This window comes from Mastigoproctus giganteus, chromosome 14 (genome assembly GCF_048544385.1).
Source record: "Mastigoproctus giganteus isolate SK-2022 chromosome 14, ASM4854438v1, whole genome shotgun sequence".
Lineage (NCBI taxonomy): Eukaryota > Metazoa > Arthropoda > Arachnida > Uropygi > Thelyphonidae > Mastigoproctus > Mastigoproctus giganteus.
In genome coordinates, this window is record NC_143588.1 from 92,912,189 (window position 1) to 93,052,193 (window position 140,005).

Consider the following 140,005-nt stretch of genomic DNA (forward strand, 5'->3'; position numbering starts at 1 on the left):
GGAGTTGTGAACATTAAAATCACCAAGAAAAATTACCTCACTGTTAGGAAAGCTGGACTGGAGAAAGTCAAGTTGCAAAGAGAGGAAGTCAAAGAGCTCCAAGTAATTAGTGGAGTTGGGAGAACGGTAGAGACAACAGATGAATTTGCACAATGAAGTAGAGAGATTTTAAGCCAGAGAAGATCAAAGAGAGGAGATTCCAAATTGCCAAGTCTCTGACAGGGCATATCAGAACATACATATGCACAAGTACTACCTTTGAGGTGAAAGGAATCATACAGCGAATAATTTGGGCATCTGAGATGAGCAGTAGTTGAATCAACCGATAACTGAGATTCTGTCAGAAAAAGTACAAGGGGTTTGGCAGACTGCAAGTGGAAATGGACATCGTTGGGATTAGAATTCAGACCACGTATATTTGTGAAATGAATTAGGAAGTCCTTGGGAGGTTTAGATATTTTCGCAGATAAGCTTGCTCTATTAGTTTGACAATTCATGGTGTATTCAATAGTAAGAAAAAGTGGGTGGGACATGCTGTATGAAGTAATTAAATTTTTGGATATGGCGTACATGTGGTAAGAATATACCCAGATCCTTGACATAATGTGGCCTCGACAATGCTCCCCGCATACACACTACTCGGACTCCCTCCAGTCCCTATCTGGCAGAGTAGAGGTAGCAAGATTATACACTAGCTGATCCAGGAGCCTCCTAGAGAGTTACCAATAGGTTCGGTCCGGTGTACTAACTAGCGGCCGGCCTGCGAACACCGTTTTAGAGCTGTACCCTCGAAATGTAAGGAATATTGGATCTCGCCACAACGTTCATCATAAACTCAAAAGTCATCAATCATACTGCATGATGGAAGAGATAGGGAAGGGTTGACCGGAACTTAGCTCTAGAGACTAAACATGGGTTCCACCACTTCAAGCCTCCAATAAACAAAGTGGTGGTATTTCACCGGTTGATGAGAGTCATCTACCACCTAGTAATGCCTGGTAACATAGAGGGGCGGCGTTCCTCCATGTGGTGTGGGCGCCACACCTCGACCCCTGCTTACGTTGGTTCACACCTGGGTGGTCACCCACCATGTACTTGTGCATGGAGGTTATACCCAGGATTACTAACAGTCCCACCATCATGAAGGTGCAAGCAGAGGATTTGGCTGTCACAGACCGTCCGGACTTCGCCGAAATTGGGTCCACTTGACTTGAGTGTCACCCGAATATCAGTTCCATTAGCGTTTTAGACTCCCAGGTAGCAAGTACAGCATGTCTGGCATATCTGAGAGAATGTCTGTGACAACCTCAATTTAATTGGTAGTTTGCCGTTGATTACCTTGTATAGGTGTCCAGGGATCTTAAGTTAAACTAGAGTAAAGTGAAATAACTGACATAGACACAAATATAATTTCAACATGTTTAATATAAAGGTTTCATCCATGGGTTTATACATTATTGCTATTGATAATAAAGATTAATTTTACAAACAAGTTGCGTATGACAAATACACTCTTTTCATATGCACAAATTCTAAGCTTTATAATAATTCCAGTTTTCAGCAAGGAATAATACCAGTTCTCGGCATTTATCCAGAAATCAGTTAAATTCCTCCCCGGCCGACCGGGCTAGCCGGGTGGGTAAAGTGCCTGCCTGGCAACCCAAAGGCCGCGGGTTCGATTCCCGCCTCGGGCTTGGATCAAAGTACTACAAAAACCTTGGGAGGTGCATTATGGCCACAGAAGCCTAGGCGCCAACAACTACCAAAAAAAAAAAAAAAAAAGTTAAATTCCCGTCCCCCCCATTTTTGTACATTTGTTAATTCAGCTGGCCACTGCTGCCAAGAAAAGTCATTGTCATGTTCCTGGAACCATTCCATAGTGATTCGGGCTTTGTGCACCAGTGCATTATGCTGCTGGAAATAACCATCTGACTGAGGATATACTATCAACATGAACGGATGCACTTGGTCAGCAACGCTGTTTAGGTACGGTGTGGCATTCAAACGTGAATCTATGGGTATCAATTGACCCAACGTGTGCCAAGAAAACATTACCCACACCATAACACTGCCCCACCACCTTGCACAGTAGTCGTCAGACATGATGGGTCCATGGATTCGTGTTGTTTTCGCCAAATTCTGAGCTTTCCATCTCCATGATGCACCAGGAATTTCAACTCGTCAGACCAAAAAACTATTTTCCAATCCTCGATAATCCAGAGCTGGTATGTGCCCACAGGAGGCATGCTCTCTCTTGTTCTTCATTGAAAACAGAGGTACGCAATATGGCCATCTGCTGTTGTAGCCCATTCATGACAAAGTGCGACTAGTGGTCCATTACGATATTTTCTTCTGCGCATCAAGGTTGTATTCTGATGTGATGTGCAACACTGTGGCCCCTCTGTTTGCTTGAACAATTCTAGCCATCCTCCTCTGACATCTCATCAACAAGCGATTTTCTTCCACGGGAGTGCCATTGGAACTCCCGTGGAAGAAAATGGACAGTACCTTGCATTTTTCAATGTTAAACTTCAACTGCCATTTCTCAGCCCATTGACCAAATTTTCCTAGATCTAGTTGCAGTAACTCACCCTGATGATTGTCATTAATCACCCTGCCAACCTAGATATTAAGCCTGATATACCTTCATTAATATCATTGATAAATATTGAAAACAACAATTGGCCCAGCACTGAACCCTGGGAAACTCCACTAATAACATTAGTCCACATAGAAACAGTCCCCATTGATAACCACTCTGTCTTCTTCCACTTAACCTTCCCTTTATCCAAAGCAGTAGCTTGCCCTTAATGCCACATTGCTCCTGTTTGTACAGCAGTCTTTTATGTGCAACAGTATCAAAAGCCTTACTGAAATTCAAGTATATGATGTCAAAATTATTTTTTGCATCCAGTTCCTTGATCACTGCATCATAGTAACCTATCAGATCGGTTAGACAAGACCACCCTTTGACAAATCCATTCTGGGATTGCAGTATAACTACATGCCTGTCCGAATGGCCTGCCTTACTTCTTTAGCAAGTAATTCCATTATTTTCACTGGAACAATGTTAAGCTAACAGGTTTGTAATTGCTCATGGTTATTCACCCCCCCCATAAGACTTGTTCTATATTAGTGATAATATAAAAAGACAGTAAACTCTGTAAAATCCAGCATTTCACAATCCAGATATATTAGTAAAGAAACCCAGCATTCGTGTCAATGATTGCATTTGACTTTAAGATTCTATCTAAAAAAAAAAAAAATGTGACATGTCTTTATAAGGTGCTTGTGTGATTAATCTTGTCATTTAGTTTATTTTTTTTATTTTTTTCAGATGGTAGATTTAAATTGCACAGATAATGCTATGATCTTAATTCTTACAAAAAAAAAAAAAATTGCCTTTTTGCAACAAGTTTTCCTGGTATAGCACTACTTTCAAACAGATGGCCTTGCCAATAGGTTAATTGGGCATTTGTTTAAAAGATGAGACTGGTATGACAGCCTGTTTCAAGTCTAACTGGTATCTCATTAGATAGTAAAAAGGCAAGTTTGTTCCACTATGGGAATTAAATCCTGCTTGCCCACAAATAGATGAATGACAAGATAATCTTTATAAATGTTTAGAGATGCAAATAAGTTACTTGTTTGTGCTCTTCTAAAACTGCTCAACCACAAAGTATACCTCACTAAAATGGAAAAATTTTAAAATCTGGCACCTCTCAATTCAGATATATTTCAACTCTGCCTCTACTAAATAAAGGAAATGCTGAAGCTTTTGTTGGTTTTAAGAAAATCAACTTGACAATCTGATAAAAGAGAGGAAAAAATACTTTTCAAAGCTCAGTTCTGTATTTTATTTTTATTAAAATGATTACAAAATTATTCTCTGTAAGTCAGTTGCTAAAATTTATATGATTAATTCTGCCATTTCTGACTATGCATTGTTTATTTTTAACAATAAAGCACTTTGACTTCGAAAAATAAAACTGCACAAAATCTAAAATACACAAATGATGTATAAAAAAAGTCAAAAAACAATGCTTTGAACTCTTTCTTGAAGATGAGTATTTAAAACACTAAACACAAAATGTATTTAAATATGAAACAAAATGAAAATACAATTTTTAAAAAAATTCATTTTTAGGCTATTTCAGAATTGATGTTACATACTGAGTATTTAAAATTACTGTATATACAGCTAATATGCAGATTTTTTATTATTAAAACTAAAAAAAATCACCTTTGAACATATACTATGACAAATTTTAAGATTTTGCAGTGTATTATCTATTTTGGTTTATTAAAATGGATTAAGAATAAAAAGTAATGAGTTTTCAACATATGAACAAACATAATGGAATTACCTAAACACTGGTAGGCAATTATACAGTAGTCTGCAGTTTCCTCGCCAAGTTTAATAAGCAAAGATTGATAAAATCAGTAACCGTGCAAATACCCAATGTTTAGGAAAAAGAGGGACTAATGCCAAAGGCAATGGAACAGCCCAAACAATGGAAACACAGCTCTTCAAATCTGTCGAAGTATCTCAAGAAGAGGGTTAGGGGTATTGGAAGAATTTAAGCATGAGAGGAAAAAAAGTTAGGTTTAGCTCAAGTAGAGAATGTTAGGATCAAATATTCACACAAACACAAATTACAGAAATAATGGGAACATAACGGAAACCTGTAGTTAGCATTTGTTGATCTTGAAAAATTATATGATAAAGCATCTAGAAATCTGTTCTTTCAAATATAAAAATATGGCATTAAGGATAATCTTTTAACATTTTTAACAAATAACTTTTTGAGCTCTATGATGTAACTCAGAGCCAGTTTTTTCACAGACTTGAGAAGTTTCAAAAAATCATAAAAATATATACATAAAAAAAAAAAAAAAAAGGTAAACTGCAGGATGGAAGCCTCCTAAACAATTCATGTTGAGGATAATAGAACATAATCTGCCATGCTGGTCCATGATGGTTTATCTGTATAATGGCATGTTTCACCAGAAATGTCTTCACAACAAGTGTGGATGGAATGAGTTGAGGACATTATTGTGCAATAAGAACCAGCTGCCTTTCTCAAAAATGCAGCTCACCTGTGAAATGTGCTTCGATAATCTTTGAAGCAACTGTACATAGAACACAGCATTTACTCTCTCTCTCTCTCTCTCCCCCCTTCAGGTACAAATTGCTTGTGAATCACACCCTGTTTGTTGAAAATCATGATCAGCATCGTCTTGATCCTGGACCTCTGTAAACATAACTTTTGGTGCCTTGGTGATGATTTTGATGTCCACTGCTTGCTCTGATGCTTCATCTCTTGGTCATACACTCAACAGTTATCTCCAGTGAAATATTACTCAATTATATTGTCATAACAAGTCTAGATGATCTTTGCTTGATTACACTCTTCATTGCTTCTGCTCATCTGTGTAGCTGTGTGGTACAAATTTAGATGATAACGCCACACCCCATCGCACTGCAGCTGGTGATATGTGGATGATGTTACCGCAAGAACTTATCAATATGTTGTTCTAAGTATGGACAGGCGGTGCAAAGCCTGCATCAACATTACGGGTGGCCGTATCTCCTACTGAGGACTACCTCTTCCCTTTGTTCCATCTTTGGCAGTGATGCATCTGTATCATGGCAGCCAGTGCTATGTTGCCATTTTTGAATAAAGTCTCTCTGTACCATTTTGTTTTGGTTGTTGTGTCGGTGTTGTTTCCTTCATCATTTCTGTACCTCACGAGGTTCCTTTGGTATGCTTTTCCCATATCCAGGCCACTCCTATGAGAAGCTACAGGTGAAAACCTGACTGGTCCTTAAGTTTTGCTCACCAGTGTAATTTAATACTGTGATTGTAACAGTATAGCGTGACATATATCTTGAACTTGATAGCATAAAGTGTAATGTAAAACTTGGTAGCGATATATATATCACTGCACTATTAGCTTAGTGTGGTATTTTCAATTAATCAATTAAATTGTATTTAAATGAAAACCGTATCACAGGCTAGAGCAAAAAAGCAATGGGCACAAGGTAGTGGGAGTGCTGTGGCTTGGGGTAGAACCTAAGAGTGTGATTCTCCAACGTATCACAGCCTAACAAAATGTGCAACTTATGAAATGTTTGCAGAAATTTCTGGAGTAGGATTCAGCCAAGGGGGATGTTTTTGTGTGTGCTAGGTGCAGAGTGTAAAGAAATTAGGTGCCAAATCAGCATTCTGATGGGCATTTATGAGAATTTTAAGAGTAGTGTAGATGCCTTTGAGTCCATTAAGCTTCTCAGCTGCCAAACTCAATTCCAGAGCAATCACTTGTACATCAGACAACACAGTGGCAATCTCCAAGGCAGAATGTGCTGCTCCCACAGGAGCTAGTTATTGTCAGTGACTTTATTGTCAAGGAAAAGAGAAATATGTTGTGCAAGAAGAATTGGTGGAACAGGACCAGGGTATGTTTTCCATTGGCAAATGTAGATGACACTGTACAGCCAATATCACTTTTTAAGGACACAAAAGGTACACATTGGCACTAATGACATTAAGAATAGGAGAGCTGAGAACTTATTTAACAAGTACAAGCAATGTTGGGAAAAAGTCACGAATTAGGATTGAATTTGAAAGTATCTGCAATTCTGCCAAGACATGAAAGGAAGGAGTATATGTTAAGAGCCTTATCAATCAATTCAGCCCCGGAAAGGATGTGCAAGGTTCATGGGGTAGAATTTGTCTGTGCTTGTTACATGGATGAGAAGAATAGAAGGGCTGCAAGAATATTTGCTAATGCTCTCAAGGCAGCGATAGGTAGGTCAAAACTGCTAGCTCCAGAGGTGAAAGTGATTCTTGCACTGCTACTATTGGTGCATGCAGCACAAGGTGTCTGGGTGTTCAGGCCCTGCTGTGGGTCATCATGGAACAAACAAATACATGGACTGTGTTAGGGTAACTAAGAGTAAGAACACGTGCATGTATACTTGTATGTACACTAATGCTAGGTCCACTATAAATAAAAATGATGAATTGGAAGAACTGATTAAGTCATCAATTGCAGACATTGTAGGAATAGCAGAGACATAGTGTCACTGAAACATAGTGTCACTGAAACATAGTGTCACTGAGTGATGCTGAATTCCAGTATGGGAAGTACAATGCATAGGAAGGAAAGGAGTTATGCTCTTAGTTAAGAAGTACAGTATATTAAATCTAAGTGCATCCAGTTGACATGGGTTATGATTGCAGAGTTGAGTCAGTTTCGAAACAAAAGTGCAGCAAAATCCTGGAGCTTCCAACCACTATTACTATTGCTAATCAAAAAAACAATAAATGAGAGTCCAGCCAAAAGATGCATTATAGAAAATTTTGTCACAGAGGATTCTGACTCTATTTGGGTTCTGCTGATCAGTTTCTTGGTATACATATGTGTGTGTTTATATACAAATACATGCACCCTGCATGGATAGTTAGTATATAAATTCCACCATTCCTGCACACTTGATCAATCAATGACATATATATAAATACACACTGCCCTACCACTAATATCTAAACACCTGCATCTACAAACAAACTTTATTTGCAGGAAAACTAATAATATGTGCTGAAACCAAATTACTATATGACGGCCTGTAGTCTCCATGGAACTCTTTCCAAGAGTTTTTGTAAATGTCCTCCAATATTTTCTATTATTTGGCCCTCAAAGCAGCAACCAGTTCAGCACAGGATTTTGGGCATCCTCACACATATTCCATGATCTAATTCAACCTAGAGGTTCTCTATAGAGAACCTCTAGGTTGAATTTGAAATCTTATAAGATTGAGATCAGAGATCTGGGATGGCCAGTTCGATTTTTTGCTCCTTAAACCAGTCCATCATGACATAAGCAGCCTGACATGGATTGCTGATACAGGTGTGGACCTTCCTCGACCTGCTGCCACAACATAGGTACAGATTATTGTCCAGGATGTCTAGGTAGACCTCAGCATTCATGGATTTGTTCAAAACAACCAATGTCTCTGACAAAACTATGAAAAACAGCCTGAGACCATTACACTGCCTCCTCCTCCAAACTTTGCTGTCAGGAAGACAGTCTGGCAGGTAAGAAAGGTAGCTTTTTCCAGGGCATCTGTACACCACGGCACAACTATCAGACTTGTAGAGCATGCAATGTTTTCAGGTGAGGCGCTAGGGTTTTTGGCTCCCCTAAGCAGAAATGTATTTAACGCCCTTGAGATAATTTTATTAAATATTATTAAAATAAAAATTTTTAATTTTGGCACCCCTATGCCCTGCTTACTGTGTTCTGCTGGCCCTGACTGTTTTAACTCCAGAGCACAGCCAAAAATCAGTGGGACTTACACCAAACTAAATGGTGTCTGGCTGCACAACCATGGTAAACCATGTCATGCAGTATTCTTCACACTGTACTAGTGCTAATATGTGTGGCAATCATCTCTCTCTCTGTTGCAATGACATTAACCTGTGCTCTAAGTGGATTTCCTTGCTGGGATCTGTCATGTTCCAGCAGATTTGCAGGTTTGTTTTCAGTGTCATTTCATGACAGTTTCAGCACCAGTCTAAACACCAAAACAACAACAACAAGCACCAGTCTGCTTCCATTCAAGGATCCCATGACTAATTGCTGACCTAGGAGTCTTTAGTGCCACTGAAATTTCACATACAATCTGATTGTGTATGTGAACCCTATTATCATTCTGTGCTGGAACACTATTAACTATATTGATTGTTGCATCTTGCATTCACAATCATAGTGCTGTCCCCTTGAAGGCCTGTGAACATAATTATAGTTGTGTCTGATATGTTCGGTTCTTGGGTGGGATGTGCTCGTCAACAGAGTTGCTTTCAGGTATTAATTGGAGGCCAGTGCACATATATATATACACTGCATGAATGGTTTGCTATGTAAATTAAAGCACTGTCTCTCATTTGCAGGTGTGATCAAAATTGATCACACCTACATCTAGACTATAACTATACACATTTTGAATGAATACATTTTTTTTTGCACTGCTTTGTATTATTGCTAAAAAATCAACATTTTTGAATAGCCAATAGCCAAAATTATATTTCAACACTGCTATCAATAAAAAATACATTTGATCCACTGTTGATAAAAAAAACTTGGCCACCTCTGGTGTAGACTGCTATCATTCACTGCATGTCCCCTCGACGTGGGCGCCTGTACGTGGTGAGGGAACCTCCCAGTGATGCTGCTGGACTTCCAGACTAGCATCACTGGGATCTAACACCCATTCCTTGGTTCCAGGGTTACATTGTTGGAATCTGGCGTGTGCAGCCATGCGCCGCGACCCGTGGATTTCGGAAAGGGGGATCCTGGTGGTTGAGGGGCCCAGCGTTAATACACCACTTTGGCCCCTGCTTCGACAAGATGGGTGGTCCCGGACCAGCCCGCCTGGGATCAATCGGCGGGTGGTTCTTACGGCTAGGGTCAACTGTGTTCCAAGCCTCCCTCCCTTTGGTCCTGGGACGGGATCAAGGCTTATTGGAATCGTGGGTATGGTGCCTCTAAGCTAACTTGGCATCCCATTCGTGTACGCAGTACCTGCTAGTTCACGAGTGGGCGTCCCCTTGTAGGGCTCCGTGGTGGGTGAGGTACTTAGGGCATCGGAAATTTTTATCTTACTCCTTATGAGTAATTTAAATCCTTCTTCTTCTGGGGCCCCAACAAGGTCCCTACCTAACCGAGATCATGACATAGAAAACACCTCTGCAAAAAGAGCCAGAACTGAGGATACATCACCATTAGTGACACCGCTTTTCCTCATTCTCCATTCCACCGGAGAGCAGTCAATTGGAAAGATGTCACCCTTCTTTATCCACAAAGGATTAGAGGGGTTGGCAGAGTCACCTAAATCTGTAAAAAGACTGCGTTCTGGCGACCTGTTGGTCGAAGCTTCTACCACAAAACAAGCGGAAAAAATCATAAAGTCTACATCGATAGGGGGAATACCTATCATCGTAACCCCCCCACAAAACTCTAAATTCTTCCCGTGGTGTTATATCAGAGTGGGATCTTCTTCATGTTTCTGAAGAAGAGATCTGCTCTGAATTAAAAGACCAAGGAGTGACAGCTGTCAAAAGAATATCGATACACAAGGATGGGAATCTCGTCCCTACCCAAGTTCTTATCCTCACGGCCTCCAAGTTCCATCAAGGCAGGCTATCTAAACTGCCCAGTGAAGATTTATATCCCAAACCCACTGCGGTGTTTTAGATGCCAAAAATATGGCCACTCACAAACATCTTGTCGTGGAAACCCTGCCTGTGCTCGATGTGGTGTTAAAGACCACGAGAGCAAGGAATATTCAGCTCCAAAACCGACCTGTGTCAACTGCCAAGGAGAGCACCCCGCCTACTCTAGAGCATGCCAGCGGTGGAAGGATGAAAAAGAAATCCAAAAACTGAAAACAGCTGAATATTTCCTACCCAGAGGCCAGAAAACGTATCCAACCAATAAATAGCGGGAAACTTTCATATGCTCAGAAGGTTTCTGCTAAATGCACTATCGGTACACAAACTGAGATGACTATACCACCAAGAGAGTCATTCACCCCGATTGCACGCTATTTATTGAGTTCACAAAAGCCCACCAAAAAAACACAATCAGCTGCCACTCCTATATCCGTACCTCCTAGTGCTCCACCAGTACCAAAACCAAGTGGTAAAGAAAAGCCAAAAACTTCAGAAGAGTCATCCGTGATACCAGAAACAATGGATGTAGAGAACAAGGAGGTACCGGATGAATCAGTCTTGGAACTCTTTGCGGAGGAAGAAATGGACACCGGACAGTGTCCATTCTTCCCCAAAAAAGATAAATCCAAGACTGACAAAATAAAGCCCTCAGCACCTCGGAAGCCGCCTGACGGACCCACCAAGCCAAAATAATGGCTAAATTCCTACAATGGAATTGTCGTGGATTCCGGCGAAATACTGATGACATCAAGGCCCTCCTGCAAAAGCACGAGCCAGTTTGCTTTTGCTTGCAGGAGACTTATCTAAAAGCAAATGATGATCCCACCATGCATAACATCACAATTTTTCGAAAGGATAGAATTGCGGATGGTCCTGCTCATGGAGGAGTGGCTATCCTTGTGGGCAACCAGACCCCAGTTCAGCCCTTGCTAATTACAACTAGCATAGAGGCTGTTGCAATTCGCCTTTCAGTGGGATTTTTATTAACTGTGTGCTCTATTTATTTGCCACCTGGGACTGAAATCTTCCAGGAAGACCTTGATGATCTTGTAACGCAGTTGCCTCCCCCTTTCTTACTTCTCGGGGATTTTAATGGACATAACACCCTGTGGGGTAGTGCTAACATCAATGGAAGGGGACGAGTCATAGAGCGTATGCTAAATGACAATGACATTTCCCTTCTAAAAATTGGAACAAATAACTTCTTCCACATGCCTACCCGTACTTTTTCTGCCATTGATCTCTCTCTCTCTCTCTCTCTATCTGCTCCCCTTCTCTGCTCCCTTCACTCACTTGGGAAGTGGAAGAGAATCCATACGGAAGTGATTACTTCCCTGTGATAACCTCGTTACACAGTGGGAGACCATGTCTTCCCTTCAGGTTACCACGGTGGAAGATTGATCAGGCTGACTGGACTGCCTTCCAACATCAGGCAAATTTTGACCTTAGTACGGTCAGTCAGGAGCCGATCAATGATGCAGTAATGTACATCACAGAAATTATCGTCCAAGCAGCTGCGAATGCTGTTCCAAAAACATCTACCCGGTTTCCACCATTTCCCAAACCTTGGTGGAATTCACAATGCACAGCAGCAAAAAAGGCTCAAAACAAAGCGTGGGGGATATTCCGCCGATATCCTACCACGAACAACCTTATAGCCTTTAAACGCGCACGAGCCAAAGCACGCTATATCCGCCGTCAGAGTCAAAAGGAATCGTGGATCCGTTTTACATCATCTATTAACCAGTCTACCAACTCTAAGGTAGTGTGGGATAAAATCCAGAAAAAGAAGGGAAAATATACATCCCACCCTTCTTCAATCCTAGATTATAATGGATACACTATTGCAAATCCAACTGCAATAGCCAATTCTCTTGGGGAAACATTCTCTAACATCTCTGGAACATCATCGTATTCCCCAGAGTTCCTGGTCCTGAAAAATAAAATCGAAAAATAGGCACTTCATTTTAAGTCTAAGAGCCTTTATCCCTACAACGAGGCATTTATTATACAGGAACTGAAAAGAACCCTCACTCTTTCCAAAGCAAGTGCTGTTGGACCAGATGGCATCCATTATGAAATGATTAAGCATCTTTCACCAAAATCTATGGATTATCTGCTCCTTCTATATAACAGAATCTTTATTGAAGGGCAGTTTCCGGATTCCTGGCGCAAAGCAACCGTTCTTGCCTTTGCTAAGCCAGGAAAGGATCCAAAAGTCACTAGAAATTATCGTCTTATTGCTCTGACTAGCTGTCTGTGCAAAATCCTGGAGAGAATGGTTAATTCTCGTTTAATCTGGTATTTAGAATCAAATGACCTTCTCTCCAACATCCAGTGCGGCTTCCGAAGGAACCGGTCCACTTTGGACCATCTTATTAGATTGGAAACATCCATCCGGGATGCTTTCCTAAAACGCGAACACTTGGTGTCAGTGTTCTTTGACATGGAGAAAGCGTGTGACACAACTTGGAGATTTGGCATCTTAAAAGATCTGCCATAGCCTTGGTCTTAGGGGGCAACTCCCCATTTTTATTAAAAACTTTTTAACCACTCGATCTTTTCAAGTTCGTGTGGGATCCTCACTCTCTCGTTCCTTTAGCCAAGAGGAGGGAGTACCACAGTGATCGGTTTTAAGTGTCACGCTTTTCGCCATCAAAGTAACTTCCATCACAGAACAACTTCCTCCAACCGTAAACAGTGCCCTCTATGTTGATGACTTTAGCATATTTTGTCAGTCATGCAACATGAGGGTTATTGAAAGACAACTGCAGAAAGCCATTGATCGCCTCAATTCCTGGGCACTTGCTAATGGCTTCAGGTTCTCGCCGGAGAAGACCGTTTGCGTACACTTTTGTCGTAAACATAATCTTCATTCTGAACCTGAATTAAGGCTCGGACAAAATGCTATTCCAGTAGCGGCGGACACAAAATTTTTGGGACTCGTATTTGATAAAAAGTTGACCTTTCTGGATCACATCCGTCAACTCCGCACAAAGTGCACAAGAGAGCTGAATATTCTGCGCTCTCCTTCCTCTACATCTTGGGGTGCGGATCGATGCACCCTACTACGCATCTACAGTGCACTTGTATGATCCAGACTAGATTACGGGTCCCTGGTATACAATTCGGCCAGAGACAGTGTACTTCGTTGGCTGGATCCTGTCCATCATCTGGCTCTCCGTATCGCTATTGGAGCATATCGACCATCTCCAGTCCAGAGCTTATACGTCGAAGCAAACGAACCGCCGTTATCGCTTCGACGTAAGCGATAACGGTAAGTTGTCTCTAAACTACGCTTTAAAACTGAAATCCCTGCCAGACCATCCTACGTGGCTATCCGTTTTTGAGCCACGATGGGAAAATTTGTACAACACCCGTAAGACTGCCAACCGACCTTTTGGTATTCGTCTCCAAGAGCTACTCAAAGAACTTAATATCAAGGTAGACAAGGTTGCCCAAACACCGAAGCAACCCCTTCCACCCTGGCATGCTCATGTCCCGGCATGTGACTTGTCCCTTAGAAATTGGGGAAAGTCGGACACTCCATCGTCTGTCTACCTGCAGCTTTATTCAGCACACCGAGCTGAACATTCTGACTTCGCGCCAGTTTACACAGACGGCTCGAAGTCGGAATCATATGTGGGATCTGCTGCTGTCTTTACAAACAGCACTACATCGGAGCAGATTCCCTCTGAATGCAGCATTTTACTGCAGAGCTGCACGCTATAGAGTTAGCCTTGGATCACATTAGTGAATGCCAATACCAACAGTTCATTTTATATTCCGACTATCTCAGCGTGTTACAGGCTTTAATAACTATGAGATATAATTCTCATCCAGTTCTGTCTTGCATTCAGCAGAAGATTCACTTCCTCCGTGAACGTGAATATGATATCCGCTTCTGCTGGATTCCCAGCCACATTGGGATTAGGGGAAATGATTTGGCTGACACCGCAGCCAAATCAGCAATTCCCAATAATAATCGCTGCCTGTCAGTCCCCTATACAGACTACAGGCAAATAATACACCAGAAGATACATTCTCAATGGCAGGATTCGTGGAATAGACAGACTGGGAATAAACTATATCGTATAAAGCCTGTAATTGAACCGTGGCTGTCTAGTCTGCACAGGAATCGTAAGGAGGAAGTTGTCCTTGCCCGGACCCGCATAGGACATAGTCATTTGACTCATTCGTTTTTGCTGAGGGCTGATGACCCTCCTATGTGTGTGTCCTGTGGCACAATTTTAACCATCAGACACCTTTTAATCGACGACTCCAGATTTTAGCAATATCCGTTTTACCGCTTTTAATCATCTGACTGAGCCTATACACTCAGTCAGATTTTATCCGACAATGACAATGTGTCTACTGTTTTTAGTTTTTTTAAATCAATAAAGGTTTTTACTCGTATTTAAAATTTATACATTATTGTTATTTATTTTATTGATATATTTTTTATTATATATCTGGACATGGTGGCCTAACTAATTAGGTCATGAGAGGTTAAATTTTTATATATTACCTGGTCTTGGCGCATTATAGCCTTAGATGCTAATGCGCCAATAAAATCCAAACCAAACCAATCACTGCATGATGATACGAATACATCAAGAGAAAGTTATGAACATTTGACAGCAAAACAGGGGCTCATATCTGGTGAGTATGGGCTTGGCACACCAAGGTACTGAGCTGGATATCATCTTTCTTGGTGATTCCCTTCTACTTTTGACTCTCTCTCTCTCAGAGCAACTCGGGGAATTTTTTTTTTTTTTTGGCTGATGCAGCATAAGCCCCAGGCTTCTTTGCACCACATAGATAATAATAATAATAACTGGCGGTTGATAAGGTTGTAAAAAATCACAAATTTCCATAAATAGTTTTATTTTGTATATTTTTTTCAGATTTATTTATAACATTTTTATTTAATGAAAAACAAAGTATTCCTTACGCATATTCAGTATTTATTGAATCGTCATCACACACGCAAAATCTAATACCTGTTCCTTCTCTTCATTCACTTTATGATGTATTAAGTATAAAATGGTAGCTTAAAATATATGTATTTATTCAATAAAAACAAAACAAAATTAACAAAATAAATGTCCATTTATTAATCAAGAATATTAAGAATACAATGATATTTTATAAAAATTATTATTAAAAATTTCTAATAAAACATCCCATTAACTTTTAAACTGCGAATGAACTTTTCCGATTTTAAATGGTATGATTACCACTGATGAGAATTGCATGATGGGAATGTACGACGTAAAATTCGTCATTTCTGCTTCAGCTTCTTTTATTGGAAATAGAATGGTAGCTTAAAATATATGTATTTATGGAATAAAAACAAAATTAACAAAAGAAATATACAATATATAATCAAGAATATTAAGAATGCAACCATATTTTATAAAAACTATTTATAAATATGTCATATAAGACATCACATGAACTTTTAAACTGCGAATGAACTTCGAATTTTAATGGCTTATTACCACTCATGATAATTGCATGATGGGAGTGTATAACGTAAAATTCGTCATTTCCGAACCCGGACACGTCTCTTATAACACTGGCGCGGTATACAGGAATGCAACTCTGTAATTTATATTATAAATAATATATTATTTATAATTAATAATATATTATTATTTATTTTTAAATATATTTTAAAAATATATATACTATATATATATGAATTATATAGTATATATATATTACTGTAATTTACTTAGGCTAACTTTATGTTACCCTGGACCACTTGACTGCGTGTAGGTGTCCAGGGATCTTAATATTTTTTCAATGATGACACCGAAAGTAGTCGTGAAAAGGTGTACAGAAAGTATTGAAGGATTTAAATTTCTTTTTAGTAGATATTAAATTTAGAGGAATGTCGTTCTCTTGTGGTAGATATCAAATAAATATGGAAATCCAATTATTTAGTAATTCAGTTATTAAAAATAACTTGCAGAATAAAGAGAGAAAAATTATTCTAGGTTTTATTAGTACGCTTTGAATATGTTTCCTTTGATACTTAATACATAATTGTATTTGAAACAGAATCATGCACAATATATCTTTATCTTTCTTTCTTTTTAATATTACAAGAAACCCAGTGTGGACAGAGAACACAGTTTTACTTTCAACTTAGCATATTACTATCAGCTCTATTTGGAAGTAGAAAGAATTAGTATTAGTAAAATTTATTTGTACTTTATTAGTAAAAAAAAAAAAATATATATATATATATATATATATATGTGTGTACTAATGTTAAATATAAAAATAAATTTCTGTTTACTCTCTATATTTCCGAGGCTAGACTACAAATTCAAAGTGACCACATACAGTGTCTACTATTAATATCCAGACACCTGCCTTTAGACAAAAAAAAATAGCTTTAATTGTGTTATTTAATATTTTGTGCTGCAACCTTTTGCTTTTATGACTGTTTTCAATCTCCGCGGCATACTCTCAACCAGCATTTTTATAAATGCCAGGCGATATGTTCCTCCACTCAGCCTTGTTTTTTGGGTGATTTCGACGTGCACGTACCCGACAATGCGAAACATCCCAAAGATGCTCGATAGGGTTCAGATCAACACTCTGGGCTGGCCAATCCAACTTTTCCACACCCATGTCCTCAAACAGTATGGCATGGCACGTTGTCTTGCTGATACAGGTATAGGCCTTCCCCGAAGTATTGCCATAACGTTGGAAGTGCATAATTGTCCAGGATGGCCTGGTATTGCACAGCATTCATGGTTTTGTCGATAACGACTAATGGGCCAATCCAAACCATGACACTGCCTCCACCAAACTTCATTGTTGAGAGGATACAATCAGGAAGGAACTGTTCACCTGGCATTCGCCACACACCCACCAGACTGGTAGAGTGCGAACCTCGACTCGTCTCTGATTCACACTCCTTGTAGAAAATGGTGCCTTCAACACATTGTAATAACTGACAAGAGACTTATTGGTTGTAATCATTCCTGCGAAGTTGGTGGATCAAGATGTTTTGCAAAATTACAAATTGTAAATAATGTACAGTTACTCTTCAGCGGCGGATAGGGAAACCCTGGAGCCCGCAGAAAATAATAAAATACTTTGAATCTCGAGTCAGGGGCGTATGCGGCTTATTACCCCCTTAACCATGTGTATAAGTGAATGTATAAAGCGTTCCTAGGTCTATCTAAAAAAAAAAAAAACTTAAAAACCTAGTCGTCATGCCTCACCTTACGATGATAACTGGATACGACAGTGTTTGGAGTTCTAACTTTTTAGAATTTGTGAATAGTATGACGTCACAATCAGCTTCCTGAAGTTGCTACTGCAGTATGATTGCAACAATTTCTTTTTTCGTCTAATAATAATAATAACTGGCAGTTGATAAAGGTTGTCAAAAATCACAAAATTCCATATTGTTACAAAAAACCTTTTATTACAAAAAACAGAAATCATTCCACCAACAAATTTATAAATTCATCACAAAATCAACATCTCCCAAAATTCATACAATCATCACCAAATCAGGATCCTCCAATTCCCGTTCTTTATTTCTTCTTTTCTTCCACTTCCTTCTAACGAGTTCTACTAATTCAACGGTAAGTTGTATCAAAAATTCACAATCAAAAAAGGTATAAAGAGTATTGATTTGAATTGGCATTTGTATAAATATCACAACTTAATACTTATTTTTATTATTTTCTTTTATTGAAAATCAAATGGTAGCTTAAAAGATATATGTATTTATTAAATAAAAACAAAATTAACAATATAAATGCCCATTTATTGATCAAGAATATTAAGAAGGCAATGATATTTTATAAAAATTATTGTTAAAAATTTCCAATAAGACATTCCATTAACTTTTAAACTGCGAATGAACTTTTCCGAGTTTAAATGGTATGATTACCACTGATGAGAATTGCATGATGGGAGTGTACTGACGTAAAAATCGTAATTTCTTCGTTAGCTTCTTTTATTGGAAATAGAATGGTAGCTTAACATATATGTATTTATTGAATAAAAACAAAATTAACAATAGAAATTCCCATTTATTAATCAAGAATATTAAGAATGCAATGATATTTTATAAAAGTTATTGTAAAACATTTCTAATAAGACATCCCATTAATTTTTAAATTGCGATTGAACTTTTCCCAGTTTAAATGGTATTTTACGTTAGTACACTGGCGCGGTATACAGAAATGCAACCCTGTAATTTATATTATAAATAATATATTATTATTTATTTTTAAATATATTTTAAAAATATACATACTATATATATGAAATATATAGTATATATATATTACTGTAATTTACATAGGTTAACTTTATGTTACCTTGGGCCACTGACTTCGTATAGGTGTCCAGCGATCTTAAGTTAAACTAGAGTAAAGTGAAATAACTGACATAGACACAAATATAATTTCAACATGTTTAATATAAAGGTTTCATCCATGGGTTTATACATTACTGATATTGATAATAGAGATTAATTTTACAAACAAGTTGTGTATGACAAATACACTCTTTTCGTATGCACAAATTCTAAGCTTTATAATAATTCCTGTTTTCAGCAAGGAATAATACCGGTTCTCGGCATTTATCTAGAAATCAGATAAATCCCCCCCCCCCCTCTTTTTTTTGTACATTTGTTAATTCATTCTTTCCTTAGCAGGAACACATATTTTTTTTTAGAGTGCCTTTTCTTTTAGTTTTTAAATTAAGGTTTAAATCATCTTCTCAGGACAAATTTTAGGACTAGATATAGTATGAATAAACTTATCTAGTTATGTTTTTGAAGAAATATTTATTCCTTTTAGAAAAAAAAAAGATAGTTATAGGAATAAATCTAAAAAGGCAAAACATTTCAGTTAGATTCCAACTCCTTTGAAGGAGCTGAATATCAAGAAGAAGAATAAAACTGATGAAAAAATATTTACTTAACAGTGCAATGTCTGCTTATATGCTAATGATAATTAGCAAATAAGCAGACATACTTACAGTACCTTTTCCCATCGCCAGGTTGGGACAGTTCCGTTGTCAAGAGATGATTTTTCCATTCTGGGGCTTGCAATTCGGTGGATCCCTTTCTTATTCTTCCTCATTATTTTAGAACCATCCAACTGGACTCAGGTGCTAGTGGACCATCTGGTTTTCATAACCTTTCGCATATACTTAACTACGGCTAGTCCAAAATCACTCAAAACCCTTTTAGTCTACTCTGCTCATTAGCATTAGCATTAGTAGAGGCATTTGATGCAAGAAAGCAAGCTTATGCAGCATCAGCCAAAAAAAAAAAAAAAAAAACCCCACTTCCACTTAGTATTAGTATTAGTATTATTAGCCATATGGTGCAAGGAAGCCTGAGGCTTATGCTGCACCAGCCAAAAAAAAATTTGAGTTACCCTGTGTGTGTATGTGTGTGTGTGGAGAGAGAGAGAGAGAGAGAGAGAGAGAGAGAGAGAGAGAGAGAGAGAAGTAGAAGGAAATCACCAAGAAAGAGAAGAATGATGATATCCAGCTGCGGACCCTGGGTGTGCCAAGCCCATACTCACCAGATGTGAGCCCCTGGGGTTAACTTCACCCCTCTGTTCATTCGAAATACCTGTCCAGCTGAGCCTTAAACTTATTTAGTCTATCAACTTCCACTACAAGGGATGGAAGTCTGTTCCACCAACCAAACACCTGCTGGCTAAAGGCAAATTTCTGCACGTCTATCCTACATCTGTCTTTCCTCAATTTGAATTTATGCCCTCTCAAGTGATTATTCTGAGCGAGAGGAAGAATCCCATCAGCACTGAGCATGCTCAAACCATTCAAGGCTTTATACACCTATATCAGATCACCTCGCTGGTGTCTAGTCTCCAGACACTGTAATTTGCAAAACTTAAGCCTTTCTTTGTAAGAGCACCCCTTTGTTCCATTCACTAATCTTGTTGCCCTTCTCTGTACTCATTCCAGCAGCTCTACATTCTTCTTGAAATGAGGCCTCCAGACCTGTATACAGTACTCTAGGTGTGGCCTGACCATTGCCTTATACAAAGGAATAATCACCTCCTTATCCCTGCTAGAAAAATTCCTATATATCATTGACAATACACCATGAGCTACTCTTGCAGCCCATCTACACTGCTCAGAGAACTTCATATCTGCCTGCACCACCACCCCCAGGTCCCTTTCATTCTCTACCACTGTCAGTGTAGTACCACAGAGCTGATACGTTGCTCTGCGGTTGCTATTTCCCATGTGTAGTACTTTACATTTGTCAATGTTAAGCTTCATTTGCCACCTCTCAGCCCATCTGCTCAACCTTTCCAGATCCTGTTCAGCAGCATAGTGTCAGTAGTGTCTTTGACAACCCTGCCAACCTTTGTATCGTCTGCAAACGTCGACATTAAGCTTGATATACCATCATCAATATCATTTATAAATACAGAAAACAATAATGGACCCAACACTGAGCCCTGAGGGACTCCACTAATAACATTAGTCCACGATGAGCAGTGTCCATTGATTACCACTCTCTGTCTTCTCCCCCTCAACCACCCCTTTATCCATAGCAGCAATTTGCCTCCAATGTCGCACTGCTCCAATTTGTGCAGCAGTCTTTCTAATGCATCCAGTTCTTTTGTGACTACATCATAGTATCCTATCAAATTGGTCAGGCAAGACTTCCCCTTAACAAAACCATGCTGTGTCCGAGCTATAACTGAAGTCTTGTCTAAATGATCCTGCAGTGCTTCTTTAACCAGTGCCTCCATTAATTTTCCTGGAACAGAAGTTAAACTCAATGGTCTATAATTACTTGTGTCAGCCTTTGATCCTCCTTTGTGAATTAGGGTTACATTTGCACGTCTCCAGTCAGTGGGTACCTCCCCTGAGTCCAAGGAAGCTCTCATAATTATGGCTAAGGGTTTGCTTACTTCCTTTGCTGCCTCCTTTAATATAACTGGGTAGATCCCATCCACCCCAGGTGGATGGGATCTACCCAGTTATATTATACCGCACCATTCTCGATACACCCTTGAAACTGTGGTGCGTGAAAATTTCAGGAGAACTGCTGTTTCAGAGATGCTTTGTCCAGCACGTCTTGCACATACTACCATACCACGTTTGAAGTCCGTTAGATCATTCCTTTTCCCATTCTTGTTATGGTTTATATGCTTAACTGATACTAGAAAGGTTGTTCTGCTGCATTTATATCCACAACTGTGGTCATGTGACTTGCAACGATCATGCTGTGGGACAAACCATTTGTGTGCACAGCAGGGTTGCACCTAATAAAGTGGCAGCACAGTATATGTCCTAATTTCTTCTCCCCTTAATTTTCTTTAATCCCCATTAATCCCGTCACCCTTGAGTTTTTAATGGTCTTTCTGCCCACTTCACCGCATAATTCATCTGGCTTGTCCATTTATAGGAAAACGGTCTTTTCGAGGAAACGATCCTTGACCTTTTGCACACCTTCTTAAAACATTTATTGCTTGTTTCTATTTTATTCGAATAAATAACTGCTAAATTTAGCTAACCTATTTTTAGGTCTAATATCCAAAATTTTATTATAAGTGTAATATATATTTTTTTTTCATTAATGGTAAGCCAGAGCTTACAACGGGATATTTTCTCAGTTAATATTAAATTCATTCTGCTGAAGCCATGCTCTCATTCAGAAGAACTGCAAGCTATAATTTTGGAATAAGTTTTTAAATGTTCCAAATCTGTGGGCACACTACGACCACCATTAGCTAAATAATCCCTGTAGGTATTCAGACATTTTGTGAAAGATAAATTAAAGGGATTCTATTTCATTTTCTCCAAATCCAAGGTCAATTTCAGATGGCCATTCGCTTGGTTCAAGAATTCACAACTCTTTTATAATGTCTGAAGTTGAAATTCCTTCAATAAATTCATTAGAATCTGTACTAACACTCAACCTATGCTTCATATTATTAATAATACTGTTTAGAAATTGTTTCTATGAATTAATGTTACTTTGTTATTGTCCGTTAATGTTACTGAAAATAATTGCATTTTTTCAATAGCATCTGAAGCTTCTAACAACTTTTTTTCATTTTTGAGGATCTTTCAAAAATTTCAAGTAATGAATTGTACGACGAATCAATTTGACTGCATATACTACTGTCAGTTATACTACTGTCAGTGGTGGACTGGTCAGGGTGTCAGCTTGCCCGATGGCAAGTGGGCCCCCTTGCAATACATTAGACAATATGTTAAAAATGTTAATGACCTTTTAGTAGCTTGAAAATATAATAGAAGTTCCAATTTTATTATTGCATGCAACTAAAATTTACGTTGTATTACTATTTTAATTAAAAAAAAAAATCATTTTTATTAAAGGGTGGGCCCCCCCTTTGTCTCCTGGCAACCAATATTTTTACTTTGTTATTGTCCATTAATGTTACTGAAAATAATTGCCTTTTTTCAATAGCCTCTGAGGCTTCTAACAACTTTTTTCTTTTTGAGGATCTTTTAAAAATTCCAAGTAACAAATTGTACAACAAATCAATTTGTCCGCATATACTGTTATCGTATCTCTTTTTTGCAATGACTCTAAAAGAATCCGTAGGCCAAACAATACATCGTACATTAGGGGTTCAGGGCTAAATTTAGAACAAACTGTTTGGATGAAATTCGTTTATATAATCCATTGAATATGGATTGTTCAGTTTTGTTTCAGTTGTTATCTTTACGGGCATTTTCAAAATAATGGCATAAAGATGCAGAATTTTGCCAAACTTCTGATATGGTCCGAAAGGAGTCGGCCACCCACCTTACTTTAAACACCTGTTCAATCCTTTTAATTTCTTCGCCGATGTTGGTAGTGCATGCTTCTATTTCTCTCTGGTGTTTTGGAGATTGACTGTACAGAGTGCACAGCTTGTCCATAAATATTTGAAAATGGTTAATTCCATGAACTTCTGATATTGCATTAGCATTAGCATTAGTAGAGGCATTTGATGCAAGAAAGCAAGCTTATGCAGCATCAGCCAAAAAAAAAATAAAGTAAAATAAATAAATAAAAAATAACCACTTCCACTTCACCCCTCTGTTCGTTCAAAATACCTGTCTAGCTGAGCCTTAAACTTATTTAGGCTATCATCTTCCACGACAAGGGATGGAAGTCTGTTCCACCTACCAACCACCCGCTGGCTAAAGGCAAATTTCCGCACATCTATCCTACATCTGTCTTTCCTCAATTTGAATTTATGCCCTCTCAGGTGATTATTCTGAGCAAGAGGAAGAATCCCATCAGCATTGAGCATGCTCAAACCATTCAAGGCTTTGTACACCTCTATCAGATCACCTCGCTGGTGCCTAGTCTCCAGACACTGTAATTTGCAAAACTTAAGCCTTTCTTCGTAAGAGCACCCCTTTGTTCCATTCACTAATCTTGTTGCCCTTCTCTGTACTCGTTCCAGCAGCTCTATATCCTTCTTGAAATGAGGCCTCCAGGCCTGTATACAGTACTCTAGGTGTGGCCTGACCATTGCCTTATACAAGGGAACAATCACCTCCTTATCCCTGCTAGAAAAATTCCTATATATCATTGACAATACACCATGAGCTACTCTTGCAGCCCGTCTGCACTGCTCAGAGAACTTCATATCTGCCTGCACAACCACCCCCAGGTCCCTTTCATTCTCTACCACCGTCAGTGTAGTACCACAGAGTTGATACGTTGCTCTGGGGTTGCTGTTTCCCATATGTAGTACTTTACATTTGTCAATGTTAAACTTCATTTGCCACCTCACAGCCCATCTGCTCAACCTTTCCAGATCTTGTTGCAGCAGCATAGTGTCAGTAGTGTCCTTGACAACCCTGCCAACCTTCATATCGTCTGCAAACTTGGACATTAAGCTTGATATACCATCATCTATATCATTTATAAATACAGAAAACAATAAAGGACCCAATACTGAACCCTGAGGGACTCCACTAATAACATTAGTCCACGATGAGCAGTGTCCATTGATTACCACTCTCTGTCTTCTCCCCCTCAACCACCCCTTTATCCATAGCAGCAACTTGCCTCCAGTGCCACACTGCTCCAATTTGTGCAGCAGTCTTCCATGTGCAACAGTATCAAAAGCTTTTCTAAGATCCAAGTATATAATATCAAAGTTATTCCCTGCATCCAGTTCTTTTGTGACTGCATCATAGTATCCAATCAAATTGGTCAGGCAAGACTTCCCCTTAACAAAACCATGCTGTGTCCTAGCTATAACTGAAGTCTTGTCTAGATGATCCTGCAGTGCTTCTTTAACCAGTGCCTCCATTAATTTTCCGGGAACAGAAGTTAAACTCACAGGTCTATAATTACTTGTGTCAGCCTTTGATCCTCCTTTGTGAATTGGGGTCACATTTGCACATCTCCAGTCCATGGGTACCTCCCCTGAGTCCAAGGAAGCTCTCATAATTATGGCTAAGGGTTTGCTTACTTCCTTTGCTGCCTCCTTTAATATAACCGGATAGATCCCATCCACCCCAGGTGCCTTTCTTGTGTTTATCTTCAACAATTTCTCCTCCACTTTACTCTCAGTTATTACAAGATTCTCTAGCTTTCTGCCAGAGTTGAATACACCTCTGGCATTCCCCTCGCTGAATAACTCCTCATGTGTGAATGTCGATGCAAAATATTCATTTAGTTTGTTAGCTACCTGAGCAGGATCATCAACAGTTGACCCATCGATCTCAAGTGGACCAATCTGATTCATCCCCTTCCTTCTAGAGTTTACATAAGTAAAGAACTCTTTGCTGTTTTTCTTCGCATCTCTTGCCAAGGATTTCTCATAACCTGCCTTCGCCTGCCTAACCTCCTTTGTAACTTTGTTGCATATCAACTTGTATCTATCATAGGCTTCTGTGTCATGTGTTAATTTGTAAGTATCCCATGCATTTTTCTTCTCTGCCATATGCCTCATTAGTTCATCTGACATCCATTTAGGCTTAAACCTTGAACAATATTTCTTAGTTGGTATGTAAAGCCTAGTAGCTTCCAAGATAAGTTCCTTGAATGCTTCCCTTTTTGAATTTGCTGTTGGTAACATCATCAATTGATCCCACTGTATAGAATTTAAATACTGTCTCAGTCCATCATAGTCGCCTTTACGAAAGCAATACCCCTTCCCTTTACCCCTAATGGTAGTTACCTCTTTGAGTAAATCCCACTTCAGAACACTGTGATCACTGCCACCTAGTGGTTCATTTATCTGCAGATTCTTAATACATGAAGAATCACTACTGATAATCAAATCAAGAGTATTACTCCCTCTAGTTGCCTCCCGAACGTGCTGATGTAGAAAACAATCATCCAATAAATCCACAAAAGCCTTGCTAATGTGTGAGTGGCCAGCCCCCAAATTCCAGTCAATATCTGGGAAATTAAAATCCCCCATTATAAGACTCTCTGATTTACTGGCCCACTCTATTTCCCCGTACAGTTTCTTATTATACTCATCAGAGTCATTAGGCCTATAGCACACTCCTACTCTCAATTTTGATCTCCGAATGCTTATGTCACACCAAACTGACTCAACACTGCACTGTCCAGCGATGTCGACTGGCTTCACTTCGTTGGATTTTATGTGTTTCTTAACTAATAGCATAACCCCTCCTCCCTTCCTATCCTGTCTATCCTTTCTGTAGACATTGTACTCCCCAAATTCCAGTTCTGCATTCCTTATATCTGTGTGACACCACGTCTCTGAAATCCCAACAATGCCTTTGATGTTTTGAGCAATACCTCAAATTCATCAAATTTATTTACTAAACTCCTAGCATTGGTGTACACGCAAGTATACATGCACCTGCTCTTCCTCTTAGCCACCCTAACACAACCCATGTGTTTACTTGTACCCCCATGATTCCCAGCAGTCTCTGAAATATCCTGCATCTGATTTTCCAGGCTGCTGCTCATTCCAATAGAAGCAGTGCAAGAATCACTTTCTCCTCTGCCAGTGGCTACTGTTAATCTATTAGTCCTTGTACCCCCCCAATCTAGCAGTTTTCCGACCCACCTAACACTGCCTCGATAGCATCAGCAAACATTCTTGCACCCTTTCTATTTAAGTGTATCCCATCCCTGTAGAAGCAGTCTCTCCTGTTAACAAGTACAGACCAGGCTGAAAAAAATTCTACCCCTTGAGCCCTGCACAATCTTTCCAGGGCCGAATTGATCGACAGGGCTCTCATCATATACTCCCTCCTATCGTGTCTGGGCAGAATTGCAGACACTTTCAAATTCAACCCTAATTCACGGCTTTTTTTCATCAGTGACCTGTACTTGTTAAGTAATTCCACCGGTCTCCTACTCTTAATATCATTAGTGCCAATGTGTACAACTATATCACCTTTTGTGCCCTTAAAAGATGATATCCGCTCTACAACGTCATCAACCTTTGCCCCTGGCAGACATACCCTGGTCCTGTTCCACCTATCCTTTTTACAAAGCATGTTTCCCGTTTCCCTGACAATAGAGCACCAACAACTACTAGTTCCTTTGGGACCAGAGCATTCTGCCTTGGGGGTTGCCGCTGTGTTGCGCGATGACCAAGTGCAAGCTCTGGCATTGGTGTGGGCTTGATTGATTTGGTAGTTGTTGGCGCATCGGCTTCTGTGGCCATATTGCACCTCCCAAGGTTTTTGCAGTACTTTGATCCAAGCCCGAGGCGGGAATCGAACCCGCGACCTTTGGGTTGCCGGGCAGGTACTTTACCCACTCGGCTAGCCCGGTCGGCGCATTGGTGTGGGCAGCTGAGAGCTTGATGGGCCCCTCACTTGTAATCCTTCGAGGGCATCCACCCTGTCCTTCAAGCTCCCAACTAGGCCCATAACAATGCTGAGTTGTCGCCTGATTTCCTTACACTCCTTGCATCGCGCACATACAAAGACATCCCCCATGGCAGTATCATGTCCCACACCTGACTGCTCCGCAAACATCAAGCAAATAGTGCATCTTAAAAGGCTGCGATTCAGAGGGCAACTGCCCCCCTCAGTTCTCCCCTGAGCCACAGCATTCCTGTTAGCTTGAGCCTTTTGCTTTGCTGCTCTGGTTTGAGTCATGATTTTGATTTACTTTCAAAAAAATTTCAATTTCAGTACAAAATTAAATCCTAAACTTATATCCCAACACAGTTATAACGCTATCTTTATGTTTCAGTAACGAGTGTTATCTACGAAATATTTATGTTTCAGTAACGAGTGTTATCTACGAAATATGTTTCAGTACGAGTGTTATCTACGAAATCCCTTTATATAACTTCCGTATCAAGTTATGTATTAATTATTTATTTTTACTAATTATTTATGTTACGTAACATAAGTGGTTATATGTATAGTTAAAAGTACAATTTAATTGCCAATGAAGTTCGACAAGATTAATAGATTCTACTGATTAATTTTCACGTAACAATGGCGGCTATTTACGAACGGTAAACACGTGGATTTGATACCCTTTCCGAAACTAAGTAATACCTACAAAATCTCTAAGTTACTTTAAACTTAAGTACCGTAAATAGGAATATAAAGCTACACTAGAAAATAAGTTAGTATGTCAATTTAAACTAATAAGCAGAAAATAAATCAGAAAAAACTTCTCTGTTCCAAGAGCGGCAGAAAGGCACGTCCGCACACTCCAACTGATAACTCAAGCCGATGGTTTAAACAATGCCATATGATCAAATTTGGATATTTTTCTAATAATTTATTTCCAACTCCAGATTTTCTTCCCAACACTTGCCCCATCGCTCGTAAAAGATATCAAATAGTGTTTTAAATAATTGTCGTCAAATTTGTATTTTTCAAGACATTTTAAGAGATACTCTGTTATTGCAAAAACTGTTTGATCTGGCAATTCGATTAAATCAAGAAACAAGTAAAGTGGATCTTTCATTTTATTGGTTTCACATTTTAAATAAATAATCAGAGTAGCTTAGAGTGGTAGAGTCAACAATGAGAACTGATAAGTTTCCACATATGTCCACAATTTGTTGGCACAATTTTAATTTCATTTGCCTTGCGACATGCTCTATTATATTAGTAGCACTTAATCTTGAACGCAAACTGTGAGCAATAACAGTGCCATTCAATTCTTGAATTTGTAACAACTCAAATGGTCAAAATATGGTTGATCATGTTTTGCAATATAATATGCAGTTCATCAGTTATGGTATATACAATTAAAGATTTTCCCAGTGAATATTTTTTCAGTATCATGTTTGAAAACTTCAAAAACAGTTTACATTGTATAATCACAATTGGAATCTTGTAAAATGACTCAGTGTAGGTGGTGTCATATGGTGGATAATTCAATAATCATTAATTATCACTACATGATATTTTGATTTGTATATTTTATAAACAGTTAAAACTGAAAATTTTCTTGTGTATAGTTGCAGCTCATTTTTCTTTACATTCTATATAAGTTTGTGTACATGTTGATTTCCCAATCTCAATTCAGAATGCTTTTCAACTTAGAATGTAGATTATGATAGAAGATGGGTATATTTCAATCTTTTTCAGCAGTTAATATATTTTATGTGATTTACTGAAAGAGAAAATTTTGAAATTCTTATCCCGTGCATGTTTAAATCAAGTGAAATGTGGTTAGCACTTCACTTGATTTAGTGAAGTAGGTGTAATTGATATTTGAATTAATTGAACTTAATCTCAGAACTTAGAGTTTTAGGGACATAAAACAGACTTATTGTGGTGTACATGTAAAGCCATTTAATATTTTTACTTCAGTCAGAACACATAATTTAGCAATTTGGAACTATTTTGCCCCACGAAAGTGTTAACTATTTTCAGCCCGGTGTTTACAACTGTTGTCGTCTTCCAAACTATGCGGAAAAGGCTTGGGTTCAAGTACTGTCTGTATAGAAAGAATGTTTACAGTCATGGATTGAGAGTTTGATGGTTTTTCCTCTCACAAAACAGGCAAACTGACCAAAAATACCTACAATTTACAAACACAGTATACTAATGTTTCATTGCCTTGGCACAAAATCAAAAATAACATTTTTCATTATTTAATAAAACTCTGACACTAGTCAAATGGCTATGTCTGCTGTGGAAAAGGCTTGAGTTGAGGATAGACCAATGGCTATGTTTGCTGTAGAAAAAGCTTCGGTTCAATTCCCATCTAGAGGGAACAAAGCTTTTGAATTTTTTTCACACCACGGTCAAATCTGTCAGCCTCAGATAAGAGTGTTTCATGGTGTTTTTCTCCCCCAGAAAATTTGGGTACATTGCTTTTCATCATGAAAACCAATCACAGAACAGATACAATGTACTGATACATTATACTGTATCAGTACCTGCCCTTAGCTATTTTGGTACTTTTCTAAAACAATTCAATAACCCAGAGAATTTTATCAATTTAAAATTAAGAGTTTTGAAAAAGAGACATGGGGATTATCTTCATTCTTCCTTTTATTTTAAAATTGAATCAGATAAATAATCTTACAGTAAAGCATTTTTTATATAAAATAAAAAAAAAAAAGTTCAGTTTTAACTCATTAAGTTTAGTCATTTTAATTATGCTGTATGTGTAATTGAAACGACAACAATAGCTATAGGTGTTAATATTCTGATCACCAAAAGCAGAGTAGCTTGGTAAATATAGATGTTTATCATTGCATGCCATTTAAATGGGGGAAAAAGTTATTCCAGATTTTACTGATTTAGGAGCTAAGTCAGAAGAAAGAAGAAAATCAAGCAATTTCTGCTGGATACAGAGAAAGAAGATTTTCAGGTGCTCTTGATCTGTCTAGAAGTGAGTGTAAAATATGGATGTTTTCACCTTCTAGTTATGAAGTAAATGTTGTGACCTGTTAGTGGTCATAAATTTTTTATAGTTTGTGGTGTTGTAGAAGATATGTTTGAGTTCCCCTAATTTTGAAGCTTACTATGCATTTATGAATATTTCTCATATTATTTTTTTTTTCTTCCTGGCAGTAATACTATGAGAACTGTCACACTAAAACATCATAATTGAAATTATTATTATTATTATTATTAGCCATATGGTGCAAGGAAGCCTGAGGCTTATGCTGCACCAGTCAAAAAATAATTTTTCTGAATTACCCAGAGAGAGAGAAATAGAAGGAATCACCAAGAAAAAGAAGAATGATGACATACAACTGCTCAGGATCCTGGGTGTGCCAAGCCAATACTCACCAGATGTGAGCCCCTGGGGTTATGACTCTGTATGCACTTATCTAGTTATGTTTTTGAAGAAATATTTATTCCTTTTAGAAAAAAAAAGATAGTTGTAGGAATAAATCTAAAAAGGCAAAACATTTCAGTTAGATTCCAACTCCTTTAAAGGAGCTGAAAATCAAGAAGAAGAATAAAACTGATAAAAAAAATATTTACTTAACAGTGCAATGTCTGCTTATATGCTAATGATAATTGAAGAAAATAACTCACTGAATTTTAATGATCCACAACTGTCCTTGGTTAGTGAAAAGGTGCCCAGGTTATGGAAGGTTATATATATAATGAATAAATACATGATTTTGTTGTCTCTATATTGTATTTTTATTTGTCACAGCACATTTTCTAAAAAAAAAAAAAAAAAAAAAAAAAAAAATGGAAAAGCTGTCAATAAATCATGATGGCTTGATTAGTATATGTGAATCCCCCCTTTTTTTATTTCTATGTAATATGAAGAAAACTGATCAAAGACTAACTGCTTATGTAAGTAGAGTCCCGATTCTTAATGTTATAAAAGTAAAAGAGAATAGAGTGAGGCATTTTTGTATATGCTACATTAATGAAAACATTCTAGTTTAATTAGACCCATATAAATGTTTTTACTTCAGTTTTTCAGCATTAGACTGTAATGATATTGTTTTGATATGCATTATGGGAAGTGGTGGTAGTAGTAGTAGAAAACAAGTGGTAAAATCGTTGCTTTGTTTAAGTGAATAGTTTTATTGTATTGTTAATTAAGTCTGAGGTTTATTGCTGGATCTTGTATTTGCAAAAACAGAACTTGGTAATATATGTAAGTGTTTAAAAAATTATGTATACACACTTTAAAATTTATATTTAATGAACACTATATACAAATGTAAATTTTTTTTTTTTACAACAATAAAACTTTAATTGTTCAAAATGCTATCCATCAGCATTAATGCATGAGTGGCATTTATCTTCAACAGATCTACATACTGAAATACACAAATCATATCAAATGTTTTCTGCTTCTTGTTGAATTTTCAACCACAATTCCTCCAATGTTTGACTGTAAAACCAAATTTTCAAGTATCTCCAAGCAAAAAATCTAAAGGGGTGAGATCTGACAACCTTGGAGGATATTCAAAAGCACTTCCTCGATGACTTATCCAGTGATTGTGAAATTAATTGTCAAGATAATCACGCACAGCTGCATGATATGTAGAGATGCACCATCTTGTTGAAAATATACCAATGTATCTGCAAGCATGTTTATGATTTTTGGTACAGCGCAATCGCTCAACATATCCAGATATTTTTTTCCGTTAACAGTGCCGTTGAATCGATAGAGAACAATTATTCCATGTGAAGAGAGCCCACCATGGAGGATGTGAAGAAATTGACATGATTGGTTGTAGAAGACTGCTGTTTAGAAATTTAGGTATGAAGTCCAACTTAGTATTTGTCCTGTGGAAAATATGATGAACTACTTGCCCACATAGAAGCTTTCTGCCTGATGGATTTCTTGGCTGTTGCAATTTTTCCAAAAGATGCAAAAACAAGATTATACAGAGCAATGTTTTTGACCATATTATGATGGAATCCTGGATTTCACTGACAGTGAAACAAAGGAACTTCCAATATCCTTGACTATCCCTGAAGAAGGTTAGAGTGCAGCTATCGGAATTCTTTGAGGCAGCTTCAACTGATCTTGTGGTAAGTCAACCTCAGGTTGTAGAAGTAGAGTGTGAACCAACGTAAGCAGGGGTCGAGGTGTGGCACCCACACCACATGGAGGAATGCCACCCCTCTGTGTTACTAGGCAATACTAGGTGGTAGATGATTCTCATCAACCGGTGCAATACTACCACTTCGCTTATTGGAGGCTTGAGTGGTGGAACCCATGTTTAGTCTCCAGAGCTAAGTTCCAGGCAACCCTTCCATCATGCAGTATGACTGATGGCTTTTGAGGTTATGATGGACATCATGGCAAGATTCAATCTTCCTTACATTTCAAGGGTACGGCTCTAAAATGGTGTTTGTAGGCCTGTTGCTAGTTAGTACACTGGACTGAATCTATTGGTAACTCTTTAGGAGGCTTCCAGATCGGCTAGTGTATAATCTTGCTACCTCTACTCTGCCAGATAGTGACTGAGGGAGTCCAAGTAGTGTGTATGTGGGAGGCATTGTCGAAGCCACGTTATGTCAAGGATCTAGATATATGCTTACCATGTGTACGCCATATCCAAAAATTTCATTACTTCATACAGCATGTCCCCCCCCCCACTTTTCCTTACTATTGAACACACCATGAATTGTCAAACTAATAGAGTAAGCTTATCTGCGAAAAGATCTAAACATCCCAAACACTTCCTAGTTCATTTCACAAATATACGTGGTCCCAATTCTGATCTCAATGATGTCCATTTCCACTTGCAGTCTGCCAAACTCCACATACTTTTTCTGACAGAATCTCAGTTATCAGTTGATTCAACTACTGCTCATCTCAGTTGCCCAAGTTATTTGCTGTATAATTCCTTTTGCATCAAAGGTGGTACTTGTGCATATGTCTGTTCCGATATTCCCTGTCAGATACTTGGTAATTTGGAATCTCCTCTTTTCGATCTTCTCTGGCTTAAAATCTCTCTACCTCATTGTGTCCAATTCATCTGTTGTCTCTACCATTCTCCCAACTCCACTAATCACTTGGAGCTCTTTGACTTTCACTCTTTGCAACTTGACTTTCTCCAGTCCAACTTTCCTAACAGTGAGGTAATTTTCCTTGGTGATTTTAATGTTCATAATTCCAGCCGGCTTCCGTTTTCTAGTCACACCGACCCAGCTGGTCGAGATGCTGAGGCTTTTGCAATTTTTAATGACCTTGCACATATTGTTCATTTACCTACAAGAATACCAGATAATCCTAACCATACAGCCAACACACTTGATCTTTTTCTCACAAACAACCCTTCTAAGTACACGGGCAAAATGAGTGGTCCTTTAGGCACCTCAAATCACAACTTGGTGATTGTCTCTTCTCCAATGGAGCCTTTGTCTAGGTTGCTATTCCCAACCTCGTATTGTTTTGCATTACAAGAATGCAAAATGGGATGACCTGCAAGATTTCTTTTCTTCTTTTCCTTGGTCGGATTACTGTTTCAAAACTTCTGATGTCAAAGTTTGCTCAGATCATGTCAGTGAAATTATTCTTGTAGGAATGGAATACTTTATTCCACACTCCACTTTAAAATCTCTTCCTTTATCTAAACCTTGGTTTTCCAATAAATGTGCTAAGACTGTTCAAGAGAAGAACGTTGCATATCGTAATTGGCTTATTTCCATTCTTTAGTTTCATTTTCTGCCTACACCAAAGCTCGCAGCAATTGTAAAGCGGTCATTAATCAGTCCAAACTAGATTTTGAACAGGGTAAGAGTAGAAAACTTGCTTCTTGCCCTAATGGTAGCCGAGTATTCTGGTCTCTTGCCAAAGCTATTGACCGCAACTTTTGCTCATCTCTGTCAAAACCAATGTTGTCACTTCAGCCAAGGATAAAGCGGACCTGCTAGCATCCCATTTTTCTTCCAACTCATGTATTAATGATCTTGGCAAAATACCTCCCACCATTCCCAACACGCTCCATTCAATGCCTCCTGTGGTCTTCCGTCAAAAGGATTTTGAGGAATCTCGATGCTAAGAAAGCTCCAGGTCGCGATGGTATTTCCTCACTTGTTCTCAAAATCTGCACTCCTCAACTTACTCCTGTTCTTTGCTGCCTTTTTCCACTTTCTTATTCCAAAGGTGTTTTTCCTTCTACTTGGAAATTTGCTCATATCCAGCCAGTTCCTAAAAAGGGTGACAAGTCCCTCCCATCCAATTATCGTCCCACTGAAATTACTTCTACTCTTTCTAAAGTAATGGAGAAATCAATTAACCGCCAACTCTTATACTACCTAGAAACCTTCCATCTGATCAACGATCGCCAGTATGGATTCCGTCAATGTTGATCCACTGGTGATATTCTGGCTTATGTTACCCATTTATGGACAAATTCAATGGAAAAGTTCGGTGAAACACAAGCAGTTGCTCTTGACATCTCAAAGGCTTTCGATCGTGTTTGGCATAAAGGCCTTCTAAACAAGCTTCCATCTTATGGTTTGCCAACTGTTTTTTGTAATTGGTTATCCAGCTTCTCCGCTAATACTCTCCCCCAAGGTTCAGTTCTTTCCCCCACTCTTTTCCTCTTGTATATTAATGAATTTTTTCCATTGACTGGAAATCCTATCCATAGTTTTGCCGATGATAGCACATTGCATTCCACTTTCCATTTTTAAAAACCTTGCCCTGCTCAATCAGCTTCTACTTCTCAAATATCCGCTACCAATTCCTTAAATGCCGATCTCCAGGTAATTCTCCAGTGGGGCAAAGACAACTTAGTTGATTTCAATCCTTCTAAAACTCAGTCTTGTCTTATATCTCGCAAAAAGGATTCTTCTACTCCTATGCTTATCTTTGGCGACACTCCGATTTCTAGGCAAAATGATATATCTCTTTTGGGGATTACCCTGACTTCTAATCTCTCTTGGAACAAGCATATTACAAATATTGCTTCCTCTGCACCTAAAAATCTTGGGTTTCTCTTTCGCTCTTGGCGTTACTTTTCTCCCAAACAGCTGTTCACTCTGTACAAATCACAAATCTGCCCTATCGTGGAATATTGTTCCCACATCTGGGGCGGTGCCTCCAAAACCTCTCTGAGGCTTCTAGATTCCATTCAGAAGAGGGCAGTTAGGTTAATTAATCAGTTCTCTCTAACAGAGTCTCTCCACTCTGTCTCATAGACGTACTGTTTCGGCATCATGCCTTTTCTACAGATACTTCCATGAGCACTATTCTTCTGAATTGGCTTCTATAATTCCCGATCTCTCTTTCAAAACAGTCCGAACACGTGCTGCCACCAGCCAACATCCATTTACTGTCCAACTTCAAACTCACAGAACCAACTTTTCATCTTCCTTGTTTATTCATTCAACTGCCATTTTCTGGAACAACCTTCCTTCACATGTATTTCCTGAAAATTACAGTCTACAGAAGTTCAAGTCTAATGTAAACAAATATCTTCTTTCGTCTTCTCAACCTCCAACCCAAGCACAGTACTAAGTACTATAGGTTCTAATACCTCTTGTGTTTGGGATTTTCACAAAAAAAAAATCTCTTGTAAAGATGATATTGTTGGTTTTCTGAAATAAGCATGGTGACTCCCTAATTATCATCATATATAACTGCAAGGAATGCTGATCACAGGTGTATTGTTGCTACATAGATGTTCTCCATGAAGGTAAGGTAGTTTACTTCTCCTCACTTATTTGGAGAAGCCTGGGTTTGAAACTTGTCAAAGATCTGAATTCTTTAAGGCCCCTTCAACTGATCTTGTGGTAAGTCAACCTCAGGTTAAAGAAGTAGAGTTTTTATCAGAAAATTCAAAGAGCACATCTGGTACTACGTTGGCACACTGTGATCAAAGTAAATGATTTTGCAGTTACTAAACCTAAAAACTAAATAGCAAGACAATGCTGACTTCGAATTGAATTTTTTCATGTCATGTTGTCCTTCTCTCTCTCTCTCTATATATATATATGTACTAAACATATTTCTTATTATTAATTTTGGTTCTACATGGGAGCATTGGGTTTGAGTGACCCCAACCAACCCACTAGCTCTGGAATGGATAGCCTGATGTACCATAGATACATATAAATATATTAATATATAACACATCGAAATTGTGTGTAATTTGGAGAAATTTAAAGAAAATTAACACTCTCCCTCTTGGCCATATATCTGCTACTTCCTCAGGGGCTTTGAGCAGACACATAGCCAAACTAGAAGAATGTTTCATACATACTGTTTCTGTAATCTTTATACCAGTTTTGCTAGAATAACTTTAGGTCATAACTTGGTGGAAAAACGTTTTTGGAATAAGGTAAGTAAATTATATGTACTTAAATATTTTTAATTAAACAGGGTGGTTTACATAAAAGACAGTAAACTGTGATAGGAGATTCAAAGCTCTATGGGTATGTATCAGATTAAAATACCATTGTACCTCACCTCCGTATCCTGTGGTGGTCAGGCTGAAAATGTTCATGTTTTCCACCTTCTTTTGGTTTTGTGTGTGTAGTTATATTTGTTGCGCAGTCGTACTAGGTTCCCCCCCCCCACTTGGCATGGTAGTTAACTTGCTGTAGGCAAATACTAATCTTCTGCTTTCATGTGAATGGTCTGGATGTTACTTATATTTTATAGTTTGGAAAAGGTATATTATATTTACTTGTTTTTATGTAAGATGAAAATACAATATGATTTTATTCATTTAATAATGAGAAATAAAAGATATTAATATTTAGGAATTAAAATTAAAGTTAAAATTAAGCATACTATCTGAAGGCATGGACCAGCAACACTTTTCTAAGGTATGAAGGCTCAGTATGTGCCCTTGGGGATAACTATATACATATATACAGCCTCCATGTGAATACAGTATGTGACACTTAACCCTGTGGATTCTCGTTATATTCAGCATTTGCTACGATGCTGTAATAATTAATTCTTGTTGTTAAATTTTGTGGAAAGTAATATTCTTGCATGGTGATAATGTTCAGTGTCTTTACTTTTTATGGTGTTTATAGTCTTGCAAGTGGGGATTTGAATTTGGACATCCAGGTACCTTGCGGATACATGACGAGCCTCGCCTATGCAAAATTAACCTGGGGTTAAAATGGGGGCTAATTTTTAGCTCTAATAGGAGCATTTATATTCTGTGGAAAAGATTTTTTCTATGACACTATTAGGATTAATGTTCAACTGGTTTTGCTTGTGTGGCAGCGTTTATATGGTGTCTGATGTAATTGTCAGGTATATTGTTATTGTTGAGGGTATTTTTCAGCTTTTTTTTTAAGCTTCTATCATATTATCTGGGTTATTGCATATATGTATAATTCTATTGGTTTTTTGTTTCTGATCACGTTTCCGTGTATATGCTTGGCTAAATTAATTTCCCAGTTTTAGTTTAATAGCTGAGAAGCTGAATTGGTCTCTTTTATCATAGTGGTTGGTGTATACTATGTCATTTGCATTTTGATTTAACTATCGAGGTAGGTTGCTTTTTGTGTTGGTTCTTTCTATGGTCAGATCTTCAGGGTAAATCTTTTTAGCCATGTTGTCAAAATCTGCATAATTGATAACAAGTTGTTGTTATTTGGTTTTTAGGAGCATTAGCAACTAAGGCCATATTGCTCCGGGATATGCGGTGGTAATTCCCTGATCTTTCCACATCCTCCGTATTTGGTGGTGACGGGCTCGAACCCCGGTCTAATCAAGAAGCGTGTGCGACGCACTGCTGCTCCTTCCCACCTGGCTACGGAGGCGCCTTGATAACAAGTACATTGTCTATGTACCTGTAGAAAATAATATCTTCTTTAATCTTATTTTCAAAAAAGTGCAAATAAAGGTTGGCTACGGAGCATGAACTACTAGCATCAATAACCACTCCTATTTGCTCATAGATACTATTACCCATCTGTATGTAATTATTTTTCACATTAAGGTTGATAAGGTTTTGCCAGTAGTACTGTTTTCTGCATCCTAGTTTATCTTGATATTCTTCATAATATTCAGATAGTACTTTAATCAAGTTGTCGTATGTCATGCTGGTGCACAGGTTTCTGAAGTCATATGTGTATCAATTGTTGATATGGTTGTTTTTAATATATTCAATATACTGCCTGTTATTGGAGATGAATTTTGTGTTAATAAGATTATTGGTTATAATGTTTAATTTGGTTTCCATTATATTGCTTGCTGTTTTGATGTAGCTATTTCTGCATGTGGTGATGAACCTTTTTCCTGTTGGGTTTTTGTGGAATTTGGGAATTCTGTAAATGTATGGGTATTTAGAGTTATCCACTTTTAATTTAATTTTCTTGTGTAATGCTATTAGTTTTTTAGTAATGGTGTTAGGGGTGGAGTTGATGATCTTGTAAGTGTCACTGTGGTCCAACTCCTGTTTTAGGGTGTTTATGTAGAATCTCTTACAGATGATGCTGAAGTTATTTGCTTTGTCTGTATTGGTGGTGATGAATTTATTTTGCAGGTTTTTGATTTTTTGTTTAATACTATTTAAATTGTATATCTTGTGATCATATTGGTGTGTCATGATGTCTCCGAATCTAGTTATGATTAGCTTTGCGGTGATGTTAATCCATCTTTGAAATGCTTCCACTGGGGTGTTATATTTTTATACTGTTTTATAAGCGAATTGCAATAGATCCATATTGATGGAGTCGTGTATGTTTTTTAAGCAGATTTTGTAAATTTTGTAAATTATACACAATGCCATTAATATGGATCCTAATAATAAACGCTCCTATTAGAGCTAAAAATTAGCATGATAAGACCATGAAAGATTAGAAGAAACTGTTTGATGTTTATTTCATGAGTAATTCCGAATCTATCGTATTATGAAAGAGTACGATTTATGAAGATAATTTACTAAATCTCTCCTGATAACAGAAGGTTGAAACCAGGTGCATTTAATTAGTCATTTTCTAGAACAATCTGTTACTCTTTAAATTGTGACTTGATCTCAGGAAATACTGATAATGCAATCCACACAAATGGGACTTCAGGAATAGTGAGAGAGAGAGATAGAAATCCTACTGGGTGAAGTCAGGACAACGTGACAAAGTCAAGGTGTGTTTGTTTTAATTGCGGTCTCCAGGGTTTCTCATATATGCCGCTGTAGCATGTGAAAAGGCATAAGGCCAAGGCCAGAAAGTGTAGGTGTGTAAGTGTGCATGTTGAGTGCTGGCATCTGTCGACTTCACAGCCAGGGAGCATCTGGTCCCCTGACTCCCAACCTTGGCCATGAGGAGGCACACCAGGGACTACTTTATTACTGAAGAGCTTACTGGGGCTATCAGGCAAGTCTGGGAGCCTCAGGTGTTTAGGGAAAGGAAGTGGAGACAAGAATGAGAAGTATGGGGATTGGAAGAGAAGGAAAAGTTAGAAGATAATGGGAAGAAGAAATAGAAGAAAAAAAAAGTTACAATAGTTTATATATATACATTGGAATTGTGTCTGATGACTTAATTATTAAGGAGTGTTAATGGAGTTATTATGTGCTAGGTTAATACTATTGTATAGGGACAATTAGCCATTATACGTGCATAATTTTTATATGTACTACACTTTATTTCTTATTATTAATTTTGGTTCTACATGGGAGCATCAGGTTTGTGGTGACCCCAACCAACTGATGCATAGATAACTGATGATAAATAACTGTTGCATAGCAAAGACTAAGACAGAAGTTTCATCTCCTGACCTCATCATTAACTGATAACTTAATACTAATCAATTTTCCTAGAGTTCTGTTAATCATAACTGCTTTATTGCTAAACAGCCATGTAGGCATTACACTAGTTCTTGATTCTTTATTTAGAATAATTTCTATACTTAGAACTGAAATTTAATATTGTCTTTCTCTCTACAACAACATTTTTTAAGATGAAAGTAAAGGGCATGCATTAAATTTTCTTAAAATACAGATAAATTAATTTTTAAAAAAAAATTTATTTTCATTATAACAGAAATATAAGTGTTTATGAGTATGTAATACGTTGCAGAGGACTCAGTGCTTGATGCATGGCATGGTGCAAAACAGTGGGTATTACAAGAAGAAAATCTGACAACTTATGGTATTTCTAAAACAGATTATGAAGGAAAAAGAAGCCATTATTTTAAAGAGCATGCCGCTTCAAATTGGTATAGCTTTCAAAGTGAAGTAAACTAGTTTTTTTTTTTTTAATGAAAACTTAAGTTATTTATTAAAGTGTTTAAAATTAATAAAATCTAATTCTATCTATGTATTTCCATGTTGTCTTCAAACCTACATTGCTAAAATATCTTAACATGGGAAAATTTTCAGAAATTGACAGTCTAAACAGAAGATCCTCATCAACAAAAATCAAAACAACATGGGAGGACGGTGCAAGGAGTGCTACAGTATACAGACCTTTTCTCATCAGGATTAGTAGCACATCACCCATAAAAAAAGCTACTTTTTTTTTATGGGTAAAGTGGGCAAAAGATCAAGCTAGTTGGTTTGAGGATCAGTGGAAATGTGTTATTTGTTTTTGATGAATCAAAATTAATTTCATATAGAGGAGTTGGTCGTTTTGAATTATTGAAGGGTACAAGGGCATTCCTGAGACAAAATTAGTTCCCACAATTACAGATCACTATAGGGATGTTGCCACTGCATTTTTCGGGTTGACTCTGCTCCAGATCAGAGCCAAAACTGTAAGTACTACTTCGTAATATTAGCAAAAGTTTTAAATTTATGAAATGTCACACTCTTGCTTAAATAAAAGTAATTTATTTTGCTATCCACGGGTGCAAAAATGGTTGAAGAATAAATCAGTTTGTACGATAGCATGGCCTGCCTAGGATCAGTCCGGACCTGAATCCAGTTGAAACCAATAACACTTAGAGAGCTGGGAAACATTAATGTGTGTTTGGTACCGTGAGATCTCCCAGGAATACATTCAGAACCTTATCCAGTCAATGCCACGATAATGTGCAGCACTCATCAAAGCAACAGGTGGACTAACGAAATATTAGTGTGCATTTTTGTGTTTTTTGGTTATATAGCTACCTGTCATCTTAGTATGCAAAGTAATTAAAAAAAAATCACTGCTTTCATGGAATTTTTGTTATTATATAAACCATAAAAGTAATATGCTATTATTTTGAAGAAAAGTACTTCATTGTATATTTACCCATAAGGCATAAAAGTAAATTTTTCTGCAATTATAGTTTCATATGTGTATTGTTATGTTTCTTTCAGTTATTTCTAAAAGGTTAGCTGCCATTATAAGGACAAACAACCTAAAAAATGAGGTGATGCAATTTTTTTGAGCACCACTGTTTTTGTTTCAATTTATTTTTGATGTAAAGGAGAGAAGAGGTTTGTCATTATTTCTGTACTATAAAAATTCACCTGAACTGTTGGAAATGGACAATTGATATGCAATTTTTGTAGGAATTCTCAGTGGTTTTATAGTAATGTAAACAAAAACTTACATATGGCACAGGTGTTCTTCATGTTTAATTGCACAGTACTAAGATTATACAGCAAATTAATTTCATTCTAAACATATTATACTGTAATTAGGATGTATAATTATTGGTTAAAATATTAAAACCTCTTCTACAAAATTCTTTCTGTGTTCGTGCTTAACATATGAGCATTTTCTTGTCTCTTCCTTCAAAATGGACTTTTTCTACAAGATGATTGTAAAGTTGGCATTAGTCAACTTTACCATATGACTAGACAAAAATACAATGAAACCTCTGAAGTTTGCATCTAGTAAAATTACTCTTAAAATTATCTTGCATTTTTTAATGAAAAGGCTTTGAGATATTATGTACTCTCAGTGATTTCCAATTCGTGCTCCACATGTCTGACACGATTTACATATAAAAGTTATTAAACCATCTGCATAATTTTGCACTGTGTTCCCTTGTTTGCACAACTTTGTTGAAATGGTTCATATTAAAAAATAGTAGTAGTAATGGCAAATGACTGGTGCAAGAAAGCAAGCTTATATAGCATCAGCTATAAAAAAAAAAAAACCAGTTCACCCATCTATACCCACCAAGAATTTGTCTAGTTCTTTGAATATATTCAACCCATCCACTTCCACAACAACAGGTGGAAGCCTGTTCCAATAATCAACCACTGGCTGGCTGAAGGCAAACGTCCACACATCTATCCTGCAACCATCCTTCCTCAAATTGGATTTATGTCCCCTCGCGTGTAGTCTCAGCAAGTGGAAGAGCACCATTAACATTCAGCTTACTCAATCAATTGAAGGGTTTAAACACCTCAATGATCTCCCCACAGATGTGTAGTCTCCAAATGCTGCAATTTGCAGAACTGAAGCCTTTCTAGTAAGAGCATCCTTTTGCTCCCTTCACCAATCTGTTTGCCCTTCTCTGCACCCATCCCAGCAGATCTACATTCTTCCTAAAGTGTGGTCTCCAGACATGTATACAGTACTCAAGATATGACCTAACCATGGTCTCATACAAAGGGATAATCATCTCCTATTCTTGCTAGCAAAGTTTCTGTATATCATTGACCCCCATGAGCTGTCTTGGTAGCATGTCTGATTGCATAATTATCCCCAGGGCTTTTTCATTCTCCACTACCCTGAGTGTAGTACCACACAGTTGATAAGTTACTCTGGGGTTACTGCTACCCATGTGCAGTACCTTGCATTTGTTAATGTTAAACTTCAACTGCCATTTCTCAGCCCATTGACTCAATTTTCCTAGATCTTGATGCAGTAGCTCACCCTGATGATTGTCATTAACTATCCTACTAACCTTTATATCATCTGCAAATATTAAGCATAATATACTTTCAACAGTATCATTGACAAATATTGAAAACAACAATGGGCCTAGTACTGAACCCTAGGGAACTCCATTAACAACATTAGTCCATCAAGAGCACTGCCCATTGATAACTACTGTCTTCTTCCACTTAACCATCCATTTATCCAAAGCAGTAACTTGCCCTTAATGCCACATTGCTCCAGTTTGTAGAAGAATAAGAGAAATTTACCTCTATATGATAGGTAGAACACTTCCTAATGACATTCTCCAGCAAATATGATCAAGACAAATGGTCAAAAAGCCATCAGCTTCAGGAAAGAAAGTCTTTTTTTTTTTTTCAAAATTTATGTTGAAAATGTTTTAATTAATTTTATTACTGTAATTACTTTTCATTAATTTGCTGGATAGTGTCATTAGGAAGTGTTCTATGTATCATATTGGGATAAAGTTCTCTTATTCTACAAATATTGAAGTACAATGTAGAACATATTGAGCATCGTAGCTCTGTCTTATACTAATCAAACTGCTCCAGTTTGTATAGCAGTATTATGCGCAACAGTATCAAAAGCCTTCCTGAAATCCAAGTATATGATGTCAAATTTTGCTTTTTTGCATCTAGTTCCTCAGCCATCATAGTAACCTATCAAATTGTTAGACAAGGCCACCCTTTGACAAATCCATGCTGTGATTGCAGTATAACTGCATGCCCATTCAAATAGCCTGTATTACTTCTTTAGCCAGTGGTTCCATTATTTTCCCTGGAACAATTACAAACCAATTAAGCTAACAGGTTTGTAGTTGCCTTTTGATCCCCCTATTGGTGATATTTTCACACTTCTCCAGTCCATAGGGACCTACTCTGAATCCAAGGATGCTCTCATAGATGACCATTCACCCCAAATAAGCCTTGTTCCATATTAGTGATCATTTAAAAAGACAGTAAACACTGTAAAATCCAGCAATATTAAGAAAGAAACCAACCCAACACTCATATCAATGATTGCATTTATCTTTAAGACTCCATGTCAAAAAAAAAAAAAAAAAAGAGTGTGATTAATTTTGTCCTTTAGTTTGTTATTTTCAGATAGTAGTTTTAAATTGCACAGATAATGCAATGGTCTTAATTCTTACAACAAGTTTCCCTGGTATAGCACTACTTTCACACAGATGGCCTTGCCAATAGGTTAACTGGGCATTTGTTTAAAAGATGACTGGTATGACGGCCTGTTTCAAGTCTATTTTATTTCTCATTAGATAATAAGGGGGCTCTAGTGACAATACTATATAAAAATAGATGTAATGTTATTCAATGCATACAAAATTAGTTTTCAAAGTTGTAATATAGCTACAGCTGTCTGTTGAAAGCTGTAGCTATATTACAACTTTTAACTGTCTGTTGCATTATCAGGGCAACTCTTCACAAAGGCAAATTTGTTCCACTATGGGAATTAAGACCATTGTATTATCCATGCAGTTTAAATCCTTCTTGCCGCCAAACAGATGGAAGGATAAAATAGTCATAATAAATGTTTAGTGATCCAAATAAATTAACTGTTTGTGCTCTTCTAAAACTGCTCACCCACTACGTTAACCTCTTTAAAATCTGGCACCCCTCAATCCAGATATATTTCAATCAATCCTAAACTAGAACTGTGACTTCACAAAATAAAATGAAGCTATGCATTGTGGTTTTAATAGAATCAATTGACAATTTGATAAAGGAGAAAAACAATATACTTTCCAAAGTTCAATTCTGTATTTTATTTTTATTAAAATGATTACAAAATTATTCTCTGTAAGAGTCAGTCATTAAAATTTATATAATTAATTCTGCCATTTCAGACTATGCATTGTTTATTTTTAACAATAGAGCACTGACTTCGAAGAATGAAAACTGCACAAAATCTAAAATACACAAATGATGTATAAAAAAAGTCAAAAGTCAATGCTTTGAACTCTTTCTTGAAGATGAGTATTTAAACACTAAACACAAAATGTATTTAAATATGAAACGCAAAATGAAATACGATTTGTTAAAAAAAATTCATTTTTAGGCCAATTCAGAATTGCTATTACATACTGAGTATTTAAAATTATATACATTTTAGCTAATATGCAGATTTTTTATTATTAAAATTTAAAACAAAATCATCTTTTGAACACATACTATGACAAATTTTAAGATTTTACAGTGTATTATCTATTTTGGTTTATTAAAATGGATTAAGAATAAAAAGTCATGAGTTTTCAACATATGAACAAACATAATGGAATTACCTAAACACTGATAGGCAATTATGCAGTAGTCTGCAGTTTCGTCACCGAGTTTAATAAAAGGTGCACTGCAGCTTTCACATTTTATGAAGAAGAGTAGTGTATATATATATATAAAAAAGCAAATTATGAACTTTAAGGCACAAATCAGCACCACAACATGAATAGAAACAACTCACACTTTGGCAATAAGGCACATGTTTAATTTAAGCAGCATTTGGAGGAATCAAATGGCAGTGATAACATCAGAATTTTGATTGTAGGCCTTAAGTACAAATATATTAGATTGAAGAATAAATGCAGAGGTTGTGCCTGCTATTCAAAATTTTTTAACAATGCCATCAAGTTGCACATGCTCAAAAGTATCAATTCGGAAAAAACTGTAGACTATGTCCAGTTTAAGTACATAAAATATAAAATGCTTTAAAGTACATTGTTCAAGGATTTCTTTCTACATTATGAGCATGTGCATACTTTATGGAGTCCCCCCATCAATAATGGCACTTCAGTTGTCATTGTATTGCATATTTAAAATTACCAAAATATTGGCAAAACTTAAAAAAAAAAAACACATCACATTGCAGGTTATTTAAAAAGCCCAGTACTGTTAATGTTATTATCCAGAGCAGTTCATTATTCCCTACATAACAAGTATAAAAAATGCAATATATATATATTTAAAAAAAAGTAAAAATATCATAAATGCAGAATATTTAAAAAACGACATAACTCCTCTAAAGTAAATATTACTTTATCCTTCTTTAATGCCAAAAAAAAAAGCTAAAAACTCAAGGAAAGGAAGGAATAATGAAATTTCATTATATCCAGTACCAATATTAAAGCTAATGCCACAAGTTTGTACTCACATTTTGCTTTCCTAAGCCACATAGAGAGCAAAATGGTCAGCTTTGGTATACTTCATGCACATTATTAGCATTTGCCATCTTCCCTACAAACATAGAAATAAACTGCCTACAAGTGTGTATTATACTGAATATCACTATAAGTAGACATAGTTGCAGTAGAATGTTCAATCCTCTTGATTTGATTCAGAACATATACAGCAAGTAATATGCTAACCACCTATGGAAAAAAAAAAAAAAAACTATTACTATTGTAGTAATAATTATAACAGTAAAGTTGAAGTTGACAGCTTAGAAACATCAGTTCAATAATTAACTAGTGTAGTTCACAAAGTCAAGTTTGCTAAGTACTGAAATGTACCACATTTGTATACTCCCCTTATCCACTATTCATATTTTTCCTTTCAAATCCAACACAAAACTAATAAAACATTTATTTAAAAATGGTGAAACTGCCCCCAGTTACATTAAATCTTGTTTGAAGTTAAAAGCAGCAAGAAAGAAAGCAATACTTAGGCATGTTAATAAGATTTTTAGTTTTGCACGATAAATTTCATTGTATTTACACTAGAATACAAAAATATGAGCTTGGAAATGCCAAAATTCATAAAAAAATTGAAAGAATGGCTTGGATCCTGGGGTAAGCATACATGGCAATGTTGCATGACCTACTGTTAACCTTTCATTAGTGAATTCCCTGTAGTAAGTTTTCAATAGAGTTGGATTGTGGAGCGAGTTTCTATAAAGTTTTGTAAAAATTAAAATTTTTCATTTTTAAAAAATGGTTGATGTGTTTTCTGGATATTCAAAGGAGACCAGAAGCATTATGGACAATCCAAGATTAGGCAACTCAGCAACTTCACAGTTGACAATGAAAGCAGTATTGATGTACTTTAAGATTACAGTAATTCACACAATGATGGATGAGAAATATTGCATGAAATTTGACTTTGAAATATGTCTGTATACCAAATAATGTAATGTCATAAATCTTTTCTGTAAGATATTTTTGTACAAGAACTATACATATGTTGATGGCTTAACATGTTCACTGCCACCTAAATGTGAGAGAACTCATTCAATGTGCCATAATTGTTGGCATGTTTAAAAAAAAAAAAAAAATTCATTGCTAAAAATCAACACTTACTTTTGTGCCAAGCTGTAAATCAGAATAAATCTAAAAAGTTTATTATTCATGTACATCAAGAAAAAAAAAAAAAAAAACTGTGCGCCAAGTCTATAAAAAAATGCCAAGCATTAATGCAAAGCATTGTGTGCTAATACTAAGTAATGAGTAGCTGTTAATTTAATGTGCCTTTATGGTGTTTATGGCACTTGTTACTTGACCACTCGTGTTACGGCACACTGCTTGGGTACATTTTGAATGCAGTCATGTGTTACAGCACATTCACTCCTAATGCCATTTTATGCAGGTATGCATCAAGAAGCAGATGTATTAAATAGGCAAATAAAAGTTTAGTGATAAGACATTCTAATAGAAAACTATTTGATAGGTGCAGGAAGATGCTTGTCACCAAATTAATCAGAAAGCAGTAATATGCTGCAAAATTCCATGCCACACAGTTTTGGGACCATTGTTCCTGGAAGAAATTGAATGTAGGATAGTTTCTTTGTGACATACTGGGCCATATTGAGATGAAATACTACTGGCAGTGCAGTAAAAAAGACTTATGAAAATGTAATAACAAAATTTGTACATAAATGCTTTTAGATATTAATTTTTTTTCTTATTTTGACTCGATTGTTCATTGTTAAAATAAAATTGTCAAAAATGAAACTGGAATTTAAAAAAGCAAGAAATGTTGAAAAAAAAACAGTTTTTTTTTTTCTATTTACATTCACATAATTACTTAATTCAATTTCAAGAATGTCTGGATCTGAAATATAAAGAATTTTGGCTTTTTTATAAGCCAAAATCAGTCAATAAAATTTTTAAAATAATTTGCATAAATGGATACATTATCTGAAACGACCTTTGAAAATGTAGCTCTAGCTACATTTTTGTGACCTTCACATGTTTTTCATGTGCGGACTCCCTAGAGTCCGCACATGAAAAACATGTGCAGACTGTAGTCCTGAACAGATTAACTGTGGATCTGGTATAATGGCTGCCACAAACAGTTACAACGAAGGTGTAAACTTCACTGTTCCAAAAGAAATGTACTGTAATATAAAACTAATGTACAAGCAGTTCTTGATTTACATTAGTGCAACTCACACTGATCTGTATTTACATCATCCAGCAAATTTCCACTTATGTTATTACTTACAGCAACTTGGCTTACACTTAAAACTGTCTGATTTTCACTTTATATTCTGCATATAATACACATACAGCTCTAGAACAGAAAGTAAAAATGAAATCAGCATGTGATGCATGAAAATTTTAAATTTATAGTCTGGCAGCACTTAAATAAGCATTACGTTGAAAATGTTTGGCTTTTAATTCTACATAAAAAGAAATGTACCACATGTAGTCTATTTCTGAAGTGACCCAGTGCTAAATATCTGTATACAGTATTTTCTGATGATTTTTAAAAATTTATTTATTAAACATTAATAAATAAATCACTCAACATGTGATGATAGTGTAAAGAAACATAGCAGAAAGGCCACACTACATTCAAAGTGAAGAGGACAATGGTAACAATAATGAGAGTGAAAGTTGTCAAAGTAATTATAATAGTCACATATGTTATTTATATTCCTATCTATAAGAAGTTGCATGTCTGGCCCTTAGCAATCTAATTCCATAAATAGATCATTGTTTCAATGGAAAAATTGTTTTTGACTCACTGCACTTTCTCAGAATGTAATCTTGCTTAAGTCCAAAGATCTCAACTTGTGTGTGTGTGTACTGAAGTAGTAATTTAAACACAACAGGAAAGGTTGCTGGCCTTGGAATAGCAGTCTAGTTATTGATGCTACACAGGGGAAGGAGCATAAGTCGAACTTCATAAGAAAATATATAAGGAAATTTGAAAAGTTCATGACCTGACTATGAAAGGGGTACTGGTACAGTGTTAAAAATTTCTGCAAGTTTTATGCAGTTTCAATGATGGATGTCTTTTTATTTTAATTACAGGTCCTAAAGTCAACAAAGTTGTGTTAATAAGGAAAGATGGACAAAATCAGTAACCGTGCAATCATCCAATATTTAGGAAAAGAGGTAAAAATGCCAAACACAATGGAAACACAGCTCTTCAAATCTCTCGAAGTGCCTTGGGAAGTGGGTTAGAGGTAATGGAGCATGGGAGAAAGAAAAGTTAGGTTTAGCTGAAATAGAGAATGCCAAGATCAAATATTCACACCAACACAAATTACAGGAATAATGGGAACATAACAGAAACCCATAGTTAGGATTTGTTGATCTTGAAAAAGCATATGATAAAGCATCCAGAAATCTGTTCTTTAAAATAGGAAAATATGGCGTTAAGGATAATATTTTAACAAATAGCTTTTTAGGCTCTATGATGTAACCCAGAGCCAATTTTCATTGTATTTACACCAGAATACAAAATAGAATTTATTCTATTTTGTATTCATAGAATTTAGAAGTTTCAAAAAATCACAAAAATATGTACATAACTGCTTTTAAATGTTAATTTTTTCCTATTTTGACTTTATAGCTGAACATTAGAGCAGGACTGCTGTCAAAAAAATCAAAATTTCATCAAAATGAAATGTAAAAAATCATCACTACTCACATTTTTGATATATTTTCGTATATGAGATGTGGCAATAAAGTTCCTGAACTGGTGCAATGAAAAGAACAAAGTGAAGGGGCTCAAAAAAAAAGTTTTTTTATTCAAAGTAATCGCCACCTGATTGAATGCACTTATTACAACATTGTAAAAGTTTCTGAAAAGAATCAGTGAAGGCATCAAAAGAGATGATGTTCCTTTTGGTGGTTACATGTTTTTCTTTAGGTCCTCAACATCCTGAAATCTCTTTCCTCTGAGAAGTTTTCATCTTGGGATGCTTCACTTCTGGGTCATACGCTCAACAATTATCTCCAGTGAAATATTACTCAATTATATCATTACAGGAGATAACTGTTGAGTGAAACATTCAACAGTTATCTCCAGTGACAATATAATTGAGGAAATTAGGATTGTCTTAACAAGTCTAGATGGTCTTTGCATGATGCCACTCTTCGTTGTTTCTGCTCATCCGTGAGGCTGCATGGTACAAATTTTGCACAGATCTTCCTTATTCATATTCAACTCATCAGCCATCATTCTGAGGGTCAAATGATAATCTCTTGCCACAATTTTCCAAACTTTTATAACTCTTTCCTCATTTTGAGACGTTGACACCCACTTCTTGGGTCATTATAAATATCCTCATGTCTATGTCTTAACAGCTTATACCATTCACACACACACTTATATGACTTGATCACCAGTTTTTAAAATTTCATATTTCTTCTGCAGATTTTCCTAGTTTAAAGCAAAATTTCATATTCGTTTGTTGCTCCATTGCAAAATCCTGACATGGAACATTAATGTTACTAACTGGTTGTTACCTGCAACCTGTCAGCCTACTGGACATACGTTGTACCACATCTGTTGGAGAGGGAGAAAGTTTGAACAATAACATACCACTCCCATTTATTTTCACTCATTGAACATAACCGCACAGTCCAGGAACTTTAACACATCTAATATGTATCATCTGATATAGTTTTGTCAACTTTTGGATCTGAATTCCAGACAATTTTTTCAATTTTGGCTTGTGTAAGTCCACATTATCTCAATGTTTGTTAAAAGGACTATACTCTCCTATGCCAATCTTCAAAACTATCACAAATATAAAAACGACTATTATGGCATTAATGATAATCTTTTAACAATTTCACATTTGGGTTTCTGAACCATGTGCATGTTATACAAAGTGAATTTTTTGAGGATTCTGGAAGTTTTTTGTTGAAATTTATTTGTGCAGTTTCAAGGGAATCTGTATATACATATGCAATTTATTGATACTGAATGACATATACCTTGAATATACATACATGCACATTTCTTTGGTCCTTCACATAAAAAACATTGTGCATACTCATGAAAGAGATAAGAGGAATAAAAAGTTTGTAAAAACGACAAAGCTGCAGTGAGGATTGAAGGAAGCATTGGAAAATGGCACAAGATTAAACTTGGAGTTAGGTAGGGCTATGCCTTATCACTATTTTTTTTACAACTTTTAGAGACCATTTAATGAGAGAAGGTAAGTTACTGACAAAGTTTACTGTAAGAGTTGTAAAAATTGATACTATTATCTGCAGATAATATTCTGCTGTTAAATAGTGGCCTCTAAGATTTCCAAGGATCTCTGAATAAATTAGATACAGGTTGTAGAGAATTTGACACGAAAAGGAGTTACACAAAAAGAAGTTATGGGAGAGTTGGGAGACTAAACAACCAAAAAAATTGGAGCACGCTAGTAATTCTCCATCTTCATTAAAGACTTGTATATCCAAGGGCAGTCTTTAATGAAAAAGAATGATCACACATGGAAATAAACAACAAAATGAGTTGGAACACAGGAAACCAGTTAAACAAACTGACTTGAAAAAAGAGAAATTAACCAAAAGACAAAAGTATAACACAATTTTTAAGCCTATTTTAAACCATTGAGCTGATTTCAGTAAGAAATAAAAGGATTGATCAAAAATTGGAATCTTTGGAAATTAGTTTTAAGTCCAGAAGGACTGATTTATGCTATCACACTCACTGGATATAACATATCTGGTTGATGATGATATCAAGTACACATACAAGAAAATTGTTTTAGAATTAGCAATACTAGAGGCATATGACACAAGTAGGCAAGCTTATTAATTGAATTAACAGGTGGACAGGTGGAAGTAGTGGCATAATCATTGACAAATGAGGAAATAAAAAGTCTCGAGATAACTAACAGATATCAATAAAAGGTAAATGAAGCAACTAAAAATAACATGTGCATGCAGAAATTATGGGAAAAGGGATGTTAACTGAAGAGCTATTTGAAGCAAAAATGAATGGTAATAATCCGAGAGGCAGAACTAAGGAAGGATGATGGTGCCAAGGAAACATTGGAAGAAAACAGTGAATGGAAGGCTAATAGTCCAGGACTAATTTGTATTATCACACCCACTGGATATAACAGATCTGGTTGATGATGACGTCAAGTACAACTGAAAATTGTTTTAGAATTAACATTACTAGAGGCATATAATACAAGGAAGCAAGCTTATATAGCATCAGCCACCCCCCCCCAAAAAAAAACCAACTCTTCCCATTTCACCCATCCATCACTCCAAATGAATGGATGGGTGAAACTTCCACAACGACAGATGGAAGTTTGTTCCAGCAGCAATCAACCACCTGCTGGCTAAAGGCAAATTGCCACACATCTATTCTACAATTGTCTTTCTTCAATTTGAATTCATGCCCCCTCAGGTGCGGAATCTGAGCAAGAGGAAGAATCCCATCGCATTGAGCTTGTGCAATGCTCTCATTAAACAGTTTTCAGTTGTAGGCAAAAATGCTAACTCATGCTGGGAATACTATGGTCAATTCTCCAGTCAAGAAGTTTCAAGGAATAAACCTAGTCACACATCTGATGTATATTCATTTCAGGATTATAAAGTCCCTTATATGATAATTCTCTCCCCCCCACACAGAATTTTTGCTCTCATGTGCTTTCATTAAGCAGTACTTTTTGTTTGGTTAAACAATTTTAAAACTACTCAAAATAATTTATTTGATTTTAAGATTCAGAATAAAATACCAAACAATTCTTATTGAATATGATCCAAAATAAATAGAATTTTACCTGAAGCAAAAGGAAAAGGCCAAGGCATACTATCCATATCACTTTGTTGGTATAAAACCAATCCACTAATTTTTCTTTACAGCCAATCTAAAGATAAAAATGTTTTAATTAAAAAAAAAATAAATAATATATATATATATATATATATACAGTAATACCCCGACTTACGCTAACTCAGAGTTACGCGGTTCTTGATTTTTTCGTTTGGCAACACTGCCGCCCACTATCTTCAAGGTCATTTTTCATATGCTATCAATATACGGTGCGACAGCAAAGAGTGAGAGCGAAAGATGAACAAAATTCAACTTTGCTGCCGCATGAGCTGCACACATGTACAAGAATTTGTATTCCAACTGTCATATTTATATGTGTGCGTTCGAATTCGTGCTCAACTTTTGATGGAAATTACATCGTTTTCACGAGAGAAATGGATCGCGTCGGTCGAGCCATATATCAATGGCATGTGAAAAACGACCTTCAGTGTTTCTCTTGCTGTGATACGCATTGGACGTGTTTCCCGCGAACTCTACGTGCACAATTACGATTCTACAATCGACGAAAGTTAAGATTGTTTTGTTATACGTTTTCTAAACCCTTAAAAAAACTATGTCGTTCAAACGAAGTAAATCTGATTCTCCTGCACCTAGTAAGAAAAGGAAAACTATATCTTTGGAATGTAAACTTAACATTATCAAGGATTTTGATAGCAGAATGAAAATTTGTGAATTGGCAAAGAAGTTTGAGCTACCAGAATCCACAGTAAGAACAATCATAAAAGATAAAGAAAGAATTCTCGAAGCGGTGAAAAATGCTCAATCCTTGAACTCAAGCATAATTCGTAAACGTCATGGTATTATTGTTGAGATGGAAAACAATGCTGAAATTATGGTGTGATAATCAAGTAAAAGTGAAGAACTGTCCAGTCGATCAGAACACTGTGTGCTATCAAGCTAAGCTGATTTTTGAGAGGTTGAAAGAAGAAGCTAGGCAAAGATGAAAACGTTGTAGCTAGTAACGGTTGGTTCAACCGATTTAAAACTCACTGTAACTGGCACAGTATCGCGAAGAGTGGAGAGGCGGCAAATGCCGATAAGGAAGCTGCGTCTTCTTTTCCTGAGACACTCAAGGCTATGATAGAAGGTGACTATAGCAGTGAAACCGTATTTAACATGGATGAGACTGGCCTGTTCTGGAAGAAGATGCCTAAAAGAACTTTTATCGCGCATGAAGAAAAAAAACTTTCCAGGCTTTAAGGTTTCCAAAGACCGATTGACAGTGATGGTTGGCAGGAATTTGAGTTAAAACCTCTCTTAATTTATCACTCCGAAAACCCAAGAGTTTTAAAAAATATATCTAAAATTAGCTTGCCAGTGCAATTAGATTTGGAAGTCAACTCATAAAGCTTGGGTGACAGCTTCCATTTTTGAGGACTGGTTTGGTCACCACATCATACCCGAAGTCGAACGTTACTGCAAGTCTAAACAGATTCCATTTAAAGTGATGCTTCTTACTGATAATGCACCCGGTCACCCTCCTGCCACCCTAATTAATTTCGACTCACGTGTGAAAGTAGTGTTTTTGCCTCCAAACACAACCAGCTTGCTTCAACTGATGGACCAGGGAGTCATCAAAATATTCAAGGCTTACTACACAAGGCATTCGTTTGCACGTCTGAATGAAGCTATGAGACAAAATAGTGAGATATCTGTTAAAGACTTTTGGAAACAATTCAATGTTTCAGATGCCATAAGAATCATTGAAGAATCTTGGGATGAAATTCACAAAAAAACATTGAATAGTGTCTGGAAGAAACTCTGTCCATTTTTTTTTCAAAAACGAGACGAAAACAACGCCAGAAACTGATCATGTCGCTCATGTGATAGAAGAAGTTATTAATCTTGCCAAGCAATTAGATTTGGAAGTCAATGATGATGATGTCAACGAGCTGTTGGATTCACATAGTCAGGAGCTGACAATGAATGAACTCATAGAGATGCATGAGCAAAACATCACTGAAGTATCCGACACTTCAGAACCGGTTCCACCAGAAAAGCACATGACAATTGCAAGCTTGACAGGTCTCAAGCTCAACTGAAAAGGTCTTAAAAATTTTAGAAAATATAGACGCCAACGAAAAACGCGTTTCAGCTACAAAGCAAGGAATAAAAACATTATTAGCTTGCTATGAAGAAATTCTGTGTGAAAAAAAGAAGGCACTGTGTCGTCACACGAATTTGTTAGATTTTATGAAGCCATCGACATTGAAATAACTTTTTTACGTAACTCATTTATTTTTTTAATACATATTTTGTATTAATATGTATAAAGAACTGCAATTTTATTAAATATTTTTCTTCTAAACTAGTGTTTTTGTTAGTCCTTGGTCCCAATTAAACAAAATTTATATGTATTTATATGCAAAGCTGCACCCCGACTTACGCGAATTCGACTTAAGTGATTTTCGTCGGACCCACATATCGCGTAACTTCGGGGTATTACTGTATATATATATAAAAAAGACAACCACTGATCTAAAATAAGAGTCTTATTTATCAGTATTTAAAAAAGTGTGTTTACATTCACAAATGTCAATAAATATTTTTAAGATGTACTTACCATAGTTACGTGTTGCCTAAAATTTTCCTGTATCTTACGGTCTGAAGGTATATAACAGTGTACTAGACATGCCAGGTGTGTGCAGTGATTTTTATTTAGATAAGACAGTAATATTGTTATTTCTTAGCATATCTGAGTGAGTTACTAGACCTCATCCTTTATTTCCATGAAAGAAAAACTATATCCTTGTATAAACTGTAGAAACCTTTGTTTGGAAAGGATTACAGGAAATTATTGTATAGGAAATTAGCAGAAGGTGAAATTAGCAGAAGGTATACTCGATGAAGTTATGAAAAGCAGAGAGTATACTGTGCATATTAATTGAATTCCAGAAAGTATACAGGTTATACCCATGTGTGTGTATATACACCATATATTTTAAAAATAATAAAACTATAAGTATTGCCTAAGAATCAAATGCTAATAAATTTTATTTTTTAATTTTCAGTAAATATTTTAATAATATATATTTGCTTTTTTCAGGTATTTCAAACACCAGAAGGTATATGCTGTTCACCTAAACAAATCCAGAGGATATATGGTGTACACTACAGCCCCGACTCTACCTGACTTTCAACATATGAGACACTAACCCCCCCCACTCTTCAATCTACATGTGCAACGCTTTGCAGCACAATCAGTCTGAGTTATCAGTAATCATTTGATTGACCTACTCCATTCCGTACACTGTTCATTCTAACTTTAATCCTGATACAAAGACACCTCTACAGTAGCTCAAGTTTCTGTGTTATGTGCAGTTAAGTAATTTGATATAAATTTGTAGACCTAAAGAAATGGCTACACGGTAAGACGTTTTTTTACACTTCAAACTGAAACTTGTATTGAATATTTTGAAAAAGAAGCTTAACATTTTTGTAATTTTCTCTTAAGTGTGACAAATGGGCTACAAGAATGGATGCATTTTTGTTTATATTATGAAGGAGAACTCTGTGCCTAATAAATAGTGCAGACTATTTACTGAACTCCGGTGTCAACAGTCTCCACTGTATTGGTTAGTAGAAAATTCCAATGGAATTTCCTGTATTGTACTGCAACAACATTCCAATAGAATGTTGTTGCAGTACATCACTGAGCATTTGTCAGAAAAGTGAGGGACCCTATTCTTTTTCACGATGTCTGTACCACAAAAATACTGTTACTTAGACCAGCAGATTTTTGGTTTTCAGTCACGATCCAGAAAGATCTGCAGACATTTGGAATAGATTTAAATCTCTCATAAGATTATCGGGTTCACTTTGTGTAAAGAGCTGTGGCCAGAGTTATGAATTCATTCATTACAATAGTTTACATCATCCTCTGGGCCACAAACGTCAGATTTTGGATCTGATGGCATATGTTTAAGAACTGGTGGAGATAGTACGAGTAGTTCAGGTCCATGGGATACTGGCCTTACAGCTGAAATAATAGTAGTAGTGGCATGTGATGCAAGAAAGCAAGTATATGAGCTTATGCAGCATCAGCCAAAAAAAAAAAAAAAAAAAAATCACACCATTCCCTCCAAATGCCTGTCCAGTTCCTCTTAAATTTATTTAATCTATCAACTTCCATCACAATAGATGGAAGTTTGTTCCAGCAATTAACCACCCGCTGGCTAAAGGCAAATTTCCGCACATCTATTCTACATCTTTACTTCTGTAGCAAAATATATAAAAATTTTAGAGAAAGCTATTATAAAAACCATCTTAGAAGTGTATTTTAATGTCAGAAATCATTTTGATCAGTGAACATTCAGCTGCCACACCAGACATGTTAAAAGTAACAAAGCTTCTACTTACTCTATTTATCCTACGCTGATGAACAGAAATTCCTTCTCCTTCCATAACACTTAAATAACAGCTGTCATCAATTGAATCAGTTGTGTCTGCAAACTCCTCAGGGCCCACAAAGCCACAGCATTCAAACTGCCAAAAGTAACATTTACAAATTGAACAAAATTCCAAATTTTCATTTATCAAAATTAATAACCTAAATTGCAAATAAATTTAGGCAAATGCCTAAATTTATTTGCACATACGAAAATTATATAGGTCACACTATGAAAATTATAAAACGTTATCGTAGAAACTTCATTCCTTATAGAGTAATGAGAAAACTAGGGTTGCTACTTAGTGAAATTTTGCACTGTAGAGGCCCTTTGTGAAAACATTCACTAATACACTCAAATGTTTACTAGCTTATATCTTTCAACTATCAGTCATATGTACTGGTAATACAAGATATGAACAATAACTGCATGTATGCAGATGTGAAATTCATTGTTTCTTTTCTTTCTTTCTTTTTTTTTTTTTTTAGGGATACAAATCCAGTCTTTTTGTTTATCTCTAAGGGCATTGTTTTTTTTTCATTATTTGATACTACCAGTAAAGATAAAAATAAAGTAACAGTTCAAGGAAAAATTCATGCACTACATTCATTCTACACTTGATTGAAGACAGTAAATAATTTCAATATCATACTACAGGAAACCCTTGATTAATGCAGTTTTGAACAATGCGGTTTTAATTAGTGCGAAAAATTTTTTTGATACTATCCCCTTAATATATGCGTTATCAAATTTGATTAGTGCGCTGTTTTTTTCTTGCGGTGCTTGGCAATCACAACGGCGCCTAAAGCGGCAAATACGTGATACGCACTCACCAGGGTCTTCTAACTTACACGAATGGGAATCGACTCCAAAATGCTCGACAGCAGCACCCCATACCACTCTGAAATTGAAATTTGCTCTGGTAACTCATATTCTTTTATTCTTTTATTATTAATATTAAACTTCTTTAATATTATGATATTAAAGAAGCAGTTGAGAACATACACAAATCGTGGGAAGAAATGACGAACAGCTGCATGAGAGCTGTCTGGCAGAATCTTTTGCCTGAATGCGCAAATGATTTTTGCGGTTTCATTAATCCTGTCAACAAAGTTATTGATGAAATTACTACAATTGGAAAAGACCTCGGCTTTGAGGAAGTAGATTCAGAAAACGTTAGAGAATTATTGGAATCGCATTCAAAAGACTTAAGTAACGACGATCTTCTTGAAATTGAGCATCAACATGCATACGAGGAAGAAGACGAAAATGAAGCAGAAGAAAAGCAATTTGCTCCCAAAGAAATTTCATTCAAAAAACTTGAACTATTTAATACACTTTAAAAAGCAAAAGAACTCATACTAGAGATTGATCCAGATGCAGAGAGAAGCATGAACGTTCGTTGAGGGTTAGATAAGCAAATTGATTGTTATCGCAAGATCATGGAGGAAAGGAAGAAAGCTACCACTGTTCAATTGAAGTTAGATAAGTTTTTTTTGCAAAAAATAAAATTTAAATCATACTATCTTTTTTTAAATTTATTCCTTAATAATTTAAGAACTATGCAGTGCATTATAGGTACATATTGAGTAAGAAAAAATATATTTTTACAATTTCATAATTTTCAAGGATTCATTATAATTATTCCCATTGTTTCTTAAGTTTGATTAGTGCTGCGGTATATTTCAAGGATTCATTAACCGCACTAATCAAGGGTTTCCTGTACATTCTGTTTTTAATGTCCCCAGATTCTATATACAGGTAGGTCCCGTTTTACGATGGTCCATTTTACGACTGTTCACATTAACGACTGTTTCAAAATATTACCTGAAAAAACTGAAAATAACAAAAAATTACAACTCAGTAACACGTTGCAGCAACACCTGTAAGTCCAAACACGCACTAGGTGTTTCTTTTGTTTTTTGTGGCGAATTGTGGGTGGAATGATAGCTACACCAAGAGTTGTTTACATTCGGTGTGCCATGTTCATTTCGTTGTGAATTTTCCCTCAATTGTTAACGGGTTACACAGTGTTATTTCTCATTAATATTTTTTGTGTAACCATGAGCTCTAAGCGTAGGGCAGTTTCTGTGCCGAGGGGGGGGGGCACAAAGAGTGTAAAACACTAACAATTAAAGAGAAAATGGATGCGAACGTCACGTAGAGCCTCTTGAGCATCAGTCGGATGTGTGTAAGGTGTTGAGTTTAGCACCTTCTACTGTATCGACGATTATGAACAATGTTGATAAAATAAAGCGCGCACACACACACACACAGGGATAACAAGTGTGTCATCCTCCAGAACAACTTATTCATGCAGTGAGACAACGGAAAAAAATGGAGAAATTGTTAGTGTTGTGGGTTGACGATATGAACCAAAATAATATTCCTGTTACAGAGGTGATAATTCTGGACAGGGCAAAGTCGTTATCTGACGAAATATGTGAGGAGTCTGGCAGCACTGAAACATTTACGGCCAGCAAAGGGTTTGTTTGTTTGTTATTTGGTTTTTAGGAGCATTAGCAACTAAGGCTATATTGCTCCGGGATATGCGGTGGTCATTCCCTGAATGACCTTTCCGCATCCTCCGTATTTGGTGGTGACGGGCTCGAACCCCGGTCTAATCAAGAAGCGTGTGCTACTGCTGCTCCTTCCCACCTGGCTACGGAGGCGCCCAGCAAAGGGTGGTTTCATCAGTTTAAAAACTGTTGCAAAATTCACAATGTGAAAGAAGTGTCTGGTGAGGTTTCTAGTGCTGACGTTGCAGTGGTGGAAGAGTATCCTTCCGAATTTAAACGCTTAATAGACGAAGGCAACTACCACCTGATTTAGTTTTTAATGTGGACGAAACAGGTAGGGGAGTCATCACTTGAGTAAATACGTACTCAGGTGATGACTCCACAGGACCAAAGTAAAATTTTATTTTATTAATTATTTTATACATAAGTACAAATAAAACATGTGAATTAAATGTTTAAAATATTTAATTATTTATAAAGAAATATTAGTGCATACTTGGAAAAATTTTGGGAATTTTGGAACCAATCTCATTCAATTACATTATAATTTGGTCTTGTTTTACGACTTTTCATTTTACAACCCTGTTTTGCTGGAACCTAACCATGTCGTAAAGCAGGTCCTACCTGTATATGTGTGTAAAAAATGGGAGAGGGATGTAGCTTCCAGTGATGACTAAACTAGAGAGTTCAAATTATTTGATCATTCTCCTGTACATATTATAAAAGACAAGAAAGCTAGGATAACTTAGAGGGCAAAGTCATAGAAAACATGGGGATATGACTAAAAGTTCAATAAATATTATAGTTTGGCCATGGTCCCTTAAAATTTTCATGTAATTAAATCTTTTGGTAACTAACCAATTGGAATAATGCACTAGTTAGTTCATTATCATGCCACATAAATATATTGAGGGTAAATGCAAATATGAGTCAAAGGAATGAGCAATGAGCACTACTAGAATTTCAAAGGGAGTAGTAGCAGTTGAGTATTATATGTTGCAGAAGGATTTTTTATTTATTTATTTCTTACACAAGTTTGATATTTTTGATGAAAACAGTCTCCTAGACTATGAGAAATTCCAAATTATTTTACTGTATGCTACACAACAAATAACCCTTCTCTTATGAAAAGTGAAATGATGATTACTGACTTCTCCTCATAGGGGGAATTAAACATTTTTCAACCTGAAATTTCTAATCACTATTAGAATATACATGCTTCAGGCTATCCTTTATATTTTCAAAGATTGGGATGGGTAATGCTTATTCTACAGCTACACTGCAGTAATGTATTGTGATTATCTCTGAAAGTTATACCCACACATTTCATACTATACCTAGTTTGTAGATATATCTTTCAGGGAGAACCAAAATAAAAAATCACTGTGACATGAGTAAGCCAAGCATAGATAAACAAAGAATAATTGTGAAATTATCACACAAAGAAAATACTTACGTGATCTTGAACTAAATTTCTTGTGTTCTGGTTTACTTCAGTCCATGCTCGTTGGAGAACATCAGCCATCTAATGCGGAACATAATAAAAAAAAATAAATAAGTAGTAGTCTTTTATATATACACCATCTATCAATATTTATAATATGACTAATATTCCAATATTCCACATCTTTAAAACTCTGGTTGGGGAAATGGTGTCACAAATGCACCATAATTCACATTTGTGGAGGCAGAAGAAATTGTATAACTGCCAGTTGAAAATCATTATCACAAACAAAATGTTGAGGTTGAATTGAATCGTGGACCAATATCAACCTTTCAGCAGTCACAAAAAGGATCATTCCTCTAAGCACATGGTTACTTCAGCTGACACACACATGTACATTTGAAAAATCAGTAAAAAAAATAATTCACATTTGTTCACTTTTTTGATGCTATCATCTTTTATGAGCATAACTGTGAAAATCCATTTTTATATTAAAAACATATTTTAATTATTTTTTTTAAAATTAAAACTCCCTTTAGACCCATCAGCAAGCAAAATGCAAATTTAAAAACCTACACACTTCAACCGACATGTGCAATTGCATGCCACTTTGTCAATGCAACACTTCACGTTTCATGCAACAGCCTGTTGCATGAAATGTGAAGTGCACAACATGTCAACAGTTTGATTTCAGATGATTCAAAGTCACAAAGCCAGAGAATATTACTGGTTGGAGGAAAGTGCATGTCAGTCAAGCCAGCTTGTTATCAATAATTGTACATGACAGATGCCACTCACATGTGCATATAATAAGGTTTAACTTAATTCCTGAATTTTATCCTAATTGTGCGATAATTAAAAAAAATTCTAGAATTGTCAGTGGAGAAATCAAAGAGAACATTTTTAAAAACAGCTATCAGGAGTTTCAGCTGTGTGGATGGAGTAGATGAAGAGCATGGATTGCTGAAATAATGTCTGGAGTATCATTGACCAGTGGGTTAACTAATTAGTTTGGACCACTATACAAAATATGAACTTGCAGGGTAGAATGGGTAAAGTTACTGTAAAAGCAGCAGGCACTCTTAAAGAGTTACAATAGTCTGTTATGTCTGCGAGAAATGTCATCAGTTAACACAGAATATTATTATGACAGTGGAGGTAGGATTTTGTAAAAAAAAAAACTGTGGGCATGTCAAATCCTGTTTCATATTATTATATTATACTGGAAGGAATGTCATATCATACCACAGGCATTTGACTCCTTGTTAATTTTCATATATTTTATTTATCTTCCGAAGGGCAACACTTGTAGGAAAAAAAAAAATCAAGGCTTACGTAATGGACGAGAGTAAGATGGAATGGGGAATAAAGGATTTCTTCATACAGAAATGACTTCTGTGAAGTAAACAGTTCAAGAATTAGAATCAAGAAATTTAAAGCAGCATTCCATTTCATATTCATGCTAAATGACACAAAGTTGAAATTAGCAATAAGAAAGGGACTTCACATGAGAAAAGTTAATCACTAAGATGAAAGTTGTAAGATCATCAACCAAACTGCAGTATAGATAGATTCTATCCTATGATCAAGTGATAATCCACTGCTAGTAAATCAGCCCCAAAAATGCAACATAACCTTAGATGATAATGTGCTATATAAATAACAATTACAACCAGGCTCAAAGACAGATTTCAAGAATGAAATCTGAAATGTAACCAATTTAGTTACTGGAACTGTTTGGATTTAATTATATCAATACTCTAATTAATATTTCATGAGAAAAGTGTGTTTTATTAAATATTCTTGATATTTTGTTTTTTTTATTCACTATAGCTATTTTACAATGTGATGATTTATCACTTTTTCTTTTTTCCAATCAGTTAACATTTCATAATTTTACATTCATACTAGAAGTAATGTCAAGGTTTCCTTACCTTGGTTTTCATAACATTCAATGCAATTATACCTCCAATTTCTGATACCACAGACAGTACAGAAAATATCAAAAACTGGAAGAGAAACAAAACGAAGAAAATTACACATACAAATTATTAATATGGGTATTTAAAATAGCATTTAATATACTTTTTTCTTTTTCAGAAAATTGTTAAAAGAATAATATGGTGTATTTGTGCATTATGAAATATGTTTACTAGATGCTTTTAAATGTGAAAGCCAATAAAATAATAAGTAACAGTCTCATGCAGAGAAAATGTAAGTGTAGAATAGAGTGACCAGATTTTCAGGGATGAAAATCAGAACAAAAATTCTGAAAATGAAAAATAATTGGACAAAATGAATTCTGAACATGAAAAATCAGGAAAATTCCAGGATCATCTATAAAAAGCTAGTGTGATGTAATTTTTACTGCTCTTTTGCAGAACACCCCCAATATTAACAATGCTAATATTATTTAATAAAACAGTGCACAAAAGGTCTAGAATTTTATTTTTGTTTCAAGTAAAATTATCAGTCAGTTAACTATAGGAAAACACAAAAATCCTATTCCAGCTTTAATGTTTAATTTTAGAAACTATTAACTATAGAAACCCTAAAATTAAAATACATTTTACATTAAAAAATACCACACAATTCTATTCATAACTACTAGTCGTGTTCTTCACTATATCTTATTTTATGCAAAAGATTTTCTGTTCTATAACAAAGTAAAAACATCCAAACAAGGGCAATGGAGTCCTTGTTTGGAAATAAGTTTTGAAATGAGAGCCATTTATTTGTAATCAGTTGCTACTTGCAGAAAAGCTTTCAGTGTACAGGCTCTCATTCAATTTTGCTTATCTGTACAACATACATTAAAAAAAATTATTTCCATATTGACATGATATGAAGCGGGGAGAACTGGTTCAGCTCTTCTTCTGAGCATAGAATATAGAAAGGGCCTCAGTTCAAATTCCATCTTAACAAGAGGATCAACTTTTTTCACATTGGTAAGTTACTTCAGTCTCGGGACAAGGGTTGCATGATTTTATCCGTCAGGTTTTATTTCCAGAAAACAGCAAATCTATTGAAGAGTATGCTTTATTACAATCACAATATACTGATGCTTCATAGTTTTAGTTGGTTTGGCACTTAACACAAGCTACCAGCTTTTAAGTATCGAGTTAGTCGATCAAATTTTTTTTAAAGAAAAGAACAGCACCCGTTCTTCTTAGCAATGCTAAAAAAATGGTTTATAAAAGTTTGAGAGTATACCTGATTTTAATTCTTCATTGGAATACTATTGGTAAAAAAATTAATGGATTAGTTAATGGGGGCACTACATCCAAGCATCAAGAGCAGAAAGTGGCAGCATTTGCTGTTTGCATCCAAGTATTGTAATAACTTGACTGGTACTGTATGCAGTGGGAAAACTATCAGGTCTCATAGATCCTATTTTCATTATATCCTTCACTAAATCCTATTTTATGTAAAAGATTTTTCTGTTTTATAACAAAGTAAAAACAGCCACATCAGAACCACAAGTATACTGAAATTTCAAAATTTCAGTGTACAGACTCTCATTTGTCTAAAAATTTCATGGGGGAGGAGAATTTGTAGTTTCTACATCTGAAATTTTGTTTGTTTTCTTTATTTTAAATAAGCTTTGATAACTGCAGTACAACTATGTCCACTACTTAAAATTGTGATGCATACTGTGCATTCAAACATGTCACAGGCAAATTTTTTTTTTAATGTTGATTATTTTTATTTTTTTTGAATGTTCATTCCTGAAAATATTTTTCCTTATAAACCACTGAATAAGAAAAATCAGGAAAATTCTGAGACCTATAGAAAAGTGGTTGTGATCTAATTTTTACTGCCCTTTTGCCTTTTGTAGAACACCCTAATATTACTAATTTAATATAGGAATTTTACTAAATGGGGATAAAATAAAATATCTGATGCACTATTAGATCAAAAAAATAGTGCACGAGCAAGTGAACATACAGTTCATATGGATGCTTTATTGTAATGTCATTACATTTCAACAATGTTAGAATTAAAATTTGTTACTATTTATTATTTTTAACATTGCATATTTAGTTCAGAAACATAGCTTTATGTGGAAAAATATGCTTATGTTGTATATTTATTAATATATTCCATAATAATTTATAAATTAACACACAAAATTTTACCATTAAGGACCTTGCAAAACATGCAAAATTCTCTAAGAAAGAATTCAATATCATTGGAATAACATGATGTTTTATTTAGATGAGAAAAGGAGGGGAGTATTCCTCCAGGATAGGCAATGCCAGGCTAACCTGCAGGTCACAATTAAAATGTTGCCTATAAATGTGTCAATCAAAAAAATTTTTTGATCACACCTCATATAAATGAACCGTAATCAAGAAGTTTCTGGATTGTATTAAAAAGAAGCAGCTGCTGGAAATGTTTCCAAAATTTTTCCTGGATTTTTTAATTTTCACAAAATCTTTGCCCTTTTAAGTGCAAAAATTTAGTTTCTGTGAATAAGAAAAAGAGCAGGCAGATCTGTGGAATACAGAGGCCACAGCCGTATTATTCTCAGCAAGCATGAGCAGGATTGTGATTTGGTACCCAATCTCCAGTGTGCGACTTTTCAGACACTTTCATAGCACATCTTCCAGTATCTGCTGTAGCTTCAATTCTGTTGTTAAGAAAAGTGTTATGTTAACTGGAATATTTCCAAGAATTTTTTTTTTATGGATTAAAGCTGAACTTACCAAAATAGTCTTTGCAAACTGGAAAATAATGATCAGAATCCACAAGTGGTGAAGATTATAAAAGTAGATAACTTCACTTTGTCAGCAATTTGTAGACACATTTAAAACAACCAAGAAATACAGACAAGGAAAAAGCATCTGTTACCCTGATGAAATATGCCAGCCGTACAAAAAAAAAAAAAAAAAAAACCCAGCAATTTGGCATGACAATAGCATACAAAGCAGTATTGAAACATTTCTCTCTCTATTGAATAGGAGTAAATCACCAAGTGGTTAAGGGTTGTAACACATTCAATAATACTGAGTTTCAAATACAACAGCGTGATAATAGTGGCTCTATCTTGATCACTCTCAAAATTGAGAAACTTCCTGTACCATTGTGGGGATGGGGGCTATTTAAATAACAAAGAAGCTCTCATATCTTAAGTCCTGGTAAAGAAGAATTACAATAAAAAAAAAAAGGATAAAATAGAGGTTTGACTGGTATCGTATTGATATCACTGCATTACCATCTTTTACATACCACAGCATTCTGCAACATCCTCTTCTTAATTGTTAACTTAATACAACTGAGATGAACCAGAGACAAATAAAAGGTTATGTTGCTGGATAAAAAATAAAATCTTAACTTTGAGAAAATTGCTCCTTCAATTGTTATTTTATTAAGTTTTTCAACAAGTTGTTCAACTGCATCTTCCATTAATTTTGTTAACAGCTCCTCCCAGTTGTATATATAAGGCTTTATATTTCTGGTTTTATAAAATTTTTGGGCAAAAGGTAAGCCTAGGCAACTCATTTTCTGTACTTGGTTTGTTTTGAGTTCTTATGGGTGTCTTTATTTGAATGTGATAACCACAGCAAAGGTATGATCTGACTAAAAAACTTGTCAGTTTTTCAATCAGATCATAATTTGTGCATTAAGTTAATCCCATTGATTGTAAAAATCAGGTCAAGTTGTTGATACTCTCTGATAGGTGGCATTTCTGCCTATCAGAAGAAACAATACCAAAAGCTTGGAAATGGGCTATTGGAGTGCAATGACTTTTTTTTTTTTTTTTTTTTCTTTCTTTCTTTCTTTCAGAACTAAATATTTTTATGGACCAATTGATTGCACATCCCAAGTTGTATTCTATTATCACCATTAAGAAACACGAGATGCAAAATTATTGCAATTCTGAGCTTTATGATGATCTATTATATATATACTCACAATCTTTATAAGGCAACTGCCTCTTCTATAGGATGCTATCCATCCAAGAAGACCTGCAAAAAATAATTTCATTAATGAAATTCATCCACATGACAGAATTTAAAAAAAAAAAAAAAAAATCTTGATTTTTGGGCATTATATCAATCCCACCAATGTGAAAAATCAGAAAAGCTGTGGTTATCTCCTAGAAGGTGGCAATTTCAAGTTTAGAGATACCAAAGGTTTTGAAATTAAAACATCTACAATGCAATAATCATCAACTCAAATCATGAATGTTCAAACCTTACTGATATACGTTAAAAAAAAAAAAAATACTATGAAGTGTTTGCTTATTTTCATTAATCTATTATTGATTAACTTTTCACTATTTGATTTTTATATTTTAAAACTTTAAAAGAGTGTCTTCAATAGACAATTGCTTACATAAACAAATACTCTTTAATGCTTTATGTCTTGAATCATAGTTATAACTTATCCTTTCTTATTAGTGATCGTGAATGAAAAAAGCTAAAGAATTTATTAAATATTCATGTATGTACTAAAGATGTTTAAATCCATCAATAAATTCATGAATATGATAAATTGACATCATTTTAACACACACACACACACACACACACACACACACACACACACACACACACACACACACACACACACACACACACACAGAGAGAGAGAGAGAGAGAGGGAGGGGGGGGGGGGGAGAGAGAGAGAGAGAGAGAGAGAGAGAGAGAGAATTGGCACTATATCAGCACCAATACAGTGCACAGAATACTGCATGAGATGGGTTATTATGGTTGTGCAATCAGAGACTATTTAGTTTGGTGTAAGGCCCACTGTTTTTGGACTGTGCCCCCGGAGTTAAAACAGTGCATGGTCTACAAGTCTGATAGTTATGCTGTGGTGTGCAGATGCCCCAGAGAAAGCTATCTTTTTTACCTACCAGACTGTCTTCCTGACAGCAAAGTTTGGCAGAGGCAGGGTGACGGTCTGCAGCTGTTTTTCATCATTTCATCTGGAATAATTAGTTGTTTTGAATAAAACCATGAATGCCAAGGTCTACCTATGTTTTGGCAGAACACTGAGGAAGGTCCATACCCGTATCAACAGGACAACAATCCATATCATACTGCTTATGTTGTGATGGACTGGTTAAAGGATATGAGCATCAAAAAATTGGACTGGCCAACCCAGATCTCTGATCTCAATTCTATAGAGAATTTCTGGGTTGAAATGGATCATGGGGTGTGTATGTCAGGAGAAAATGCCTCAAGTGTGTTTATTGTATAGTATATGTCATATAGTGTTGGGTTGTATTGGTCCGTTGTTCCTCCAGCCATTTAGCCACAGGGTCCCCTGAACCACACATTGCCTGTCATCGCCTTGAGGAGGCAGGCCGGATGTAATAGGGAATAGAAAGGTCTCTACAGGAGTGAAGCCTGGGCAATGCCAGGGATGGCTATGACTGTGGAAAAAAAAAAAAAACTCTCTGGAAAGTGAAAAAGTGAATGGGGGCATAGAGTCCCCATTCCCTTTTTCTCCATATAAAGAAAGAAATGAGGGCATTTCTTTCTTTATACGGAGATAAAGATAATGGATGATAGGAAGCTTTTTTCACATGGAAATAGGAAGTTAAAGGGATAAAGGGGCACCCCTGTGGGAAGAGCCCATCCTCCACAAGGTCTGAGAGGTGGGGAAAGGAAATGGGGATTGTAGGGGAGTAAAGTCATAGGGCCAGGATGTGAGGAAGGAGATCAAACTGTGGACATGCAGTGCTTCTCTGTAAGTAATCCCATACTGGCTAGACCAGCTGAACCCAGTATCAGCATATCCCATGCCATACCTCAGATCAGGGGGCATAATGCCAGCAAGGCAGTGGGGGATATCTAATAGGCTGTTCCGAGTGTAGTAAAATTAGGGCGCCTGTTAGAATAACATGCACCTAGCCCAACTGCACACCTGTCATACTTACATTTACACAAGTACACACTTTTTTTTTTTTTTTTACATATTACGTGCAGACAATACAAATGTAGTAGTACAGCACATAACACTCGCACAATTGTCATTCATCATTATACAAATTCTCTTCCATTCTTTGTCTTACACAAATAGACAGGTCCCACCTAAATTTTTTTTATATTAATCACATTCATTCGGTCACTGCATAGTTTACACAGGTGATCTGACCTTCATTCACATTTATACAGCTCAACATGCAAGAATTTTTCTTTATATTATTTTTAATACATATTCCGGGTACAATAGTTGACACTTACAGAAACATTCTCATTAATTCCCCATTTTTACATGCTTATCCAACTCAATACAGCGTGCACAGTTTTTTTTTCCTTTTTCACCGCAGGTGAAGTGGACTTGTTTCCCACCCAGCACAAGACACATATTGACATATACATACATACCTACATTTACTCACATATGTGCATTCTCTCTTACACACACAAATCTAGCATATCACAGCAGGCACTCATGCAACACAAAACATAAACACATTAAGATTTACTTGTGCTCATATTGCGCAAGGGCAGCAAAGGCCATAATGCACCTAACTATGGTGATGTTAAATACATAGTTATATCTGCATAGATGTTATTCAAATTTATACTGAATTGTACAGTTTTATCTGTTTGAGGAGACCAAAAATTTCGATTACATGTGGTGTGTCTGTTAGGAGGTCAGAAATGCTGAAAGAGGTGCTTGTCGTGGAAAATGAGATAACCATAGCTTGTCAATCAGTATTGTATTTGGGGAAATCAATAAGTACATGCTCGACAGTGAGCTGAGCGTTGCACTCTGTGCATTGTGGTGGATCAGTGCCTGCAAGAAGACAGAGATGAGTCACATGCGTATGACCCATTCGTAGTCAAGCTAGTACTACTTCTTCATGTCTATTCAACTTCCAAGGCTTGAGATCTTTCTTTATACGGAGCAGTTTGTTACCAACTTGATTTTGCCAGATATGTTGCCATTGCTCAACACTTCACTTCTTTATAATTAATTAGAAATTAGAGTGGTATGCTAAAGGGTCGACCTACAGGATATGTAGCAATTTTGGCAGCTAGGTCAGCACATTCATTTCCAATGTGACCATGGATCGAACAAAAGAGAATTTGTTGTTTGTTCTTATTTAACTTGGTCATGGTGTTCCAAATGTGTACGAGTAAAGGGTTATGATGATTTTTATTCTGCTGTACAGCTTGGATAGCACTAATTGAGTCTGTGTAGATAGTGCTGTGCAAAATATTTGCTGAGAAGGTGAAATTTAACGCTATGTAGATAGCATAGAGTTCTGCAATGTAGTTATTGCATTCAATGGGGAGTTTCTTGGCTATAGTAAGGTTGGGAAATACTGCAGCTGCACCAACATGGGTGTCAGTTTTAGATCCGTCCATGTAGGTTGGCGTGTACTCTGCATGCTGGGTTCTCAATGCGGCATGAATTTGCAGTATGTTCTGTTGGGATAAGGTATGTTTCCCCAACGATGTGAGGGAATGGTAGCACAGCGGTATGTGATACATCGAAGGTGAAACTGTACGCAAAGTGGCCGGCTGAATCATGCTAAGGTCAATTTGCCAATCACTGAGCAGGGAATGCAGGCGTATCCCTGTTGATGGGTAGGCTATGTAAAGATTTTCCCATTTGGACAAGAAAAGTCCATTCTGATTAGGGTTATACAGTTGCCCTTTGACTTTTGCTGCGTAGCTTAACAGAAGCATTTGTGTGCACACAAATGCTTCTTAACAGAAGCATTTGTGTGCGTAGATGTAAAGAGGTTTCAGTTTCTTCAGCATATAAGCTCTGAACTGGCAATGTACGGAATGCCCCTAGTGCAAGACAAAGAGAACTGTGGTGTATGGGATCAAGCGAATGTAAGGCACTTGGTCTAGCAGAGCTGTAGACCACAGAGCCATAGTCTAGACGTGACCGTATTAATGCATGATACAAATGCAGTAGCGTGTGACGGTTGGCTCACCGTGTTGAGATAGTACTCTTAAGATGTTTAGCTTCTTAAGGCAAGTAAACAGGAGCTGTTTTATATGTTCGAGGAAGGTAAGTTTTGGTCTAGAACCACACCAAGAAAGCGGACACTGCAAACCACTGGGATCATTTGATTTTCTAGGTGAAGTTCTGGGTCTGGATGTAGGTTACACTTCCTACAGAAGTGTATTCCAACAGTCTTTTGGGGCGAGAGGCAAAAGCCATTGTTTTGTGACCATTTTACAACTTTGTTGATGGCACCTTGCAGCTGTCTTTCTACCATTCACATATTAGGCGAATGGCAGGAGACACTGACATCATCGACATACAGGGTAGTGGACACTGTGGTAAACCCTGTGTTACGGAGTTCATTATTATATTAAATAGGGTGGCACTCAGTACTGAACCTTGTGGAACTCCTCCTTCCTGGATAAAATTTAAAGATAACTGGCTGTTGACTCTAACTTGAAATGAGCGATGGTGTAGGAAGTTTCTGATAAACTCTAGGTGACCACGTAGTCCTAGATTGTATAGGTTTTGCATTATGCTGTACCTCCAAGCTGTGTCAAACACTTTTTCTATGTCAAAAAAGAACCATGACATAGTGTTCTTTTCATACAAAAGCATCACGATGTTTATTTCTGCCCTGATCAGTAAATCAAGAGCAGATCTGCCTTGACAGAAACCACATTGTACCGGATTAAGAAGCTTGTTTTGGACTAGAAACCAGGTTAGGCGGGCATTGATCATTTTTTCCAGGACCTTGCTCATACAGCTGGTAAGTGCAATGGGTCAGTAATGTTGTGGGTTTGTAGGATCTTTTCCTGGTTTTGGAAATGCCAACACAAGTGTGATGCCACTTGTCTGGGAAGGTATTCTGTTTGAAAATTCTGTTATAGTAAATGCTATCATGATGTAATGTATTCCATCTGGTCCTGCTGCACTGAGTTTGGTGGTGGCTAAAGCATGGTGCAATTCTGTCATTGTGAAGGGGAGATTGTATGTGGCACTAGATGCTGATTCAAAGTTGATGAAATATTTTTCAGCCTGTGCCTTGTGTACCTGAAAATCAGGTGGTGAGTAAGACGTCATGGATGAGATTTTCATGAATGATTCGCCTAATGCATTTGCAATCTCCACTGGTGTTGTAACATCACAATCGTTTACAGTTAGTATGGGAAGGTTGATGTGTGGACGTTTAGAGTACATATGTCATATTTTGGTCCATATCATCCGTTTTTGTAGTTCTTGTAATTGTGGAGGTGAAACGTCTCCATGCTTTCCTTTTGCTAATCTATCTAATATGTTTTGCTTTTGCCCGAGCCTGTTTAAAGTGGATGAGATTTGCAGTTGTTGGAAACTTCCTGAAGATGTTCCATGCCTTTGTTATTCTTTTTTAGCTGCGCTGCATTCATCATTCCACCAAAATTTTGAGCATGCTGATATTTTGTTGGATTGCTTTGGAATCCAACAAAAGATCGCTTGGTCTGCTGCCCGTAGTCTTTGGTTAGATATATATTCTGTGGCTAAGTTTATGGATGCTTGCTGGACCTGCTTTTCTTCCAGTATTGCTAGTCGTTTGTATATATCCCATTTTGCTTTGGAAAAGTTCCATTGGACAGTTCTGTTAGAAAAGTGGGAGCTGTTTGTATCAATCTAGCATATCACTGGGTAATGGTCACTACCCAGTGGATTGCGGTGAATAGTCCATCTAAATATAGGATATATGGATGCTGAGCATAGTGAGACATAAATAGCTGAGATAGATCCTGTAGGTAAATGCGTATAGGTGTGTGTGTGCCATTATTGAGAATAATCAAATTGTACTAGTCAAGCAACTTTTCTATAATTTGTCTTCATTTGTCCATATTTTGATTTCCCCATAAAGGATGATGACTATTGAGGTCCCCTAGGATGAAGTAGGGTTGAGGAAGTTGTACCACTAGTTCTTCTAGGTCAGTGTAGTCTATATATTTTGATTATGCGGCGAGTATAGCGAGACAATAGTCAAGTCAAAATCAATGTTGACTCGCACTGCAACTGCCTCAAGGTTTGTTTTTAATGGGAGTGGTTTGGAGGGTATTTGAGCATTGATTATCGATGCCACACCTCCATGCGCCTGATTGTTAGGGGTGTGTACAACACAATCTTGCCGATGAATTATGTAGTTCCAGAGAGAAACAGTTATATATGGGGTCAGATTGGTTTCCTGAAGGCAGAAAGCGATAGGAACATACTGTGTGAGGAGATCTTGGATGTCATTTAACTTGCTGCGACATCCTCTACAGTTCCACTACAGAAATGTAAGCATTATTTGGGTTTAGTAGAACTCTTGATTTGTTTTTGAGGGGTTGAAGGTTTGTTTCGCTCAGGTCTCCCTTTCCTCTTCTTTGGAACGTATGGTTTTCCCATGTCCTTATCCTCATCAGTAAATAGTTCTAGTACATGCTCATCTTGCTGTGAGCTATCTTCTAAGTCCATGCAATCTGTTTGGTTTGCATCAGGAGAGGTATTACTTTAGTGTTTTGCTGTGGGGAGGCATCTGGTTGTACAGTAATTGGAGCATTTATGGCTTTGTTTGATTTACTGGTACGGTGGTCAATACTGACCTTGCCCACTGAGATAGCGATTCGCTTGGCAGTATGGTTACCACCGTTTAGGTTGCAATTGATATATGTCTTTTGGTTGCTTGAGCATAGGTTGGTTTATTATTATTCTGGCCTGGTAAAGATTTTTTGGCCTCTTGATAGGTGACATTGTGTTTAGTTTTGTATCGTTGTATGTGTTTTTCACGTTTCCAAGGGGACACTCCTTAGAAAACGCCGGATGTGCTTCTCTGCAGTTTGGACAACTAGGTGTTGTAGCTGTGCATTCAGTGTTTGTGTGCACAGTGGACCCACATGCAGGACAGGCAACTGCTCCTCTGCAGATCGTCTCGTAAGTGCCCAAACTTCTGGCACTTATAGTAGCGTAAGGGATTTGGAATGTATGCTCTAACACGGCAAATTAAGATAACCTGCTTTGATTGCTGTTGGTGGTTAGGGTTATTATGTTCCAAGTGGGAACTAGTATGCCGACTTTCTTTGTCATTATTCTTCTTACATTGATTACTCCTTGATCTTGTAATTCCTGTTTTAACTCTTCATCTGACACATTCATGAGGCCCCATTCGATGATGACACCTCTTGACGTGTTCAGGAAAACGTGTGGTGAAATAGTAATGGAAGTTCCACCAAAAGTTTTTAGTAGTTGCTCAGACTGTCGAGCAGTGGCAACTTCAACCAGTAAGTCTCCCAATCTTAAGCGACAAACTGTCTTGGGGTACCTATTATGCTTTCTAGGCATTTTTGCACTAGAAATGGCGATAGTTTGCTTTAGGTTGTTCTTCAGTTGAGTGAATAATAAGAAAGGTTGGAGTTCTAATTTTGGCTACTTAAGTCTTTTGACGCTTAGCTGCAACAAAATCAGGCTCCGACTGTTTTCGCCCTGTAAGGGTCTCATCCATGCACCCAGTGGATTTCGGGGTCTTAGGATCTGCTTGCTCCATTTTGCCCTGGAAGGGAGAGCTTTTCCCCTCCAGGTTACCAGCCCCACCACATGGAGGCAGGAGCAGTGCCATCTTTGTGACCAAGCGGTAGTGGGTTAGTAATAAAACAAAAAATGGAAGAAAGAAAGCAAGGTTACTTTTCCTTCTGATCTGGTAAAGTGCTTTCTTTACTGAATGAATTGAGTGTTAACGTAACGCTGAAAATAAGAAAACAATTTTATTTCACCAAGAAAGAGTGCTAATTTACTGGCAGAGACACTTGATCACAAAATTGCTTGGCACCCGGGGCTTTGTGCTCATATGTTCACAATATCTACCCATTTATATTTATAATTCGTATAGTCAGGCATATAAAATAATTATAGACAGATATTACATAAATAATTATATCTAGAAGATTGTTACAAAAGAAGAGATGTTATAAAATATAGTGCTTCAAGCTCTCAATCACACAAGACAATGTGTACAGATTTGAGAGCAGCAAACCAGCATTTGAGAGCAGCAAGACTGCCATTTATGGTACACTGAAGGGTATACGCCCAAGCAAGCGCTCTCCATCACATCCAACAATGTGGGCATGACAGAGCACTGCAGAGAGCATAGATTTGAACACTAATAATCACTGATCTTGCATACACCAAGAAACAAATACCCAGGAAAGAGCTCTCCATTATGTCCAGCAACTTGGACGCGATTGAGAGCTCCAACCAAGCAACGATAGTCATTCACACAATACATACACTCATGCAAATTATGACACACAAAAATTCTCATACTGGATAGAATAGCTCTGTAATACCATATGCCTGCACCATAGGTTATGACTGAGAGGAAGACTACCTTGTAGACAAGTACAAGTGTTCTCTTCAGTCCCCAGTCATTGCAGCCAGAGCAGCACATGGCCCTGGAGTCCTGTGCAAAACTTAAACGGGGTTTTTGTAATAGTAAATTTTTTATTTTTTCAAATTTTACAGTAACAGAAATAATTAAATAATTTTATATTATACCGAACAAATATTTTAAATAAGAATAATATTTAATACATTATCAACAATATTGTTTAACAACTGCAGTCATCTCATAAAAATAGGAACATAAATAAATAATAATAGGAACCAATAGTCAATAGGTAGGCTCTTTAATAGAAATGCGGAAAAGACACTGATGATACTATTATTTAGACCATTTGAGTGTGGAGCCCTGTTTGGCAGAACCGGTTGAACATGCTCGTGGCCAGCCCTGGGTGCAGTTAATTCTCACTTCCTGTTTAGGTTCTCACCTTCTTAGCAATATGCACAAGATATGAATGAAATGTCAGTTTGGAGTCAAACATGACTCCCAAATATTTAAATTCTTTCACCAGGGCTACCATTTTACAGATATTTATATCTGTGGAGCTGTTCTTTAATTAACATAGACTTGGTTTTAATTTCAGAAATTATTAGCTTATGGGTTTTTGTCTAGTCCTGCAGGATATTAAGAGCACGGTTTGCCTGATGTTCTAGGCTGACTCTGCTGTTCAAACATTCTGGTTTCCCTTGTAGGTGAGACAAGTAACAGGGGACACAAATATAAAATCTCAGGGAACAACAGAAAACTGGATCTTGTGAAATTAACCTATGGGCAGCAAATTGTCAAAACTAGAATAAGTTGTCTCCTAAATGTTGTAAAGGCAGTGAGTATGGCTAAATTCAAAGAAGAATTGATTGGATGGTTACCTTGTTTGAATGGATATTTATGAATCTCCTGTTTTGTTTTATTTTTTATTATTATTTTTTTAATATTATTTTTTGGCTGATGCAGAAAAAGTCCACATTTCCCTGGAACAATTGTCCTTCCTAATACAAACAGAAGTTTAACATTGATAAAAGGGAGGTACTGCATTTTGCACAGCAATAATCCCAGAATAACATACCAAATACTAGATATGTTATTCTGGGATTATTGCTGTCCAAAACTCAGTATTGTTAATAAGTGTTTAAGAGAAGATTTATTGTAAGTGATGGAAAATTAAGAGGAAATTTTATCAAGTAAACTTTTTTTTATTCACACTTAGAACTGAGGCAAAGCTGCATTAATTGATGTCAGCTAAGTATTAAAGCATATGACCTTTAAACTGTTCAACATTTGCTAACATATTTAATGAGACTACATAGGTTGTGTCTATATCCTTTTTAAAAAAAAATGGAAATAAAATAAATACTAAAATCCAAACCTGGAAACACCTATAAATAAATAACACGTATTAACCCACCAGACACAAAACATCCTAATAAAACCTTATATATATATAACAATAAACCATTTAACACAAAGTGGCCATTTGAAGTTTGCGCAAAAAGCACAAGCTTCAAATTCATCCTTGAAGCTGAGCATGCTTACATGCACAAATCCAGGGTTTCCGACACCAGATAATAGGGCATTTTGAAATTAAAAGGTAATAGAATAGTGAACATATCAGTGAGTGAAAAAAATGTTAAAACCACATTTTATAAAGTGTAAGGGAAAGGCTTTTGTGCTATTGTGTGGGGGGATGTGCTTGGTGAGAAAACAAAGGGGGTGGTAGCAAGAATGCCTTTATCACTTATCAAATACTCTAGTAGGTTAGAAGTCAAAGTGTACAAAGGAATACTGAACAGATCACAGAAAGAATAAGTGAAAGTGAAAAGAGATTTTACCCAAGTAATTTGGATTCATAAGGGAGGATAACAATTAAAATTGTACTTCTAAGAATAAATCAGATGACTGTGAGGATAACACCAAATTATTTTTAATTACTTAGACAGTTGCTTTAAATATGTAACTCTGTGCCTTAATTCAGCATTTCCCAAACTGGGGTCTGCAGACCAGTTCCAGTGAGTATGCAAAACCATGGTTGACCATATACACCGGTGAGCCAAAACATTATGACCACCTACCTAACACGATGTTGGTCCTCCACATGAAGCCAAAACAGCTTGTACGGGGCGAGGCATGGATGCTACAAGATTTCTAAATGTGTCTTGTGGTATCTGGTACCAACACTGAAACTAGCAGATCCTTTAACTCCTGTAAGGTCCGTGGTTGAGACGCCGCAGATCAGAGTTGCTGTTCTAACGCAAGCCACAGATGCTTGATGGGATTGATGTCTGGTAAATTTGGAGGCTAGGGCAATACCTGGACGTCTTCCTCATGTTCCGCGAACCAGTCTTAAACAATCCGGGCAGTGTGGCATGGTGCATTATCCTGCTGAAAGATGGCACCGCCAGAGGGGAAGACTGTTGCCACGAAAGGGTGCACCTGGTCAGCAATGATGTTTAGGTAAAGTGTAAAGTGTATTTAGGGTCATACGGCACCAGGGGTTTCCCCCATCTCCGCGTTGTTTACATTGTGATGGGTGTGCCAGTTTGCTGGAAATGCCAGAGATTTAAAAGTGTATGGATATTGTTCATATGTAGTGTCGTGTACCGTTGTTCATCTGGTCATTTAGCCGCTGGACCCCTACTGAGGCCCAACGTTGCCCCACTTTCGCCCCGTGGAGGCAGACCAGGTACACCAGTATTATAATTAATTTACTCTGGCAGGTCCTGCCACCTAATTTCCTGAGATTTCAGTGGCTAGGACCTTAAAAAAAAAAAAAAAAAAAAAATTCGCACGTTGTATGTTGATCACATACATGTTTCCCGGTTTTAAGGTGTTGCATTTGAAAATTTAATGGCCGAGGAGAGGGCGAAATAATTTAGAGAAGCTAGAATTTTGGTGTGGGTCTTGCGCTGGCATAGAGATAGAGAGGGGAGGAGACTGAAGGCTGGGGGGGGAATAGCTAGGAAAGACTGGGGTCAATAGAGTAGACGACCCCAGCATGTGCCAGTGGGGCATGCCCATGCCCCACCAGAGAGAAAGATGTGGGATGGCAGGGGGGAGGCAACAAGAAGGCTGTCGCCTCCCCCTCTGCCAGGGAAGGGAGGAAAGTGTGCCCGGCAAGGGAGCCGGCACAGGTCGCCATATGGCCTGGCGGCTGCATGTCTGCTTGAGTCAGGTCCTTGTTGTCCCATCCGTGTGTAGGTTCCTGTCTGTGGTTGTCACTTGGCAGCAGGACAGGTGTCTTAGTCAGGTCCGTAGTTGTGGGTATTTAGTCCAGTCTGTACTTATGTCTCTATCTGGAGTCATGGTCATTAGTTATTGGATCCTGGGTCCATTTGTTGGATCCGAGTTTGTCGAGTTTTTTTTTTTTTTTTTTTTTTTTTTTAATGCTGTTTCTTCCTGGGATGCAATCCCTTTGTGGATTGTCTTGATGGTGACTGTCCGTGCACCTTATATGGTTGTTTGCAAAGTCATATATTGTGAGCCTGAGAAACGCTATTGTGGCTGTGGGGGCGGAAGAGTATACCTTCTGTGAAAAAGATCTTGTGCAAAGTTTGCCAGTGCTTTGTAGCTATGCTCTTCCTCCAATAAGCGTTCCTCTTGATTCTCTGGTACATAATGTAATTCCGTAATTAGTCGGCATCGGAGGTCTTCATAAAGCTTGCAGTGGTACATTAAATGCTCCCACGTTTCCACTAAGCCACAATGATAGAGGGCAGTGTTGCTCAGTCCAAAGGTCATTAGTTTGAATCTGATGGCGCCGTGGCCAGTTAGGAGGTACGTGACCAGCAATCCTGGGGAGAGCCAGCTTGGGTATTTTGGGTATACGGCCGAGACAGTTGGGAGGAATTTTCGCGTTATTTGCCCTTTTGTTGAGTTTTGCCACCGTGTTTGCCAGGTTTGCTGAAGATATACAGTTAGTCTTCTTTTCTCTATTTTCGGTTCGATGGCTACATTTAATGTGAAATTTAGGCAGGTATCCGGAATGCCTCTGGAAAGGCTGTAGAGGAGTCCACTGCGTATCACTTCCAGGTCCAAGGGGAGGGCACCCGTGAGCACCTGAAGCGCGTGTGTACTCACTGTTTTGCAAGCTCGTGAGATAGTCAGTAAGATGTACCTCTGTATGGTTTCTAGTTTTCTTTTATTAGTTGCAGTGGTTGCTTTCTTGTACCAGACACCCGAGGCATAGAGGATGACTGGCAGGAACACAGTTTTGTGAAAAAGAGCAAGGGTTTTCTTCTTTATGCCCCAGTCCTTGCGGGTGATTCTTGCAAATAGTGACGAGTAATTTCTGATTTTGTTTCTGAGATAGTTAAGATGGGGAGTGAAGGATAGGTTTCTATCAAGGACAACCCCAAGAAATTTCATTTCTGTGGTCAGCTTGACGGTGGTTCCTTGTACTTTTATTTGGGGGGGTCTCCTGGTGTCCAGGGTTCCCCGAAGTAGGATGGAGCTTGTCTTAGTGGATGATATCTTCAGGTTATTTTCGTCAGCCCATTGTTGTAGAGTGGCGAGCGCCCGGTTTGCTGTGTTTTCCAGCTGTGCCCTGGAGTTTTCTGCCAGTGTCAGGACAAGGTCATCCGCATACGCATGGGAGGTTGCATTTCCGAGGTTGAGGTTGAGGAATCCGTCCAGGACCACGTTCCAGAGCAGTGGGCCCAGGACGGAGCCCTGTGGGCATCCTCTGTAGATGCGTCTGGTTATTGTACAGTAAGGAGCAGTGACTTTTACTGACCTGTCGCATAGGTAACTGCTGATGCAATTGTAGAGATTACTTGGGAGTTTGGCCTCACGGAGCCTGCTGAGGACGCTTGGCCACCAGAGGGTGTCAAACGCCCCGGCAAAGTCAACCGCGATGGCAAGAAAGTATTTGCGGTCTGTTTCTGTTGCAGCGTTGATGATGCTGCGTAGGGCATCGGTGGTGGAGTATCCTTTTCGAAATCCAAATTGTTTGGGTGACTCTAGGCCTGCGTTTCTATAGTGCTTCTCTATCCTGTTTCGCAGGAGATGTTCAAGAAGCTTGCTGAGAACTGTCAGGAGCGCTATCGGGCGATAGGACCCTGGGAGGTCCTGCCTCTTCGTGGGATTCTTCAAGATCAGCCGGAGCGTCGCCACCCTCCAACTGCACGGGAAGTAGCCTTCTTTGAGGCATTTATTGTATAGTTTCAGTATTTCCTCCGGGATAGTGTCCACTGCTTTCTTGATGATCTCTGGCTCTAGGAGATCTTCGCCTGGGGACGTTTTGTTTCTCAGCTTGGCCGCCGCGATCTCCAACTCAATCTTGGTGAAAGGTTCCTCAATTTGCTGGGTTGTGTATATCCTGTTCTGTTGGCAGAGCAGTACTTGTTCTGGCGTAGCGGGATCAGTGTGCTGCAGAAACATAGCATCCAAAATATTGTTGACAGTTTCGTGCCACGTCTTTGTGAACCCCCCTTGCGGTTTCCTCATTGCTGGGAGTACCTCGCCTCTGGGAAGCCTATTTGTAGTCACCCGATAGACCACTCCCCAGGGGTTGTCATTTCCTGTCGTGGAAACTAGGTGTTCCCATGTACGCTGTTTTCTTTCTCTGATTTTTGCTGTGTATTGATTCCTTGCAGTGCGGTATCGTTCCCGGAGCGCCTCTACTTCTGCAGTAGGCCAATCACGTCTAGCCCGCTGGAATTTTTTCCGACAGGTGTTTGCTACCTGCCTTAGTTGCTGAAGCTCAGGGTTCCACCAGGGTACCGCCCCCGGAGATGGTTTCTTTCTTTTGATAGATTTGTCCGCCGCTTCTGTGATAAGTCTCACCAGTTTTGCCTGGTGTTGGTCTGGGGTTGTCTCTTCTGTATTGAATGTGTGGGCGGCCACCCGTATGGTTTGTTGGAATTTGGGCCAGTCTGCTTTTCCTATGGCGTATCTGTGCTGTATTTGTCTGGGTGTTGTGCTTCTGGCTATTGTTCGGTTTAGTTGGAAGGTTATTGCTCTGTGGTCCGATGTTGTCCAGTTTTCCGTTACTGTCCAGGCTGTGATGTGATCAGTGACGGATCTTGTGGCAAGGGTGACATCAATTGTTGTCTCCCACATAGTACTGGAGAATGTTGGGAGGTTGTTTGGCTGGTTAAGTATATTATAGCAACTGTTTGTGAGGTACTCTTCCAGATGCTGCCCGTTCACAACGCCTCTCCGTCCTGGGGTTTCGCTATACCATGCCGGTGAGCGGCAGTTTACGTCTGCGCCTACAATTATTTTGGCGTTCGGAAATTCTGTGTGCATGGTCTGTAGGTAGTTAATTGTTGGGAGGATATCTTCCCCCGGTCGACTGTATATTGAGACAGCATAAAATTCCCCTAGTGCGGTGACTATGTGGGCACACGCAGCCCAGGGGAGGCAGTAGTTTGATAGTTTAGTCACTGTGTAATCCGGATTTCTAACTAGGATGGCTGCCCACGGGGTTTCAGCATCAGTATGCACAATCTTGTATTGCATGGGGTATCCCCTGACCTTTTTGCTGTGTGTATACGGCTCTTGCACGAGCATAATGTCGACATTTTCTTCGCTGGCCTTTTTTACCAACTGGGCGGCAACCGCCCTAGACCTTTGCGCGTTGAGCTGTGTGAAGTGAACTTTTAGTTGGTTATACTGTTTAGGGCGTGCTTCCATAGTCGAGTCTTGTTTGGTATACTCCCTTGGCCTTTATGTATACAGGGCACTTGTTGTCACGGATTGAATGGTCTGCCTGGATTTTGTGCGCCTTGCAGTTTGCACATGTTGGTGGATCCTCTCTTTTAGGGCATGTCTTAAATTCGTGTCCTACTTCAGCACAGTGCCCACATGTTGGTTGCGTTTGGGCGCATGTGTGGGTGGTGTGTCCGAAGCGGCCACACCGGAAGCATTTGGGGACTGTCACATGTTCATTGTAGCGATGACTGCCCCAGTTTATGAACACTCTGTTGTGTTTATTTATAGTATTCCAGGCCGCAGGCGAAAGCTCAACCACCCAGTTTGTGGCGCTACCTATTCGGGATTTGGTTTGATACCTCGGATTTATAAGTGATGCTGGATCTACCTCCGGGTGTTCTTGCTGGAGGTTTCTCATATACAGTTCTTCTCGAAGAGCTGTTGGTGTGAGGTCTTGGTCCGTGTTGAATATAATTATGCTAGGCCCTCTTTTTTGGGGGGGCGCGGCCTCCAGGCCAAGAGTTTGTATTCTCGGATTGGCTATTATTTTTTGGGCATCTTCCTGCGTATGCGTTTCGATTATTATGCCTGTGTTGCGCGTTTTCCGTACTGATTTAATTTTTGTGGTCTTGAGATCCTCTGCTAGTTTTGTCATTACTGTGGTTTTGACTGCTTCGCTGGAGGTGTGCTCCTCTGTGGAAGTTGGTCTGAGGATGACCAAATTCGGCCTTGGGAGTAGTGTCTTCCGTCTGGATGCCGATTGGAGTGTCGTCTCTGGTGGTTCCTGGGTTCTGGTCCTCAGCGCTTGAGCGTATGTGGAGGCGCGCTGTGGCATTTGGTTTGCCCCACATTCCATGTATGCTTGTAGTCGCGAGGTCGCTCTTTCACATTCGACATGAGTGTCTAGGAGTATCGTTTCCATTTTATGGAAGATCGTAACTATTTGGGCCCTAAGGCCTGTGGATACTCTGTTTGAGTGGTCCTTGAATAAGTTTTCGAGGGCCATCTTTAGGAAGAGAGACTTCTGGTAGACAGTACCCTCTGGGAGAGCAGGGTCAAGTAGTGAGTCCTGTTGCTTTTCGTCGTTCTGGTCCTTCTGTGAGGTTGTGTTGTGTAATTGGTCTCTCGCTTCAGTCTGAGACCGCGTTTCACGTTGTTCTGATTTTGGTGCCATTCGTTTGACATTCTTCCATTTGGTTGAGAGGGCCCCCGGGCGAGTGTCCTCCAAATCCTCTGCGGTTATCTGGATGTAGTCGCATTGATTAGGTTGCTGTGTGTCCTTCATTTTGTCTGTTTCCCCGTCCATGTCTACAAAATTCGGATTAACGGGGTCGTCCGAATTAGCGGGATTTTGTTGATAGTGTTTGCTAGGGCTTGGATTTTGCTGGCGGATGATGTCAGCCACAAGTTTGTGGGTATATTAGTTGGCTTGCAGTAAGCCGTTGAAGTTTGGTTTGTGCCCCCAGTTAGATTGTGGGGGGGGGAGAAAACAGCTCGGTACAGAAATACTCCTAGGAGAGCGGGGTCACTTTCTTTGCGGTTTTTAGGGTCGGCGAAGTTTCTGGTAATACTAAAAAGTTATTTGGCGCATCGGGAAAAGATGACATTTCACCATTGTAAGTCTATGGTAATGGAGGGGGGGGGGGAACCGTTTTGGTCACTGTTCCTTAAAATGAAGAGTACGAAGATCGCTGAAAATTTGGGACTAGGTCACAGTCCGAGGTTACTAGGCTTGGGTCACCTCCCCAGTCAAGTTGCTCGATAGAAGCGTGGCGACCGCGTTATGTCGGTTGCCTCTCTATATCCCAAATGTCAGCCACATGGTGACCATGCGGTCTGGCACAAAGAATACAAATAGTGACGCTTCTAACCAGCCAAATTCCCAACAAAGCACAGAAAGTTTCTCACCTTGAGAGTCCACTGGAGTTGAGGAATCACTGTATATACTTTTGATGAGAAAAACACTTTAAACTGAAATCCACGAGTGTGAAATGAACAACGTGTCTGGCAGCCATATTAACGATCGTGAAGGCGGCCATATTGGCTCTATGCATACGCACTGCATACAGGCACAACGCTAACATATGTAAGAATTTAAAAACTCACATAAATTCTTGAAATCCGCACAGAAATTCACATAAAATCACCTGATGATTCAGTATCGTTAGTTCTTCAAGTCCGAATCTTTGGCGAATAGTAAATCCATGTTTAATCAACACTAAAATCACTTATTAATCAGAGCACATAGAAACGTGACCGCACGATCGAAATCCCACTAGGTCAGCCCAACAGTAGCAAGTATGGATGATGTTTAGGTAGGTGGAAGATGTCAGAATGCCTGGCACATGGATGAATGGACCCAGGGTATCCCAGGAGAACATTGCCCAAAGCATGACACCGCCGCCACCAACTTGTTTTTGTCCCATGGTGCATCCAGGCAACATCATTTCCCCAGGTAAACAATGCACATGTACCTGGCCGTCCACAACAGGAAATGTGATTAATTCGACCAGAAAAACTTCTTCCAATCACTCAGGGTCCAGTTTTGTTGTTCGCGTGCCCATTGTAGGTGCTATCGCCAGTGAACTGTGGTTAGCATGGGCACTTGGAGTGGCCTGCGGTTACGCAGTCCCATTTTCAGCAGGGTTCAATGTACTGTGTGTTGTGACACATTACTCCCGTCACCAGCATTCCAATTACCAGTGAGTTGTACCACAGTCGCCCTTCTGTTTCCACGTATCATCCGGGAGAGCCTTTGTTCACCTCAGACATCAATGAGCTTTGATCGTCCAACACCTTGCCAGCGGTTCGTGGGTTTCCCCTCCTCGGACCACTTTCAGTAGGTACTAACCGCAGCTAACTGTGAGCATCCCACCAGCTGTGCCATTTCAGATATGCTCTGACCCAGTTGTCTGGCCATTTACAATTTGGCCTTTGTCAAACTCGCTTAAGTCCGCTGCCTTTCCCATTTGGCAGCCACCACAGAACGCATCCTCTCAGCATTTGAACAAAGAGCTGAGCTAGCAACCACGTATCTCGACATAAGCGCAGCCTTTGATGCAGTGTCAATCCCGGCCTTGCTCCTCCTACTTAAGGAGAAATTTCACATTCGAGGTGATATGCTGCGCTTTTTGGAATCTCTTCTTTGTCACAGAATACTTATTCTCCATCGGCAACAACACACTCTATCCTGTGACATTACTGCTGGAGTACCGCAGGGGGGGTGTCCTATTCACAGCTATCATCATGCCCATTATTGCCTCAAGGAATGGTCTCCTATGCTATGCCGATGACCTTAAACTGCTGACTCAAATTAACCCTGACGACAACCCCGTTCAGCTCAGCAACAGGATCAATTCCCAACTTAAGGATTAGAATTGTACCTGGCAAACTTCAATCTAAAAATCAACCCACTGAAGTCTGCTCAGGTTATATTCTCCCTTAAATCCATGCCGACAGTACTCAACGTTTCACTCGCAGGGGTACGAATATCAAACGTACCCTCGCACACAGACCTTGGCATTCTGTTTGACCAAAAGATGTCCTTTGTCAACCAGATCAACAAAATCAGTACCAAATTCTCTCGTCTACGGTGGATCTCAAAGCAGCAGCTGCTACACGTCCGACATCCTGTCACTGTTAAAAGGTTCATCACCTCCACTATCTACCCCGCCACTCTCTATGGTGCAGAAATATGGGCCTCTGCTGTACATATAAACCTCAAGCGGGTGTACACCGCTGAATACTGATTAATGAAATGGGCCAATAACAAGCTTCGGCTACCTCCCACTACCACAAGCACTCGACATCCCGAGGATGAAGTTCCTGATCGTGGAAAAGAGTCTGGTCTTCACAGCCAAACTCATCACAGGCCAGATATCATCTCCAAATATTTGGAATGCTTGCTCTTGGAGGATTCCACAGCCAAGCTTAAGGTCGGTACCAGCACTCGTGGCTCACCACAACAGGCTTGTACTCACTGAGAGATTTCTTCCCAAGCAGATGCTCGCTGCCCTCAACCGTGTGGATGCCGACATCGACAGCATAGTAAGTAACAAGAAGGACAGACACAACTTTATCAAAGCCCTGATATATATTACCAAGTTGTATTTATTTCTGTATTTGTGTCTAGCTCTGTGTTTTTATGCTGTATTTGTATTTCTTTTGCATTTGTGATCGGTATTTTGTAGCCTTTTGTATTTGTTCGCTATATTTTGTAGCCTTTTGTATTTGTACGCTGTACTTATTCTGCTTTTCTCTAACTGCTATATGTGAACCCCTGGCGCTCATTGCCGTGATGGGATATTGTGCTGTAACTCTACTTCACAATAAAGATTTATTTATTTATTTGAAGAACAGGAGTAAGACTGATTAATGGAGCTCAGTATCAGGTGTTTTTTATACCATGTTCCAACCCGCGCACGCGCCGTAGTTCACCTGCAGTTGCTTCAATTTGCATAACGACTTGCTGGTCATAATGTTTTGGCTCATTGGTGTATATATATAACATGTACATATGTTATATATAATGGCCCGCAAAGTTTTTTTGATTTTTGAAGGGGCCAATGAATCTCAGTAGTTTGGGAACTACTGCCTTAATCAATAAAAGCTTCTCTGCTGAGTTGTAGATTGCATCGCCATTAGTGACTGAGAGCAATTTTTTCTGGGTTGTTTTACATAATGCTGAGTTAAACACAAATATAAATAATAACTGTGTAGTTTTAAAAATTGAGTTTCAGTGTAGACAAGTTTTGGGTTTTTTTCTTCTTTTTATCCTCTACACATGCTGCTGGCTGCAAATAAATTAAACCTAGTCAGCCTGTATAATTAATTTTTTTAAACTAGTATCTAGATAAGTAACTAATCTCTAAATAAGTAACTAGTATCTTAAATAGCTTTCTTATTTAAATAAATCCTAATTATACTTTTTTTGATGTTCATATTTCTGAAACACTTACATATGTATTTTTATAAGTAAATTAATAAGAGGAGTATACCTCAATATAGTACGTGGAACACTTCCGTATGATACCCTCCAGAAATTGAAACGGAAAAAAACGAAAAAAATCGACAACTTACCGGTACATTAAAGTAAAATATGAATAATTAAAGTAAAATATAAATAATTAAATAATCAATTTAACACAATTCAAAATCAATTCAAAACAATTAAAATTCAAATTAACGCAATTAAAAGAATCTAACGAAAAAATTCAAAACGATTTTCCTTCCTGAAGCTGACAATGCTTTTCGACCGACTGTCGTGATCACAGGAATGAAAATTCAATTTTCTGGAGGGTATCATACAGAAGTGTTCCACGTACTATATTGAGGTATACTCCTCTTATTAATTTACTTATATTATTATCAACGTAGAACATATTGAGTATTACAGCTCTGATTCATACTTTCTAATTATATGTATTTTTAATATAAATGTGTCTCAATTTTTAAATTATATGCGTGTAAAACCGAGGTGACCCATAATTATGTAATGATGCTTAAGTAAAGTTGTTTTTTTTTCAATGACAAGTAATTTTTAAAATGTGTTACAAAATACTTTTTTTGTTTTTGTTAAAAAAACTTTTATTTTACCTTTATGTTATTATTTTCACTGGCCTTAATTATTTTGGATTTATCAAATACCATCCTCAGGTATTTAAAGATGTGTACAATTTCTAAGTTCTGCAAATAACTTTATAGATTATTCAGTTATTTTACTGAACTGCTGAAAAACTATTTAAATTAAGAAACCAACATTAGTAAGTTACAGAATTCATCATTAAATTTGTGAGTGATTGAAATTGTTCTCTGCTCTTTATTCTTAAATTATAATGTTCTGTGTCTAAGAAGCTTAGCAGTGCTGTACTGGATAACATATTAAGTGGTAATGTAATACCAAAGGGCAGAGATTAAAAATAGCCTGCAAAGAGGTGGCTTGTTCTTACTTGCAAGATAATTAAATAGGTGATAGACGTGCAGGAGAAACATATTTATATAAGTAGTGAGAATTTACTGCATTTAACCTTGAATATGTATTTAAGTGACTAACAGATAATGAGTAATTTATATTATTTAAAAACTGAGCTTATATTAAAACAAATTTTGGATGGTTACCTTGTAAATTAAAAGCATGTACATTTTTTATAAATTTAAAAATGTGGTTAATTTTTTAGGAAAAAAAGAGTTGAGTATACAGAAAAATATTTCCAAATTTCAAGCTACTTTTATGTTTGTTTACTTTCCCTATATTTTATGTTGCTTAATATAACAATAAATAGGATACTGGTGAAAAGGTTTTTCCTTGATATAAAATTATTAATTAACTTTTATCTTTAAATAAAGTTCACTACTTTTTTTTTTTTTTTTTTTTACATGATAGATGTGCAATTGATGCCAGACAAATAAGTAAAGGAATTCATTTTTGTTTGAAGACTCTCCTCCTCTCATTTTTTCATATTAGTAATAATCTAAAACACATTTTGAACAAGAATGCACAAATAGAAACAGCTTCTGTACATGCTTTGGTTGTACTTGGATATACAACTGTTAGGTCAGGGAGAGTTTATAATTTCTCATTTTGACAATGAATATAATCATTAACAGTATTTAGCAGTCACATGCACTTGAACAGTCCACTAAAATGCATATGTTATTGCACTCTTGTGCTCAACCACTCAGCTTCATTTATCCACATCTTTTATTTTTAAATATAATTTGTCTCCTAAATAAAGTTACCAGGCATCCCTGAAATGAGCTCAAGAACCTGTTAGGTTCCCTGTGAGCTCCATTGCAACACTAATTGCAGAGTCAAAGAGTGGCAAGGGTACGGCCAACACTATGAAGTTTTGAATTTCACAATGTAGCTCGTCTGCATTTTAATTACTTTTGTATATTTTTTTAAATTCCTCTTGGGTGGCCTGTTATTTTATTTTATTTCTTATCTTAATTTTAAATTTTTTACTTTTATTTTTATTTCTTTAGATTTGATCTGGATTTCATTCTTTTCCTTGTTGGTCTCTGTCAGGTCAGCTATGAAATATGCGTCAGCCTATTTTTTTTACCTCTTGCTATGTATATTTCATATCAGAAACAGAGGCCTTGCATTTTGCTGTATTTCCATTGGTTTTGGCTGCTGACACTTGATGACGAAGTTAAAATCATTGGATCTATAGCATTAAGTACTATATGTATTTTTATTTAATTTTCTTTTAATTTACATTTTACAGGTACCTATTTATTTTTTTCCATTGTTAATACATCTGATATGGTCAGCATTCCTCCATTTATACTCTAATCTACTTATCTATATTTCATTATGGTAGGGTATTTCTGATATTTCAGGCAGTGCCCCTTGTCCATAATCCATACCATTTTTTTTAATTATCATTCTTTTTAAGCAGTTTCTATTTTCTACAGCTACTTGTTATGAATACATTATATATATATATCGTACCAGAAAAAAAAAAAAAAAAATCATAATATACGTGCCATTTCAATTAAAACACACTGGAGTTAATCTCACTTGATTTTAGGTTTAGGCTGTCATCTGGACCTTTTTTGTCATATTTGAGCTGAAATTTTTGAATATGATGTTTAAATTAGGCTAATTATTACCTTTTAGATTTTATGATTTATAAATTAAAATTTTGCCTAATCAACTGCTTTTTCCCCCCTTTTTTATGGGAAAGTTGCTCCCCATTTAGTATAAAAAAGTCATTGGCATATTCTGAAACAAACATAAACCTCTTCTAAAAAAATATGACAAATAGAAGTAAATAATAGTATTAATATATTATCTATATATTTTAATTTTAAAAGCTATTTATACACATAATAAACAGAAATATATGCACATTTCATCATCTTTTCAACTTGTTTCAGATTTTGCTGGTCCTCCATATAGTAAATGGTCTTAAGTGACAATAATTAGAAAAATACAAAGGATACTGTAATATTGCTAACAAATTCTCTGAGCGACCAACAATTTTGGTGTGTGCTGTTTTTTTTTTATATTTCAAAAAACTATTCTTCTTTGCAATAAAATAAAAGCAACACAAAACTATTTTATTCAATAAAATAATAGCTGGAGGAAAGGAGCATTTTTATTTCGTGGATTTTTGTAACTACCAAGAATTAATGAGGAATTCTGCACTTTATTAACACTGATTACATAATTTAAATAGTTTTTCAGCATTTCAGTAAAATACTAATAATGCTGAATAACATATAAAGTTATTTACAGAACCTAGAAATTGAACACATCCTAAATAATTAAGGCCAGCGAAAAGAGAATAACATAAAGACAAAATGAAAGTAAACAAAATAGTGCTTTTTATCTTATTAGCTACTTTGTTTTTAAAGTTATACATTTTTAAAAATTACCTGTCACTGAAAACAAAACTTTCCATAATTATGGTTCACCTCAGTTTTACAAGCATATAATTTAAAAACACGAGACTCATTAATATTAAAAAAAAAAAGTGTTTCAAAAATATGAACATCAAAAAAGTATAATTAGGATATTTATTTAATTTAAGAAAGATATTTTAAGATACTAGTTACTTGTTAGTAACTAGTTTAAAAAAAATTAATTATACAGGTTGACTGGGTTTATTTTATTTGCAGCCAGCAGCATGTGTAGAGGATAAAAAAAGAAGGGAAAAAAAACCCAAACTTTTCTAAATTGAAGCTCAATTTTCAAAACTACACAGTTATTATTTGTATTTGTGTTTAACTCAGAATTATGTTAAACAACCCAGAAAAATTTTCTCGTCACTAATGGGAATTGCAATCTACACCTTTTACTCAGAAGGGAACCATTACTGATTAAACCACAGAGTTGCATATTTAATGCAACTACCTAAGTAATTAAAAATAATTTGATGTTATTATCCTCATTGTCATCTAATTCATTCTTAGAAGTACAATTTTAAGTGTTAATATAAATATCCTCCCTTACGAAACCAAATTACTTGGGTAAAATCTATTTTCATTATTATTTCTGTGATCTGTTCAGTATTCTATTACCTTTGTATACTTTGTCTTCTAACCTATTACTGTATTTGATAAGTGATGAAGGCATTCCTGCTGTCCTCCCCTTTGCTTTCTCACCAAGCACTTTCCTCAATCTTCCTCCCCTCACAGTAGCATAAAAGACTTTCCTTACACTTTATAAACTGTGGTTTTAACATTTTCTTTCACTCAATGATGATCTGTTCACTGTTCTATTACCTTTTAATTTCAAAAAGTCCTATTATCTGGTGTCAGAAACCCTGGTTTTGTGCATATAAGCATGCTCAGCTTCAAGGATGAAGCTGAGGTTGTGTTTTTTTTTCTCAAAGTTAAAATGGCCACTTTATGTTAGGTTATGTTAAATGTTTTGTTTTACTCTGTTTAATCAGAAAGGATGTTAGTAAACTTTGAACAGTTTAATTAAGGTCATATGCTTTAATACTTAGCTGACATCAATTAATGAAGTTTTGCTCAGTTATAAATGTGAATGAAAAAACGTTTACTTGACAATATTTCCTCTTAATTTTCCATCGCTTCCAATAAATCTCAACTCTTAAAAACTTATTAGCATAAGCATTAATAGTAGCGAAAAGATGCAAGAAAGTGACTTTTACAGTGTCAGCAAAATAAAAAACTTACCCATTTCATTTTCCCAGCCCTCTAATAATAAACCCACTTCCACAACACCAGATGGAAGTTTGTTCCAGCACAATCACACTCTGGCTGAAAGCACATTTTTGAAAATCCATCCTGCAACTCTCTTTTATTATTTAAATTTGTCTCTTTGTGTGAGTGCTCTTTGAGTAAAATTATGAATGCACCAGCATTTTGTTTACACAATCCATTTAAATCCTTAAACACTTCAAGTCTCCTCACAGTAGTTTCCAGATGCTGCCATTTGCAGAGCTGAAGTCTTAAATAGAAAAGAAATTTTTTTTGTGCTGCTGACCAATGTTGCTCTTCTCTGAACTCATTCCAAAGGATCTATATCCTTCTTAAAATGAGGCTTCCAGAGTATGCAGTACTCAACAATGCAGCCTAACTATTAGCTGATACAATGGGATGATCACCTCTTTGTCCTTACATGCACAATTCCTTTATATCGGCATTTCCCAAACTAGGGCCCACAGACCCCTGGGGATCTGTAGACCAGTTACAGGGGGTCTGCAACCAGGAGCCCCACAAAACGGACCCTCTGGAACTGGTCAAATTATTTGTTCTATGTATAGCAAACTGATGATAAATAAAGTTTTTATTATATATTTATGTAAAAATAAGAATAAAGTTAAGTTGAGTTTTAAACATAAAACTGAATTTTCTTTTCAGAAAACCCAGTGTTCATACATATATACACACACAGAGAAACAGCAAACTTTTTTTTATTTTTGAAGGTGTCCATAAACTTTTTTTGATTTTTGAAAGGATCCATAGATCTCAATAGTTTGGGAACCACTGCTTTATATCATTGACAGAGCTTCCCCAGCAGCCCATCTGCACTGTTCAGATGACTTCATTCCAGACTGCACAAGATCGTTATCTTTCTATATTACCTTATCAATGTTAAACCTCTATTAGTTTTAGGAAGGCCAATTGTTGCAGGGAAGTGGGACTTGTTTTTGAATCAGCCAAAAAATAAAATTGAAAAAAATAATATAAAATAAAACAAAACAGGATATTCATACAATTTCCATTCAAACAAGGTAACCATCCAATTCTGCTTTAAATTTAGCCAGACTCACTGTGTCTACCACATTTCTAATGACAATTTGCAGCTCATAGGTGAATTTCAGAAGATCCAGTCTTCTGTTGTTCCTTGGTCTTTCCTTATAAGACCTTCCTTATTTGTTTTACTTGACCTGTTCAGCACTGTCAAACCACTGAAGTCCAAAAGTTTTCCATTATTTCTTTGAAGTTAAAACTATGGCTTCCCCTGATCAACTTCACCTTTCAAAGGAACTGAAAGCATGCGTGTAAGAGGGAGAGGTCTGCCTCCACATGCAAGGCTAAAAGAAACCATTCTTTCAAACTGGCCAATGAAAGGCAAGCACCTCTTTGTAGCATGTTCTAATCCTTATTTCATTTTCCCTTGGACTATTCCTATTCTACTATCAGGTCATCCTGACAGTGCAAATTATGACTCTGATGTACGAGCACTATTCTCACTCACTCCAAGTAATTTTTAAAAATTCAGTACTGACATTTATTAATTTCACAAAACTAGGTAATACTTAAATTTACACTATTATTATGAGATCATCTCCTATTTATGCCTTCTCTTTCATTTCCAATTTTTACTAAATGGCTATTCAACCAATGAGTGGGGGAAAAAAAAAAAAAAAACTCTGTCTTAGGTACATACATTTCTAATGCAGACATAGGCATAATTCACAAGTAAAACACTGGCTTTAGTGGCCATGTTTTTCAAGGACAATATTCTTACCCTAAAACATTATTCATTGAGCCAGTCTCAGCATTTTGAGGCTCTAAATACCTTTGATACAATATCGCCATTGTTTACTTGACATAACTATTCTGTACATTCCATTAGTCTTAGAGCCAGTCTCAGCATTTCGAGGCTCTGAATACCTTTGGTACAATATCGTCATAATTTACTTGACATAACTATTCTGTGTACATTCCATTAGTCCTAGATCAGGCCATTTTCCAGGAAGCTGCACATCGGATAATTAATAATATGCACACCTGTTTGTTTGTTGTTTGTTATTTGGTTTTTAGGAGCATTAGCAACTAAGGCCATATTGCTCCGGGGATATGCGGTGGTCATTCCCTGACCTTTTCACATCCTCCGTATTTGGTGGGCATGGGCTCAAACCCCGGTCTAATCAAGAAGCGTGTGCTACGCACTGCTGCTCCTGCCCACCTGGCTACGGAGGTGCCTATGCACACCTCTTTCAATGTAGCAACATTTGCTGCTACATTGAAAACCGTGCAAATCTCTGAAAGAACAAAAGCATGGTGGTTTCATTTTCTCACTACTACTAGTTGCTTCAACCACTGGGCTATCTATGACTGTACTGCTTACTCCAGAGTCAGAACTGAATTCAATATAAGTAAGGCTTGTGCAATTAAAAATCACCTTCAGCAGACTCTTCAGAGAAAAAAACAGCTGTACAAGTCCAATCAGCTCTCTCCCATTTCAATCCCACAGAATGGCTTGATCTGATTATTAGATTCTTGAACCTTGATTCGTGATCTGACATCACTGACTTTCAGTCACTATCTGATACCTTAGCAGATATTACAATCTCCAGGCAACAGCTAATTAAAGCTATTAATATGACACCTCTAACTGCCACTTCTGGAGTGGCAGTTAGATAATTCGGAGGAGAAATTGCTGAAGTTAAACATAAAGAAAGCACACCCGGAGTGGATGGGATCTGTTCAGTTATATTAAAGGAAGTAAGCAGGCCCCTAGCCATGATTATGAGAGCATCCTTGGACTCAGGGGAGGTCCCCAAGGACTGGAGATGTGCAAATATATCCCCAATTCACAAAGGAGGATTGAAAGGTAACACGAATAATTACAGCCTTATTGATTTAACTTCTGTTCCGGGGAAAATAATGGAGTCACTGGTTAAAGAATCACTGCAGGATCACCTAGACAAGACTGCAGTTTTAGATGAAACACAGCATGGGTTTGTTAAGGGGAAGTCTTGTCTGACCAATTTGATTGGATACTATGATGTGGTCACAAAGGTATTGAATTCAAAAAAATAATTTTGATATCACATACTTGGATTTTAGGAAAGCTTTTAATACTGTGGCACATGGAAGACTACTGTACAAGTTGGAGCAGTATGGCATTAAAGGAAAGTTGCTACAATGGATAAAACGATGATTGAGTGGGAGAAGATAGAGAGTGGTAATCAATGGACATTGCTCTTCATGGACTAATGCTATTAGTGGCATTCCCCCAGGGGTCCATGTTGGTCCCATTGTTGTTTTCTGTATTTATCAATGATAAATAAACCCCAGGGGCTAACATCTGGTGAGTATGGGCTTGGCACACCCAGGGTCCTGAGCTGGATATCATCATTCTTCTCTTTTTTTTTGGTGATTCCTTCCTTCCTACTTTCCTCTCTCTCTCTCTCAGGCAAAAGTTTTTTGGCTGGTGCAGCATAAGTCTCAGGCTTCCTTGCACCATATGGCTAATATTATTGATGAAGGTATATTAGGATTAATATCCAAGTTTCCAGAGATATGAACGTTGGTAGGGTTGCTAATGACAGTAAGGACGGTACACTGCTGCAACAGAATCTAGAAAAGTTGAGCAGAGGGGCCAAGAGGTGGCAACTGATGTTTAACATTGACAAATGCAAAGTTCTGCACATGGATAGCAGTAACCGCTGAGTAACATACCAACCATGCGGTACTACACTCAGTGTAGTGGAGAATGAAAAAGACCTGGGGGTAATTGTGCAGTCAGATATGAAGTTTTCTGAGCAGTGCAGAGAGGCTGCAAGAGTAGCTCATGAGGCCTTGTCAATGATATACAGGAATTTTGCTAGCAGGGATAAGGAGATTGTTGTTAGTTGGTTGGTTATTTGGTTTTTAGGAGCATTAGCAACTAAGCCCATATTGCTCCGGGAATATGCAGTGGTCATTCCCTGACCTTTTCGCATCCTCAGTATTTGGTAGTGACGGGCTCAAACCCTGGTCTAATCAAGAAGCGTGTGCTATGCACTGCTGCTCCTTCCCACCTGGCTACGGAGGCGCCCGATAAGGAGGTGATTGTCCCCTTATATAAGGCAATGGTCAGGCCACACCTCGAGTACTGCATACAGGTCTGGAGGCCCCATTTTAAGAAGGACGTAGAGCTGCTGGAACGTGTACAGAGAAGGGCAACGAGATTAGTGAGCAGAACACAGGGTTGCTGTTACCAAGATAGGCTTAAGTGCTGCAAATTGCCACATTTGGAGAACTGCAAGGTGATCTGATTAAGGTGTATAAGGCCTTGAATGGTTTGAGCAAGCTTAATACTGATAGGATTCTTCCTCTCACTTAGAGATTCCCCTGCTGAGGGGGCATAAATTCAAACTGAGGAAAGTCAGTTGTAGAATAGATCTGCGGAAATTTGCCTTTGGCCTGCAGGTAGTTGATTGCTGGAACAAACTTCCATCTGTAGTTGTGGAAGTTGACAGCTTAAATAAATTCAAGGGTGAACTAAAACTTTTGGAGTGAATAGATGGGTGAAACAGGAAGGTTTTTCTTTTTCCTTCCTCCGGCTGATGCTAGATAAGCTTGCTTTCTTGCATCATATGCCTCTGCTAATTATGACTACAATTCTCAATTCATTCCAAAAAACAACTGCTGTCACCTACATTGACCACAAATCTGCTTTTGACTCCATCGATGTATCAGCATCCCTCCTCCTACATCAGAGGCACTTCCACATTTCTGGAAACATCCTCTCTTCAAACAGGCACTCCTAAACTGAAAAAAATCAGACCCTCATCCGCCATGCAAGCACAGGTATTCCACAAGGTGGAGTACTATCAGGCCTATTACTTATCACTCTGCTTGTTCCTCTGGTTCATGGGAGAGAAGATATAATTTGCTATGCAGACGATATTAAGCTATTACATGTATTGGCTCTACTGATGACATAAATCTTATTACAGCCAGTCTGTTCGACAAACATGGACGCCAATTGTCTCAACCCTGCCAAATCAGCTCAAATGACCTTCTTCCTCAAGCCAGCACAATGCATAATTCCACTGCTGCACAATTCCACTCTAATTCCTAATGTGTTCAGTAACACTGACCTTGAAGTCATTTCTGACTCAAGTTGATCTTTCATAATCATCTAGATGTTCTTCACCTGAAAATGACTAAACAAGAGGAGGTGCTGCTTAGCTTGCCATCTAAGCAGCACCTCATCTTGTCAGAGATAGTTGCATCACAAGGAAGTACATACCAACAGTTGTCCTGTATGGAGCATAAACAAGGGTTTTGGCAGTCCCCACAACACTCAAACCCTTGTATGGTTCGGAATATGTGTTGCTCAGGTGGGCAGGGCAGCTCATAAACATAGTATGCCACCCCCACTAGTAATACCACAGCCCAAACACAATCTCTAAAAATCCAAAAGCTTCACAGCTCAATCTTTCAAAGAAGACTCACTGCCACTGTAAATAATGCTTACAGGATGTATTTCAGCTCCTGATCTGCAGGGCAGTGTTCAGTGGAGATTCCCATTCTGCACCCAATGGGTGCAGAATGGGATCCTCCACTGAACTAAAATGCTAAAGGCTGTACAGTCACTTGACATGGGCATTTATAAATTTGCTATCAATAAGAAAAACTGCAAAAATCTTAGAACACAGAACCATTCTTATGCTCTAATAGGGCTATCACTACAATACAGTCAAATTCTAAATACTGTAACCAAACTTGTTAATTCTGTTAAAATAGCATTCCCTACTAAGGGTATATATTGTTTCAATTTTCATAACTAACTCTATACTAATCCTATCCACCCCTGACATGGAGAATACTGGATATCTTGATGTCAGCTTCCTCCTTGCCAGTTAATTCATCTTAACATTATGTAGGCTTAGAGGGGAACAGGTATCCTGTGTGTTATCAGACACTCAGCCTAAAACACTGATGGATCCAATATCTCTCTATTACAGAAGATTTAGGAGAAGTCCGGTTGGCCTGCCTCCCTAAAATCCACTCATGCACACCTTCTCGATGGTAAGCCCTGTTACGTCACTTAGGTGGCAACGAACGTGTAGAGTGGTTCTCTTCAAGATGCCTGGTCAGCATGAAGAGGAAAAGACCAACCCCTCCAGCAATATGAAAGCACGACGAAACAAATGGCCCTCAGTCCCCAGCAGCTTTCACTCTCCCTCTTACGGCAGCGAGAGGATTAGAGTGGAAGCAGAGGGTGCTAAGAATCTCTGGGTACGGCCAGGCTGCCATGCACGGAAACTGAACTTGGCCTGTTATAACGTAAGAACACTCATCGGTGAAGACAGGATATTAGAGCTGGAAAAGGAATTAGAAAATGTGAATTGGAATATCATCGGTTTGGCTGAAACAAGAAGAAGAAATGAATCACTTATAAGTTTATCAAGTGGAAATCTGCTGTACACCAATGGAAACAGTGAAAGGAGTGAAGGTGGAATTGGGTTTCTGGTCCATAAAGATTTTAAAAACAACATTTTGGAATTCAAAAGTACATCACCAAGAGTGTCAAGACTAATACTAAAGATTTCTAAGAGATACAAGCTAAAGATTATAATGATTTATGCACCAACATCGAGCCATGATGATGAAGAGGTTGAAGAAATGTACACTGAAATTGAGAGTCTTCTAGATGAGCAGAAAACCCACTACACTATTATTATGGGAGACTTCAATGCTAAGGTTGGAAAAAGACAAAACAGCACAGAAAGGGGAACTATAGGAAATTTTGGAATTGGTGAAAGAAATGAAAGAGGTGAAAGACTTGTGGAATTTGCAGAATCTCAAGGACTGTCAGTAATGAACACTTTTTTCAAGAAAAGGGTGAACAGAAAGTGGACATGGAAGAGTCCAAATGGATTAACTACTAATGAAATCGACTTCATCCTCACTAATAGAAGATATATTGTGAATGATGTCACCGTCCTGAATAAGGTAAATGTTGGAAGTGATCACAGAATGGTAAGATGTACACTTGATATAGATGTAGGAAAGGAAAGGAAAAAACTGACTCGAGTAAATAATACAAAGGTCTTTGAGATAACAGAAGAGGAGAAAAAGCAGTATGTACTGGAACTTAAAAACAAGTATGAGCTTCTGCAGACTGCTGAGGACCAAGATATCGACGAGGAATATTACAACTTTTTGAAAGTGATAAAGCCCAAGAAACCTATAGGGAAAAAAAAATCCAAAGAAGAAAAAATTAGTCAAGAAACACTTGTCATGATGAACCGAAGACGACAAATGAAAAGCAAGAAAAACACTGACAGGGAGAAAATTGAGTATACTGAGTTATGCAAAGCCATTAGAAAGAGACTCAGAGAGGACATAAGAAGATTTAACACAAGAAAAGTAGAACAAGCATTAAGGGAAAACAAAGGATTTAAATCAGCAGCCATGAGCAGTAATACAGAAAGACAAATGATACTGAAACTGAAGAATAGCGATGGTGTACTTATAAACAGCAGAGAAGGCATAATTCAAATAGCAGAAGACTACTATAGAGAATTATACAAGGAGCAGGGGAATGATGCCAGCAGTGGGGAAGATGGATTGCAAAGTAGCAACACATACGACATACCCAATATTCTTCCTGATGAGGTAGAACATGCATTGAAGAAAACGAAGAATCAGAAAGCCCCGGGGGAAGATGAAGTTACTGTAGAGTTGTTAAAATTGGGAGGAAGAGACATAACACAAAAACTGGCAAGGCTCTTCACAAAGTGCATTAGAAAAGGTGTGACGCCTAAGCAGTGGAATAATGCAATCATAGTTTTGCTGCATAAGAAAGGAGATAAATCAGAAATTGGAAATTATAGACCAATTAGCTTGTTATCCCACATCTACAAGTTGTTCACAAGGGTCATTACTAACAGATTAGAAAAAATACTGGATGAGAATCAACCGAAAGAGCAAGCTGGCTTTAGGACAGGATTCTCAACTATGGATCACCTTCATGTAATATCACAGCTAATGGAGAAAGCAAATGAATATAAAACACCATTATGCCTGGCATTTGTGGATTATGAAAAGGCATTTGACTCCATACAGCATAAGGCAATGTTTCGGGCACTGGAAAGACAAGGCATTGATACCCCATATATTATGATTTTGAATAAAATATACGATAGTGCTACCTCCTTTATTAGACTAGACAAAGACAGTAGGAAATTTAAAATTGAGAAAGGAGTTCGACAAGGAGACACAATATCTCCTAAGCTGTTTACTGCTGCCCTTGAGGAAGCTTTCAGAAGATTAGACTGGTCGCAGAAAGGAGTCAATGTGAACGGAGAGTACCTAAACCATTTGCGATTTGCAGATGACATTGTGGTCTTAAGCCATGATCCCAAAGAATTAGAGGAAAATCTTAATCAGTTATGCACAGCTAGTGAGGATTTTGGACTAAAGATGAATATGGCTAAAACAAAAGTAATGATGAACAAGTATGCCACAGAAAGAGACATAATGATTGAAGGAGCAGTAATTGAAAAGGTGGAGTCATATACTTATCTGGGACAAGTTATTAGCTGTAATAATGATAAATGGCTGGAAGTCAAGAGAAGAATAAATTTTGGATGGATAGCATTCAGGAAATATAGTCACATACTGAAGAGCAATATCCCAGTTTGTCTGAAACGTAAAATAATGGACCAATGTATACTCCCCACCATGACTTATGGAAGTGAAACTTGGGCACTCACCAAAAGAATGGAAGAGAAGCTGAGAACCACACAGCGAAGAATGGAACGAATCATATTGGGAATAAGACTGTTAGATAAGAAGAGAAACACATGGATTAGGCAACAAACTCAAGTAAAGGACATTCTTATCAAAACTAAAGAACTAAAATGGTCTTGGGCAGGACACATAGCTCGAAGACATGATGACAGATGGACTAAGAAAATAACAGAATGGTATCCAAGAGGAGCTAGAAGAAAACCTGGAAGACAAAGGCGGAGATGGATAGATGAAATTCATGAGTTTGTGGGTAGTAAATGGATGTCCAGTGCTCAAAACAGAAGCAACTGGAAAGTTGCTGGAGAGGCCTTCATCCTGCAGTGGATTGAAAATGGCTGATGATGATGATGATGAACATTATGTAAATTCCCTGGCCATTTTTCCAGCTGTGGAGGGAACTTTCCCTCCATATACAGTAAGACCCCTGTATCTGTGGGGGATACGTTCCAAGATCTACCGTGGATGGCTGAAACAACGGATATAAGCGAACACCTGCTGACCCCATATATAATGTGATTTTCTCGTACATACATACGTATAATAAAGTTTAATTGATAAATTAAACACACAGTAAGACATTACCAACATTAAATACGGTAATAATAAAGTACAGTAGACTCTCGATTTACCGGGATTGGATTAACTGGGATACTTCAAGACTCCAAATTAAAAAAAAAAAAAAAAAACAAATCAGCCAGAAGGCATAAAATTGAAGTAATAACTAGAATAGGTATAAACAGATATTTTGCAAGTTGTAAATAAGCGACAGGAACCGACATTATAAGTAGTCATTGGGAGATTAGTGTAACTATTATCTTGCAACCCCTGCTGTCTTCACACCTACTGCTCAAAACAAAAAAAGAGAGAACAAATGTTTAGTTTGTTTTAGTGTGTCGCATCGATTGTTGTGTTCTATCGCACTGCAAAAGGGCAAATTTTGTTTCGTTATTTATGTCAAGGATGTCGGAATTTTTTTTTTTTATAGTAACTATTTTTTTTTGTTTACAAATCGCAAAAATGATGGGCAAACGCAAGAGTTGTGCTTTCAAATTAAACAAAAACTTGAAATTATTCAAAAGTTTGAAAACAGTGCATCCGTTAAATCTCTAAAGAACCATTATAATGCTGGTGACCAAACCATATGCAACAAAGGAAAGCTATTCGATTTAAAATAGACATCGTGAAAAATAAAGGAAAGCATTGTATTGGACACGCGAGTAGTACATGTTAAGTTTTATTGTTTTCTTTTTCGTGATTAACCACAGGTAACTGAATCAGTGGATATTGGGGCACAACTGTATGCACTTCGCTATTAGTATGTATATCTTCATGGCATATTTTGGCCTTAGCTGCCCTTGTGCCCTTAAACATCAATACCAAAAGTATATCTTCAGAAATAATTTTATTTATTTATTCATTCATTCATTCTAAATCATACTGTATGTATATATGTGCCTTACCTGTAAGGAACAGCACAGCTCCTACTGTCAGGATGACATATGTGAATATCTGTTTAAAAAAATAAACTTAAAAGACTCAAAATTCATATCAATATTACAAAAATATAGATATATCTCAAGAAATAGACTTTTTTTTTTTTTTTTTTTCATTTAACACTTAGATGTACATTTTTTTGTCCTGTGCAGCTATCTATACGTCACTATAATACAGTGTGTCCACAAAATTAAAACATTGTGTGAACAGGGTACATGATACAAAACTGAAACCACTTCCAACTGAGAAGGGATATTTCAAGATTTTATTCACCAACTAGAAATGTGCATGCTGGAGTAAATGGCATCATAATTGCAAAACTCATGGTGGAATTTACCAACCGGGTTAAATGAGTTCTGTCATCCACCACTGAGTTATCCTACAGTTCTGCAATAATACAAAAAATTCATAAAGGGTGCATTGTTTGTGTAATTACCCCAGCTGTAGTGACTGAACAAAAATCTGTGAGGGTGCAGCAAAGCTGGAAAATCCATATGATATGCCAGTTATGAGCTTATGTCTAGGTCAACAGTGCATGAAATGTTATACTGCTGTCTGAGGATGAAACCAAACAAGTTACAGCTCATATAGAAGTGCCAATTGATGACAAAACCAAGAGGATCAAATTTTTTTTCAGAAATGTTTAAACTTATGGAAGACAATGACAATTTCCTGGAACAAATCATCTTTAGCAATACATGCAATTTTCACACCAGTGGAAAAGGAAACAAGCAAAATGTAAGAATGTATGGTACAGAAAAGCTGCAGCAAATTTTAGAATACCAGCACAACAGTTCAAAGATAACTGCCTTTTGCACAATGAGTTATGGCCCTTTCTCCTTTGGAGAAGTTACCATTACAGACATGAATCTTGATGTTACAGAATTTCCTATGTCACAGAAGCAGGATGACAATGGTGACAACTTGATTTCCCAACAAGACAGAACTTTATACATTAATACTAAGAAGTTCATGCGTACCTTAGCACAGTGTTTCCTGGGAAAGTTGACTGGAAGAGGAGAGCCTGATTTTGTAAATCCCAAAATCCCCTGATTTGACTACTTTAGATTTTACTCTCTGGAGATATGTGAAAGACCAGGTGTATGTTCCACCTGTGCCAGTAACCATTACGGAACTTGAACAATGCATTTTTTGAAGAAATCAGCCATGTTGACAGGGATATACTATGCCAAATTTGATAACAGGTGAGATCTCTGCAGAATAATTAAAGGTGTCCACATCAAACACCTGTAATTAAAACTTGAAGATATTCCCTATCACTTGGACATGGTTTAGGTTTGTATTATGTGCCCTATTCACACAACATCTTAGTCCTGTAAAGGAAGTTTGTGGAGACTTGTATATTTACTTTAAATGATCTTTATACAGTAACTTTATTACACAGATGGAGCTTGCCTTCTTACAATATTCAGAAAGGAACCAACTAAAAGTAAACAAAATTAAATTTTTATTTTAACTGTTGGGTTTTAGAGACAGCAGCAACTTATACCATATTGAACCGTTGTGCATTATGTCTGTACAAGTGTGGTTCACAGGCTGATTTTCATGTCGTGAAAGGCTGAAAAACCCAGAATAATTCACAGTGGGGGAACACTACTCCCTCTGCCTGACTAGCTGCAGCCTCAATTGAAGAAGGCTTTACAAATTCCTTCTGTCATCAGTGGAAATCTCCAAATGAGTGACATGACAAAGCCATTATACATCAATGGAGGATATTTTAATTATATTAATGAGTTAAATTACCATACAGAACTGGAAACCAAAACTTATAATAAATTACAATTAAATTAATTAAGCACAATTAAAATAAGTACATGTCAGTGTAATTTCATAAAACACCAAAAATCCATAAGAAAAAAAATTTATTATGTCTTGTCAATACTGTGAAATTGTACTGATGTACAATGGTGTTCAAAGAAAATGCATCACCTAAAAATTTCACATTTCTAACCCTTTTTTGCGATGGTATATTACATTAATGACTAGCATCACAAATAGAAATATAAACAAAAGATATTTATTAATAGTTAAGGCAAAGCTAAGTAAATTTGGCAGGTGCTCTCAAAATATTCCAAAATGAGCATTTGCAACCATTATAAAACAGTTTTGGTAAACACGACAATTATGGCTGAAATGTTATCAGAATCCCTCAATTTGCTTCAGTTTATCATTTTAAATGGAAAACAAAATGAAAAGTTCACCAGGTGCAAACTAATATTTAGTTGAACCGCCTCTGGACCTGATGACAGCAGCACACCATCGAGGCATTGACAAGATCAATTGCTGAAGATAACCAACTGATAGTTAGTGGTTCCAAACACAAATTATGGCTTCCTGAAGTTCACGAAGGGTCTTTGGTTTCTTTCTGGCAACTGTAGATTCCACACAATGCTAACAGTTCTCTATAGGATTCAGGTCCGGGCTGTTTCCTGGCCAGCTAAGAGTTGTAATGGACCGTTCTTCCAACCATTTTTTCACCTGTAACAAATGTAAACACATTACTGTCACATCTCTAATGCAGAAATGAAACTAAAGTAACTACAGAAAGGCCTACTTACACTTTTTGCCTGATGACAAGGAGCACAGTCATCCTGAAAGATGCAGTTACTTGGCAGGTTCCAATATAGCCAGGTATCCACTGGCATTTACGGAACCTTTTATAAACTGCAGGTGACCTACTCTGCAATACGAAATGCACCCCCATATCATTTGGCTGGTAGGGAATTTCACTGTACACACCAGACAGTCTAGATGGTATTCTTTGACTAGCATTTCCAATATAGAGGTTATTTGCTTTCACATTTTTAAAATTCAGGAGATCATCTGTTGTAGGATTTTATGGAAGATATTTCAAGCTTTGGTTCTCTCTCACTGGGCTTGAGAACACTCTTCATTCCAACAGATCTTGGAATGAATGGGGAAATGCATGGATGTCATCAGTACTGACTGTTCTGCTGCACGAATTACCTTATCTGACAAAAGTAGTTGTTGTGTTTAATGGTTCTTACTGAATAATTGCATGTCAAGACAGAATCAGACTGGAACACATACTGGTAATATTGTAACTATCTGGCAGTTCAGAAATGTCTTATATTCCTCAATTGCTGCTCTACTATTACTGTCACAGAATCCATGAATGAAATGGATACCAGCATATTCACAACAATGTGAATTCTTGATTTATTTTGCAAAAAAACAAATAAAGCAAAATATGACTTTGAACATATTGCAAAGTATTGTTTATCTCTCTCACCTAAATATGAAAGAAGGTGCTATCAGTGTAGCCACCTATTATTACATTGAATTAATTATTGCAGACTGGCTAATTTATTTGCCATAGCTCTGTAATGGTTGAAAATAAGATCAATTTTCAGTTTTTAAGTATTTAGTTTCTGGTACAGTAATTATCTGAACTTCCTTCCAAACAAATTGTTGCTTTCAATGGATAACATGCCTCTAAAAACAAGATGTTGAATGTTCTTTCAGCACAACAAGATGTCTCCATGTAATATTCATTCATGCCATGGCTTGCATGAATCAGTATTACAGGAATCCAATAAATTGGTCACTGAGATCACTTGACCTAATCTTGCTTTTTTTTTTGTTTTTGTTCTGAACGTTCCTGAGAGAATAGCTTTCAAGACAGATACACGCTCTAGTTCCCAGCACAAACAGAAAAAGAGAATGTTTACTGCTTATATTTCTTTACCAGACCTACAGATCAATAACACTTAATTGCTCCTTCAGTAATAAGCACACACAGATGTATCATCTTCAGTTCATCAAAGCAAGCTCTTTCCTTGCTACGTACCTTAATTTTTACCTTATATTAATAAAGAAAAACACTTTTAAAAAGTACAATAATATAAAAAGCACAAACTATTCTATAAGCAAGGACTACATATAATTGCATTTATAATGATGTTTGGATTTGGTCTAAACACTAATAAAGAATGCCTGTTTTCAGACATTCTTTTATTTTATTCTCTAAAACTATTCCATTCACCCAGTTATCCACTACCAATTCCTTAAAATTCAGGTCTTAAATGCTAATCTCCAGGTAATTCTCTAGTGGGGCAAAGATAACTTAGATAATTTCAATCATCCTAAAACTCAATCCTGTCTGATATCTCAAAAAAAAAAAAAAAAAAAGAGGATTCATCTGCTCCTATGCTTATCTTTGATGACATTCCGATTTCTAGGCAAGATCATATATTTGTATTGGGGATTACCCTGACTTCTAATCTCTCTTGGCATATGCACATTACAAATATTGCTTCCCCTGCATCTAAAAAACTGAGGTTTTCTCTTTCACCCTTGGCATTACTTTTCTTCCAAACAGCTGTTCACTCTGCACAATTGCAAATCCACCATACCATGGAACATTGTTTCCACATCTGGGGTAGTGCCATCAAAAACCTCTATCAGGCTTCTAGATTCCATTCAAAAGAGAACAGTTAGGTTAATGAATGACTCATCTCTAACAGAGTCTCTCCACTCTCTGTCTCATAGACATTCTGTTTCTGCTGCATGCCTTTTCTATAGATGCTTCCATGGGCACCGTTCTTCTGAATTGGCTTCTATAATTCCTGCTCTCTCTTCCAAAGCAGTCCAAACACATGCCAAAACCAGTCAACATCCTTTTATTGTCTGACTTTAAACTCACAGAACCAACTTTTCTTCTTCCTCATTTATTCATTCAACTTCTGTTTTCTGGAATAACCTTCCTTCACACCTATTTCATGAAAATTACAATCTACAGAAGTTCAAGTCTAATGTCAACAAATATCTCCTTTCATTTTCTCAACCTCCAACCCATGCCCAGTACTAAGTACTATAGGTTCTAATACCTCTCCTGTTTGAGCATTAAAAAAAAAAAAAAAATGCACACAGTTCTCTTCTCTATTAAAAATTCAAGAAATTTCTATTTAACAAGGTCAAAATGACAAAAATGACCCTAAAAGATGCAGTCACTGTATATATGATTCATACACCGGCCTGAACTATTTTACTATAAAATCTGAATAAGAAATACACTATATTGCCAAAACTAACTGGACACCTCTATATTTGCAAGAACTTTTATTGATACAATGTTTAATAACATGTTGGCCCACTTTTGGCTTAATCACCCACTATATCTTTGTTGGTCAACGACCAATAAATTTTGGATAGAAGGAGGGGTATTTCGATCCATTCCTTCTTAACACAGCTATCAATTCAGTTCATCCCAAAGGTGTTGTGTTCAGTGGGCTTAAGATCAGGGCTTTGGGCAGAAGCTTTTGCATGCTTATGTTTCAAAACAAATCATTATAAGTATATGACATGAAGCATTATCATGATGAAACAGAAAAAGGCTTTCTCTATACTGATTGATGCCACAGTGTGGGAGCAGCAGAATTGTCCAGAATGTCAATATACTGCATGGCACTCACTGTTTCTGAAATCTTGACCAGTGGTGCAAACCAAATCCATGAAAAAAACCTGTCTGGTGACAGCACCTCCACCAAACTTTACAAGTGGAATAACATATGTTTTCTAGCCAAACACTATCATCAGAGCAGTAAATCATTCTCTAGCCAAACACTATCATCAGAGCAGTAAACCATTCTCTAGCCAAAGTATGATAGGATGTGAACCAGGACACCGTACACTGCACACCATGATGTTTAGTATGTGTGTTGCATTGGTATTGGTATGGTTATTTCTGGCGCAAAGGCTACTTAGGCCATATTGTGCCTATAAACAAGATGAGGATTACATGGTGTATGTGTGTTGCAGCCTTCCATAAAAGCCAATGTGGTGAAGGTAAACACGAGAACCATGGCAAACTAAGGGAAATTTACCAGACAAATTGGTTTGCCGCTACTGCAGTTTCTCCCTGCATTCTCAGTAAACAGACTGTGCATGTTATCAGTATCAGCAGAAGTAGTAAACAATATATTGATTGACACGTAGGAGTGACAGAGGATAACATCATATCATTAAGCGATTCACTGATGTTATGTTATGTGTGTGTGTATATATATATATATAAAGCTCATCCACTGGGAGAGCAACATAGCTAAACACATCCATGGAAACACTATTAGAAACCAAACAAACAGGTTGATACACATATGCAATAATTTAAAAAGTACCACGGAAGCTATTCAAAAACTCATAAAGACTCTCAGCAAAAAAAAAAAAAATACCCACCAACTACAGCAGGCATCATATAAAAGCGGCCATACATTCGAATCTCAACACACACCACCCTAACGTCAACCCTTATACATTCATTGAAAATGCTATGAAACATTTTTAAAACTATTAATGGCCCATAGATTACTACCACTAAGTTGTCTAAAAATATACCTATGCAATTAAGACAAATAGTTTCCACATTTGTTACACAGGTTTATTGCACTCAGACGAGGCTCATCATCTGACCGCACTACAACCCGAATTCAAAAATACCCCCTCCAGCCTAAATCAAAAATTCAGTAAATCTAAAACTGACAAACTTAGTAATGAAAAATACCACTGGAAGCTTAGTCCTACAAAACAACATGACAATGCATAGTGACACAGGGTAAAAATTCACTTAGAAGGAGGCTGTAAATATGTAAATAGCCACCCTTAGGACATATACGGGTCGTTATACCTTAGAAAAGCTATACCGGCCCAGTCCAAGGGATGGCAAAAACATTTGTATTAATATTTTCTTCTATTTTTCAAAAACATTTGTATTAATATTTTAATCCAATGTACAGTAGCAGTAAGTAAGAACCTTCTCATTTATTCAGATACGTACCCATTGGGCTTTGTGTCACCTATCCCATTTTGCTGCACCGGATGCTCATAAAAATTATAAAATGTATCTAAATCCAAAATTAAAAATACTAAATGTAAAGAAAATTAAATTAAAAAAATTAAGTAAATAATTAATCCATTCCTATAAATTATAAACCTTATTAAAACCGAAAATATCGCTTATATATATTAGCGAAGTAATAAATGGCAAAACAGGTATGAAGACAACAGAAACGGGTAGGTATGAGACATTCCTTTAGACTGGCTATTGATCTGCTCAAAGCCCCCGATGAAGTAGTGGATAGATGGCCAGGTGAGGGAATGATTTTCAAAAATTGCATAACCCTTTATTTATCATTTAATATTGATATTTTTTCATTTTCATTATCAGTTAGTTATGATATTTTCATTTTCAATTAATATTGATATTTTTTCATTTTCATTATCAGTTAGTTATGATATTTTCATTTTCAATTAATATTGATATTTTTTCATTTTCATTATCAGTTAGTTATGATATTTTCATTTTCAATTAATATTGATATTTTCATATTTTGCTCCATAGTAATTAATACGTTTACATTAACATAACGTTTATAGGCCAACCAGAATTAAGATAGCCTATATGCTAGCTTGATTAACTGATCCGTATACACACTAATACCTATAATGTCTAAATTATGCACGTATAAAAATACCACTTAACTGAATTAATCGACCAATATATATATAAAGAATCTTTCTTTCTTTTCCTATTATTTCCTAACCCAACATTTAAGATCAGGTTGTGAAATATAACGAAAATAAAGAAACCTTTCCCTTTTTTTTCTAACCTTAAAAAGGTAGAAAGAAATCAGTAATATGATTTTTTTAATAGCGAAAACACTCATGAACTCCAATAATCTGCTTTTAATAACGAGAAAAAACTAATCATTACATTGTCTGTCATGTCTACGTGTCAAACATATCGTTCTCGAACTCTACAGCCACTACACCAATAACATGCACCGTTTTTTTTACCAAGAATGCAGGAAAAAACTTGGTAGCGGCAAACTCCGGCAAGTTTCCAGTGGTTCTCATGTTGTCTTTCTTTACCTTAGCCGCCAATGCTATGCAGCTCCATACATAAAATCCTTGTACTAATTATCAGTTTCTCCCTGAATTTGTGATTAGAAATATTCAATAAGGAATGATGGGATTATTATACCACCCTTCTGAGTGCTCACTGGTCTCTTTCTGTCAATTTCTGTGGTCCACTGAAACGTTTCCTGGCTGTAGTGGCACCATGATGTTTCCGTTTCCTGATTATATCATCCACCATTGATTTAGGGTGTTTTAGATTGAACATTAAGCTCAGTAATTTCCAATGGCAAAGTTTCTAAGTTTGACCTAACAACCCATCTCCCATATTTTGTTGATCTACTTACTTCAAGCATGAAAACAGCTGCCTTTATACTTATTCTTGACATATTGGTGGTGGATACAGTTATTTTTTTTTTAAATCAGAGGGTTATCAAAATATTTTTAGTAATATAATTTTGGTAATTTTGTTATATGAATACACACACACACACACACACACGTGCAATTAAAATCAGCTCTTAATTTAGAAATAGCTAAAATCTTGTAACTCACCAAAGTTCCAGTGAAGAATTGCCGCACTATTGGAGATGTAACCATAATCCACATTATACAACCCAAACAAGCACCTCCAAACAGCTATGTAATAAAAGAAGTATACAGAAGAATAAATACTCAAAAGTCATTAAAATTTCAATGTAAATTTCAATAATTGCAAATGAATATGTTCAAAGACAGCAAGAATAACTAGCAGGAGTGCTAGCAGGTATAAGAAGGTGATTATCCCCTTGTATAAGGCAATGGTCAGGCCACACCTTGAGTACTGCATACAGGTCTAGAGGCCTCATTTTAGGAAAGATGTAGAGCTGCTAGAACGAGTACAGAGAAGAGCAATGAGATTAGTGAGTAAAACAAAGGGATACTGTTACCAAGAAAAACTTAAGTTCTGAAAATTGAAGCATCTGGAGAAGCATCTAGACACCTGTGAGGCGATCTGATTGAGGTGAATAAGGCCTTGAATGGTTTGAGCAAGCTCAATGCTGATGGGATTCTTCCACTCGCTCAGATTTCTCACCTGAGAGGGAATAAATTCAAATTGAGGAAAGACAGCTGCAGAATAGATGTGCAGAAATTTGCCTTTAGCCAGCAGGTGGTTGATTGCTGGAACAAACTTCCATCTGCTGTTGTGGAAGCTGACAGCTTTAAATAAATTCAAGGCTAAACTAGACAAACTTTTGGAGTGAATGGATGATAGATGGGTGAAGGGGTTTTTTTTTTTTTGGCTGATGCTGTATAAGCTTGCTTTCTTGCATTATATGCCTCTGCTGATGCTAACTACATGAAATATACATTAAAACCCTGAAATAAGATTAAACTGTAAGTAAAAAAGCTTCAAGAACAACAGGATATGATAGAGAGAACTGATGGAAAAAATAATACCATTTCTTTAGGAGATCCTAAAATGGAACCAAGTATAACAGAATAAATATATGTAGAATGAATTGAACATTCTCCTCGCCTCCACAAAACTGAATATATCTACCAGCATATATTTTTAGATTAAGGTTTGCATTTTGAATGATACTGAAAAAGCTGGACAAAAAAACTGTGAGAGGAGCAAAATCTGCATTAACCTGTTACCAATAGAGAAAAATTTAAGAGATCAATCACACTAATAATCATGCGATACCCAATTCTAAGCTATCAGTAATATAAATATGCAGAAGTAAACTATAGTAGAAGTGAACAATTAGTCATTATTTCGGTATAAAAGTGACGAAAGAGCCATGTACAATGTCATCTAATATGTATAACCAAATGCAGAATTTAAGTCACTACTATTAATGACAAATGCATAATGGTTATATTAGAAGATAATCAAAGTCAGTTGATTATTTATCTTATAAAAAAAGTAAATCAACTGATTATCTTATAAAATTTTTTTGTAATTAAAATACTACAAAATGATGTAGTTTGGCAGTGCAGGGGTATTGATTTGATTTTTCAGACATACTGCTTAACTGCTCTCTCTCTTGATGATGGCAGTTCACATGCATCAGCATACAAACCATGAACTGGGCAAGTGCAAAAAAGCACTTAAGGTAATACAAACAGCTCTGTGATGGGGAGGGATCAAACTGTTCTTTAAAATTGCAGGTCTGGCTGAGCTGAAGGCTAGTGCCACATAATCAAGTTTAGATCTCACAAATGCTCTATACAGTTTAAGTAAAGTAAGGTGGGCTGCTCCCAATTTGATCATGAAGAGAGCTCCTAAAATATTTATCTTCCAACAAGATAGTCTCAGTTGTTTAACATGTATCAAAAAAAAAAAAAAAAAAGGGGTAACTTTGTGGTCAAAAATAAATCCCAGAAAAATGGATTTAATTTTGAACTGGAAGATTATCCATTAGGTTGTAGGGTTTGGGTCATGGTGGAGGTTACTTTTGCAACAAGAATGTATGCATTTAGTTTTACTGTGGGGTAGGGGGCACAAATCGGTAACTATTACTCTATGTTTAGGTACTGACTTAATGGCATTTATCTTTCAACTGCATAAATATTTTCTGAATGACACAAGTCACTATGTAAAAGGAAGTGTCAACAGTCCTGAGAAGAAGCTCCACTAGCTGAGCCATGCAGGCCACCTACTTATTTATTGGACCATAAGCATCTGACAATAAAGTTTTTTTATGTGTTTAAAAGTCCATCATCACAGGAAATCTGAATGAACATATGGAGTCATCCATGCAATCCTTGGATATATTAATTCTCTTAGTATTTGGGATTTCCTGGTGTTTTACACTTTGGTAGTATCAAAACATACAATCATTTGGTCTTCGGATCTGAGGATGGCATTGTGTATGGAGTCTTCCAGCTTTACCAGAATATCCAGTGTTGATGTGATCCAACATATGCCATTGAACTATATGCAGGAGATTGTGGTATTCCAGGTATACATTATTGAATGATTTACTATGTTTTACAGCACAGCTAGTAAGAATAATAGGTCTATAATGATTCCAGATGTTCAGATCTTTGTTAGGCTTCAGGAAGCTGGTAAACATCCAACTACCGATAGTATTTTATTACTTTTCAGGTAAAGAATTTTCTACATAAAGCTCACTGAACAGGTAAAGAACATCTCTGGAGATCCTTTAGTCATCATCATCAGGTGCAGTCTCTGTGTCAAAGGTTGGCAATTACAATTTACCAAAGCTTTCTGTCTTAAGCAAGTCTCTTCAGATCAAAGTATTTCTTCTTATTGGACATTCCAAGGCCTCCCTTGTTGTTTCTCTCTCACCATCCATCCCTCTAGTGCTGTAACTAGGCTATTTCCAGAGGACCCCCAATATGTCCAGCATACTTCCACTTCCTTTTCATCACTTCTTTCAATAAGCTCTCCAAACTTCTTCATTCCTAATCTTATCAGTCCATTTAACTTTCAGCATTCTTCAAGCACACCTTTGACCACATATCAAAAGCATTGATCTTAGCTTTTCTCTCCTTTGTCAGAGTCCAAGTTTTGAACCCACATAGGAAGACAGACCATACACAGCATCTCAACACCTTTAATTTTATTTCCCTAATTCACATTCCTTCTCATCAGTTCTTTGTGTTTCCAGAAAGCTGCCTTTGCCATTCCAATTCTTGAATGAATCTCTTTGGTGCTCTTTCCAACTATTGTTGTGTATTTAAATTCTCCCACTTGTTCTACTACATTTCATTTATTCTAATTTTATATTCTAAATTTTCATTTTCACTAAATACCATTATTTTTGTTTTGCTCACATTTAATCTCATGCCATACTCTTCTCCCATTGTGTGAATTTTGTTAAGCGGTCTCTTTAGTTTTAATTTACTTCCAGTAATTATAGTGATGTCATCCGCATACATATCTAATTATATTGAAATTAGTTCCACCTATCTTTATACCTTTAATGTCTTCTAAAGATTCCGAAATTAATTCCACACCATATAAGTTGAGGAAGGAGGATGACCAAAAAACAGCCTTGTCTTATGCCACATTTGACCTCACACCACTCTGTCATTTTGTTGTCTATTCTGAAAGCTGCCTTTTGTTCTTGATATAGGTTTCTTATAATTTTAAATCCTTTCCATCATCATCACACACTAAATATTGTCTAAACCTGCTTCATTCTGTTTGGTTACTGAAAATGCTTAATGTAGTTCATGAATTATGAATAGTTGTGTGGTTCACCATCCTTTAAAACAAAATTAATTTTATGTTTCTTTGTATCTTTGGAATCGACTATATAACAAGACGTTATGTTGTTGCGACTTTGGCAAAGGTCTCAATAAGATAGTTTATGCATTGTTGAGGATGTGCAATATTCCATCCTTTCCATTCCAGGCTCAAGTGAGAAGTTAACATTTGCAACTTATTATTCTAACAGTAATCCATATAATCATTGAGGTAAAACTCAATGATTATATTGAGTTTTACCTCAATGAGAAGGCTCTTCTGCTGGAATAGTAGTACTAGTAGCATGTGATGCAAGAAAGCAAGTGTATGAGCTTATGCAGCATCAGCCAAAAAAAAAAAAATTACAAAACAATTCCCTCTAAATGTTTGTCCAGTACCTCCTTAAATTTATTTAACTATTAACTTCCATGACAGATGGAAGTTTGTTCCAGCAATTAACCACCCGCTGGCTAAAGGCAAATTTCCACACATGTATTCTACGTCTGTCTTTCCTCAATTTGAATTTATGCCACCTTAGGTTCGTAATCTGAACAAGTGGAAGAATCCCATCAGAATTCAGTGCAGTCAACCCCTTCAAGGCCTTATACACCTCAATCAGATCACCTCGTGGGTGCTAGTCTCCAGCCACTGCAATTTGCAGAACTTAAGTCTCTCCTGGTAAGAGGATCCCTTCATTCCCCCTCACCAATCTTGTTACCCTTTTCTATATACGTGCAAGCAAATTACATCCTTCCTAAAATGAGGCCTCCAGACCTGTATGCAGTACTCAAGGCATGGCCTGACCATTGCCTTATACAGAGGGACAATCACCTTTTCCCTGCTAGCAAAATTCCTGTATATCATTGACAAAACCCATGACCTGCCCTGGCAGCCAGTCTGCATTGCTCAGAAAACAGTTCTGCAAATTGCAGCAGCTGGAGACTAGGCACCTGCAGGGTGATCTGATTGAAGTGTATAAGGCCTTGAACGGGTTGAGCATGCTGAATTCTGGTGGGATTCTTCCACTTGTTCAGATTACGAACCTAAGGCGACATAAATTCAAATTGAGGAAAGAGCTGTAGAATAGTTGTGTGGAAATTTGCCTTTAGCCAGCGGGTGGTTAATTGCTGGAACAAACTTCCATCTGTCGTTGTGGAAGTTGATAGGTTAAATAAATTTAAGGAGGAACTGGACAAACATTTAGAGTGAATGGTTGTATGAATTTTTTATTTATTTTTTTCTTTTTTGGCTGATGCTACATAAGCTCATATGCTTGCATCACACGCCCCGATTACTATTACTATTAATATCAGTACACTACTGCAACAGGATCTAGAAAATTTGAGATGGGCCGAGAGATGGCAACTGAAGTTTAACATTGACAAATTTAATTACTGCATATAGGCAGCAGTAACCCCAGAGAAATGCACCAACTGTGTGGTGCATTTCTCTGGGATTACACTCATGGTGGTAGAGAATGAAAAAGACTTGGGAGTAATTGTGTAGTCAGATATAAATTTTTCTGAGCAGTGAAGACAGGAGGCTACCAGAGCAGGTCATAGGGTCTTGTCAATGATATACAGGAATTTTGCTAGCAGGGATAAGGAGGTGATTATCCCCTTGTATAAGGCAAAGGTCGGGCCACACCTTGAGTACTGCATATAGGTCTGGAGGCATCATTTTAGGAAGGAAGTAGAGCTGTTGGAATGAGTACGGAGAAGGGCAATGAGATTGGTGAATGGAACAAAGGGCTGCTGTTACCAAGAAAGGCTAAAGTTTTGCAAATTTCAGCATCTGGAGACTAGGCACCTGTGAGGTGCTCTGATTAAGATGTATAAGGCCTTGAATGGTTTGAGCAAGCTGAATGCTAATGGGATTCTTTCTGTTGCTCAGATTACTCACCTGAGGGGACATAAATTCAAATTGAGGAAAGACTAGTTGTAGAACAGATGTGCAGAAATTTGCCTTTAGCCAGTGGGTGGTTGACTGTTGGAACAAACTTCCATTTCTCATAGTGGAGATCGACAACTTAAATTAAGTTCAAAGCAGAACTAGATTTCCAAGATTATTGGAAATCAATTTTGGAAACGAATGGAAATCAATTGATTTCCATTAGTCGTTTTGACATTTAGCTGAGAGGGAACTCGATTCCTCTTCTTTTTGTACCTTCTTCTTCTTATTTTAGTATATTTGAACTTAAGGCTTTTTATACTTTTGAAACGGTATCAAAAATCTTATAATAAGAATTTTTGATGCTGCCCTACATGAATGCCTTTTATGTAAATTGGAACAATATGATATTGGTGGAAAGATAACATGGGCAGATAAAGGGTGGGTGAATGACACAAGACAGGTGGGTCTTCTATCGTTCAACCAACATTCAAGCAATGTTCAACATTTTAAATGGCACTTACTAAGTGGATTGGGATCATGAGTAGGTTCTATATTTGGTAATAGTAATACCAGGTTATTTATAAAAAAATTTAAGGCAACTAATAATGAAAAAAGATTTGATATAATTTTGCAATCCCACAAAGTTCTCCCAAGAGTAAGACAAGCTATTAGGATAGCAAATGGAAAAGGTAAAGGGAGGAATAAAAAGGTAAGGGAGAGAGATCCGGTGTCTCAAATTAACCACTTTTATAGTTACCAGGCTGCAAAACGTATAATTTTTTCCCATTTAATTATTCTAATTGCTTCAGTGCAGGCAGTAGCATTCCCCAAATAATATCATTATTAGTGGAATTTAGTAGCAATCTTTATTCTAGGATTTAAATTAATTTAAATTTGGGCCATCATTAACTGATTGTACCATATTAAAGGCTTCCTTGAATCCATTTGCCTTTATTAATACCAATAAAAGCAAAGTGTGTTGGGATATGCTTCTTTTACATCGAGAATGAAAGATGTGAAATCACAGCGAAATTATAGTTATATAATTTCGATATATAACTTTCGTTATATAATTATAGTTATATAAAACTGAGTTACTGGATTTCACATTGCTGATGTCAAGGATTAGCAGATATAATGAGAGAAACTGCAAAGCATACAAAGAAATAAAATTGTCATAAATCATTATAGCAATGGCGGGAAGAAACTGGCCGGTAGCTTTCGACGAAATACCATTCCAGAGATAGTAAAATTGTGAGTTCATTGCAATACAAATTTGCTCACTTGATAATAAACACAGAAACACTTACCTGACATGTATATTAGCAAATACATATAGACACAAAAACGTATGTGTATCATTATGCATAAGCTCCATATTGAATTATTTTTTTTTTCAATATTTAATAGTTATTAATTACACATAATGTGACACTGATATAACTGAACAAATGTTACACATATTCAACTATTATTTCGATTTATATAATAAAGCTGGACTTTTGACAGTACTGTGTTTGTCAACAGTAGCTTGACATAAACAGAGCGCTGTCAACTAACACAATAAACAGAGCACTGACAACTAACCCTTAGAAATAGTACTAAAAACTACATATAAAATAACAAGCAACACAATAGAATATAAATTTCGATTTGTAGATCGACCAATTTGAACCATTTCATTCTCCATAATTAGAAGATGGCTGTAAACAAGCGCAGAGGTGACTAACATATTTACACATCTAACTACAAACTATAAACAAAACAAACAAAAAACTTACCCAAATTAAGAAAGTAATGGCACCTAAACTGAAACGCACACAAAACATTCCTTTTCCCATGGCTAGACTACTTTATTATAAATACTTTATTTAATATTTCCTATATAAGATCGAAAGGCTAGGCCAATAGCAAAATTAAGTATTCCTCTGTTTACAACCCTACCGATTAAAGGTCAAGTAGAATTGAAATCAACTCTTCCAAACATTTTGGCATAAAAGACTGCAACATATAAAATTCCAAATGAGAAGTATATCACTAGCACAGGTTACGAATATTGTAGACAGCATTAAAAGGATGATCCAGTCAACTTCACGCTCTAAATACAGCAACCACAATCCTACGGTTCAAATATCGACATCGTAAACATCATACAATGAACCGTAACACGTGTACACCAAGCTGTGAATTAATTGTCTGTGACAAGATTTTCAACCCATATTCCCACACGCCATCCAGCGGCAGGTTATGTAACTTCATTTTTAAACACAGGTACAATGATTAATGACAACTTATTTGTAAACATCTGTTGAATGATCAATGCTTTATGTAACCATTACTAATTTATAGACATGCGAACAGTCATTTTCCTGTGAATATTACAACAAAATCAGAGATGTAAATATATCCCATATATATTGGGACATTAACACAATAAATTTAAAATGATGAAAGTCTTAAATTTATCTACTTTCAGAAAATATTCAATAGAGTGTGTTTCTTTTTATTTCATGCAGTGCCGTACCTAGGTACAGACGGATCGGGAGGTCACCCTGGGCCCGAAAATGTAGGGCGTCTCAATTCCGATGATGTTTTATTTTTTTTTTTAAATATAAAAAAATGGTTGTTTCTTAATATAATACTTTAATTATACATACAGTCGGATCTCTATATAACTTAATCGATTGTTCGCTTTCAAATATTCGTTAGACATAAATTTCGTTATAAAGAAACAGATAATAAAGTGCATAGAACCGAAATGTCAACACCTTGAAGGAATTCTCACTGGCGAAGACGGGAGCAATCAATTTGATGCCAAAGAGTTACGTCAAGAAATCCAATCTTTGCAGAATGTTTTAAAAGTAAAAAAAAAAAAAAAATGGGTAGCTTAGAATTATTGACATTTATTCAAGAAAAAAGCTTAGTTGAATTATATCCCAACATCGCCATTTCCCTTCGGATATTATTAACATTGCCAATTACAGTTGTGTTTGGAGAGAGGAAATTTTCAAGATTCAAAAGGAATAAAACATATTCCCGATCAACAATTTGCCAAGAAAGAATTAATGGATTGGCCATTATGCCAATAGAATAAGATGTACTAATAAATGTAATAAATAAATGTACTATTAAAAATAATAATAAATGTACTAATAAATAGAACAAGATTTACAAATTTTTTTTTTTTTTTTTTTTGGCTGATGCTCTAAAAGCTTGCTTTCTTGCATCATTTACCTCAACTAATGATAATGCTAAGATATTAAAACATCAGACGTTATAGACAAATTTATATCAAATTTATATATAAATAACTTTTAAGTTTATATAAATAATGTACTAGTTGCTAAAGTTTAAATAAATAATTACGATTTGAATAATTTTTAAGTATTTCCTTTCCTTTATTTTTCGATTTTACGAATTCTTCTTCTTCTTCAAAAGGAGTGTTTCCATTTACAATGGGTTTTCTCAGCCTACAAGTTCTTTTTTGGTAGGAATCAGTGGTGGATTAAGGATAGTTGGGGCCCCTAGGCAAATTATATTTGGGGGCCCCCCAAAAAAATAATAATAAAACGAAAGAATAAAAAATAAATAAAATTTAGGTGGCAAATAAACGAAATTTTGTACTTTTGAATTTTTTGCTTAAATTTTCGCTTAAATTTATCAAGGTTTTTATGATGTTTACTGAAAACATTAATATATTTTAGAACACTATAGGAAAATGTCTTGGCTTGGGGCCCCCTAGGCACGTGCCTCATTGCCTTAATGAGTAATCCGCCACTGGTAGGAATTTTTTCACTTACATTTTCTCTCTTATGTCTTCATTCCGTTTTCTGTCTCTTCTGGAACTCCTTGCTGAGTGTCTCCAAAAATCCACTTCTGTGGAGAGTAATTTGTTTTCCCCTCTCCTATTCAATGTCCAGGTTTCCGCTCCATTCAATAAAAGACTTTGTACAATCGTTTGAAATACACGTTTCTTTGTTATATTTAGAATATTTCTGCTCCATAGAACAGAATTTAACATGCCGATAGCCTTTCTGCCGTCAGCAGTTGTCTTATTGATCTCTACTTGGGATGATCCGTCACTTTGTAAGACTAATCACAAATATTTGAATTTATCGACTTGTTTTATTTTAAAACGTTCAATATTTAGAATGTGTCCTGATCTTGAGGGCAACATTTCAGCCTTGCTTGTTTTTCTCACCTCTCCAATGTGTCTATCACTGTAATGCAATACTAGGTGTTGCATTTCTCTCCTCAGGGACCGAAAACTTTTATGGTATTTCTCTCCTCATGGACCGAAAACTCTTATGAGTAGCACCCAATGGCTACAATCGCTTACTTCTGTGGCGCGGGAATGGTCTGGGATTATATCAAGGTGGGACGAATTTTTGATTTTTTTTATGCCTTGGGTAAGTTGTTTGGTCTCATACAATTTTCATCACTCAAGACGAGCAAGTTGACCATAAAATACACTCAGTTTTTAAACAACACATTGAGGCTTCATACGTTTATTGTGTGCCAGACAATGAGTAAAAATTGTATTAGCACACAATATGAAGTCGCACATCATCATACCTGATTCTTGTGATGGCGACCATTTTTGTTTCTTGAAAGCTAGATGTAATGGTAGGGCCTTAAATAAAAAAAAAAAAAAAAAAACACATATCGCCGATCTGTTTATATATAAACAGATCGGCGATATGTTTATCCTTAATGAAAAATGGCCTATTAACGAATGATGCAGTAATACCTGACCAAGGTATTACCTGTGGTGCCTGTGAGCAGGTTCGATGTATGGATGATGGTTTCTGCTGTCTCTAATATGTCCTTGTGGGTAGCACAGTTGGTATAATCACTGTCGGGTGGAAAAGACTTAAGTGAGAATTCCGTCAAAGATACGAAGAATTTTTATTGGGCTTTCCTCACAAAGTGCCTGAGTTAGACGGTTCGGACGAGTGTAGCACGGATTCAAGCAAACAGCAAATCGACAACCGAACATACCCAATTTACAGACATTTTACATACTGATCAATATCGCCTAAGGTGCTCATGCACCTTAAACCTTACAACAATAGCATCCAATACGAAAGTTGTGGATATTCATGTTCCTGAGTGGATATATCTCATTTAGGTTAAATATTGAAGTAAGTAATTAATGTAATTGAAGTAGTAAGTAGGTAAATCTTGAAGTATTAATTAGTAAAAGTAGTAGTAATTGGGAAACATCGAATTTTATAGAGCGGGGGAACACTGGTATAATGTATTTCTTAGTGCTCACAAACATTGTTGTAATGGCATATCTTATTGATGTGAAACTGCAGCATTGGCTGTCCCATCTGCCAATGAAGCGGCTAATCCATCGAGATGCTCTTCAATAAATGAGCGTATATATTCGGATTTCTTGAAAGCTTTAGATACTATTGCGCATAAAAGATTGCTGTATAAATTGGAGCACTGTGGCATTAAGGGTAACTTACTGCTAGGAATAAAGGGATGGTTGAGTGGGAGAAGACACGGAGTGGTTATTAATGAACATTGCTCTTCGTGGACTAATGTTATTAGTTACACCCCACTAGTGTTCAGTACTTAGGCTATTGTTATTTTCTGTATTTGATATTGATGAAGTATATCAGGCTTAATGTTTAAGTTTGCAGATTATACAAAGGTTGGCAGGTTGGTTAATGACAGTAATTAAGGTAAGTTACTGAAACAATATGTAGGCAAATTAGGTAGATGGGATTACAGCTGTTTAACTTCAATATCACTACATATTGCATGTTAGGTAGCAATATGTAGTGGTAGTGGAATGTGAACTGCATATTGGGTAGCAAGGATCACAGATTAACGTACCTACTCTGTAGTACTCAATTCAAGGAAGTGCAGACAGGCTAAAGGACAGCTCATGAGGTTTTTCAATGATATACAAAAACTTTTCTAGCAGAGATAAGAAGGCAATTTTCCCATTGTAAATGACAATGGTTATGCTGCATCTTGTATACTGTGCATATAGGTCTGCAGGATTCATGTTAAGAAGGATGTAGATCTGAAGAAATGGGTGGAGAGAAGTGCAACAGGATTGATGAGGGGGAACAAAAGTGTACTCTTACCAAGAAATGCTTCAGTTATGCAAATTGAAACATCTGGAGACTAGCAAGGTGATCTAATTGAGGTGGTTAAGGCTTTGAATAGATTGAGTAAGCTCAATAGTGATGGTATTCTTCCTCTTGCTCAGACTATACACACATGAAGAGGCATAAATTCAAATTGAGGCAGGATGACTGCAGGTTGGTTGGTGTAGGGTTTATGCAAACCACTAACTTAGGCCATATTGCTCAGTATATAATATGTCTGTAAATGCCCATAAAAATTCCTCGCGTCACGAATAGGATTCGAACTCATTTCTGTTCCACTTGGTTTGGGGTGGGCGGTGATTATACGAACTGTACTACCTACGAGGGCGTTGAACTTTGGGGAAACTTTTGTCTGTTGTTTTGGAATCAGGTTACTTGAATAAATTCAAGAACTAGACAAACTATTGAAAGGGGATGGACAGGTGATGTGGGAAGTTGTATTTTTTTGTTTTCTTGCTGATGCTATAAGCTTTTTTTCTTGCATAATTTTCCATATTAATACTAATGCTAATACTAATATTTTTGATATGCTCATCTATTGAATAGCATTTTTCGTAGATGAGCTGTAAGACGTCTGTTTCCTCGAACCTTTGAGTTAGTTGGGATAATATAGACTTCAATATAGACAGAATAAGTTAGGAGTTAAAGACAGAATAAGTGAATTTATAACATATTTTAAAAATATGACAAATGTTATTGCAGATTACATAGCTAAATCAATTATTATAAAAGCTTCTTTGTTATAAAGTACCACATTAGAGTCAATAATTATTATCTTTTATAACTTATTTAAGATTGTAATCAATTCAAAAGTTGATATATTTATGATAAAGGTATTGATATTTGACTATAGGTGTCGAAATTTAATTATGCTTCTGTTTGCTAGTTCAGCTTAAGCAGAACAGTTTGTAAGGATAACGTGGGACTTAAATAGAAAATAAATGACTAACATGCCTTTTTGAGTAATCTGCACACCCCTTGACGTCACTTCTGGTAATAATTTGATTTCGTAAAAATTTTATAACTCGGTTATAACTGCATTTATTTATAACAACTAAATCTCTTGCAAATTCTGAATATTTCCGAATACCTCAGAAATTACGCCTTCTCCATAATTTGGCTAGTCATCCTGAGTTGAAAGAATTGAAGTGGTAAGCATTTATCAAAATAGTGATTGGTTGGTTGTTGTAGGGTTTTGAGGCGCATCAGCATCTTAGGCAATATTATGTCATATATACCATGGCATAATATTTGCCTAAGATGCTGATGTGCATTGAATATTCTGTGGTCGATTACCCTTGCCTGAGACCGACTAACTTAACCATGTTGTGAAAAAAAAAAAAAAAAACCATAAAAATTCTGGCCATTATTCGAACTCAGGTCTTTTCCACCCACTGTGCTACCCAAGAGAATCCGAAACAGTGGCTGAATAAAATTATTTATTTATACAATCATAAAACTTTGCAATTAATCTGTAGAACTTCAACTCGGAACTCACCATGAAAAATTCGTACTAAGACTGCTAAGTTGTGAAAGAAAAATAAAAACAGTATGCTGATTTATATTAAGATTTTCCAGGTACATTTTCTAGTGATGTCATATCACTGGATTTCTTATAAAATAATAAAAGTAACAATAACAATTGATGAACTTTTAGATTATATACATAACATGCTCTTATTGGCCAAAAAATTAGAAACCTTTTGCAATTGACAAACAGATAATTAAACATGTGGTATGCAAATGATTAGTTATCACATAGTATGATAACAAGTTCCTTGGTATCGGATAAATACAGTACTGCACGCTTTCAAAGAAAATGACCAAGATTTCCGGCATCTATCCTCGTCGCCTAAATCTCCAGATCTGAATTCAATTGATAATGTCTAGGTAATGTTGAAAAGCTCAGGTCGGCTTCGCAGTTTTCTACCGATTACAATACAGGACTCTGAAAAATATCTTGATGGAAGATGGTCAAATCTGAAGCTAGACCCCCTCAACCATCTACAGAATCTATGACGCGACATGTACAGGCTTTAATGTAAAAAGTGACTCTACTGTTGTCGTTTTTTAAGGTTTTAGGCGCATCAGCAACTTAGGCCATATTGTGGTATATAATATGTCTCTAACGTGTGCTCTGTGGTCGACTTGCTGGATGAAAAACCCCCAATATCCGGGAGGAAAAACTATGATACCCTCGCCTGAGAGTGACAAACTCAGCCACCTTGTTAAAAAGGTGACTGAGTCAATAATGCCATAAAAATTCCTGGCATCACTGACGGGAAATTCGAACTCAGATCTTTTCCACCAAGCATGCGGAAAGACGGTGATTATACCAAACGTTTATAATTTTTTGGCCAGTGTAGTATGCTTTACAATTATTACGAAGGAAACTCTAGCCTTAACATCTATAAATTGCCCATGTTCTTAAGTTCGGTTCGTTTTTGCGAGATAAAAAAAAAGTTGGATGCCAACAGAAAAGTTCCTCTACATTAAAAGTCTAATCCTAGCTGGAAACATAAGCCAAATTAATAAAAATAATTTGCCAATTGAACTTAAACCTCTTAATTCGTATTCATCTCAAATCGTATATGCAGACGACTTGAAATTTTTCATCACCTCGAACGATCAAAAGACATCCTTACAACGCAACAATGAAGCAAACTCCAAAATCGCCGAGTTGCAAGAATACCTTAATTGCATGGGGCTCGGCTAAATGAACATTACAGCACAAATGGTCTTCAGCAACAAGATAATAAAGAACCACGTATCAATACGCGTGAATGGCAGCTTGGTCAAAAAAGTCCAGACACATATTGATCTTGGTCTGAAATGGGACGAAAACCTAAACTTCACACCCCATTTGGGACAGGTAAAGAAGAAAACTTACGCAGCACTATGGACCTCCAGACAGGAGCTGGTAGGTGTCAGGAACCCCGACCTTGTTAAACAATATATTTTAAGATGCGTCATCCCCATTCCTCTCTACGCATCTCAGATTTGGTCTTCTGCCCCAGATGCTACCATCAAGGCTTTCCTGGGTTTAGAGTACTGGATCACTACGCAGCCAGTCACCATTTCAAGGGTTATTTTATATGCCAACTTGGATGTCACGCCTTGGTGTCATAATTGTCACCAAGAACATTCTCACGCTTGCAAAACTGCTGACCGGGAGACTCGACTGGCCGAAAACTGACTACCTGCTGACTCGGCTCCGCATGACGCAAAGGTGAAGAATAGGACACCATCACCTCCACTCAGTAGCGTGCTCACGCAGATTGGAAGCCTTGATCGATTTTTCCTTCTAACACCATTAAGATGTACAACGATCTTCAAGCAGACCCAGAAAGGCTTTGCACAGAGAAGAGGTACAGGACTGAAATATTTCAGAATGCATTACTCTACCTATAAATGCTGCGAGGAAGTGAAGCCCACAGATGGAAACAAAACAGAATGCAGGAAATGAAGAACGAACTGTTCGGGACTGTTTTTGTTCGGCACTGGTGCTCCTGTTATATTCATATTATACGTCTTATCTTTCTTTTATCTCGCTGTAAATAGTGGTGTAGATGTGAACATTCTTTAAAATTCTCTAATTCCTTGTAAAATTACAAATTATGCTTATGCTCTCTACTGCCTGTCATGTAAAAATAAGGCAATGCTATGTATAATATAATTACTTTAGACAATGTATAATTTATTAAGACAATGATATGTATAAATTATAAGTGGATAATAAGTGTATATAACTTATATTTGTATATCTGAATGCCCACCCTTTATGGCCATAGGCACTCGCTTATGGCTATTAACCGTTAATAGCCATAAGCGGGTGTATCTTAGAAGAAAATAAAGATGATAATAACAATAAAAAGTAATAATAATTAAACTTTAATATCAAAATATTAAAGAATGATGTGAACAGTTTGTTAGTTATCTGTCCTTGACACTGATCTACAAAGTAAGGAGGGACTTTTCTAAGGAAGGAATTATTCTCCCAGTTCTCCATTGAAGAATGTGAGAATAGAAAAAAAAAAAAAAGATGCAGCATATATAACATGTGATTCATAAGTTCTGTGCGCAAAGGCATTGTCCTTTTGAGAGAGAGAGAGAGAGAGAGAGAGAGAGAGAGAGAGGATTATAATAAGAGAAAGAAAACAGAACCTTTCCCAAAGACAAGAAATTTGGTTGTTTCTGAGATGTAATTTTTCCAGACGGCTAACAACTTTTGATTAAACTTTAGAAGAACATTACGTGGAGTATTAATAAGAAAGCTTAATAAAGATACATTTCCACGTGGAGTATTTTAATTAATTTTTTGGAAAGCAAAAAAAAACAAAACAATTAGTATAATTGGAGCCCAAAACAATTAGTATAATTGGAGCCCAAATACCTAATAATAGTCAATTTCGGAAACACAATTTCTCCTATTCTTCAATGGGTAGAGTTCCATAGTGTCGTATACTATTTTAATATTTCCAGTGATACAATTTGGTCCACCATGGGTTAAGTTACAAAACTCCTAAACCCAAAAATCCAGGCACTAAAACGGATTTCGATATTGAAATTTTAGTTGTTGGGACTTTTTTTTTTTACTGCAATTGTATCAGTTGTTCTTTGAATACCAATAAATTAATTGAAATACAGGTGGAAAAGTGTCTTTATTAAACTTTCAAACTATTTTGATATTTTTAGTTTTGTTTGGTGCCAATGGACAGTATCTGGAGCCAATAGACAGTCCATGGTGCCATTGGACAGTATTGATATATTGTAACTATTAAACTAAGCAAAAAAATAAAGTTGTTATTCCACTGGAGGTACACACCTCCCATACAAAAGGGATAATGATATTTTGAACTTGCCCCGAGAAAAGAATTAATTATAATGTATTAGTAGTGTTTTAGGAGCATTAGCGACTAAGGCCATATCGCTATATTGCTTCGTATCTACTGTCTGTAAATTGCATGTGTTCTGTGGGTGATTTTCTGTTTGCTGGACGAAAAACCGGAATTTCTGGGAGAGAAAGCCATGCTACCCTCACATGAAACTAACTAACTCAGCCACGTTATGTAAAAGACCCATAAAATTTCCTCGCGTCATTGACAGGATTCGAATTGGGGTCTTTTCCACTCGGTGTGGGAGGGACAGTGATTCCACTAACTGTGCTGCCCACGAGGGTTTTATAATGTTAGGTCTACATTTACATATAATGCGTAAATTTCGACTTGATCTTTTCAAGCCATTTTTCACATATTTTCTGAAAACTCATGGAAAGTGGCTTTGATCCCATGCAGAACCATGCTTCACCATGGTCCTGCATGGGATCAAAGAGCTATTTATGGCTGAAAATGAATTTTCAAAAACAAAGATAAGGCTCTCTTAATATGAACATATATCAAGATTGCCATTTCTCCTTTTAACTCAAGAAATTCTTCTAAATAAAAATTAAGAACTTTGTATTTTCCTTAACATTGTTTGATTAGAGTATTTATAACTTCTAGCTTATCTTATATATCAATAAACAGTCTTCATGATTCACGTGCTGTTTTTAAAGTGTTCCAAAAAAAAAAAAAAAAAAAAAGAGGGCATTAAAATATCAGTTATATAAAAAGAACAATTGACACTTTCAAGTTATTTTTAATATCCCTACTAACGCTGAAGTTCCAACTTTGCAAGCATATCACATAGTTATCAGGTTCATATTTTGCAGTTGCCTAACAAAAACTGAACCACCTGACCAGATTTGATAGGACTTTCTCCATCTGCACAAAATCTGTAGTGTTGTTCTAGACGTTTCCTGAAATAAAATAATAAATAGGATATTATACATACCACTTTCATAAACCGGCGTGATTAAAATTAATAAAGTAACGTGACAAGGAAGATATTTCTTAATATTTCTTGACACCAGGTTTTTAAAATCAGTGTTTTTTACTATGTTTTAGACAAAATTATAATGCAAATTAAAAATCGTTTCAAAAGTATGAAGCTAGTACAAATTTATTTTGCAATATTAGAATCGAAAAAAATAATATGTCAAATAGTGATATATTAAGTGAGTGTGAAAATCTCATAAAAACGTATTCGTCTGTACTCTCTCCCCAACTGTCGATTCAATATTGTAATTTAATCACACTTAATAAATAAATAAATTTTCAGCAGTCACGGGTTTGAGCCCCGGTCACTCAAGCCACGTGTACTTATGCACCCGCGCGCCTGACCACTAGGCTACGACGGCCCTTTATTAAAGGAGATTTATCAGCAGACATGTCTATCAGACAATTTATTTATTTGTTAATTTGAAAATATAGGGCCCTAGAAAGTGACTTTTCAGAAATATTTACTTTATTTATGTTATTTTATTTTTTACCCTGCCAACTGCCTCTGCCGAAAGATCATTTAGTAAATTACGAATAATAAAAGATTATAAAAGAAATACTATCGGTCAAAGTAGACTGTGCAATCTTGCAACGTTGATCAATTTAGTGATCACTCAGTGTATATACGTTGAGTGATCACTAAATTATGAACACCTACCTGATACTTCGTTGGTCTTCCTTTTGCCCTCAGTACAGCAGCTATCCGACGTAGCATTGATTCAAGATTCAACAAGATGTCCGAAGCGTTCGGGAGGTATGGCCAACCAAGCTGTGTGTAATGTGGTCAGCAATGCAGGTATGGGGGTGATTGGTGTATCCAGACGCCTGATATGCCTTTCTATAGTGTCCCACAAGTGCTCTATGAGATTGATATCGGCGGAGTTCAGAGGTCAATTGATATACTGGAAGTCAGAACTGTGTTGACGTAGCCCAGTGGTCAGGAGCGCGAGTGCATAGCACGCGCTTCTTGAGTGGACCGGGGTTCAAGCCCGTGACTACTAAATACGATAAATATTTGTATTGACGATTTATTGTAAACTCTACTGACTTGGTTTTCGTGCCGGAGTATAAACAGAAAATTATTATTCCTGCACAACAAGTGCCCGATGGCTCGGCGTATTGTCATCTTGGAAGACACCATTGCCATCCGGGAAAAAGTGCAACATAGCGGGGTGTACACAGTCAGCAAGCAGTTGACGATAGCAGAGACCACTGATACGTTGTTTCACATGCACCAGGGGTCCAAGTTCCTGCCAGTGAAACATGCCCCACACCATACAACTGCCTCCACCGGCGTGCACTTTTGATACCATGCATGGTGGATGAAGAGCCTCATGTTGTTGACGCCAAATTCGTACATGACCATCCACGGTGTGGACTAAATAACGTGACTCATCCGACCAGCACACCTGCCAATCTTCTAACGTCCAACTTGCATGCTCTTTGCACCAGGAGACTCTTTTACGCCGACGAACCTTGGTTAGGAGAGGATGCCGTACGGATCGTCTGCTGGTATAGCCCATACGTGCGAGCGTGTGACGCATGGTCATGCCAGATATTGTCCCGGGTTGGCCCATGTTGTTTTGGATAGTCAACTCTTCAACAGTGCTGCGCCTGTTCGCCTGTACGAGACGTCGGACCCGGTGCTCACTTCTAACATCAACCTTTCGCTGACCTTTGTAGCTTTGCCGTCGGGTCGTTGTTTAATCATTTTGACACCAGTCCTGGTACACTTTAAGTACGGAGGCGAAAATTCTGGTTTTTCCGTCCAGCAAACAACAAAACGACTGAGGAATACAAGCGTTTACAGACAAAATATACTGATGTCTCCCAGCCATGAAAATATCATCAAAATCCTAAGGCAGTCCGGACAGCATGAAGGATGCTCAATCGCCTCTAAGTGCAGTTTCTGAATGGTCGGCAGAGTGTGTTGAGCTTGCATATTGACACACAACAATGGTACGAGGTAGCATGGGTCATCACATATCAACTTTTTTTGATGGTAAATCGCATATAAACTTTGAGGATTCGTGAGTAAAATCCTAAAACAACCAACCAACCTGTACACCTGAGATGGCACAGCATCAGTAGGCTCTAAGAGTTGAAAAACAGGATGAGTATTACTTTCTCAGTGCTTCTGAAACGAAACCTTGAATTTCCTTGGCTATGGTGATGCTGATGTCTTCATTATTTCAAGGAATTCAACATATATGTATGCATAAAAGATTCAGGTATTTCAAATATGTACTCTTATCACCTCAGGTTTAATGATAATCATTTTATAATATTATTATTACGTCGTTGTTTACAATAATATCAACCAAATTAGATTTTGCATTAATGAAATAAAACTTACTGTTTATCGATCACATTCATCGAAGCTATTTCAATGTGCTTCAAGAATATTTCTTTAGTTCGGAATATATTACTTAAAAGAGAACTCTTCCATTTAAAGGACACAATTTTCAGGTCGCCCAAATTTTTCATAGTCGTGACGAGATAAGTATAATTGTTTCCGTGGGTAAAGTCCCTAAATGAAAGAGAAATTAAAGCAGGAAAAGAATTAGATTAGGCTTTCATATGACAAAGACTCACAGACAGTATAAGTTTCTGAAACTAAAATAAGCTCTCTAAAAATTATATTAATGGCTAAAAATCGAAATCCGGCACCTCTCAATCCCTAACCTCCCGATTCAAATAGTTTATTGTAATTCTGTTGAGAATATCTGAGTAAATTTCACTTTTGTTGGTTATCCAACCACTTATAAGAGCAGATTTGGCCCATCAGTCGTCCGTAATACATTTTAGGTCATCATGATGAATGACATGGAACTTCCATCGTTCAAAATATCGATGATCTGTATAAACTTATTGATCAATGATCCATATAAACTATATAATTCAGTGATCACTGAATTATGACCACCTACTTAATAGCGTGTTGGGCTGTTGTTCGCATAACAGCACTATTTGCCCAGTCATCGAGGCCACTCAATGCCTAAAGACGTCCGTAGGATCTACATCCATTCTGCCTGCAAGGCTTTCCACAGTGTGGGAACAGATGACAGTTGGGTGTCCATACGCCTCACATCCTATTCCAAAACATCCTACAGGTGTTCAATTGAATTGAGGTCAGGAAAATTTGGAGGCCAATCAAGATGTGTCATATCTTCACTGTTTTCCTCGAACCACTCGTGCACAGTGCGGGACTGATGACACGGCACGTTATGGAATTGGAAGATCCCGTTTTTGTCGAAGAAAGATTCAACATGGAAGAGTGCATGGTCTCCTGACAGCTGCAGTAGTGCTCGCCAGTGTAATGTTAGTTCATACGCAACAGGGGTCCTAGTTCTTGCCAGCAAAACATGCTCCATATTAAACAGCCAACATCATCTGCCTGGACAGTGGGCACCATGCACGATAAGACCATGAACTCGTGTTGCTTATGCCAAACGAAGGTGTCTGTAGGCGTCTTGCACCAAGTATTTGGATTCATCCACCAGCGCACATTCGTTTCCAGTTCTCCAGTGTCAAACCAGCGTGTCGTTAGCACCACCGCATTTTCCCCAATGATGATCAGCATACCGCTGATCATCATTGGGGGAGTTTGCAAATGGCCGTCATTCAGTGTAGCCACGTGTTCTGGAGCTCCTGAATGTTGAGTTATTTAATGTGTTTAAAGTGTTTTCTTCCACTGGAAAAATGTACCAGCTAAAAGAACTTCGCAATTGGATTAAGTGAGTGAAAAATATTTGTTATTACGAGGGTTATCTGGACTGTACTCTCTCGTCATAGACCTAATCCCTTTAGGCTTAGCATTCTGCTAACGCTTTGCTGTAGTCAAACACGTATTGTTGACAGTTAGGCCTAGTGGATATTGCTGAGAATACGATATGTACATAGTTTTGATTTGGAGCAAATTCGTGCGCGTATAGTGTGTGGCAGCCTACGAATGAGCTCCGATTAAAATTAATAATTTGTGCGGTTATACTGTTTTGATTTTCGAGAAAGATGTTCTAAAGATGATCTGTCCGGTAATAATGCCAAATCGCCTGCATCTTCCTCAGGTAATGTTTTATTTATTTCTTGGCTGATTTTATCAATACAGTACTTCCAATTCCCGACTATAGAACAAAAGCAGTTGGCTACGCCGTCGGTTCCTCTCTCTAGGGCCACGCTCACCGCTGGCTACTTCTTCCCCCCACTTGTGTTCTGGGGATAACTCGGGGATTTTCGAGGCGTTGATGTGCGGCTTCAGATCATCACACGGGCCTGACGCTTTCGTTCGGCGGCTTTTTCAGTCCTCTTGAGGCGTAAAAAATTTCAACCCCGTTAAACCTCCGGTAGACCTTTCAGAAGAAATCAAATTACTCAGGAGCAACCCCTTACAATTGCTTTATTATAGCTTTATTGGTCTTTGACCCAAACCATACAACCCTTAGACATGAGCTCAAGAGAAACATCCTCATCGTCGGCTGACGAGAATGCTGTAGCAGACGATTCAGACCAAGTTGGCCTCCAGCCTCCCAAAGTGAACAAGTCCAAGAAAAAGAAACAGAAAAGTAAGAGGAGAGCAAAAACCAGAACACCCCGGTCTCCTCAAACCATACTAGAATTTCTCAACAAAGTGCCTCTTGATGAATCTGACCCTGTGATCTCATCTAAGTTTCAATTTAACACTTCAACGCCAGTAGTAGTTCGCCTAGCCCCTGTCCCTCCTACTCTGCAACCTTCACAGGCAAGCTCTCCCTACACTGGGAAATTACAGACCACTCTCTCTCCAACAGCTATAAGTGCTCCTGCCTCCCAGGCAGCTCTAGGGCCCTCCCCTAATCTAGCAGAGAGTCCTGGAACATTATCTGCAGCCAAACTATCAACCAATATTCCTACCCCATCAGGGACTCCTAAGACCTCCTCTGCCAAACAACCAGAGAGACCACGCAGAGCATTGGATCAGACTGAGGCAGAAGGCCTCCCCCAATCTAGAAAACTAACCGTCACAGTAACTACACCTTCTGCATACCCTACAACTCACAAACCTATAGATGAAGACTCTCCAACCCATCAAATAATATCTGCTTTACATAGGAATCTTGTGACCTTTCTTAATCAAGATAATAGTCGATTCAACAGACAAGCGGCAAGTTATGTTCAAGAACTCTGGGCCACCCTTGAATCTATTACCACTGCCCTCCTTATCGACAGCGAGAAACTAAAAACCACTAACGAGGAACTTAAGACAAGAACCTCCATCCTTGAGAAGGTGCTGGACACTCTACCGAATCTTCCTACACCACGGCTACAAGCATATAAAGAATGCGGGGCAAAACAAACGCCACAGCGCGTCCCGACATACTCGGAAGCGCTGAGGATCCCAATAGCAACGGAAACCCAACCAACCGCAGAGACGCACCAGAAGAGGAAAACACTGTTGCCAACACCAAACCTGGTGATACTCCGACCAAAGGAGACTGGCAAGATCCCCTCTAGTGAGGAATTAAAAACAAAAGTAATTAGTAATATGAGGGAGGACCTTAAAAATACAAGAATAAAAGGAATACGGAAAATGAGAGACGTAGGACTAGTAATTGAAACCGAAACTAGACAAGAAATACAAAGTATCATAGAAAACCCCAAAATAGACGCTCTCGGATTAACGGCCCAGCCGCCCAAAAGGAAGGGACCGTCAATAATAATCTATGACGTCAATCCAGAAGTCACAGCAGCCCAGCTGGCCGAAGAGCTCTACCTCAGGAATCTGCAAAAGGAAATACCAGACAAAGAAACACACGAAGTAATAACCACAAAGTTTCATATAAAGGCGAGAGGAGGAATAAACAACAACTGGAGTGTGGAGCTTATACCGGAAGCATGGCAAGTCTTAAAGGACAGAACAAGGGTATATATTGAGTGGGGCAGCTACCGATTCCGGGAGCGAGTGGTGGTTCCGAAATGCTTTAGATGCTGCAAGTTCGGACACACTACGCATGTCTGCACCCAGACAGTTCCAACTTGTGGACACTGCACAGAGAAGGGACACGCCTTTAAAGACTGTCCACACAAAGACAAGGAAGCCACCTGCGCAAACTGTAAGGCAATGAAAATAGAACACGCGCATTCAATCAAGGACCCGAAGTGCCCAGTCTACCTTAAAGCCAAAAGCATATACCAAAATAGAATCGATTATGGGGACAAGAAATAAAAAGTATAATATAGCAATGATTAAGATAATCCAGACTAACGCGCAACGAGCCAAAACAGTGGCAGACCAAATCCGGGTCAGGGCCGATGAGGAAGACACCGACATAATCATATTGCAGGAGCCATACGTTCACGCAAAGCGGGTGGTGGGGTATCCACTGCAATATAAGGCCGTCCACACGGAGGAGGACACCCCATGGGCAGCGGTCCTAGTCAGGAACACCAAAATCACTGCAACAAAAGTAACTCAACTGTGCACGACCTGGGCTGCCTGTGCCCAGCTCATTACAGCACTAGGCTCCCTATATGTAGTGGCCCTTTACAGCAGGCCAGGACAGGAAATTGAGACCACAATCAACTACCTGCGCCGTCTCCAAAACACTCTGCCGAATGAAAAAATAATTATAGGAGCGGATGTAAACTGTCGCTCTCCACTATGGCACAGCGTTACTGCCGACAGAAGAGGAACAACAAATGGGCAGCAACTCGAAAACTATCTGATAGGATCACAATTTGTTGTACTGAACCAACCGCACCATCTGCCAACATTCTGCAACACCCTCTGGGAGGCCACCATCGATATCACTCTAGCAACTAGGAACCTGGCGAACCACGTGACCGACTGGAGGGTGGAAGACGCTTGGACCACCTCGGACCATCGAGTCATCACCTGCAAAGTAACAAGAACGCTGCCAAGAACAACAGCAAATATACAAACACCCCACAGATACGCAGTTGCCAAGGCAGATTGGCCCCAATACAAAGAGCTACTAACTACAGCGGTTAACAACAAACCTCCGTCCCTAGATCCACAGAATAATCCGAACGAACTGCAGAAGGCAATTACTAAATTGATGATAGATATCAGCAACCAAACTATCAGGAAGAAACAACCCCGACTGGGCGCAGTCCCCTGGTGGACCCGGGACATTGCCATGCTCCGGCGACAAATGAACAAGAGTAGGAAGGACTTCCAGAGGGCCCGAAGAACATGGCCAGCAAATGAGGTTGAAGCCCTGAGGCAAATATATAGACAAATAAGAAACCGGTACACTGACGCCATAAAGACAAGTAAAAGACGCTCTTGGGAGTCCTTGGTCTCCACAGCAGGGAACAATGACCCCTGGGGCATTGTCTACAAAGTAACAACCAATAGACTGCCTAGGGGGGAGGTGATTTCTACCACTAGGACTCGGCAGGGAGATCTCACCACAACCTGGGAGCAGTCGATGAATAACATACTCGACAGAATATATCAAAAACCAAATATGTTAACTATGCCAGGTCAGAAACAGACATGCTACAGAAACGATAACTACAGAAACCAGGCGATTGAGCCTCCCTTCACCCTGGATGAACTCAGCGTGGCCGCTAGTAGGGTCAGAAATAGAAAATGCCCGGGCCTCGATCTTATTGAGCCTGAAATACTGAAGAAAACCGTGGAATACAATCCGCACCTACTCCTAACACTATACAATAGATGCTTGGAAACAGGACATTTCCCAACTGCATGGAAAACAGCAAATTTAAAACTAATACTGAAAAATCCTACCAAAAATCCAGAATTTCCGGATTCATATCGACCCATCGCACTGCTCCCAGTGGCAAGCAAATTGTTTGAAAGATTACTCCATGTGAGAGTTATAAAACACTATGAAGCGGCAGGCCTACATGCCAGAAATCAGTATGGCTTCAGACCAGGATCCTCAACCGTGGACGCACTGGGAAACTTGCTAAGGATTTTCCAGGATTGTAGACGAAAGTATCTGCTGCTCATCTCTGTTGACTTTGCTGGGGCGTTTGATTCACTTTGGTGGCCAAGCGTCCTGGCAAGGTTGAGGGAGGCTGAGGTGCCTCTTAACCTCTACAAAGTAATCGAAAGCTATTTAACACAAAGAAGAGTGGAAATCAATGTACACTATCAAAAAATAACAAGAGAGGTGCACAGAGGATGTCCGCAGGGATCGGTGCTTGGGCCGCTTCTGTGGACAATGGTCCTCGATGAATTCCTGACTACGGACCTGGGTTCTGTGGCAGTACACGCCTTCGCGGACGACTTGACATTGACGGTAGAGGCGGACTCCAGGGCCCAATTGGAGACGCTGGCAAATCAGGCACTGCAGCGGCTGCAGCAATGGGCATCAAAGAACCAGCTGAAAATATCGTCAGACAAGACCTCATCGATCCTGCTAAAGGGGACTCTGCAACTACGACGACCCCCGCAAATTAAAATCAACAATGTAACAATCAAATTTGTGAGCCAACTGAAGTATCTGGGCGTTATCCTAGATAAAAACCTGACGTTCCAGCCGCATCTGAAATATATCAGAAGAAAAATCAGAGGATACTCTGGACTGGTAACCAGAATCACAAGGAAAGATTGGGGACTCAAGAAAAAAGCACTGATGCTTTACTATAAAACAACCTTCCTGCCTGCAATCACCTATGCAGCAGCGGTTTGGTATCCAAAAACGACACTGGTAGTCAACAAAAGAACACTAGAAATGACCCAAAGGACCATACTGCTATCAAGCACGGTAAGTACCCCAGCATTGCAGGTACTTGCTGGAGCGCTCCCTCTGGACCTGGAGGCAGTTCAGGCCGGGCTACTGTTTTTGCTGGCCAGGGGAGTGGCCGCTACCCACCAAGGATACACGACTGACCCGGCGGGCAACCTAAAACACGAAAAAAATAGGCTACAGACCCACCTCCTAGATCTTTGGCAGAGAAGATGGACAGAGACTACAAAAGGCGAAGTAACAAAAAGATTTCTACCAGACCTCCAGAAAATATACCTAAAGCAGCCACCGTGGTACTTCCCAGGGTACCATATGACAACACTATTAACCGGACACGGACCCTACAAGGAGAAGCTGTTTGGCTTCCGACTTGTTGAGGACCCCAACTGCATATGTGGAGAAAGTGAAAGCTGGAGCCACATAGTCTATGATTGTCAACACTATGAAGACCTCAGAGGGCTACTAATAACAAGGTTAAGATACTTCCCAAAAGGACTGGAGCACCACTTCCTGGACACTGAGGATGAATATAGGGCACTCTCCCAGTATGCGCAAGACTTATTCACCAGGAGAAAAACACTAATAGCTATCTACAGCAACGTACACAGAGATTGACAAAAATCGGCGCCAAATGTGACAAAAAAACTGAAACCTTGCAGAGGACCAGTACTTGGAAAAGAAGAGTGCTGATCACACGGAAGAGAAAAGCAAGGACGGGGGAATGCAGCACAGACAGTAGAGAACAGACTAAACGCAGCACAGTTGCAAACAGCTTGATGGCGATCTGAAGAGGACACCCTCGCCCTCTTCACCTATTATTCCCACTTCCTTGGGGGGAGGGGACATTTTTTGTTCCTTCTCCTCCACCCCCAAACTTCTACTCTGGTGGGGCATGGGCATGCCCCACTGAAAACTGGGGCTATCTACTCTATTGGCCCCATATTTCTGTCTTTTCCCCCCAATCTTCGGTCTCCCTCCCCTCTCTACCTTCATCATAGCGAAAGCCCCACACGTCAAAAACTAAATATGATAAAATTACCTTACGCCCAAAACTCGGCCTAGCAAACCAAAGCGACATTACTCCAGCGCAGATTTTTTATTTACTTATATATTTATTTTTATTATTTTTTTTTATTTATTTATTTTTTTTTATTATTTTTTTTTATTTTATTTATTATTTTTTTTTTTAAGGTCCTAGCCGCCGAAATCCCAGGAAATTAAGCGGCAGGACCTGCCAGAGTGAATCTACAGCTACTGGGTTCCTGGTCTGCCTCCACGGGGCGTAAGTGGGACAACGTTGGGCCTCAATAGGGGTCCAACGGCTAAATGACCAGATGAACAACGGTACAGAACACAACACATGAACAATTCCCACACACTTTTAAATCTCTGGCATTTCCCAGTGAACTGGTTCACCACAATGAAAGCAACGCGGAGATGGGGGAAACCCCTGGTGCCGTAAGACAACAACACACACTTACACTTACACTTACTTACACTGATCATCATTGGGTAAAATGCGATTGTCTACTGTGGAACCCCCATAAGTCTGAATGTGCTGCCTATCGTCATTTGAGACATTGTTCTTGCATTCCCATTATTGTATTGCCATATGTCCGGCTTTTTATACTGCGAGCTATGCGACAGTGTCCATTACCAATGGGGCAGTCATAATTCAGTGATCACTGAGTGCATTTGCTTTCATTGTTTGGGGGTCACTTTCCCTAAAAAGCTGCCCCCTGGTTTCCCTTGTCCTGGGCTTGCTCCTGCAACGAAGGATTTTGCATGCGTTTGAAAACTTTTTGACTGTCCCTTATGTATAAATATATTTACAGATACATACATCCATTTCGATTTTGAAGTGTACTCACCTGGTGGGTAAAGAGAATACTTCGTCATCATTTTTACCATTCACTGTTAACTGAATTGTTCCCTTCTGATTTCTATGATATACGCTGGGGACGTGAAGCTCTATCGTCACATGGTAGTGAGTCACTGAAAAATGATGGTAATGTATATTTTTTCTGTGTAGGATGCTAACCTTTAAAAGTTTAGAGATTAAAATGATAATTAACAGACAATGACAAAAACAGTAAAGAAAATTCATACGCAAGTTGAAAGGAACTGCGAAGTACTCTATACAAAATGGGTGTCACAAAACGCTCATAACTAACTGCTTTATTACCGGATGATGACTGGAATTGTGCACACATTAACATCACTCAAAGGGCTGAAGTATATATACTGAGTTGGGTTTGCATTAGTAACATCTGCTTAGTACTTCATAGGGCCACCTTTTGTCCGTAATATAGCCAGTAAACATCTTGTCATGGACTCCACAAGGTGCTGCAAGGTGTCCTGTCGTAGTGCCCCATGCGTTTACAGTGTCCATGTGTCCAGTAATTCCTGCACATTGTCGGATGGACGTCGTAGCATCGAATGTCCTTTTAGAATAGGTCCCAAACATGCTCAATTGGGTTTAAATCGCCTGAGCTGGGCGGCCATGGGAGGATGGAGAATTCATGTTCCTGAAACCAGTAAGCAACCTTCCGGGTCTTGTGGCAGGGTACATTGTCTTGATGATAGACACTGTGGATACACTATCATCATAAAGGGTGTATTTGGTCAGCGATGACAGAAAGATAGGCATTCACATCGAGCCGTTGGTTAACAGCGATTAAAGAACACCGACATGTCACTAAAACAGTCCCCAAACTATAACAGTGTATCCAGGTGTCATGCCTTCATGTTGCTTTCTCCCAATGTGTATACGCCTATCAGCATGATAAAATTGGGTAAAGGATTCATCAGACTATGTGACAAATTTCCAATGTTGATGGTCCAGTGTTAGAGCTGCCGATCCCATACAAGGCTCATTTTCTTATATCTCACACTGAGCATGGGTATCCGTGACGGCAGTTAACTGCTATAGTCTAGACGAGCTAATGTCCTGCGCATAGTCCATAGGATATTGGTTTTGCTATTCCTAGTTGTACTGGGTGGTTAGCTGGGAGACTGTGTTACGTTGCTAATGTTAAGAGACAAAA

At 37.4% G+C, this 140,005-nt stretch overlaps 1 protein-coding gene across 2 annotated transcripts; it reads right to left on the minus strand.

Annotated features, from left to right (window-relative positions):
- Positions 1–46,032: 46,032 nt before the first annotated feature.
- LOC150075369 (CD63 antigen-like) lies at positions 46,033–118,404 on the minus strand. Of its 2 annotated transcripts, XM_090388857.1 has the most exons (9): positions 118,010–118,404; positions 110,687–110,770; positions 102,202–102,250; positions 67,228–67,280; positions 63,243–63,317; positions 61,321–61,389; positions 57,317–57,442; positions 52,905–52,991; positions 46,033–46,284 (listed from the first exon to the last, which is right to left on the minus strand). In XM_090388857.1, the coding sequence occupies exons 1-9, from the start codon at positions 118,067–118,069 to the stop codon at positions 46,174–46,176; spliced, it is 714 nt and encodes a 237-aa protein (XP_090244983.1). In that variant the 5' UTR covers positions 118,070–118,404; the 3' UTR covers positions 46,033–46,173. The 2 variants fall into 2 exon arrangements, with proteins under 2 accessions (XP_090244983.1, XP_090244984.1); XM_090388858.1 differs by lacking the exons at positions 67,228–67,280; positions 102,202–102,250.
- Positions 118,405–140,005: the final 21,601 nt, after the last annotated feature.

What these genes read in the sequence shown, in the direction of transcription:
- LOC150075369 (XM_090388857.1), bottom strand. Translation starts at nt 118,069, where the DNA reads ATGGGAAAAGGAATGTTTTGTGTGCGTTTCAGTTTAGGTGCCATTACT. An exon ending in AATTCTTCACTGGAACTTTG is followed by an intron (nt 102,251 to 110,686) that starts GTGAGTTACAAG and finishes TTTTTTAAACAG; the next exon opens with ATATTCACATATGTCATCCT. An exon ending in GCAGTTGCCTTATAAAGATT is followed by an intron (nt 63,318 to 67,227) that starts GTGAGTATATAT and finishes TTTCTCTTCCAG; the next exon opens with TTTTTGATATTTTCTGTACT.